This window comes from Psammomys obesus, unplaced genomic scaffold (assembly GCF_907164565.1).
Source record: "Psammomys obesus unplaced genomic scaffold, mPsaObe1.curated_primary_1811, whole genome shotgun sequence".
Lineage (NCBI taxonomy): Eukaryota > Metazoa > Chordata > Mammalia > Rodentia > Muridae > Psammomys > Psammomys obesus.
Window position 1 is genome coordinate 18499475 of NW_026596039.1, and position 142091 is coordinate 18641565.

A 142091-nucleotide genomic window follows, 5' to 3' on the forward strand; every position below is an offset into this window, starting at 1 on the left:
AAGACCTATTCTTTAAAACAATTTATTTTATGTGTATGAGTATTTTGCTTATATATCTCTGTGATATTTGCATGTTTGGTGCCAGTGGAAGGTAGATGAGATGTTTGGTCTCCTGAAACTGTAGTTATAGATGGTTGTGAATCGTCATATGGTTGCTGCGAATCAAACCCAGGTACTATGGAAGAGCAGCCAGCACTTAAAGCTGTTGCGGCATCTCTGCAACAACTCAAGAGTTGTAGTTTTTGAGCCTCAGGAGTTGTAGTTTTTGTCTTGGAAAGCTACATAGGAGAGATCTACTATCATACGGGGTAGGGGTGGGGTCTGCTTATTCTTTTAACTATTTTATTTGCTGTATCTATAAGTATACATAGAAACGGTCTTAGAGATGCTGGAAGATGATAACATTATCTCTGGATCTAATTGTTAATAAATGATTTTTATCTTCATTTTCTTTCCTTTAGTTTTTTTCTAGACAGGGTTTTTCTGTGTAGCCCTGGCTGTCCTGGAACTTGCTCTATAAACCAGGCTGGCCTCGAACTCACAGAGATCCCAAGTGCTGGGATTAAAGGCATGCACCACCACCACCTGTCTTTATCTTCATTTTCTAAATAAATTACAATAGATATACATTACTCTAATATGAATATCAAGAAGGCAATAAAAACACTTTTCTGCATCTCTAACCCCTATCCTCATCCAAATGCTACTACTTGTACCTCTCACATACTTTATTATTAGATCCCCTCCCCCCCAGTTTTGGTGCTCAAACCCAGGGCCTTACATAGGACAAGCAAATGACCCATACCTACTCTCATATACTTTCTTTTTCATATACAAACCATTAGCAATGGCTAAGGATAATACTTGCTGGAGGCAAAGGCAAAGGATTATAAGTTCAAGATCAGCTTATGCTACATAATGGGACCCTGTCTCAAAAGACCAAAACCAAAACACACACACACACACACACACACACACACACAAAACTATTGTTAGAACTGGGACAGCTGACAGAATATCTGATAAACCAGATACAAAAATTCAAGGTAGGTAGAGAGAGGGATTTACCTTCCTTAAAGGCACAAAAGAAAAAATTAGAAGAAAAAAAATATGCCCTCCAAATTAGGATCTTCTCTCACACTTTTGAATCTGGGAATTGAAGCCAGAGCTCTAGGCATGCTAAGCTTTTCTTCTTCCCTGTCCTGAAATAAGATCATTTAAAATTTTTTTGTATTTTTATTTTATATGTAGCTATTTTGCCTGCATTTATATCTGTGTCTCATATATATGCACTGCCTAAGGAAGTCAGAAGAGGGCATGAGGTCCTCTGGGATTGGAGTGGTTTGTGATCCACTGTGTGGGGTCAGGAACTGAACCTGCATCCTCTGAAAGAACAACTAGTGCTCTTAACCACTGAGTCATCTCTCCAGTTCTGAAAAAAAACATCCTTTATTCTAGCTTTCTATCTGTTTGTCTGTCTATCTATCTATCTGATTTTGATGAGATAGAGTCTAGCTTTGTAGACTAGGCTGGCACTCCTACCTCTTGTCTCTATTTTTGTTTTTAAAGATTTATTTTATTTTTTCTACGTATGAGTGTTTTGCCTGCATGTATGTAAGTGTATGTAAGCAGTGACCATGGATGCCAGAAGACAGTGTCAGAGCCTCTGGACCTGGATGGGGGGAGCCACTGCGTGGGTGCTAGTGTCACTCACTCCCAGTGCTGGGGAGGCAGAGGCAGGAGGATCCCTGGAGCTCAGGGGCTGTCCAGCATAGCCTACCAGCCAGTGTCCAAGTCCTAGTGAGAGACCCTATCTCAAAACCAAACACGAATACACTAAACCCAAAACAAGGTAGACAGCAGCTGAAGAATGATACTGAGTCACATGCGCAGTTGAGTGGCTGTTCATATGCACACACTCTTTTTCAATCTTTCACACACAGCATGTTAGTGCTTACTACAAGACTTTCACAGAAATAATGGAACCAGATGGCTTTCCAAATTAACGGGTCCAAAATAACCCATGATTTTACCCTGCTTCTCTGAAAATGGAGGGGGAAAAACAGTGGAAGGCATAACGAATTACCTTGAGGAGTTGTTAACAAAGACAGCTCCTTGCAGAGTGCTCATCTTTGTTCAGGTTCTAGTTATAAAGGACAATTTCACAAAAGGCATTTATCCTTCACATCCTATTTACTGAAATGGGGATCTTCTTAAATGTCTGATGTCAGATACTATAATTTAAGTGGTTGAAGTATTTAGGACCAGCTGTGCCATCCAGAGCTTAGGGCAGAGGAAGTCCTTTGAGTGTCTTGGTCAGAAAGCGCCTGGAAGAAGGGTCAATGCTTAGAAGTAGATAGAGGGCTGGAGAGATGGCTCAGCATGTGTTGCTCCTCCAGAGCACCAGAGTTCAGTTCCCAGTAACCATCTGGGGACTGCTTGTAACTCTAGGCCCAGGGAATCTCACAACCTCTTCTGACCTCTGGAGGCACCCATACATATTTGGCATGCACTCCTTTAGACAAACACACATACTCATAAATAAAAAGAAAATAAATCTGAAAATATGGATTAAAATGGAATAGTATTACAGTTGACAGAGATAATACAAAGGATTAGAGTCAGAGAAACAGTTTGTCTGTATTGTGATGCTTTTTGTTTTAGTACTAAACTGTAAAAAGAAAGAAATTGAGAAAAATATATTGAATGTTATTAATAACTTAGACTAAAAAAAAATGATAAAAGTCCTCCTGGCAGTGAAACTTAGTGTAAAGAACAGGGGACAGGCCAGGGGTTAAAAGATAAAAGTAAAAACACGGGTGGGATCGGGAGGGGAGGAGGGAGGGACTTATGGGGGGATACAAAATGAATAAAGTGTAATTAATAAAAAAATTAAAAAATAAAAAAAAAGAAAAAAAAATTTTCTAACCTAAAAAAAAAAAAGTAAAAACACTCCAAGAGTAAAAAAAAAAAAAAAAAAATTACCATAATTTCCTTGAGAAATTTGGAAGAGGATGGGAATGCACGTGTTAAAGTTGACTTCAACTTTGTTCGTTTGTTTTGTTTTGTGTTTTGAGGCAGGTTTCTCTGTGTAGCCTGGCTGTTCTGGAACTCACTCGGCCCTCACACAGATCCACCTGCCTCTGCCTCCCAAGTCCTAGGATTAAAAGCATGCACCACCACACCCAGTGACTTCAACTTTTTAAAGAGTAAATGATTTAAAAATACTGAGATGACTCCCACACACAGTAAAGGTGCTTGCTGTACAGTGGACTTGAGTCCAATCTCCTGGACCCATGTAAGGTAGAAGGAGAAAGCAGACCTAAAGTACGAGTTGTTGGCGTTAGGGTCCTCTTACATCCACATGTACGCCATGGCATGCCACTCCATTCTTCCTAACAGAAGAATTGCAATGGTGATAACTTATCAAAGAATACTAGAAGTCCTACAAAAGAGAAGAAAATTGAGAAAGTGTGGTGCCACTTGCCAGTATCTCTGCATCCTGGCAGCCAAGGCAGAGGATCACAAGTTTGAGGCCTGCCTGAGCTATCCAGTAAAATCCTGTCTCAAAAAAGGAAAGGGGAAGGAGGGAATGTAAATACAAAAGTGAGCTGAAAGATAAAATGAATTTTGAAGAAGACTACGTCTTTATCCCAAGTGATTTGAGACCATGGGATGTAGGAAGACACTGGCTTAATAGTTACTGTATTATGAGGCCGAGAGCTAGGTGAGGTAGAAACAGACAGGAAAGTATACAGTTGACACTGTTACCATAGATGTGGCTGCTGAAGCTGTGGCTCCTGCTCTGGGTCCTTAAAAATGCTTCCTACATATGACTCACTTAGACATGTCACGTGGACGTTTTTCCTTTTATTTTTGGTAAAGATTCATTGTATTTATCTTTAAGAATTTATTTTTATTTTATGTGTGTAGCTGTTTTGTCTGTGTAGATGTCTATGCACTACAGGTGTGCAGTGCCCACAGAGACCAGAGACAGGATCACATCCTCTGCAACTAGAGTTACAAAAGCTCTGAGCTCCCGGGGGTGCTTAGAATTTAATCTGGGTCTTTTGCAAGTGGTCTTAACCAATACTCTAATTGTGTATATATATGTTTATGTGTGGGTATGTGTATGTGAATGCTGGTTTCTGTGGATACCAGTAGAGGGCATTGGAGCTGGCGTGTCAGGCTCCAAGAATTGAGGTTTTCTGAATTTAAGTCTTCTGCAAGAGCAGTTTGAATTTTTAACTGCTGAGCCATTTCCCCAGCACTATCATTCTGTGATTCTAATATTCACCCATACCGAGATGATATGGTTGGTCTGAGGACCTCCCTGAATAGGCAGAGGCAAGTAAGGCTCATATGAATACTTGTAGTTGCAGTACTTGGGAGGTGGAGGCCTGAGGAACAGGAATTCAGGGTCATGCTGGACTATATAGTGAGTCTGAGTCTATATGAGACCCTAGCTTGAAAAATAGTAACAGCAAAAAAAAGGGGGGGAGGGGGAGGAAGCAGGGAACTCAGATCTGTGCTTTGGAGATACTACTTGGAAGGCGAGTCTAAATCAGACCTGCTTCTGAAGGCCCTGTTTTTTTGTCTTCTCCTTTCATGCCAGGTCCTTTGGAGAATACCTATCGTGACTTCTGGCTCATGGTTTGGGAGCAAAAAGTTTTGGTGATTGTCATGACCACCCGGTGAGTCAGTCTTTTTTTTTTAATCCATTTCCCTGACCCTAAGCTGGAAAGCCATACCACATATATAGTTAACATACGAGATCATGGTGGAGACAGGGCTAGCCTCATAGATAGTGAATCTGAAATTCTAGGGACCCAGAGGTAGTTAAAGCTGATCCTGGGGTTCTGGCCTCATGCACTGAAGGAAGTGGTGGGAAACACAAGCAGCTCACCTTTAAGCTGCCTCTTGTCTCAACAGGAAAGATGTATTCCTGGCTGCTGAATTACCAGTTCCCTTGGTTTTCATCCCCTGCTTCTTCTGATTGCTTTTCTACTATAAGGAAACAGAAAAAAGAAAGAAAGAAAGAAAGAAAGAAAGAAAGAAAGAAAGAAAGAAAAGGTTGAGACATAAGCCAGGAGTTCTGAATAAAGGGTTGTTTTTGAAATTTGGCTATTCTCCCAAATTTAAGGAATTTCTTATTTTCTTAGTTTCATCATTTAATTATAACCTGTTTCAGATGGGGAAGAAAGTTGTTTGCTCAGCTCCCTTAGGGCGTTGTTAGCAGCCACCTGTAGCTAGAAGTACCACAAAGTACTCAGAGGGCAGCCAAAAAGTGGTGACATGAAATGTATGGCTCTCCTCAGTCACATCCACGGGTTGTCTTTCCCATTTTTGTGTGAGCCAAGGGCCCTGAGTGGACAAGAAACTGAGCAGTGGCTACTGTGTTTTTGCTACTGTTCGTATCCCAGATAAGCGAGAAATACAGCCAACTATCAAGGAGAGCAGATAATACAGTGAATGCACGATGTCTGCTAAAGGGCCACATGTAAGAACGTTAGCCGTTTAAACATGTTTAGAATGAAGAGACTCCCTTCTTTCTCTGCCATGCCTCAGTGGTCTACTTCAGGTGCAGTGCAGACGGCATGGCTGCCCGGGAGCTCGGCAGTTTGTGGTGGGAAGCAGCTTACTGCTAATTGAAGAGCGAGGGCTTAACTTGCTCTGTATGTCTCCAGCTTTGAGGAAGGCGGCAGGAGAAAATGTGGCCAGTACTGGCCTTTAGAAAAAGACTCTCGGATCCGTTTTGGCTTCCTCACGGTGACTAATCTAGGAGTGGAGAACATGAGCCATTATAAGAAAACAACTTTAGAAATTCACAACACAGAGGTAAATGAAGGTTTCTATTTTCTCACTTTCTTAAAACTAGGGAAGTTCCTTTAAAGAGATTCTCCTTGACGGTGGTGATTCACACCTTTAATCTCAGCACCCAGTGAGAAGAGGCAGGTGGATATCTGTGAGTTCAATGTCAGTCTGACCTATGTAGTGAGTTTCAGGCCATCCAGGGCTACATAGTGAGTCCATCTCAATAAAATAAAAAACAAAAAACAACAACAACAAAAAAGGAAATGTCTAGAGGGAATAATTAGTGAATAATTAGTGCTTTTGTTTTTTTTCTGGAAACAAGGTAAAGATACTTTGAGAAGCCAGTTATATAGTGCCCACCTTTAGTCCCAGCACTTCAGAGACAAAGGCAAGTGGATCTCCATTAGTTCAAAGCCAGCCTTTTCTACATAGTAAGTTCCAAACAGAGACACCTCCCATACAACCCCCTCTTTCAGAAGAAGATGTTCAACTCAGAACTAATATAGTCATCACCTCAATACAAGAGTGGCATTAAAAAGAAATAAAAATGTCACCATTGGGAATCTGGACCCTAAGCCATGCTTACTAATCTGCCACTCAGGAGGCTGAGGCAGGATTACAAATTTGAAAAATTTGGACTACACAGTATGGAATTTGTCTCAGAAAACTGTAATAAGGAGCTGTTAGAGTACTTGTTCCTCAGTCATGAGGCTGAGAGTACAGATCATAGCACCCCAAGCATCCAGCTGGGAGTTCCATTCATACCTGTAACCATGATGGAGGTAGAGGCAAGAGGATTCCTGAGCTTTCTGGCTTATAGCCTAGCTGAGGATACATGAGCTCTAGGTTCAGGGAGAGACCCTGCCTCAAAGGAACAGGCAGAATGTGCTAGAGGAGGACTCCCGATGTCCTCCTGTGTGCTGTACGTGTACACATGCACACATACTCTTACACATAGACGTGTACATGCTCACAAAAGAAGAAAGTCAGTAAGTGACTATGTTGAGATAGCCTCTCACTGTGTAGCCTTGGCTGACCTGGAGCTTGCTATATAGATAGACCAGGCTGGGCTCAAACTCACAGAGATCCATCCGCCTGCCTCTGCCTCTGAATTCTGGGATTTAGAGGTCTGCCCCACCATGCCTGACAATTTTTTTTTCCCCTAAGACAGGATAAGGCCTGTTGTAGGCCTGGTTGCCCTTGAACTCACTCCGATCTACCTGCTTCTGCCTCCCTGAGTGCTGGGACTATAGGCATGTCAGCCACTGTGCCTGGCTGACAATTTTTGTAAGCAAGATTTTTTTTATATATATACTATAATTTAATTACAGCATTTCTCCCTTTTCTTTCTTCCCTCTAAACCCTCCCTGCTTGGGCTCCAGAGATGGCTCAGAAGGTAAGAGCACTTGTTGCTCTTCCGGAGGTTCTGAGTTCAATTCCCAGCAACCATATGATGGCTCATAACCATCTATAATGAGATTTGGTGCCCTCTTCTGGCTGCAGGCATACATGCAGGCAGAATACTGCATACATAATAAATCTTTAAAAACAAAAACATAAAACCCTACTCCTTCAAATGTATAGCCTCTTTTTTCATTAATTATTTTATATGCATATACATGTTTGTATATACATATGTATTTTAAAATATAACCCATTGAATCCATATAATTACTTGTATTATATTTTCAAAGCTGACTGTTTGGCACTGGACAATTAATTAGTTGGGGGGCTCTTCCCTGGGGACTACCTCTCTGGCTAATTTTTTTTGTTTTTAATAAAACGATAATATGCAATAATAACAATGTGATGATGATGATGATGATGATGATGATGATAATAATAATAATAATAATAATAATAATAATAATAAACAAGACATGTGGATACTATGATATGGTACCCTGCCTTCCCGAACATTTAGTCCTTTTTTGGGGGCTTGAGGTAGAGAAATACTTGTAAAGAAAGTTGAGAGCAGAAGACAGAATCCCTGTTGGTATGAAGGCTGAGGTATTAAAAATCTGGAAAAGCCAAGGGTAGTCAGAGTAGACAGCAATAACAGCATTAACTGTTGCTTCTTTTTTCATGTAAGGAGCGGCAGAAACGCCAGGTGACCCACTTCCAGTTCTTAAGCTGGCCAGATTATGGTGTCCCTTCCTCAGCAGCTTCCCTCATTGACTTCCTGAGAGCGGTCAGAAACCAGCAGAGCATGGCCGTTGGCAGCCTGGGACCACGCTCCAGAGGCCAGTGCCCTGAGCCACCCATTGTGGTACATTGCAGTGCAGGCATTGGCAGGACAGGTACTGTGCCTCTTACACTGTGATATGTCGAGAGGTGGTGGGGGTGGAGAGGAGAGACTAAATGCTTAGGGCTTGTCTGTGACTACAGAAAAAGCCCACTGAGTCTCTTGGTGGCAAACTGCTATGGTAATCACTCTTAATGCTTTGGTTTCTTATTTTTTTTTATTTCTTATGCTGGGGATACTACTTGTCAAAATACATACTTCACAAACCAAATTCTTTGGGCTGTTCATCATCATGGTCTTCTTTTGACCTTGTCAATTCTGCCAGCACCATGATTCTGGTCCCCAGAGAGATCAGTTGTCCCTCTCATGGAGGCTCTTCTCCCCATGCTCGTCTTGTTTTTTTCCCTCCTTTCCCCTTCCCTTTTCTTCCTCTTTCTTTTTTGTTATTGTTTGTTTTTCTGAGACCAAGTCTTACTGTGAGTTCCAGTCTGACCTGGAATTCACAGAAATCCTCTTGTTTTAACCTCCCAATGATGGGATTATAAGCTTGTGCCATCTTGCCTGTTTTGTGTTCTTCATTATGGAACTAGTTAACAGTTTTGGCTTAATGGGATGTGTGCTCTATGAGCGGCTGGATTTACTAGTTCTGAAGTCCCTTTGGTAGAATAATCAGGAAAAATGTATTTGTGCTAGATCCCTGGAGAGTTACAGGCTCTGGAAATTGGGTGTGGAAGTGCTGTTGTGCTTTCTGGTATTGAGGCAGGAAGTTCCTTTGTGTCACTGACCTGCTCATTCTTATTGTTAGCCCCATGTATGTCCTGAGAGACAGGAGACTATCATTTCACTGGCCATTAGCATACCCTGTGATCCTTCTCCTGCCGTCAGGCCCTTTGCCTTTGAATTCATTCTTCCAGTCTTGCATGGTGATTTGATAAAAGGAAGAAGATAGGAGGAGAAGTACACTCATTCGATCGTTTCCTTCTTTCTTCAGGTACCTTCTGCTCATTGGACATCTGCCTGGCACAGCTGGAGGAGCTTGGCACCCTTAATGTGTTCCAGACGGTGTCACGAATGAGGACCCAGAGGGCCTTCAGTATCCAGACCCCTGAGCAGTACTACTTTTGCTACAAGGCCATTTTGGAGTTTGCAGAGAAGGAAGGCATGGTTCCCTCTGGTCACAGCCTGTTGGCCATGGAGGGTCAGTAACTGTTCCACGTGTTCCTACCTGCTGGCCAGCCTTCCTTAACTACCCTGGACACCGCTGAGCCTATAGGTGGCCATCAGTTACGCTGAAGCCATGGATCAACTTCTTTCCCGTGTCTCCCAGCGCACATGTGCACTCAAGGCAGCCTTCCCTTGGCTAGATAAATGTGGTGAAAGTGCCACTAGAAAGGGCCAGCAGCGACGTGTTCTTAATTCCTAGCACCTGCTATTGAACTGTGCCTTATTAAAACCAAATTGTGGCTATTGATTCTTGCCAGGGTCCCTGAGGTAAGTGGGGAAGGACCCTGCTCTTCCCCCCACCTCCCAACACCATTCTTCTTCTACAAGTTTCCTCCTTCCCTTTGCTAGGATTTGGCAGGGAGGTTTAGTGAGCATTCATCTTCCTGTCCAGAAAGCTTGACCAAGTTACATATTCTAGAGAATGTCCCGAGTGCCAAGCACGTTTATACATAGGGCGTGTATTCCAGTCTTTTCTGTCATTGTATGTGTGCGTGTACGTATGTACACTTCTGTGTATGGATCCATATGTATGTGTGTACATAATATATACTGTATGTGATAATATGGTCATATTCTATAAATACATATACACACAGATACTCTTTGTAGAAGTTTCTGGGCCTCCATGTTGCAGTTCAGTATTCCTTGCTTCTTGGACCCTGTTGATTATTTTGAAGTAGGCGGGGATGGAGGTCATGGCTCCTGATGTCAGACAGCAGAGTGATAAAAGACACCACATACTTTTTTTTTGTTCCTGGGCCACAGGCCCTCTTACTTAATAACATCTTTCCCGCTGGACTCGATGTTGTTGGAGCCAAAAATACTGACTTATGGTAACACTGGTTCAGTTTAGCATGGCTGTCCTTCTTCTAACAAATTCTCTGTTTACTTTGCTGATTTGGGGAACAGACCTCCACTGTGATTCCAGACTCTGTCTTACTGCCCCAGCATTGGGGACCAAGGCTAGAGATGAATTTACAGAGCTGCCAGAGCCAAAAGTAATCGGTACGAAGTTTTAAAAGGAAAGAAGGAGAGTCCTGGAGTGAACAAGAGGAACCTACTATGAAATTCCTCCCTTCCTAGAAGGACAAAGTGGACTCCCCCCATTTTTTTTTTTTTTTGTTGTTGTTGTTGTTGTAAGATCCCTTTCTTTATGCAACTCCAGAGAGACGTCCCGCTCTCCCTGCCTGCTATGCTGCCAGATCCTAGACCTCAAACTGGATGGTCTGTGTCCTTATAAAGCATGCAGTCCCCTTGGCTGGATAAAGTGGTTCCTTGTAATCACTGGTCTCCTGTCCATCCAACTTGTTCCTACCTTTTTCCAGTCTGATTCACCAGGAATGAAATCAAGAGTTTCCAATAGTCTATGTTTCCACAAAACCCCACAGGAACCCCTAAATCTTCCTTTACTCTAGAAGATGAGGTTGGCAGCTGGTCAGAGCTCAATAATTTTATACTGTAATAAGATCTTTGAATGTGTATATTCTTATTTTTTACAATCATTTCATTTTGTATTTAACATCAATGGACTGAGTCAGATTCAGTAAATAATTGTAATGTTCATATTCAATATCTTACAGTGGTACAGTTTTGTATTTACATATAAATATATCAACATGATTAAACCCTTTTAGCTTCATCAATTTCACAGTCTGGGGTTGGGAAGGTGAGAAGGAAATCCAGGAGTTGGTTCTGGACAGATGGGGAGGCAGAAGGTGGCGGTATCCAAAGCTTCAATATCTGAGGCTTAGTTCTGACATGTCTATAGGCTGTGGCCTTAGCTTTGGACAGAGGTACCAGTACCAACTGAATGCTTGACGTGTGACAAGCTTAGTGTTAAGAATTTGTCTCTTATATAACATCATTGAAATGTCACAATTCTAGTGACTCTCCTCTGTCCTTTCTATATGCCCTTCTCCTATTTCTCTAGTGGGTAATTAATCCCAGTTGGGATTACAGATATGTGCTACCACACTGGGCATCTTTCCCAAATTCTGTTTAAAGAGAAAGGTGAGGTTCAGAGGAATACAGTGATTTGCTCTAAAACTGTAACCCAAGCTGATCTGTTTATAAAGTCTGTAGCCCCTGCCAGTATCAGAAATGGAATGATGCTTGTCTTTGGAGACTGTTGATTTTTTTGTTGTTGTTCTCCTTCTAGAGTATAATTGGTTTTAAAATTCTAGGACAGTTCATGGTCTTGTTTTATTTGTGTGTGTTTTGTTTTTGATAGTATCTTATCACGTAGCCTAGGCTGTCCTTGAACTCATAGCAATTCTATCTCAGTCTCCCAAAGGCTGCTTCACCTAGCTTAGGGTAAACTGACCGAGCGCATGTTCACACAATTGGTGACATTCTCCTAAATGGGGATCTCTTAGTCTAGCCTCAGGTTTTCATAGTAGCAGCGGGTTCATGCTTCCAGAAAAACCCCACAAACTGTGTTCTGCTAGTCTTTCTGTCAGAGCGGAATCAGAAGCATTGACCTTATAGGGACACTCTTCACATCACATGCCTTCCACCTGTTAGCTAGCAACAACCTGCCCCTTTGGAGCAGCTATGTCCTGCAGTATGCAAATATTAGGGTCTTGTAAATAACAGTAATAGCAATGGAAACTCACTATATTCTAGGTCCTACTCAGAGTACTCTATAAATACAAACACACACACTTACTCTTAACAACTACTTGAAAAAATAGGTACTGATAGAAAATAAGTGAAATACCAGAATGTTAATGCACTAAGACCTGGACTTGTATCCCAGAGAACCTAAGGATCTGTTTCCTTATCTGCCAGCCCATTTTTCTTGATGTTTTTACAGTATCCAAAGAGTAAACTGCTAGATGTGGTGGACCTTCACTGTGATTTCAGTATTGGAAAGGAAGAGGCAGGAGGATCAGGATTCAAGGCCAATGTTGGCTATACCAATAGTAGGAGCCCAGCCTGGGCTAAATGAGACACCTCTGTCTAAAGAAAAAAAAAATGGTAGCAAATTAAGACAGAATCTCTAAAATTTGAAATCAGAGGGATTGTGCTGAAATCTCAAATTAGAGGGATTACATAAATACTTAGGGTTACTGAAATATACAGGAAAGAGCATTAATTTAAAAATGCCTGGAAGGGATGATTTAGAACTGTTATTTGTTCAAACACACTGTACTTTCGCCCTGTAAATTGCTCAATTCAAAGTTGTGCACTAATTCCTAGGTGCAAATTCATGGGTTTATCTACTTGGTGGTGGAGTGAATACAAGATGATGCAGGCTTTCAAATGGTTATTTAACTCATGTCTTCAATTCTGGACACAGCCAAAGATCTCTCCTGAATATTCAGTTAAAACACTGAGAGAAATGGGTTCAATAGTTTCCCCCCAACTGCTATTACACATAATGCTATCTTTACCATGTTTAAATATGTGGCTTTTATTTTTATTAATTAATTAGTTTGTTTGTTTTTTGAGACAGGGTTTCTCTATGTAGGCCTGGCTGTCCTTGAACTTGCTCTGTGGACCAGGCTGGCCTCTAATTTACAGAGATCTTCTAAGGGGATTAAAAACTGGGATTAAAGGCATGTACCAGCACTGCCTGGCTAAAATTTTTTATTTTTTAAAATATAATTTAGTACATGTATGTACATGGGTACTTGCCTGCCATGGTGCACATGTGGGAATCAGTTCTCACCTTCCACCTTGTTGAGGCAGGCTCTCTCTCTCTTTCTGCCATGCTGCATGTTCCAGGCAAGGTGTCTAGTCGGCTTCTAGGCTATTATTCTTTCTCTACCTCCCACCTCTCCTGAAGCAGTGCTGTGGTTACAGGTTCATGCTGATGTATTTACATGGGGTCCAGGGATCAAATTGAGGTGGTCAGGTTTGCTAGGCCGGCTGGTGTCTTCACCCATTGAGCTATCTCCCCTGGTCTAAGTTTTTTTTTTTTTTTTTTTTCAACTTTTAATTTTTATTTTCTAAGAAATTATGAAAATCCTCCTGGTTTAGCTTTCTGAGTGCTGAGATCACAGATAGGTCCAACTGTTTCTGTTATATTTAGACTGAGTCTCACCAAATTACTTACCCTGGTCTCAACTTTTTGGGCTCAAGTGATCCTATTGCCTGAACTTTTTATGTTCCTGGGACTATAGCAGACTTGTCACCACACACGGATATTTGTAGCTTTTGCTAGTGGGAACCTACTGTGGTAGGGCGTTTTGGTTTGGGCTTTGTTTGTTCTGAGACAGGGTTTCTCTAGGTAGTCCAGGCTGGCCAGGAACCTAGAGCCATCTGCCTCCTCCCAGGTGCTGGATTAAAGCAGTGTGCCACACACCTGGCTTGGTAGTGGGTATTGAAGAAGTCTAAGGAAGAGAAACTCAAACTGTTCAAGATTGGAGGGTTGTCACACAGGAGGCATTGAATAACTAGGGAAATGTGTTCAAGGAACGAAGAACATTGTGGACCTGTGCACACTTCTGCCTTTGATTGGATCCCCAACGTTCCTATGGTTTTAATTCCTTACACACAAAGGATAATATCTCTGCTCTGTATTCCCCAGCATCTTCAGTCTAAGAGATCTGCCATTGCCAGTGTCTGTTACAATGTACTAGTCAATGGCAAAGGTAGATTGTGGGGGTGGAGGAGATTGGGGTATTTGTAGCAGGTGGGCTGTGTAGTATCATGGCCCCACGGAGTATTTTGCTTTTGCTCATAAAAGGATGCACCCAATCTCTGGAGTAGCCCCAAGTTGGAGAATGTGTGCTTTATTATTATCTGACCTGAGGGAGGTGAGCTTAATAAGGTCAATGCATTGGATAGATAGAACAGTTTTCCTAGAGTGACTGAAGTTTTTAGTGGTTGTGAGGTTTTAACCTACTCAACCCAGCCAAGTCCTAGCTTCCTTCTATAAAAGGGGTTATTTTTAAGCATTCACATACTATGGGCCCACTGACCTTAAAGGTCTAGTTTGTTGGCATTTTCAGGCCCTTTTTTAGGCTGGAATAGCTCCTACTTTAGTTCCCCAGTTTTCTTTTTCTATTTGTTTGTTTGTTGACCTATTTATTTTTGATTTTTCGAGACAGGGTTTCTCTGTGTAGCCTCGGCTGTCCTGGACTCGCTTTGCAGACCAGGCTGGCCTGAACTCACAGCGATCCACCTGTTTCTGTCTCCCTGAGTGCTGGGCTCACCAGCCTGCACCACTGCACCCCACTGCCTTCCAATTTTCTTGTTTTCAAAGGCTCTTCTTTCAGACTGTTGCTATTTCTTTATATCCTCTCAATTCTTTTCTACTTGGCTTAAAAAGTAGAAAACCTGGTTAAATAGTAGGTTAAGGGCCAAGTATGGTGGTATAGGTATTAATCCTAATACCAGGAAGACCGAGGCAGGTGGATCTCTATGAATTTGAGATCATCCTGGTTAACACAACAAGTTAAGTTATGCAAGCTAGGGTTGCATAGAGAGATTCTGTCTCAAAAAACGAAACACAAGGGGAAGTAGAGGAAGAAAAGGAAAGAGTACACCAGAGGTGCCCTTGAATCCTCATCAATGTTTTTGGCTTCCCTGTTGCTGCCGATGGCCAGACATGTCTGAGACCAAAATTAACTTACCAAGGATCTCAGGGCTTCAAATCTACATCTTAGGTTTTGTCTTGGGCCTGAGTCTCAGTCCACTGGTTAGTTATGTGGGAGTAGAGCGTCTACCAGCTAGAAAGTAAGGATATCTTTTGGGAGCTATCCATCTCATACTTAAGCATCACCAGGCTTTTGTGCTGTACTCTTTTTTTTTTTTTTTTTTTTTTGTGCTCTACTTAACTGAGCAGAAGAGATGGGGGTCTTCTCTACAGATAGGAATCTAGCACGTGTTTAATCTTCCTCTACTTCTTATCCGAAGCCATTATAGTGTTTTTCTCCTATTTCAGTTTCACTAGACATACTTAAGTGTTAAAGACTCTTGTCTTTTTTTTTTTTTTTTTTTTTAAGGCTAAGGCATTGGAAGTTATAGCTAACTACAGCAGAATCTCACTAGAGAAGATAGGTACAAAGTGGGAGCTGTGGTGCCTTCTTAAGAATTTAATGTAGTTAATATGTTCCTGATGGCTCATGGGACTCTGATGCCTAGTCACTAAAGGCGCTTTCAATTTAGGCTGACTCCCCTTTACCTGTATACCATTTCTTCCTGAATGCTTGTGGTTTTCCAAGCTACTTCAGAGTTTTATTTTAAAACCTTCCAGTCTGGCCAGATGCAGAGCAGAGCAAAGGTCAGCCATTTCATCTTGTGGAGTTTCTTCATTTGCTTTCCTGATTTAAGTACACCCTGCAGTGGCTGTCTGGGAAGAAGCTTGAGTGAGTGGGGAAGGAATATGAACAATGCTCAGGCTGCCTTCAATTCCCCTCAAATGAGGGATACCTTTATCTCTTTGATAGTGTGCTTCTCACTCAGATTTTATTTGAACAGGGTACCTGCTTTAAAAATAACCAACCACTGGTCTACAAGATAATGCCAGGTAAACTTGAGGACTACACTATTATTACATCTATTCTCCTCATCTGGGGTAGTGGTGGCCCTGAGGAATAAAGCAGTGCTCAGTGAGAAGAGATTTCTAGGTTGTATAACCTCAGTCTTTAAACCCGCTAAAAAAGTTCCAGCCCTCCAATAAGAAATAATGCACTACATGCCTTTGAAGATAGTAACTAGCTAGAGATTAGAGTTTGTTTCTTTGAGGCCTGCAATGCCAGGAGGGACTTTGCATTTAAATAGTCAGGAGAGGAGTGTGATAGCTTTGAAAAAAGTTAGAAAAAGTGAAGGATTCTTGACTGTCTGCTAGGCATGTTTATTTTAAAGTTTACAGCAGCCCACTGTACTAGAATCATACTAATCAACAGATAAAGTCTTTGCTTAAATAATCCAGCTAGTAAGTGCTTAAACCGAGATTCCATTCAATAGTTTTGAGGGTTCCCTACCTCCCAGCTTAAATCTAGGGTTTAGGTAGATGGGTCAAACGTTCAAGGTCATGAGCTGGAGAGATGGGTCAGCAGTTAAGAGCACTGACTGCTCTTGTAGAGCACCTACATGGCAGCTCACATCTGTCTGTAACTCCAGCTCCAGGGGTTCTGACACAGGTATGCATGCAGGTAAAACACCAGTGCACATAAAAGTAAATTATATATTAAAAAAAAAAAAGGTTCAAGGTCATACTTGTCTAGTTCTAGGCTAGCCTGGGTTATGAGAAACCTTGTCTCAAAACCCTCTAAGACTAGGAGTTAGGTTGGAGAGCTTGGAGACTCCTGGGTGGTGCTGAGCTGGGGTTGGTAATTGTTGTAACTGGCGGGGTAAGTAAAAGCCTTAACTGACTCTTTAGGTAAGAAGATTACAAGCAGAGGGAGCTCAAAGTCCAGGTGGGCAACTAGTGAGCTCCTGCCTCAATTTTTTTTTTTTTTTTGAAGTTAAAAAGAGCTCACATTTGTATTACTAGTATTGAGGACTCAGGAAGCCTGGGAAGGATCATCATGAATTCTAGGCCAGCCTGTAGTATAAAAAACTCTGTCTTAAAAAAATAAAAATAAAAAATAAGGTGTGTTGGGTCAGGTGAGGGGCTTGAGAGATTGCTCAGTAAACTTTTTGCTGCACAAAATGAAGACCTGAGTTTGATTATCAGCACTTACAGAAATCAGTGTGTGGCAAATGCTTTTAATTCCAGCAGTGGGGAAGAGAAGACAGGCCAGAGATACTCAGATCTGTAAATGAGGGTGTGCATATGTCATGTCCATGAAGTAAATGGAAAGGTTCTGGAGTGACAGCACCTTTGTTTGTGTGAGTATATTGTGAATTGAAGACCAGTGTCTCTGTGTAGCTGGGTGACAAATCTTGTTTCTCTGAGGACAATTTTTCTAGAACTATCTAATGACAAACTGGTGTTAGAATTATGGAGATAAGGTTTGTGCATCAGGAGGGAAGGCAGGGTGTTTCCTCCAAATACCCCAACTTGGATGGTATCCTGAGCGTATGCAGAAACAGCATTTGGGAGAGTGAACAAACTCAGGATTTGGGCTCAGATAAACTTGCCTTGGCTACTTCATGTAGGCAAGTCCCTCTATTGTCTGTGACCTCTGTTTGCCCAGCTATAATTAAAGATAATAATGTCTAACTTACTTACAAGACTTCTAGGGTATTTTACACAAAGGCGTGTTTTTTTCCGAGGAGGACACTCAGCCAGATCCATTCAATTGTACCTTCACTAACAGGGAGTGAGGAATGGCCAGGGTCCACATGATACAAAGTCAGAAACAGTTACTGGGTCCCATCCTGGAGCCCCTTGACTGCATTGAATGCTGAGACCCCAAAGGTAAATTAGATAATGTGGCTGTCCTCAAAGATCTCAATCTGAGGGGTGTTCAGAGGGTATAAGTATCAGCCATATCTTTCTTCATAAAGAGGGTGGTGAGATGGCTCAGTGGGTAAGAGCTCTTGTTTCACAAGCATAAGGACCTGAATTAAACTTCTCAGCCCCATGTAAAAAGCCCAGTATTATTTTTTACACACACCTGTAACCCAAAAGCTGGGGAGTGGGGAGGTAGGAGGATCACTGAGGCTTGCTGACCACTAGCCTAACTCCAGATTCAGGAAAGACCTGTGTCAACGGAATAGGCAGAGGTTGCTAGCAAGACACTTGACATCCTTTAAATATGCACGGGGCACACAGTTGTCTATGGTTGCACACAAAAATTAAGGAACTATCTACAACATGCCACAATGCCTAGGTGTCTGGCCTCCACTGAGATCAGAACTTTACTAAGTGATAATTATATTGATCCACATAACAGGCAAAGAATTATTATCCTTAGAGGAGGCTGAGCCACAGATAAGGATGAACTAGATGGGAGCCAACATTAATGGAACACAACATTTCTGATCAGTATTCTCTCTATAGTACCCCTGTGCCTCAGCTCATTAACACAGTATCTGTTTATGCATGCCTTCAGCTAAAAGTTGATTGCCATCCTAGGGAGGATGAGTGTTGACTTCCATGGGTCTGTCATTACTGAACCCACTGTCCTCATGTCCTTGCCTTTCCCTCTATAGGTTTCTTCCCAGTTACCACACACATTCCCACCCCACCCCCCATACCAGGTGAAATGACCATTCCCTTTCCCAAGTTGGTACTTCTTCCCACCTGCCCTGTCTTCCTTGGTGACAGCTTCCCACATGGACTCTTGGGTAAGGGAAGTATTCTTAAGTTATCTCTAAGGCCCCATCCCCTGAACATCCATTCTCTCTCATTTTCCTGGGAGCTGAAGTAGGAAGAGATTTACCTAAACATAACACTGGCTATGCTAACCTTCTTTCCTCTACTAACCACAGAAGGCCATTGACTATCTCTTCTATTCCTACATTGAACCAGTTATCTATTCCTTGGGATTTTCTCAGATATGGCTCTTTAAAAGAGACTAGGTCCACTATGTAGCCCAGGCTGTCCTTGGACTCAAGGTCTTCCCTTTGCCTCACAATTGATGAAATGACAGGTATTTGTCACCGTATCAATCTCGGTAAGGTTCTTATGAGTAACTTGGGTTATTAGAACAGTCATCTGAGTGGCAGAGTACCGTTTCCTGTTTACCTGATACCCAACTAAACCTCTCTCTTCAGTGACCTCCAAAGCCAGTGTTTCTTGGGGGCTGGACTGCAACTCAATGCTTACCTAACATGTATGAAGCCTTGAGTTTGATTTCCAGAACCACATAAAACAGATGTGGGTGTGCACAGCTGTAGTGTATGTACGTGGGGAGGTTGAGGCAGGAGAAAGTTATCATCTGCTATGAGTGTGAGATCAGCTGGGCTACATGAGATCCTGTCTCCAAAACAAAACAAACTAAAGGAAACAACAAACAAAGAATAGCATGTTGCTCACACTGCGTGCCACGGCTCTCTGCTCAGCTCTTTTGAACAGAGAGATGTTGTAGGTCAATAGCAAATGAGGCGGGTCAGGGCCTGAGTCAGAGCTTCAGCTGAGGGCTGCTAAAAACGAGGGAGAATTTTCTGGACTGGGTGGTGAGAAGAGTAAGTTGCCTTTGTTTTCCCCAACCTATCCCCCCAACCCAAGATGCACCTCTGAAGCCTGTAAACTCACCATCACAACAGCCTCCCTTGTTGCCTGTTGACACCCTTGGTTTAGACTGCTGCTCTACTCCATTCAGCCGCTAGCTAAACGGAAGTAACCGCTGGAGTAACTGGATATACGCGTACACACACACACACACACACACACACACACACACGACTCGGGGGAGGCCTTGCTTTACCTCCTGCAGCCCCTATCTGGATCTGAAGTGTTTGGAGGGTACTGTGAAAATCTCGGCCAGTTTAAAATTGCACTAGATAGCAGAAAGAGTGAAATGTCTGATTCACACCCCATAGAAGCTCAGACAAGCGCCAGTTTTCCCGGCTCTCAGATTTCATAGCGGACAGGGACCTAACAATGTACGTTGGACACACGTTGAAGTCAAACAGCCTGGCAAGTCTAGACGTGGTAGCCAGTCCCTACTGCCTCTAATTCAGGTACTAACCAGGTCGGACCCTGATGAGCTTCTCAGATCTGACGCGTCCAAGTGGTAGGATCACAGAGTGCTACACGTTTCTCCTGATCCAGCTCCAGATGGGTTGTGTGTGTGAAGGAAATTGGGGCCAGGTTGTTAAGATGCACCCACTTTAGCTTCCATCCTCGGAACTCCGAATCCCAAAAGGCCTAGTCCGAAGTCCTCGCAAAACTCTCCACTGGCGGCGTGGGAGATGTATGGGCCGCTGCCTCGGACGCGCCTCTCACTCGTGGCTAGTTTAATTTATTTTTATTTTTGTGGAGGCTGGGGGAGATCAATGAGGGGGAAGGGGCGGGGAGAGGGAGAAGGCGGACCCGGAGTGACCGACGTATATGCGGAAGAGCCAATGGCTGGTGGGGGGCGTTCCCTCCCATTCAGGACTCCTCGCCTGGTTCCGGAGGTATGTTAAACAGCTGCTTTTAATTTGGTCTCCCCAATTTCGGTCTTTTGGGGGGCTAGCTCTTTGCCCGTCTGCGCTGGCTGGCCTAAAGCTGTGTGGGTGCCGCGGTCCCCGAGACCGAGCTGCGGGGAGGCCGGGAGTCCCGCGGCCGAGGTAGGCTAGGGGCAGGCCAGGAAGAAGAGCGCTTGGCGCCGCCCGCTCGTAGTGTGTTTCTAAGCTGGGCTGGATCCGTGGGGAGGGTGTCGGTCCGGCCTGGGGTCGCCCTTGTGCCGGCCGCGCCGCTCAATTTATTTTACCAAGCAGTCGGTTTCGGTGGGGCACTGGGGAAAGGGCCGACAGGAGCCCAACTGCTCTTGGAAAGCTTTACAAATATTTTAAAAGAGCAGTCTCATAAGGAAGAAGAGGGGATTTCTGCACAGCGAACGGAGCGGGGCCCTGGTTGCGGCGGGCGGGCTCGGCAGCCGTCGCCTGGTCGGTCAGGCCCACCGAGCTCTCGGGGTCCCAAGTTGGTCGACCGCTGGAGTTTAGAGCAAGCCGGGCCGGCGGTCTTCCTCCGCTGAGCACGCTGGGCGAGTGCAGTAGCCGCCCGGAGGGTTTGGTTCTGCCGGCAAACTTGGAGGGGTCGGTGAGCGCGCTCCAGGGAGGCGCGGGCACCGTCGGCCCGCGGTTGTTAAGGACTCTGGGGGCGGGGGCAAGGCTGCGTTTGCCGGAGGAGACCGGGGGGCGGGAGAGGCTCCAGCCACTGGCCTCGGGGCCGCCGCTGTCTCCCAACTCCCGAGCCGAGGCAATCTAGCAGGTATTCGGCGCCAGAGCAGCCTAGCGTGCGACAGGCGCGAGCCCGGGCTGAGTGTAGAAAAGCTTTAGCAACTCGGAGGATTGGATTCGCGGCCGCAGCTGATCCCCTCGCAAACATGGAGCTGCCGCCTTCCCCGCCCACCTCGCGGCGGCGGCGACGGCTCCCCCTTGCCGAGTGGCGTGCTGCCGGGGCTCCCTCTTTCCGCGAGGTGCCGCTGCGTGCCACAGCGCCGCGTACAGGGTGGGGGCAGCCGTGCGCGCGCTCGCGCTCCCGCGGGGGTGGCCTGAAAGGGGCAGTGAAGGTCGGAAACTGGGAAAACAGACTCCACGCTTGGAATAGGGAAAAGGAAGTGCATCAGCGGGCGGGGAGGGGCGCGCCTGTCAGCCGGATGGCGGCTGCGGGCCGGAGGCGGGGCCGGCGAAGCTGCGGGCCGGCGGGCGGGCGGCGCGGGCAGGGAGCCCGGCCGTCCTCGGTGCGCGGCCGCCGCGGCCTTCGCCGCCTGCCCAGACTGTTTACTATCTCCTGCCGGGAGCTTGTGCAACCGGCCTGGAGGGGGCCCGAGAGGGGCGGGGACGCTTCCTCCTCCACCCATCTCGGGCTCTCCGGAGGCCCCGCCTTCTCTTGTTTTTCACTGGTCGGAACCGAGTCCCTTTTTTCCTTCTCGTGTGTGGATTGGACGACATTCTCTAGGGCTCCGCCTATCGGGAGGCTGGACAGGAGTTTAAGTTGCTAAGATTTTTTTTTCCCCGCGGGCGGAGGGAGGATTCCTGGAGCCTACGTGCGGCACAAGTCCCCGCCCCTGCTTCTGATTGGCGAGCTGGACAGGCCTTCCCCCTTCTGGGGCAAGCTTGGAGGGGGACGTTCTCCTGCTCCCTGCCCCCCTTCTCGTGAGCGCGCTGGGCACATGGTTGAGGCCCTCCTACCTCCCTGCAACTTCCCTCCCGCCCGGAAGTCTCCGGCTCCGCGCCCTTAGGAAGGGGGGCGGGGTAAGCCTTGGAGGCACACAAAGATTCTCGAGTCTAGCGATCTGGTAGCCCTGGAGGGGAAGCTCCACAATTGGCACTGTTGCTCCAGAAAGCGTCGCTCCGGGGATGCTACCTTGAGGGGAGGGAACGAGTTTTGCCCTCCGGTCGGATCAGCCTTCGCTGTTTTTCTCCGTGCCCCCTGACGTCCTTAAATTTAAGTTTGAGAAAGCTTGGACGTTGGCCTCATCCTCAATTCCTTGGGCGAGATAGTCGTGGTGCTTAGTCGGCGGAATCTAAGGTTATGACAGCCTAGGGATGGAACCTTAGGCATGCTCTACGACACCTCGGTCTGCAGTCAAGGGAGGTCCAAGAGGTCTGTTCTGGCAGGGGTTCGGGGTGTTCGTTGATGCCCATGGTGGGCGTGCTGTGCATTGTATGGCAGGTACTCAGTCCCAGTTCACGGTAGACCTGTCGGTTTTGGCTGGCGGCTGGGCTCAGTTCTTTCCGTCTTTTAGAGCCCTGCCCTGAATCAGGGCTTGGCTTGGTTCCCGGTGTGGCTGCTCCCACCCGTGGGTCGCTCGGAGTTCACAGCGCTTTACTGCGGCGTGAAGCCGTCCTACGAGTTACACCCACCTGTTGCCCACCCTTGTTTAGGGCAGTCTTCGCAGGGTTACAGGAGGGCAGCAATGGGCTTACGATTCGGTTCTCCGTGCCGGAGCTCTTGGAGAGACTCAGCTCTAGGGAGTTTTTGTTGTTTGCTTGTTTTTCCCCTCCTAATTTTTTTCCCTTGATGTAGAGCGCGGGAAGATTAGTCCCGTTTAACCCCTCATGGCTCCGCGAAAGCCTCCTGCCGCGCTCCCCTCCCTCCCCCCGGCAAGATCGGCCCTGGGCTCACGCCTTATTGGTGAATAAATTAAGCCAACTAAGTATCTCAAAGCACTTTGTTCCAGGCATTGTTAACTACCCAGAGGGCTTAGAGTCCGCCATTAACTCACTCTGCCCAGGAGGCTATGGATGCCTCCCTCCTTTATTTTTTGAAGAGGCTGTCCTAGAGTTCCTAAATTCAAACAATGTTCCTGCCTTCTCGCCAATAGTTGGGATAACAGGATCTTCACTTTTGAACAGCCATTCTCAAGACCATACCGCCAACACCATTTGGGATTTTTACTCGTTTTCTGAATGTGAATGCACCCTCAAGGTTTATTGTATATATACCGTAGTCTGTTTGAGTCTCTGGGTCTACCCTGCAGAGAGGGAATACATTTTGCCTCACGCTCCGCCTTCCGGAGGCTCGCTTAGGCGGTGACATTTAAAGGCCTGCGCTGGGTTGTCTCCGCCCCTCGAGGGCTGCATATTCAGGTGGTCCCTGTGTCAGTGTACAGCCAGCCCTAGAGACTGGCTAGTAGAGCTCCAGACCTTAATTTTGGAGTCTCCATGCTGAAAGAAGTGCTGGATGCTGCAGAGGGCTGTGTCTAGGAGACAGTGAAAAGTAAAAATAAGTGGGTTGGAAGGATTAGGCTCTCTCCCCGGCATTGTTTTGCTTAACCCTCCGCGGTGGTGACACTGCCTTTTCCTCTTCAAGTCTCAAGGCCTCGGGTCTCGACCGCCGAGCTCCGCGCCATCTCCGGTCCCGGCTTTGGAACGCGGAGCTTTAGTCTCTAGTGTAAACATTCCACAAAAGGACTGCTAAGGTTCAGCATCCTCGCGCAGGGCGGAATGGGCTCCTTCCTGGACCGGCGCCGTGTCCAATGGCGGCTCCTACCGGCGACAAGATAATCCAATCAGCTCGCTGGGGGCGGGGCCTGGCCCGGCGGTGCGGTGGGCGGAGCCTGCCTCACTTAAGGACATTTTCATCGCACATTGGCTACTTACCTTCCTGGGGCCGTGAGAGAACCAAAGGTAGCCTTGCAGTGCGCTGACCGGCGGAGGCGGGAGCCGATTTGTTAGGCCTGTGGCCGGGGCGGCGTGGGGAGGGATACGTGGGGCTCTCCAATGAGAGGTGACGAGGTGCTCGCCCTCCTCCAATGGCGTCGGCGCTTGGGGGCGGGACTCGGCCCTCAGTCTCCAATAGGCGGGGTTGAGTTAGGGACGCTCCCCGCCAATAGGGGCGTGGAGAAGGTGAGCGGCTCGCTCTCCCCTCCCAGCGAGGGAAGGGGGCGGGAGCAGGCCTGCGCGGCGCGGCGATTGGCCCTGCCTTTGACGGATGGGTAAAGTGTCCCGTGGCGTAGCGAGGTTGAGCCTTCCCTCGGCGGGGCGGGCCGGGAGAGTGGGCGGGATTTCCCGGGTAACAGAGAAGCGGCCGCGGCGGTACAGGCGGCAGAGACGGTTTCTCCATCTTCCCCCCTCCCCTTCCCCCCTCAGAGTTTCCCTCCCTCCCTCCCTCCCAGCCAGTCTGGACCCCCAGGCCTGTGACCGCTTCGTGGTCGCACGGGAGGTTGCCAGTCCGCTCCTACGGGCCTGTGCCCGCGCCGTTCCGGGGCCTCCGCGCTGGGTGCGAGGCTCACGCCGGGAGCGACGCTCAGGCTGAGGGGCTGGAGCTTTTGCGGTGAGAGCACGCCGCGTCGCGGTCCAGCCGGCAGCTGGGCGGCGGGTAACCCGGGGCTGGAGGGCGTGTGTTTGTCGGGGGGGCTGACCTCGGCTTCCCGTGCGTGGCTGTGGGGGGCGGAGCGGGGCCGCACTCCGTGCGGGAGGGGGAGGCGAGCGTAGTCCCGGTGCGCACGGAGGGGCGGGCCCTCGTCCCGCCGATCAGAGGCGGGGCCGGCGCGCGTGCGGTGGTGGAGAAGGGGCGGGGCGCCTCGCGCCGCTGCCCGCGCCTGCCGCCCCGCCCCGCCTCCCGTCCTTGTGGGTGGGCCCTCGGCCCGCCGCGCCCGGGGCCGGCGGGCTGTGCGGGACGGGAAGGGGGTCTGCAGCGTGCGGCTCTCGGGGCGCGGTGGCCAGGGGGCGTGCAGCCTGTGTTCCTCCGCCTCCGCGGGATCCGGTTGGCCGGAAGGCGCGTTCGGGGCTGCCATGCCACGCCCCTCCCGCCCCGCCCCCGCCGGGATTTCCGCCTCCTTAGCAGGGAAGCGGCGTAGGGGAAAGCCCGCTGTCGCGTCTGCCGGGGTCGGGGCTCGCTGTCTGCCTCCCGCTGTGTCCCCGCGTCTGGGAGGGGCCCTTGCAGACTAGGGGCGGTGGAGGCGTCCGGTGCCGCCTCCATCCATTCTGCCTAGGGCGTCGGGTCCCGGAGCTGCAGCCTCTACTTTGCTTCATGCATTGTGGATGGCTCGGTAACAGCTAGGGAGAGTAGAAGAAGCGTGGTCCGCCGCTCTCTTCAGTTGTAATTATTGGGACGAGATGCTCAGCGCGCTCTCCGGAGTGGCTGCGGTGGGGTGCGGCTGGTGCGGTGCCCATGCTTCCCTGGTAGTGGCTAGTGGGGGAGGGGCAGAGTGCTCAGGAGCTGGAAATGTGGAGGGTGCCAACCTTTCCTGGAGTTCTCTTGATGTTCAGCTAATGTGCCCCGACAGAGCTTCGCTCCGTACCAATGGTGTGGTAGATAGACAGCTAACATTTGCGACCATTTTTAGTAACAGAACTTTAAACCCAGTTTTCCCGTTCGAGCTCCTTACAGAGCTGTGATTTTTATTTCAGCAGAAAGGATCGAATTTACATTGCAATCTCAAAACTGATCTTTGACAAAGATCATTGTTAAAAATGATTGTGTGTGTTGGAGTTATCTAAGGCACATAAGCATTGCTCCACCACAAGGCCATACCCCAGGCCTGATTCGCTTTTCTGTTTCTTTTTTAAGTCAGGGTTTCACTCTGTATCCCTGACTAGCTTCGAAGATTTTTTTTAAGTAAAATACTCTTGACTTAACTGATTTTTCACCTACAGAAGGTTTTGTTACATAAGTTCTTTTGGCTTTGTGTAATTGTTAGTCCTTAAAGCTCAATGTTGCTCTTTATAGATACAAAATAGGTTGGATTTGTGTATGAAACCTATATAGCATGGCCTACCAACCTGTGCGGCGTTACTTTGGCCATTATGAATTTACTGCAGATAGGTAACCATATCAGAGGGGATGTTGTTAGGTCTTATTTAGAGAAATAACTCCATGAAAAGTAAAACATTGAATCCTCGTGTATGCACTCGTGTCTGTTTATACTTTCCAAACAGTCATTTTAAAGTGTGTGTAAGGCCAGAATAGGGTGTCAGATCTCCTGTAGCTGGAGTTAACAGGTAGCTCTGAGCCACTTGACATGGGTTCTGGGAATCCAACTCAGGTCCTCTTGCAAGAGCATTATGGGGCCTGCACCAAGACATCTCTCTGACCCCATAGTCTATGGTTAATCATACTCGTTAAGTTCTAGACATCCTTTCTTCAGTAGAGGCTGAAAACCATGCCCTGTGCTGTACTTAATGAAGAGGTTAAATGTTCACTTTTCAGCTAAAGAAGTGACAGCAGCAATAGTAATAGAGTTGACATGGGGTCCAAAAATATACGAACCTGGGTATTTACAGATGTATACACTTAAAAAGGTAGTAGAGAATACTTTGCCTTTGAGGAAAGTTTGGCCAGCCCATAGTTAATTCTGCCACATGAAGTTCAGTCTGGGAAATACAGATGATCTAGCTCGTATATATAATGTATATGTGTGTGTGTGTATGTATTTTTTTTCTTCTTGAGACAAAGTTTCACTGTGTAGCCCTCACTATCTTGGAGCTCACTCTGCAGACCAGGCTGGCCTCCAGCTGCCTGTATCTGCCTCTCAAGTGGGCATCACTGCTGGGCATAATTAATATGCTTATAGACTGCTTATTCTAGATAGTATGCTGGAGTTACAAGTCCTAGGCTTTAAAAATTCAAGAACCTAGTTCTTGTGCTTTTCCATATATCAGTATTATATGCTTTAGTTTTGCTTAAAGTTGAAATACCTTAGAATTATTAGCATTTGGGAGCCTGGCTAAGATTGTGTTGAGTTTTCAGCACTTGTGTCAACCTGTAACTCAAGCACCAGGGACTAACACCTCTAGCATCTGTAGGTCTTGGAACACATGTGCGTATTTCCCACATTCATACACATAAATTAAAAATAATAGAAATATGTCTTTAAAATGTAAAGTATTAGCATTTAAAATTCAGGCCTTAAGTAGTTTGCATAAAGAAGGTTTCTTTCTTTTTTTTTTTAAGAATCAAGATGGGTATTAATTTGACAAGATTCCTGGCAAAGCGCTGCCGTCTTGACAGTGCAGCCAGTGTACTGAAAAGCTATCCGTGGCAGCTTTAGTTTGGAATTTTTACCTAGAAATCAGAGGTTGTGTTCACTACCTTTAGTTACCTAGTATATTGCTTTCCAGTTTCAGATAATTCCTCCAGCTAAAAGTGTATTAAACTATCTTTTAATATACTTTAGTAATGTTCTTTAAAATGATAGTTTTCAAAAAATACTTGTAATAAGGGTTTACATTTATTAACCCACTCTGCCCCAGGTATTTGCCAGACACTGTATCTTTGCTAATGTGTTTACTTGTGTGTTTGAGGTATATGCATGTCTGTGTGAATGATGTACACGCATGTAATTTAAGTTTTGTGGCAGCTTTGAGTTGTGGATTGGTGAAATGGGCAATTCATTTATCTGGACCCACTATGAAGCCCCAGGCTGCTTAGAACTTACAGTGGTTTTTCTTGCCTTCGTCTCAGCTAGGACTACATCTCTGTCTTGCAATGCTTGTTTTAAAAGTGAAGATGTCTGGTGAGGTGGCCTCAGTAGTTAAAGACACTTGCCATGCAAACTCTTAAGACTATAAGTTAGATCCCAGGAAGGATCTGTGAAAGGAGACAGCTAACTCTTGGAAGTTGTCATCTGACTGTCATCTGTGCCACCTTCTCAACAGTAATAAATATTTCAAAGAAAACAAGACAAGGGGCCAGGGAAATGTCTGTCAGTAAAAGTTCCACTCAAGCAAGGAAACGTACTCTGTTTCTGGGTTATACTTGAAAAGCTGGCCATGTAAATTTAAGTGTGCGGTAGTCTGAGCTTGAATTTCTAACACTGGGGAGCAGTGAATTGTAGGGGGATCCGTGGTACAGGCCTACTTAGGCCAGTAAAGGAACCTGTTTAAAAAAAAAAAAAAAAAAAAAAAACAGGATGGACTCCAGAGTGAGAGCTGAGGTTGGCCTGTGGCTTTCAATTGCACACACACAGCATAAGTGGGGCAGCAGAGTGGTTCAGAGGGCACAGCATTTGCTGTTAGAGCCCGAAGACATGAGTTTGATTGCTGAAACCCACATACAGATGGACAGAGAGAACCAGTGCTACAGAGCTGTCCTTTGACCTTGTATGAGTGCCCACATGTATATATCATACATGATACGTAGTAACTCTTTTAAACTGGAAAGAGCCAGGCACACCTGTAATCCCAGCACTTGGGAATTATAGGGAGGAAGATAAAAAGTCCAGGGCAGTCCTTGGCTACATAGGGAATGTGAATCAGCCTGGGCTACACAATATATACCTCAAGAACACAGAATGAGTGTGTTCTGAGGAAAGAGCACAGAGGGGCTTAGACTATATAAGTGGTCAAATCCGAATCTGAATCAGGTAGCCTGCCTGTAGATGCCTCACCTGTGTAAGGTGCCTCTGGTTTAATGATAGAGTGGTGTGTAATATATATGTATGTGTATAGTGTATATATTATGTGTATGTATTTTAAAACCTTTTAAGAATGTTCATTTTGTATTTTTTTAATGTAGGGATGCTCTGTCTGCATGTATACACCTGCAGGCCAGAAAAGGGCATCAGATCCCTTTACAAGATGGTTGTGAGCCACATGTGGTTGAATTCAGGACCTCTGGAAGAGCAGCCAGTGTTCTCTTAACTGCTGAGCCACCTCACCAGCCCATATGTATATATTTTAATCACAACGAAAGTGTATAGGTAAAAAATGAGTTGTGAGTGAGCTCATTTTTTAGAGTGCTTGCCTGTTGCCTGAATACCTGAGTTCAGCCCCCATACCCTCATAGACCAGGTGTGGGGCACAAGCCTGTAATCCTAGTACTTGGGAGGTAGTTGAAGGTCATTTTCAACTATATAGTGCATTTGAGGCCAGTCTGGGCTACATGAGAGAGATCCTAACTCATAAAACGTGGGCTATGATGTTGGTTCATCAGGTAAAAAGACATGTTGCCAGGCCTCACAGCCTTGAGTGATCCCTGTGACTCACATAGTAGGTAGTAGAAAGCACACACATTAACGCACGCACATGCACGTGCATGCGCCCAAATATAAATAGTAAAAACTAAAATAAAATACACAAACTATAAACTTCACCATTATTTAATTTTTCATCTTTTAGTTCACTGCATTGGCTTTAAGTACAGTCACATCCTTGTGCCGCCTTCAGCACCATCTACCTTCAGAACGCATTCATCTTCCTCTGTTGGAACAGTAAGTCTGTTTTTTAAGATAAATTTTTATTGTTTTAGTTACACATGAGGATGCAGTTACCCTTGGAGACCAGAGATTTGGATCCCCTGGAGTTGTGGTTAAGATGGTTATGAACCACCTGATGTGGGTGCTAGGAATAAGACTCTGGTTTTCTGCAAGAACAGCAGCAACTACTCTTAGTTGCTGTGCACTCTCCAGCATCCTCCCCCTTAATTTTTTTTTTTTTGGACAGGGTTTTATATACCCCTGCTGGCCTGAAACTCAAAAGAGCTCTTTCCTGTCCCTGCCTCTTGAGTGAGTTTATTTATTTTGAGGAGCTTTTAGTGTCAAAGCTTTTGGCTTTGAGAAAAACAATTGGGGGTTGGGAGACAGCTGGAGAGATGGTTCAGTGGTTAACAGCACTGGCTGCTCGTTCAGAAGACCCAGGCTCAATTTTTAGCATCCATGGCTCTCAACCATCTGTAATTCCAGTTCCAATGCCCTCTTCTGGTCTGGTAGCACCAGGCACAAAAGTTGTGCACAGGCAGACATACAAGCAAAATAAATTTTTAATTTTTATTTTTTTTTAGACAGGGTTTCTCTGTGTAGCCCTGGAACTCTGTGTAGATCAGGCTGGCCTCAAACTCAGAGATCCACTCTGCCTTTGATTCCAGAGTGCTAGGATTAAAGGCATGCACCACCACTGCCCTGCTAAAATAAAACATCTTTTTAAAACTTTTTTTTTTTTAAGGATTAGGACTTGATTCTGAGAGTGAACTGAGTGGACAGCTATTTAATTGCCCACCTGCTTAAATATCTCTGGCCTGATGCACAGCCGTCTTGTTCCTAAGAACTTAACTTTCTTGTCAGGAAAGGCAAGAATACATGGGATTTTACCAAACGTCGTGAGTGTTGAGTGCCTTTTGATAACATGTTGTCGGAGGTGCAGAGGACGAACATTGTACTTGCAAGGGAAGGAAGAGGCGGCACTACAGGAGAGACACGAGGAAACCGTAGGCTTTCTCCGAGCTGTTGGATGTCCTTAGGTATCTTACAGTACTCCTGATGGGAGGAGAACATGATCTTGAAATCACATTTTCTTGTGTCGAGTCCTCCCTGTAGTAGCAATGTAGTAGCAAGTACTCCTAACTACTGAGCCTTCTCTCTAGCTGTGAGGCTTTTTTTTGTTATAGATTTATTTCTGAGTGTGTGTGTGTGTGTGTGTGTGTGTGTGTGTGTGTGTGTGTGTGAAGTTGGATTCCCTGGAACTGAAGTTACAGGAACTTACGAGCTGCCTGACATGCTTGATGGGAACTGAACTCAGGTCCTCTGCAAGAGCAGTATGCACTTTTGACCACCAAGCCATCTCCCCAGCCCCCAAAGTCTAATTGTGCATGCATACATTGTGCACGCGCGCGCGCGCGCGCACACACACACACACACACACACACACATGCTCTCTTTCTGGCACATACATGAGATTACAGTGTACATATTGCATGGCCTGTTTTTGCTTAGCATGTTTCAGCTGAGGATGAGCACTAATTTTCATAATAGTTGTTCAGTTTTCCACAATATGGATGTAGCTCAGTTATCTAGGGTGCAGCACTTTGCTTTTTTATACTCTGCTGCAGTAGTTAGATGTGGCAGATGTGTAGGACACAGACCTAGAGGTTAACTGGGTAGGTTAAAGAGTGTGCAGATTTTGAATTTCCGTATAATACCTGACAACTAGACTATACTTTTTTTTTTTTTTTTTTGAGACAGGGTTTCTTTCAGTAGACCAGGCTGGCATCGAACTCACAAAACTGCCTGTCAAGTGCTGGAATTAAAGGCCTCGTTTAGACTAACCCTTTTAAAAGCTTCCGTGCCAGTGCGATGACTTAGCATGTAAAAGCTCTTTCTCATACAGGCTGAGTTCAGCCTGGAACCCAAATGAAAAGGTGGGCACGTGGGGCATACTTGTAGTCCCAGAAACTCCTACAAGACAGGAGGTGGAGACAGGGTAATCTTCTGGAAACACATGAACCAGCTAGCCAGAGTAAACTTTGAGGCAGCAAACCAAACCAAACCCTGTCATAGCCAGATGGAAGGCAGGAACTGACTCCTGCACATTGTCCTTTGACTCCCATCCTTGAGCCATGATGTAGGCACTCGCTCAGTGGTACAAACAAGGGGGAGGTCCCCTCGGTGTTTCCATATACTGCCCATAGGACCAGCATTATTTTCTTGTAGTCTTTGCTTTAGAGTAGGTAGGTTTTCATTTCCCATCCCTGGTTAGTTAGGCTCCTCAGCTAGCCTCAAAGCTTTGGGGGAGGGGCTGGCAAAGTGTCCTCGCCCGTCATCTGCACTCTTCCCATCTTTGTGTTTGAGTTTGCCTCATTTGTGAGGATGAGACCAGAGCAAGGTTCAGTGCTTCATGCCTGTGACCCTGCACTCAGGAAGCAAAGGCAGGAAGATTATGAGGTACATCCAGCCTGGTGTTGTACGTTGACATCTTATCTCAAAAGCAGAAAATAAATGAAATAGAAAATGGCCACACTTACAGGATTGCTGAAAGGATTAAGTTAGTTTGTAAATTATGCACAATAGTGTTTGCTGTTCCACGCACGTTAACTATTACTGTATTTTTCTTCTGTGAATTTAGAACATTCAACCCTCATATCCATAGGTTTCACATTGATGGATTCAAAGTACTTCAAATCAAAAATATTTGGAGGAAAAAATCCGTCTACACCTAACATGTACAGATTTTCCACGAGCCCTCTAGAAAATGCAGTTCGTTTAACAAGTGTTGCAGGCTGGTGGTGGTGGTACACACCATTAATACCAGTGCTTGAGAGCCAGAAGCAGGCAGATCTCTGTGAGTTCAAGGCCAGCCTGGTCTATAGAGCGAGTTCCAGGACAACCAGAACCACACAGAGAAACCTTGTCTCAAATGCCCTTTCCCTGCCCCCCCCCCCCCAAAGTACAGAGTATGGCAAGTGGCCTAGAGATTAAAGTGTATGGAAGATAGCTGGAAGATGCATAGAGTATAAGCAAATATTACACTATTTTCTGTAAGATACTTGAGTGTTCATGGGTTCTAATATCCATGGGAAGAATGGTTCATATTTTAGAACCAGTTTTCTACAGTGTGAGGAGCGATAGCTGAGCCCTGTGGGTCAGACTTGTAATCTCAGTTTCCCAGGAGTCAGGGTCTTCCTAGGTTTCAGAATGAGGTAGAGTCTAGTCTGAGTGACTTAACTTGCCTCAAAAACAAAAATGGGGTGGCTGGGGTTGCAGATTAAGGGTAGAGCACTTGCATGATACTAAGTTGGCTCCAACATTGGTGTTGCCTCCCCTCCTCCCACCTGACCCCCCAAAATTGCTAGACTAGGTGAAGAAAGGAATGGGTTCTGGAAATGAAGGAAGAGTCTCTCCCTCTAGACATACCTGACTCTCCATGAAGGGTTTTTTGTTTGTTTTTATTTTTGAGTGTGTGTGTTTTGTTTTTGGTGCTGTTGTTTTTTTGTTGTTGGTTTTTGATGGGGATTCAATGCTTCTGCCTTCGAGTGCTGGGGTTACAGGCATTCTGCCTTCAGTGAAGGGTTTCGTAGACTAAACTAAGGTGTTTTAGGAATTGGGTTCTATTTTTAAAATGAAATTTGAAATTATTAATTTTATTTTATGTGTTAGCATGTTTTGCCTGTATGTACATGTATGTCTATTTGAGGTACATTTTGAGAGCAGTGTAGAAAATAGAGGAGGAGAAATGCTTGGGAAGTATTGACAACTGTCTTGTTGAAGGATGCTAAAGCCCTGCAGTAAAGGAGGAAAGTGACTAGTTGGGGAGATAGGAAATTGACAACAGGAGTCTAATTAAGAAAAGACCCAGGCTCTTGATAGTATCTTTTCAGTTTTCTATAAATGGTCTGGGAAGAAAATTCTGGAAATGTTTGTAGTTAAGTATGTCATAATATTAATTATTGACTGGGGATGTAAGTTGATGGTATTGCTGAGTGTGCACAAAGCTCTGGGTTTGATGCAGCATTGCATCCCATAAATTACAATATTACTTTTTTTTTTTTTTTTTTTTTTTAGTCTTTGTAGCCCTGGCTATCCTGGAACTTGCTCTGTAGACCATGCTGTCCTTGATCCGCTTGCCTCCACCTTCTGAACACTGGGATTAAAAGGAGTGCACCACCGCAGCCTGCCTGTCTGTACTACTCAGGAATCAGGGACACGTGATACACAGACATACATGAAGGGAAAATATGCAACCTGTGAAAAAGTTCCAAGTGTAAAGATTACCCAAAACAAATTACAGAGAGCATGATCTCACAGCAAATTAAAGCATTTTTAATACTTAGCCAGGGAAAACACTACAGTCCTTATCTTACATTTTACAGTTTTCTATAAACTGGCTCCTGGACACTAGTGTTTTAGCACCACAGAATCACACAAAACGGGACCAAAGTTACAGAATTCCAAGTGAAAGTTTGGCTAGAATGCAATGCCTAGCAAATATTCTGAATTTTCTATAGTCCTGTGCTGTATTCTTCATGCACATTTGGTTTATTTCTCATTTATAAAATATTGACTTCTTGTCACATTAATCTCAGAAGATTAACAACTCGGGTATTTTATTTGTTTGTTGTTGTTTGGTTGGGTTTTTGGGTTTTCATGACTGGGTTTCTCTGTGTAGCCTTGGCTGTTCTTGGCTTGCTGTGTAGACAAGTCTGACCTCAACCTCTGTCTGCCTTGCTTTCCAAGCACTGTGAATAAAGGCATATGCCACTGCTGTCACCCCGCCACCTCGGCAAATGTACATTTTTTTTCTAAGGTAACCTTTGCTCTTGTGCTCCTGGCATATCTTTCCTTTCTATGTTAGCTTCAGTTGTTTTAACAGTTGATATTTATGAAATTAAACCCATGTAATAACTAGTCCCACATTCACCCCCACAGCAAACATACTCTTTCTAGAGCTAAGTTTTCCGACTATATTTTTGTAGCATGTGAGTATGTAACTAGTATTAGCTATAATAGTGTTTTAGGAGCTACCTTAGCTACTGTTCTATTGCTGTGAAGAAGCACCATGAGCAGGGCAACTTAAAATGAAAAAAACAAACAAACAAACAAACAAAAAAACCTTTTAATTGGGGCTTCCGTATGGTACAGAGGGTATCCGTGAACATTATGGCCAGGATCATGGCAGCAGGCAGGCATGGTGTCGGATAGTAACTGAGGGATTAAATGTTGAGATGCAACGGGGGGTGGGGGGGGGGGGGGGGGGGGTGCTAACTGTTAATGGTATGGGCTTTTGAAATTTCCAGTGACTTCATCAAGGCCACACCTAATTCTTCCTAAACTGTTCACCAGCTAGGAACCAGACGTTCAAATATATGACTTAAGGGGGCCATTGTCATCGAAACCGCCACAGGAGAGGAAATAGAAAAGAAGATTTTAAAGTTGTGGGTTTTTTTCAACTTAGTGTTACCAAATTGATGAACACACTGTTCCTTAGCCTTTTTTTTTTTTTTCAGTTCTAACTTGTTCAGTGTAAAGTGTGTGTAAACTATTCAGTGACTGACTCTAAGAGGAGGGCAATCAGTTCTGGAAGTCAGGCTTACATTAAATTTGGGTGGAGGATCCTAAGTTATGTGCATCATGCTGGCGTGGGATACTATTTTTGTGTCTCTGTTTTTTACAGGTTTTGTAGTGCATCCCTGAGCATGAGTGCAGAATGAAGCGACGTTTGGATGACCAGGAGTCACCGGTGTATGCAGCCCAGCAGCGAAGGATTCCTGGAAGCACAGAGGCGTTTCCTCACCAGCACCGGGTACTTGCCCCTGCCCCTCCTGTGTATGAAGCAGTGTCTGAGACCATGCAGTCAGCTACAGGCATTCAGTACTCAGTGGCACCCAACTACCAGGTAAGCTGGAGCGGGCAGAGAGAGCAGGAGGAAAGGATGAGCATGGTGGTTTCACACATGGAAAGTGACTTTTATAAAGCATAGAACTACCTAAGAAAAATTTCACACGATAATAATGTGTGCATATGGTAGTCCAAGTGTAAAACACCAGCTAAGTGTAAAACAGTGACAGCAAGTCAAAAGTCCTATCCTGACCTCTGAAGGTCTCTGGTCTTGCCTGTTGCTTCCGTTTCCTCTCCTTGATAGGTACCCCTCGTCTTCCTCCTCTTCTTTGTGCTCATTCCTCAAAGGCTGTTCTCTCTTTAATAAAATAGAGCCGCGTTACATAGCCCAGACTAGCGTTGAAGTTTTTTGTCCTCCTGCCTTTCAGTTGTGTTAATAGGTTATGTCACTTTGCCTCACATGTTTGTGTTAGTTGAGATTGATTCCAGGGCATTGTTTGTGTCAGGCAAGTGTTCTACTGCTAACCCATACCCCTAACCTTTCTTGTTATTAATTTATATCTCAAATTAGAGGTACTTGCTTTTTTTTTTTTTCTCCTCTCTGAGATGTGGTTTCTTTGTAGCCTTGGCTGTCTTGGACTAACTTTGTAGCCCAGACTGACCTCGAACTTGTAGAGAGCCAGCTGCCTGGCTACTTTTTTCATTTTTTATTTTAAAATGTTATTTTACTGTATAATTTTGTTTTTCAAGACAGGTTCTCTGTGTAGCCATGGCTGTGCTGGGGATTACAAGCTTGAGCCACCCCACCACCTGGCTTTATTTTTTAAACTTAATTTGGTTTCTAATGCTCCCCAGGGCCCCCTGCCCCCATTTTTTTGTTTGTTTGTTTGTTTGTTTGTTTTTGTTTTAAGTCAGCCTCTTACTCACAGTGTAGCCCTGGCTGGCTTGGAAGTCTTGGTATAGACCAGGCTGCCTGTCTGCCTCCAAATGTTAGGATTAAAGGCATGTACTACCACACTTGGTTTTTATTTTAATTTTTATTACCATTTGTAGAATTCATTTAATTTTTTTTCTTTCGTGGTTTTTTTTTTTTTTTTATATATAAGGTCATAAGGTTGTAGCCCAGACGGTCCATGAATTTGCTGCGATGACTTAAGTGTCTGGTCTTCTCTGTCCTGTCAGCTGTGGAGACTACAGCCCAGTATTAGCACATCATGTTTGAGTTTTGGAGATGGAGCCCAAGGCTTCCTGTGAACTGAGCCACACTTCCAGCTTCTTAAATATTTTCTTATCCAGTCTTTTAAATTTTATATCTAATTTTACATATAATTGCTTTATTTCTATCTCCCTTGCTCAAGTTAATTTTTATAAATTTGTGAGGATTTGTGAAAAGCTTTATTATTCTCTAAGTTGAGGTGTATGATTTATACTGCTTAGAGAAAGTAAAATTCACAGTGTTCAAGTTCCTTATTTCGGGATGAAACAGTCAGCTATACTGATTAAAACAGTACCCACCACCATCACCATTTTCTTGTTTTCAGTTTTAGAGAGAAGCTCTCCCTCTGTAGCTCAGGTTGGCATGGAATTCGCTACCCAGCCCTGGTAGACTTCAAACTCAGAGCCACTTTAGTTTTTTAAATGCTGAGAATATAGGCATGATCTCCCACTTTTGGCTTTGATTAACAGTTTTGAAATAGGAGAACAGAAGTGTTCTGGAAATTTATTATTAGTATTATTATTACATTTTGAAACAGGGTCTCAATATATAGCTCTGGCTGTCCTGGAACTCACAGCACAGATCTGGCTGGCCTAAAACTCAGAGATGTGCCTGCCTGTGCTTCCCTAGTGCTGGGATTAAAAAAAAAAGTGCCATCCTACCCAGCTTAAATCGAATGATTTTTAATATATGTAAAACATTAAATTTACTTGGGCTATAGCATCATTAATTCCCTTTTTCTTTTCTTAATGTGTTTATGCATGCAGAAATACATGCTTTGGGCATTTGTGTTATTTCTCTAGATGCATTTGGGAAGAATGCACAAGCCTTAATTTTTCTGTATTTTGTTCACCCTAGGTTTCAGCTGTGCCACAAAGTTCTGGTAGTCATGGACCCACCATAGCATCAGTTCATAGCAGTCATCATCATCCAGCAGCTGTCCAGCCCCATGGAGGCCAGGTGGTCCAGAGCCATGCCCATCCAGCCCCACCAGTCGCACCGGTGCAGGGACAGCAGCAGTTTCAGAGGCTCAAGGTGGCATTCTGTTTCTTTCCTTGGGTCCCTTTATCTTCCGCAGGAAATAGTGCTTTACCCTAAGAAAGTAGGGTTTGAATTACAAGAAGTTTTGCTTTGTTTTTGTTTTGAAACCTATGTGTATTTCTCTTTTGTCACAAGTGTCTCATCCCGAGAAACATACACTTAGAAAGTGTTGGCTGTATGAATGCATGTACTCAAACATGCCAGAATTGAAGGGTTATTGTCATGGAAAGTGAAGTCTGAGTTTGAGATGCTTCTCTTCGACTCAGTTCTTCATAGTACAAGGTTTTTATCAAGTACACACATGTCTACACAGACTAATTTGGGTATAGAAAGTTAGTACCATAGTACAGCTTGGACTAAACCTTATTATTGCTCTGAACAGCTGAAATTGTGGGCATCATTTTGTTTTTGTTTTGTTTTGTTTTTTTGAGACAAGGTTTTTCTTTGTAGCCTTGAATGTCCTGGAACTCACTACATAGACCAGGTTGACCTCGAACCAGAAATGCACCTGCCTCTGCCTCCCAAGTGCTGGGATTAAAGGGGTGCACCACCACCCTGGTCTTTATGGGCCTTTTAAAATCTATACTTAGTAAAAACATGCTACTTTCGAGACACCCTTGATAATAAAGTTTGGGGAAAAAAGCTGAATGAAGTGTCAGTGTGTCATGTGTTCTGCTGAAAACATTGTGGTGCATTACAATGCATGAGACTGCAAGATTGATTGAAACTTGTGTTCCCAGCTCACTTTTTTGTCTCTTTGTGTATTATGTTTTCAAATTTGTGATTTTGTAGGAATTGCTTAGTTTTCAGCCTTTCTGATTGACTTTTAGGTAAATCAGTTTGAAATCAAGTGCAGAAAATGTATGTTAAAACTGAAGTGATGAGATGTTTTATCTTCATTTGGTTGTAACAGCCTAATTCTGTCTAATTCTATCTAGTGGTTTATATTGTGGGAGTGAACGATATACTCCAAAGTGCATCTGTGTGTGAAAAAATGTCTACTTTTTTTTTTCTAATGTAGTAAGTAGTCTCTTCTCTTACTTGAAAACTTGCTTTCTGCTATTTCAATTACCCACAGTAATAAGCAGTATAAAATTATAGATACTGTGCCATCATGAATAGTATTTTGATGAAATCTCACACTGTCTCTCCATCCCCCATGGTATAGAAATCATCCTTTTACCAAGCATACTCATTCTGTAGCCTGCCTGTTAGCCACTTAGGAAATCAGATTCTAGGCTCCAGGTGTAAGGCACTCACAGTGGGAGATCCTGAAGAGAAGCCATAGAGTGTTTTTTTTAGAGTAAAAGTGGGACATTTCTCAACCTGGTTAAGGGAAGAAGACACGTGCTGAGTTTGGTAAGATAGATGCTAAGTTATCAGTTTTTACTGTGCCTAATTTATAAGTCAGATTTTATCATAAATATGTATGTAGAGGAAAAAAAAACGGTTTAGTAGGGTAGGGCTAAGATTTTACATGTTGCAGGCGTCCACTGGAGAGCTTGGAACTGATTTTCTGTATACAAGGGCTATCTAAACTGCTTAGTTATCTTTTGCTTGATTTCTGTCGTATTGATGTCCATTCTAAGGAATTTAATATTGGCCTGAGCACACTAAATACTATGAAAATAGCATAATGAACACCAAAGTTAAACAATATAGAAATATCTGTCATGGTTTAAGTAATTTCAGAGTTAGTGAGGAATAGTCTGTAAAGATAGCACAAAGATATTTGTGCTCTTTGGGGATATTTGGTGTACTACTTGATTGTTTTCACATTCTGCTTGTAGAGCGATATCTGTGTCACAAAATGAGATACTACTGTGTTAAAATGTCTGGGGAAAAAATCAAAACTTGGTTTATACTGTGTTCTGTAGATGATGCCATAATATTCTAAAATCTTTATAAATTGGTCTTTGAACTAACAAAACCACTTCTAGAGCTCTTTCTGGGTAAAGGTGTCGAGAAGAGTGTCCTTGAACTTGTTTCTCTTGCCTTTTTCTGCAGTGTTGGGATTATAGGTATAAATCCCAGTGGTCGGCTTATTGCTACACCCTTTTCCAGCCAGCCCTCCCAAAGGGCATTGTCTGTTTCCTTCACCTGCCCTCATCTAGGGAGTTGTGTAGGCTAGCACATGGAATATGCCTTGTCGGTTTTGTTATAATTCTTATAAAAACCAGCAACATTGGATTGGGATTAGAGAGTTAAGTTTTGGGTAGAATTGCGATGTTTTTCAGTCAAAAGGTCTTGAATGATAGGATTTCTAAATATGATAGTTTGAGTTTTCTTCGGGGAAGTGTGGGTTGAGAGAGCTCTTGACTCGGGTTCCCCTGAAAACTATCTAGTTGAGGATCATCGCCGCTTCTGCCTCTCAGGTGCTGGGGTCACCACCGTGTACCGATCCCTATTTCCTACCTCTGACCCTTTTTTTTTTTTTAATTTGACAGATTTCAAAATTACATTTATGTGTTTGTGCATGCACATGCTACTAGCAGCATGTTCTTCTTGGAGGTCAGAGAACAGCTTTTGGAGAATGGTTCTTTTTGTACCATGTGGGTCAAAGGATTGAACTTAGGTTGTTAGACTTGGTGGCAAGTACCTGAACCTGCAGAACCAATTCAACAGTCCTTGAAGTTTTTGTATCTCACATTGCTTGCCATTTTTGTTTTTTTTGCTTCCTTTTCCTGATTGTACTGGACATTGGCTGTAGGGCCTCACACGTTTAGACAAGCCTTCTACCGATGAGCTATAGCCCCAGCCCTTGCCTGCCATTTTTGCGTCAGTGTTTGTATTTGTATGAATGTGTCTTACTTAGTTACTGTTTTATTACTAACGAGGAAACACCATGACCAAGCCAGTTTATAGAGAAAGACATATAATTGGGGGCTTGTTTTTAGTTTCAGAGGCTTAGCCATGACCATCATGGTAGGGAGCATGGCAGCAGGCAGGAGAAGTAGCTCACATCTCATCTGCAGGTGTGTTTGTGCATGGGAGGAGACAGACTGGCCTTGTATGGGATTTTGAAACCTCAGGAGTCTACCCCTAGTGACACACCTACTCCAAGAAAGCCACACCCCCTAATGTTTCCCAAACAGTTCATTAATTGGGACTAAGCATTCAAACATGAACCTATGGGGGTCATTCTCTCAAATCACACAGAGAGACAGAGACAAACAGATACGAGCACAAAAATAGAGTGTTTAAAAGCAGAACATGGTTGTGATGCCTTTAATTCCAGCACTTGGAGGGAGAGTTAGGTGGATATCTGGGAGTTCAAAGCCATCCTGATCTACATTGCAAGTTCCAGGCCAGGCAGGGTTACATAGTAAAACCTTGTCTCTTTAAAACAAAACAAGTCAAATCAAATCAAAACAAAACAAAAAACAGTTATGAGCTGGAGAGATGGCTCAGAGATTAAGAACACTGGCTGCTCTTCCAGAAGTCATGAGTTTAATTCCCAGTAGCTCCATGGTGGCTCACAACCATCTATAATGAGATCTTGTGCCCTCTTCTGGCTTGCAGGTGTACATGCAGACAGAACATTGTTTACATAGTAAGTAATCTTAAAAAAAAAAAAAACAGTTACAACAACAAAAATATCCACAACAAAAAACTTTGCCCTATATGGCAGAAGGTGGAAGGCTCAGAATATCAACGTAAGTTTCCTCCAACTCTTCTACCAAGTCACTGTCCTTATTCATGGTGTCTGTCTTCTACAGGCCCCATTTAATACTACCAGAACGTGAGCTGAGGATATAGACCAGTTGATGAAGTGAGTTGAATCCTCAGAATCCACTTTTAAAAGGCTGCGGGTGGTGGTGTGTGTACTTGTACTTTCTGGGGAGGCAGACATAGGCCAATCCTTGAGACTAACTAGGCAGCCAGCCTGGCCTACTTGAGGAGTTACAGGAAGGTGAGACCCTGTCTCAAGAAGAAGATGGATGGTACCTGAGGATTGACTGAGGTCCTCTGGCTCCCCACACATGAATACTGTCAGAAAGAGAAGAGAAGCAGTTAGCAGTTGTCATGGATTCTGCAAGTATAACTCCTGCTTAGGATGTTCAAATTCCTGACTTTAATTGCCAGCACAGCAGGGGAAGAAACTTCTGATTTTCAGCTTGGTTCTGGGCATTGTAGGTACGTAGCAGAATGCTTATGATCCTTAGTAGGACCCCTTTCCCCCAAAAAAGAGGTTATGAACCTAGGGCCGTGGCTTAGTGTAGAGCACTTGCCCAACATTCAGCAGCCTATAGATTTATTTCCCAGTAATACAAATGAAAGCTAGAAACACATTTACAAAAAGATTAGAAGCACGAGTTTTAGGGACATTTATACTACAACATCATTTAATAGTATATAAAAAATTATAGTTTATACCAAAATCAGATATTATTTCCTAATCTTAAAACCTAAAATTTTGTACAGTTTAAAATATTATCTCAGAGTATGTAATAGGTATCTCCCCTGCCTGTCTCCTAAGTATTATAATATCCTAAGTTATACTTGTATATTCCTAGCCCTCCAAACTCTTTTTTGTTTATGGCAGGTCACTTTTGAATGCTTGATTTCCCTTGTCTCTTATATTCACTTACTCCTCAAATCCTATCCCATTTCTTGCTAAAAGCTTTTGAATCTTTTTAAGTTTTCTGTTCTTTAGACCAGCCAGCACACATCAAGCCATTCTCACATCAGTTAGAATTATTCCCAGAGCATAACTGGTTTTCCTTTCTTCACTTTATTCTCTCCCCTTCTGCTTTTCATCTTATTTTTTGAGACAGGGTTGCTCATTTCTGCCAAAGTATCTGGCCGGCCCAGCCAGCCATCCTCTCAGATCTACCTCTGTCCAAGTACTACCTTTAACACCTGAACTGGGGTTAGTTATAGAGGTTTGCTAATATGGCTGGAGAGTCCAGTCTCAGGTCCTCATGCTTGCAAGGTGAGCAGCTTTCCCATTGTGGCATCTTTACAGCCCCATTCCTTCCTTCCATTTAGTCTGTCCTGTGATTATAGCAACTGGAAGACATGAAAATGAAGAAGAGAAACATCTAAGTTAAGTTTTGCAAGACTAATAGGTTCCTTCAAGATCTGAATGCTGCTTTTTTCATGATTATTCTTCTTACCAGTACTTAACTCCTAGCGATACTGATCTGGTTTAGCTTTTGCAAATGCTGCTTCCTCCAACATTATTGACCGGATCTCACATTTGCTAACATGTACTTGTCCTTGGGTTTGAGTTTATAAATCACCTCTTAGGGTTCCCTCACTTTGGAAGAGAAAGTGATGTGGTTTCCATGTGCTGTTATGGCCTTCAGTGATTATTTTACCTCCACTGTGTTAGGATTTCCACTAGATATGAGTAAATTTCTGTGCAGTTAATGGCTTTAACTTGCTTATTGAATCTTTAACGCTTGTATTAGTTATGCTGTGTTGTATCTGAGCAAGTAGTTATGAGATGGGTAAGTTGAATACTATGGTAATACAATTGTTAGTGACTGATCATTCCCTAGAAAATTATCCAAGGCTACAGGTTTTTGTTGTTGTTGTTTTGGTTTGGTTTGGTTTTTCGAGACAGTGTTTCTCTGTGTAACAGCCCCAGCTCTCCTGGAACTGGCTCAGTAGACCAGGCTGTCCTCGAACTCACGGAGATCCACTTGCCTCTCCCCCTCCCCGTGCTTGGAGTAAAGGCGTGCACATCCACCTCCCAGCAAGGCTCAAGATATGAGTTGATCTTTGTTTTAAAATTGGCTCATATATTCACTGTTCATACTAATTTCTTATACTTCATATATAATTCACTTATTGCCTTGTTTTTGTTTTGTTTTTCGAGACAGGGTTTCTCTGTGTAGCCTTGTCTTTCTGGACTCACTTTGTAGACCAGGCTGGCTTCGAACTCACAGAGATCTGCCTCTGTCTCCCCCCCTCTCCCCTTCCCCTCAGTGTTGGGACCACAGGTGTGCACCACCAGGCCCGCCTTCACTTACTGTCTTGATTTGAGCATAGATTATCTTTTGTTAATATTTTTGACTTCTTATATCTTTGAAATGTATCCCTGCCCAGGTGGAAGACGCCCTGTCCTATCTTGACCAGGTGAAGCTGCAGTTTGGTAGTCAACCTCAGGTCTACAATGATTTCCTTGACATCATGAAGGAATTTAAATCTCAGAGGTAAAGAATATGTGTGGCTGCGTGTAAGTTTGTGCTTGGCATGTTGATTTTTAGACAGAACACATATATGTAATCACCCATTTTTTATAGATTATTTTCATTGGAGGAATGCTTTTGAGAAGCTTGCTGTATGTAGCTCAGAGTGGCCTTGAACTCTGGGCAGTCCTATTGTCTCAGCCTCTCAGGTGCTCGGCTTAACATGGTGGAAATTTTAGAGCACTAGGGTTTTTTTTTTTTTTTTTGGTTTTGTTTTGTTTCTCTATGTAGCCTTGGCTGTTCTTGGCTTTGTAGACCAGGCTAGACTTGAACTCACAGAGATCTGCCTGCCTTTGCCTCCCAAGTGCTGGGATGAAAGGTATGCCCCACCATTACTTGGCTTTCTGTTTTTTTGTTTTTGTTTTTCTTTTTTTTAAACCTGTACTGAACTATTTCTTGGTACTTATTTCAGTTAGGAAAGAAGTAACACTGATAAGTTTTTAGGCTTTTTTTTTTTTTTTTAATTTAAGTTACCCTGCGATATTCCGTCTTGGCTCACTGTTTGAGAATAACTCATCTGAACAGTGTAGAGACAAGCCCATTATGATCTATGATCTGTACTGACATATCCAAGATTGGGCCTGGCTTGGGAACAGGTGTACTGTGTACATCTGCTTGATAGAATTATTGCCGTGTATGTATATTTCAGTTAAAATTGTGACCGAGCCTACAAATGGCTTTGGAATTTGAATTCTTTGGCCTTTTTATATTTTCCTGGTTAGAGAAAATATAGTGAGAAGTTAATGTTTTCCTCTAGGGTTTTGTCAAGCTTGCCTTTTATCACTTGTCTGTCCTTTTGTTTTTGTCAGCATTGATACTCCAGGAGTGATTAGCCGTGTGTCTCAGCTCTTTAAAGGCCACCCTGATCTGATCATGGGCTTCAACACTTTCTTGCCTCCTGGCTACAAAATTGAGGTGCAGACTAATGATATGGTGAATGTGACAACTCCTGGCCAGGTCCATCAGATTCCTACCCATGGCATCCAGCCCCAGCCCCAGCCGCCATCTCAGCATCCCTCCCAGCCTTCAGCCCCGTCAGCTCCCGCTCCTGCCCAGCCAGCTCCTCAGCCCACACCCGCCAAAGTCAGCAAGGTGAGTGTGGGAGACCCTGTGCCCCTTGAAAGTACTTGAGACAAGTTACAGTGATGTTATCAGAGATGTTGAGGTCTCACCGCTGTCGCATGGTTCCTGTTTATATACTGCGTTATTTAGATACTCACTTTAAGCATCATGTAGCAGATTCTAAGACTATTGTTTGTCCTCTGCTTCTGCTTAGCAGCCCTCTGCGGTGGCTTTGCAGTAGTTCTTTGACATCACAGGTAGGAATAGGGTTTGTTTGTGGTTTGCTTTGTTTTTCTACTCGTCTGTGTTGCCCAGGCTGGTCTTTTGTTGTTATTTTTTAATCTTTTGTTTTTTTTTTTTTTGTTTCCCGAGATAGGGTTTCTCTGTGTGTAACTCTGGATGTCCTGGAACTCGCATTGTAGACCGGGCTGGCCTTGGACTCAGAGATCGCCTGCTTCTGCTTCCCAGCTGCTGCGATTAAAAGTGTGCGCCACGGCGCCCAGCTTTAGGCTGGTCTTATAATCCTGGGGTTTGGTGGTCCTGAGTAACTGAGAATCTAGGAGCTGTCATCATACCTCACTCAGAAAGGATTATTTTTATTATGGTGAATTTAGACTCTGCTTAGAAAACTGTCACTTTATAAGCATCATTGCAGAGCTGGGTATGAAGACATCTCTGTAAATCTCAGAACGTGGGATGTGAAGGCAGAAGGATAAGGAATTTGAAAACATCCTGAGCTGTATTAAAGACTGTCTCAGAAATCCACAACCAACTTACTCCATTTGCCAGATCAGCTAATAATCACAATAAGTGGAAGATACTCTTTTTAAAAAATAATTTATTAATTTTATGTGCATTAATGTGAAGGTATCAGATCCCTTACAGACAATTGTGAGTTGCCATGTGGATGCTGGGAATTGAACCCAGGTCTTTTGGAAGAGCAGACAGGGCTCTTAACCACTGAGCCATCTCCAGCCCCCAAGTCGAAGATATTCTTGATGTAGATATGATAGAATAGTTGCTAGCCACATAAGATTAAATTAGTTTAAGCAATTCAGTGTTTGAGTTGCATTAGCTAAATTTTATGTTCTCAGGAACCAGCATGTACCTGGTGGCTATTGTACTGAATGAAATAACGAAAGAGCAGTCCATCATTTCGGGGCCTTCTATTGAGCAGAGCTGGTTTAGAAGCATTTCATGTTGGATTACAGGAACAGTTGAGTTGTTATCCTTGACATTAAAAATTGTTTTATTTTGCACCTGTTAAGGTAGTGCAAATTAAAAAATTGCATATGAAAAATTTATCCCTATAATTAGAAAGGGTTTCTGATTTAAGGTTGTATTTAGGAAATTAGGGTCTGAGATGGTAATGTCAATGTGAACACTTTCTATATCTCCTACCCGGTCTTGTATATTTGAGCTGAACTAGTATGGCATGGCTTACATGACTAAATAAAAGATATAGGTTGATCAGATCCCTTGGGTTTTTGTTTTGCATTTTCTTCCCCAATGTCAAATTAACTATGTTCTTGAGGAAATACTTTTTTTCTGTTTAGCCTTCCCAACTCCAAGCACATACTCCAGCCAGTCAGCAGACTCCTCCACTCCCACCATATGCGTCCCCGCGCTCCCCGCCAGTCCAGACCCACACACCAGTGACAATCTCCTTGGGAACTGCTCCATCTTTGCAGAACAATCAACCTGTAGAGTTTAATCATGCCATCAACTATGTTAATAAGATCAAGAACAGATTCCAGGGCCAACCAGACATCTACAAAGCATTCTTGGAGATTTTGCACACATACCAGGTAAGAGGGTTACTTTATTGCTCCTTCAGCAGGTCTGACAATCCTGGGCTCTGGTGATTCTTTTGACTCAGTCACCCGAGTAGCTGGATTCTGGTTGCTGCTGCCACACCCAGCTCAGAAATGGTTGTTTTTGTTGTGGTTAAATTAGGTTCTACTTATATGATGGTCAAACTCAGAGTACCTAGTCTGAGAAGAACTAGAAGAGTCATTGTGCTTTGTAGTTTTTACTGGGAATGTTTTTTGGTTGGAACTGGAATGTGTGTTTTTGAAACCAGTTTTACTTATTTGCTTTGCTTACCTAGTAGCATCTTGTCAGGATTTTTATGGCCACTAGTTACGAAGAGAATACTTGTTTCATATTGTAAGTTTCTGAGGGTAGTTTGTGTAGTGTGATTAATTTACAGTAGAGAACATGGACAAAATTTTCTGATGTTTTGTTCTATCAGTTTAATTAAGGAGCATTCATGTGTTTGTAGTTTTATGAAGACCCATCATTCAGCACCTTCTCCTTTCTCAAAATCTTGCAGTCAGCACAGTAATTAACCTTCCTTTAATGTAGCTGAAGTAGATAACATATTTTAGTCATATCAAAAATTCAGAAGGTATTTGTTCAGTGGTAGAGGATTCAAAATAGTAACTCTCCTAATATCTTATATCATTCTTTAGAAAGAACAGCGAAATGCCAAGGAAGCTGGAGGAAACTACACTCCAGCTCTGACTGAGCAGGAGGTGTATGCCCAGGTGGCTCGTCTCTTCAAAAACCAGGAAGATCTGTTATCTGAGTTTGGACAGTTCCTGCCAGATGCCAACAGCTCGGTGGTAAGTCTCATTTAGACAACTACATTATTTTAGATTGTTATTATAAGTTGGAAAGCTACAGTAAGAGGGGTTTTTTTTAGATGATATTTTGATTAGCGTATTAATCTGTCTCATGTCTTAATCAGCTTTTAAGCAAAACAACCGCGGAGAAGGTTGATTCTGTGAGAAATGACCATGGAGGCACTGTGAAGAAGCCTCAACTGAATAACAAGCCGCAGAGACCCAGCCAGAACGGCTGCCAGATCCGCAGGCACTCAGGAACAGGAGCCACACCTCCAGTGAAGGTGAGTAGGCAGGTAGAAGGTACAGTGGTCTGACCCTCTATACCCAGAGCAGGTTGGGGTGGGTCACAGAAATCCCCTGAAAAGCTTCTTTGTAGCTTTGCAAAAAGGTGGGTCAGAAGAGCACGTGCTATATGGATTATGGTGTGTATTTTTCAGCTCTTGTATTTTTCCTGTATTATCTCTTCTTTGCTTTGAGCGTCTGGCTTCTTTTGTTTGTTTTTACCAAAACTTAAGTAATGTTCCTCAAGATTTGATGTAAGCTTTCCTTTTGTTAGAGGAAGAAATATTTTTTTAGGGTTATTTATTTATTTATTTTAAGTATATGAGTGCTCTATCTGTATGTACACCTGCATGCCAGAAGAGGGACATCAGATCATATTGTAGATGGTTATGAGCTACCATGTGGTTACTGAGAGTTGAACTCAGGACCTTTGTAAGAATAGTGCTCTCAACCACTGTGCCATCTCTCCAGCACAGAAGATTCTTAAATTGAAATTTCATAAGTAAATGAGTGGTGAAGGTACTACTCAAGGGGCAGCTCAACTCTTGTGAACATAGTGTCCCCTAATGGCAAGGCTTTCTTCCGTGGCTTTGACTAGAGGAGGCTTCTGCCCTTGGTTCTTGTTTGGTTGACAGATCTTACCTACATTATCTTAGTTTTCAAGGAAAGAGCTTTGGGCAGTACTAGATGGAAATCTTAGTTTGTGTTACTAACTTACTACACTAAACACTGATGATCTGTCAGTGAGAAAGCCCAGCTTGCTTTCTTTGATTTAGTGTGCCTAGGATAAGAAGGAAGCTGTATGTATTCAATGTTGATTTCTCTGGGAATTCTAAATTATGTAATATGGAGTAGAGGTGTCTACAGAATTTAGTTAAAGAAAAAAGATAGTGGAAGGTGATGGCTGTCAAGTAAGTGGCTCCAGGACTGACATACTCTGAAAGATTCCATTGTTTGGGTGCTTGCAGTGTTTTCTTGGTTTTGGGTGCAGGTTGAATATAGTAATGGTTTGGTGTGGTTTTTATTTTTATTTTTAATTTCAGTAAGTATTCTGTGGATTACATTAATCAGTTAAATAGCGAAGAGCTTGTTCTTAGATCTGTTTCCTTGCATGCTGAAGATCCACAGGAGAAACATGCTAGCACTTAGTTTTCACATCCCATAGGCAGCAAAAACTGTGGGCTGAGCTTATATGTACTCTGAGACAGCTGCTGATCACAGAGCCTGCATAGGTCTTCACAGGTTGTAAGAGGTAGGTTTTTAAAAGTAAAGTTTGCTTAGTGGGGTTATATTACAGCCTATTCATTTCTGATTGTTTTAGTGTGTGTGTAAGTGTAAGTTTGTGTTTTGGAGAAAAGGTCTCAACAGGTAGCCTTCACTAATCTGGTACTCAGTTAGTGGTCCGGGCTAATTGCGAACTCATTGAAGACCTCCTGTCTTAGACTACTGAGTGAAGAGATACAGGTGTGTGCCACTGTATCCAGCTTTTTTTTTTTTTTTCTCCTTTGAAAATCAGTGTTAAGTATTAACCTGGCTGGGTGTTGTTAGCACTGCTGTGGGTGGGACAGCAAAGAAGTGGCTATATCTCTGTGAGTTTGGGGCCAGCCATGGCTACCAAGAGACCCTGTGTCAAAAAAAACAAAAATAACAAATATTACTCTGAGTGGATATGCTGATGAGATGGTTATGCTGTCTGTTAGACAATGAAGTAGGGTAGAGTAAAGAAATATATTTACCTCAGATAGTGTATGCCAACCTGGTAGCACTTAGTATTGTGTTAGTACCCAGTGAAGATACTTTTTGCTCAGGGAAAGTGTCATAGCTAGCGTGGCTATTGCTGTGATAAAATACGGTGGCCAAAAGCAACTTGGAAAGGCAAGGATGTATTTGTTTACACTTCCATGCCATTGCTCATGGTGGAAGGAGGCCAGGTCGGGAAGAACCTGGAGATAGGAGCTGATGCCGAGGCCAAGGAGGGTGCCGCTTACAGACTTGTCGGGGCTTTCTCAGCCTGCTTGCTCTGGAGCCCGGAGCGCACCACCCCTGTGAATGCACTGGGCCCTCCTGTTTCGCTAGTTAAAATGCCCTATGTTCCTGCGCACAGCCTGAACTTAGAGGTTCCCTCCTCTAGAGGACTCTAGCTTTCATCAAGTTGGTATAAGGCTGGCCCGCACAACCAACCCCCTTGTCAGCTTGACACACAAACACATCACTTTTCAATTAGAAACTTTTCATTTGTCCCCAAAATGGCCTGGTAACATGAGTATCAGAATATAATAAAACATAAATAACTTAAAAGTTCTACAGTCTTTATAAAGTCAAACACATTGAAAAGTTCAGTCTCCTTCTGCTTCTGGGATACCTCACTCAGGATGATATTTTCTAGTTCCCCCCATTTGCCTGCAAATTTTATGATTTCCTTGTTTTTAATTGCTGAGTAGTATTCCATTGTGTAAATGTACCACAATTTCTGTATTCGTTCTTCAGTTGAGGGACATCTAGATTGTTTCCAGATTGTGGCTATTACTAACTAAGCTGCTATATACTTACTTATAAGTGGATATATAATATGGACATATAATACAGGATAATCATACTAAAATTTGTACACCTAAGAAGCTAAATAAGAAGGATGACCCTGGGTGAGATGCTTAATCCTCATTCAGAAAGGCAAACAGGATGGGAAGAGGGAGAAAACAAGGAACAGGACCACAGAGGGCCTCTGAAAGGCTCTGCCCGGCAGGGTATCAAAGCAGATGCTGAGACTCATAGCCAAATTTTGGGCAGAGTGCAGGGAATCTTAAGAAAGAAGGAGGAGATGAAAGACCTAGAGGGGACAGGAGCTCCACGTGGAGAGCAACAGAACCAAAAAATCTGGGCACAGGGGTCTTTTCTGAGACAGATATTCCAACCAAGGACCATTCTTGGAAATAACCTAGAACCCCTGCACAGAGGTAGCCCATGGCAGCTCAGTATCCAAGTGGGTGCTCTAGTAAGGGGAACGGGCTATCTCTGACATGAACTCAGTAGCTGGCTCTTTGATCACCATCCCCTGATGGGGGAACAGCCTTACCAGGCCACAGAGGAAGACAATGAAGACAGCCCTGATGAGATCTGATAGGCTAGGGTTAGAGGGAAGGGGTGAAGGACCTCCCCTATCAGTGGACTTGGGGAGGGGTATAGGAGGAGAAGAGGGAAGGAGGTTGGGATTGGGAGGGGATGAGGGAGAGGGCTACAGCTGGGATACAAAGTGAATAAAGTGTAATAAAGAAATTTAAAAAAAAAAAGTTCAGTCTCTTTAACTAGTCTCTAAAAATCTGAACTCCCTTTAAAAGTTTCACGTCTCCCCACTATGTGTGCCTGTAAAATAAAAAAGGAGCTAAATGCTTTCTTTATGAGGGAAGAACCAGGGCACAGTCAGTTTGAATGAAGCAAAACCAAACTCCCAACTGTGTAAATAACCATGTCCAATGTCTGGGATCTACTTAACAATATCCTGAACTCCTCCAACAGGCTTCTTGGGGCACTTTTCTGCTCTGGATGCTATGGCACACACAGGTTGTTTCCTAGGCTCAGGCTGGTTCCACCACCACCACTGCTTAGTGGTCTTCCCATAGTCCTAACGTCTCAAATGCTTCTGGGCTGCCCGTTCCCCGATACCCTCTCCTGGGCTCTTGTTTGCAAGATCCTTTCAAGCTTTGCTTCAGTTGCTACTCCAGCTGTACCTTCACTGATGGCCTCTCCCAGGGCCAGGCAAGCTTCAGCTGCTCTCTATGGTGCTTTCATACCTTAAAAAACAGTAGCTCCTAGGAGACCAAATTTGGCTGCCAGTTCAAAGAATGACCTTGGCTGCCAATAGCAAAAGTTAAGGTTTTTTCTAGTAGCCTCTGTCTTGATCCTGAAGAAACACTTCCCAGAAGGTGTCACTTCAGTGATGCTGGTCTTTTCTTAATTGCCGTTAATTTCTCATCTCCAGGTGACCAGCATAAGTTGTGTCAGTAATACAAAGGTTTCATTCTAGTGGTGCTGGTCTCTCAATCACTCCTGACTCTACAGGTAGCCAGAGCCACAAAGCCTTAATTCAGAATAGGAAATGGCTCCACTAGTCTTTCAGCTCACTTCTGAGCTTCACAAGCCAGCTCAGGTTAGAGTGGCAAAAGCCAGAGGATTTTCAGAAGGGGGCAGAGGCAGGAGGATCATGAGTTTAAAGCCAGCACGAAAAAAGGAAGGACATTAATTGTAAACATTGTTCACAGGAGAGAATATCTGTGAATAGAGTCATCTATGTAGCCTTTGGTGAAGACAGAAACTGTCAAGGAAACTAACAGAAACAAAGGTTATGATATAAATCTGTGGTTGAATTCTCATTTGTTCTGAGTTACTTGTTAGCATTAGCAGAGCTGTTTTACCAAAGTCAAAGGAAATGCACTGACTTGTTCATGTTTTTCTTTACTTAATTCCAGAAAAAACCCAAACTGCTTAGTCTAAAGGAATCTTCAATGGCAGATGCCAGCAAGCATGGTGTTGGAACCGAATCATTATTTTTTGATAAGGTAAGCAATGGGTAACATTTGGTATTAGTAGTTAAGAACAAAGGACAATCACATAATCCCTAGGGTTTTGTTTTAAAACTGTCAACTGATTAGGATTTTTTTTTTTGGCATTTTTTTTATATAATTCTTTATCTTTTGGTTTGTGTGGAGACAGAATCTTTTGCATGTAGCTCAGATTGCCCTTGAACTCATTTTGTATGTAGCCTAGGCTGACCTATAGTTCCTGATTCTTCTTTGGCCTCCTAAGAGCCACCACATGTAATTGACCTGTAGGTAGCTTGTTCATTTGTTGTTTTTCTTTTTTAAGTTAGGGTCTCACTATGAGCCTTAACCTGACCTGGGACTTACTGTGTACAGTTAACAGGTGTGGACACGTCTGTGATCTCAAATTCATAGATTCTGCCTGCCTTAGGGATAAAGGATCATGTCTCCCTGCCCTTCTTTTCTTTTGTTGGTGGCACTAGTCATGGAGCCCACTGCCCCAGACACACCAGCATGCTCTCCGTGCTTTAGCTGGCCTCTGATCTAGTTGTTTTGACACTTTTGGTGGTATGCAGAGGGAGTGGTGGGAATTCTCTTGTTTTTTTGAGAAAGGGTCTTTTAACATTGCCCATATTTACCTCAGACTTGCTTTAAAACCAGGGATGACTTAACAACTACTGATCCTTCTTCCTCCACCTCCCAAATAGGCTGTACTTATACACTACTGTGTTCAGCTTGAGAATCTCACTACTGGAATGTTTTTAAAGGTCTGTAGGTGTTTCTGTGAAGTAGCTAGAGTTGAAATTTCTGCTGGACACCATGAATGCTGTTTTAGTTTACTTTATTTCTGTATCTGATTCTGTCCTTGGATCCAAGTTGATGATTAGCAGGCATTTTCCACAGTGAAGTAGGCAGCCTGTGGGTTTCTCCCAGGACCCAGTCTGAATTGGTCTGGTCATGGTTGCCCTTACCTTGTACCTGTGGGTGTTTGCAGAAACACTAATTAAGGGCCACATGAATAACAGCTCCAGATACCTTTCCATCTCTGTGCTCTCAGGAGCTGTCCTGATGAAGGACAGCGGTATTGTCTTAGTACATTTTCGTTGGTATGCATGTAGTGCTCTTTTTTAGAACTCTATTTGGGGTGTTTAGGCCTCAACCTCCCATCCAACCTCTCAACCCCTATGTGGGAGAGAAAAGGTTACTGGGGAGAGGGGTCCAGACTCCTTTACTTCTCCCAGCTGTTTAGGGTCATGGAAGCTATATAACAATCTCCATCAGTCACAGATGGAACTAGCCCTCTCCTCCATGACGCTGGGCCCAAAGCGTTTTTCTCTGGCTGCTCTAAACTGCTATACTGTCTCTGGTCTCTGTCTCTCAAAACTGCCACATGTCAACACCGAACTCCACACCTTCTCTTTCTCGGCTCTCATATTTATAGTCTGAGTCCTAGACCACGCCCCTCTCTGTGCCACAATGGAAGGCCATTACCAGCTGGCAAAAGCTATGCCCAAAATTAAAGGGTGTGGACAATTAACAGGCGTGGACAAACTATAGCCCAACTAAAATCCCATACTTAAAACAAAAACATTTACATAAAATAATTTGAGTTTACAAAGAAACCAAAACTTCCATTACACTGTGTATGTATATATACATATATGTTTTTTTTTTTTGTACACATATATACACACACATAACTGAAAGTATGTATATAGTGAGTATCTCAAAGTTTCTTTTAAATTTGGTGAAAGAAATGGTATGGGTACACACAACTTACTCTGTGTTTATCATTTAGGTTGAGTGATTTGGTTAGGGTCCATTGGATGTCTTTCTACTTTGTCATAGGTTTAAAAGCTGTTAAATTTAAAAGCAAATAATTGGCATACAGTACAAAAACTATAGACTTCTTTGATTTCGAGGGATGTGCACCTGTGAGTTCCATCCTGTTCTCCGTAGTGCCTTCTGCTCCACAGGAAATAATCTGAACATATCAAACAGGTGTGTTGATAAGTCCTGGTCATGAAGGTGCACAGTGCCAACAGGCTTTTAGAACTAAAACTCCAGGCTTATACCTAGCTAGTTAGTCTTACTTTTTCTATAAGCTGTTAAAACAGTTTAAAATTTTGAGACTTTAAATGTTAGTCTTCAGTGCTGTAAGATAATAGCCCATATGTGTGTGTGACAGAGAAGAAAGCATTGGCATGTGCACATCCGAGCATAAGTGTCTGTCCTCATCTTTCACTTACTTTGGGCATGATGTCTTTTCTGAGCACCACCGACAACTCAAGGTAACTGGCCCTGGAGCTACTAGGGAATCTCCTGTCTCTGCTTCCTGTCTCAGTGTAGGCGTGCTGAAATTGCAGATCGAACCCGACTGCTTCTGGCTTTATATAGTGTATGGAATCCCAACTCTAACCTCAAACTTTCGTGGCAAGTTCTTTGTTCAGTGAACCATCTCTCAGCCCTTTGTTTGTTTGGGTGTGTCTCTGGGTCTCTGTCTTCATGTGCATGTGTATGTGTGGAGGCCACAGGTCAGTTGAGTGTCGTCTCTTCTAACCTATTTTTTTTAGAGAAGGACTCACTGAACCTAGAGCTCACTCACTGATTGATGATGCCGTCTGATCTGTAAGCCTCAGGGACATTCCTTGTCTCTATTTCCCAGTCTTGTATTGCTGTGCCTCGCATTTATGTGGGGTACTGGGAACCTGAACTCTGGGCTTTGTGAAAGAATCTCTTAGCTGTTTGAGTCATATCCTCTGCCAGTTTTTGTTGTCGTTTTTAAGATTTAATATTAGGTGTATGTATGTGTGCTTTTATGCACTTACATATGCCATGTGTTTGTAGGAATGTTGCAAACTGCCTCTATAATGAGAACAAAATCAGTGTCCTCTGCATGAACAGGAAGTGCTTTTAACCACTGAGCAATCTCTCTATCCCCCACTCAGGCCATTCCTATTTTTTTGAGACAAGGTCTTGATGCATAGCTCTGGCTATGCTGAGGTCTTGAACTTGAAGTGATGATCCTCCTGCCTTTGTCTCAAGCTGTGATTCCAAGCAACAGGAGGAGGATCCATAGTTTAAAGTCTATCCTTGGTTTTAGAGTAACTTCAGGGTGTACATCCGCTACATGACATCCTGCCTGAAACAAAACAATAAAAAAGATTTTATAACAGTGTGAAAACTGCTGACAAAGATTTCTGTAAATAGCTCTTAAGAAAGGCAACAGAAACTGATATGTTCTGGAATAGCAAGTGTATGAGAAGGTGTATTACATGATCTCACATTTTAACTCTGGAAAATTCTAAAAACATGTAAAACTGAAGTGAATAGTGATGTGACCCTCGTGTGCTTATCACCTGGTGCTGGCAGTGGCAGTGTTTGTCAGTGTTCTTGCTCCGTGTGTATTTGTTCGTATCCATTTTGGGTTGTTTAGAGACAGGCTATGCTGTTTTATTTTCTCTCTTTAAGGTGGTTTCCTTGATCATATCTAAACAAAATAATATTGATTTCTTAGTAAGTATCTGATCAAATTGACCCTATCTAAAAAAATCAGGGCCCCCGATTCTCCTTGTAAGCGTTTTTCTTCTGGTTGTTTCCATTAGGTCCGAAAGGCTCTTCGGAGTGCAGAGGCCTATGAAAACTTCCTGCGCTGCCTTGTTATTTTTAACCAGGAGGTGATCTCGAGGTCCGAGCTTGTACAGCTGGTTTCTCCTTTTCTGGGGTAAGTGAAATGGGGAGCATAGCCCCTATGCTTTCAATATTCTGATGCAGAGATTGTAAGGGTGTGCTATAAACAAAGGTGATGGAGCTGTTAGTTGTCACAAGTGTCAGTGTCAGAAGGGCCCTTGCAAACCTTGTAGTACATACATCTTTGAAGATGGGAAAACAGAGTGGGTTTGGTGGCACACACCTTTAATCTCAGCACGAGGGAGGCAGAGCCATGTGAGTTTCAAACCGCTTGGGCTACATAGACGGACGAGATTGAGAGAGGGGGATAAGATGCTCACAAAGTATCAGCTATGGTGCAACACTCATGGTCTTTGATTGTTTGACCAGCGCTAGATTCTAGACCAGGGCTCTAGCATGGAATCTTAGTTACGTGAACAGCTAAGCACTATTCTTGATCTAAAGAATGGTTTCTTAACTGTCTTATTGGGAGAGCATTCTATAAAGAAAATAGAACCTAATTGGTTAAAAGATGCTTCTCAGATAGGAAATAGTTGTCTCTGGAAATTGTCTTTGGTAGTGGGATTGTGACCCAACCATCACTTGTACTGTGTTCCTCACAATAACTATGTCTTGCCTTGAATTGCTTACCAGCTTGTGGTTTGGTCCTTCAGGAAATTCCCTGAATTGTTTAATTGGTTTAAAAATTTTCTGGGCTATAAAGAGTCTGTACATCTGGAGAGCTTTCCAAAGGAACGAGCCACAGAAGGCATTGCCATGGAAATAGACTATGCTTCTTGTAAACGACTGGGTTCTAGCTACCGAGCCCTACCAAAAAGTTACCAGCAGCCCAAGTGTACAGGACGAACTCCTCTGTGTAAAGAGGTAAGGGTCAGTCTTGGATCTTCAGCGTCTTCAGAGGCGGGAAGTGGTGGTGCCAGAACCAGAGTTTTCATTAATTTATTTGATACATGTGTATATATGTAGGCCATGATCTGCTTGTGGAGGTCAGACACTTGTCAGAGTCGGTTCTCTTCTATCTACCATGTGGGTTCCCAGGATTAGTCTCAGGTAGTCAGGTTTGGTGGCAAGTACGCTTATCTGCTGGACCCTCTTTCAGGAAAGGCTAGAATTTATGTGAATTGTGAAATCATGAACCTTCTCTCTCCTTTTTTTTTTTCCCAAAAGAAAACTTGTATTCGCAATTTTACTTACTCTATTTAATAAAACTGCTGTCATAGTTAGGGTTACAATAATTTGTAACCCTAATTACTGTGATGAAAACCATGAACAAAGCAACCTGAGGAGAAAACTGTTTGTCTTATACTTTCACTGAAGGAAGTCAGGACAGAAACTTAAATCAAACTGGGCAAGAACCTGGATGCAGGAGCTGCAACAGAGGCCAACCAGGAGTGCTCTGCTTACTGGCTTGCTCATTCTCCTTTCATTCATTCTTTTTTTCTTTGGTCAGCCTCCTTTCTTTTAGAACCCAGGAGCATCGGCCCAAGGATGGCATTTTCTCTTGAGGTTCCCTCCTTTCAGATGACTCTAGCATGTGTCAAGTTTATATGAAACTAGCTAGGGCACTTAGCAAATCTAATGTTTGTGGAGTGATGCTAGCTGTTTTTCCCCCCTTTCTGTAACTTTATTTTTTTATTGACAAAGTTTAATTATCCTTAAGTTTTTACAGGCTTTCTGCCTCTTTTTCTACCCAAAGGTTTTAAATGATACCTGGGTTTCCTTCCCATCTTGGTCTGAAGACTCCACTTTTGTTAGTTCCAAGAAGACACAGTATGAAGAACATATTTATCGTTGTGAAGATGAACGATTTGAGGTATGCTTTGTCATTTGATATTTTGGGAACTAAGATGTGAAGTGAAAGGGTATTTAAATACTGTGTTTGAGTTAGCTTTAAAAAAAAAGCTGGGTGGTGGTGGTGCACATCTGTAACCTCCGCCCTCGGGGAGGTAGATGCAGAGGCAGGCAGATCTCTGAGAAAAAGAGCTGACCCTACTAGTAAATTCCTGTAAAGGTGGCAGCTAGAATGGAGGATCTAGAATGAAGGAACCAGTGGTAGAGGTTGCCTGTTGTATGAAGGGGACGTCTGAATCTAGGCTCAAAATCTCCATTGTCCAGATGACATTTACAGTACCACACCAGAAGGGAGCTGATTGCATTTTGTTTATCTCTGACTTCCTTGTTCATTACACTGAGTTGACTGGCCTCTTTCACATGGATGGCAGAGCTCTCACCACTCCTTCACATCCATGGCAGAGCTCTCATCCCGACTTGGCTCCACCAGTGCTCCTTCTCACAAGAGTCGTGCTGCCCCCCACTGCCTGGTGCCTGCCATCTTTCCCCATTTTAGTTATGTTTTTATCACTGTGATAAAACACATGACCAGAGCAACTTATAAAACAGTTTAACTTGGCTTATGGTTTGAGGGGGTGAGAGTCCATGATAGTGGAGGGAAGGAACAGCTGAGATCTCAAGTCTTGATCCATAACCATGGGCAGAGACAGTGAATTGAGAATCATATTAGTCTTTGAAACCTTGAGGCCCACCCACTAGAGATACACCTCCTCCAACAAAACCACACCTCCTTACCCTTCCCAGACAGTTTCACCAGTTAGGGACTAAGTATTCAAAATATGAGCTTATTGGACCTATTCTCATTCATACCACCACACCAGTAGAATTTTAATAGGCTGGTTAGTCACTACAGAAAACTAAAATGTAGTAAATGTTAATTTCTATGGGAGGGTTGTTGTCTTAAGGCTTCTCTGTGTAGCTTTGGCTCTTCTGGAACTCTGTAGACAAGACTGACCTTGGACTCAGATCCACCTGCCTCCTGAGTGCTGGGTTAAAGGTGTGAACCACCACACCTGTCTTCTATGGGAAGTTTTGTTGTTTTGGTTTTGGTTTTCAAGACATGCTTTCTCTGTGTATCCTTGCCTGTCCCAGACTTGTTTTGTAGATCAGTTTTGTAGACCAGGTTGGCCTCAGACTCACAGTGATCTTCCCACTTCTACCTTCCTGAGTGCTCGGATTAAAGGCTTGTGCCCCCATACTGGCCTCTGGGAGGTTTTTTGTTTTGTTTTTTTAAACACTTATTATGTATATAGTGTTTTGCCTGCATGCCAGATGAGGGCACCAGATCTCATTATAGATGGTTGTTTTTAATCTAGTTGAAGAACATTTTTAGCTGAGGACAGTGGAATGTACCTATAATTCCTGGGGTGGGGAAGGCAGAAGGATTTAAGAATTCATGGTCATCCTTAGCTGTATAGACAGCTGGTTGCCTGCCTGGGCTACATATTACCCTATTTCTAAAGGATAATCACTGAGTTGGTTGCCCTTGTAGGTGAAACAGTAACTTAATATTTAAAATTTTTAGGCATATTTAAGGTAATACCTCAGAACCTTTAATCTCAGCTGTCTTTTGGGATTGTTCTTTTACTGTTTGATACAGGTTTCTACAATTTAACTTGTTCATTGTAGGAAAAAAATGTTCACAGGTGAGATACTGGGGCTCACATTTTTAATCCTAGCCTTTAGGTGGGAACTTGCCTCAAAGTGAAGGCCAGTCTGGTCAACAAAACAAGTTCCAGGTCAGCTATAGTAAGACCTTGTCTCAGAATAATAAACAAAAGTGTAAGGAAATGTGTCAGTGGAATAGTCTCTTCTTAGGTCTCTGGCCTGTGCTAAACAGTATACAGCAGTTGTGATACCAGTGGTGACTTCTAATCAATTTATGTGTCAGTATTAAACTTTACGACTTATATGAGATTTCTGCCAGAAAACAATCTTATGATTGTAGGTGTCATCGTTCATACTTCACTGGTAAGAGAGCCTTACATGTCACGCAGGGGAACTATAACTCCAATCCCCAGGATTTGATGCCTTCCTTATTCTCTGAGCCCTGCTGTGTCCTGTTTTCAGGCTTGATCATCATCTTCTGTTCTTTTGTTTTGTTTTAAGCTGGATGTAGTTTTAGAGACCAATCTTGCAACAATCCGGGTTCTGGAAGCAATACAGAAAAAACTTTCCAGCTTGTCTGCCGAGGAACAAGCCAAATTTCGCTTGGATAACACCCTTGGAGGTACTTCTGAAGTCATCCATCGAAAAGCACTCCAGAGGATATATGCTGATAAAGCAGCTGATATTATTGATGGCTTGAGAAAGAACCCCTCCATTGCTGTTCCCATTGTCCTTAAAAGGTATGTGTCTTTGGGCTTTGTGTGCTTTATGACAGTTTCAACGTCCCATTAAGTAGGGCTTCAGTTTTTCATCTGGTTATCTAAGTTGAGCTCCAATTCTCTCTCTTCTTGGTAGTTAAATATTGGGGACAGATACTAGAACTTAGGGGTTTTGTGTATCAAATGGAACAAATCTTATAGGTAGTCGGTGAAGGAGTAGAGATATACCTCAGTGGTAGTGCTTGCCTAACATGCATAAGTCCCTGAGTTCAATTCCTGTGCTAGAGAGAGAAAATGTGAGTTTATTAGGGTATGACAGAGTGCAGTGCATTCATACCTGGTGGTTGGGTTTTATTTTTGTTTTCCAGTATACGGGACCAAACTTAGGACTGTTTGTGTAATGTGTGATAGACAGATGTTTTACCAAAGCCCAAATCATGTGCATGGGGAGGAAGGTGGGATGTGTGTGTGTGTGTTAACTTTATTGGAATAGGAGCCTCCTGTATTGCCCACACTAACTTGGAACTTGCAGTTCTCCTTTCTAATTGCCCCCTCTTAGACGTTGCATTTCTATCAGTACAGTAAACATTCTGAGTCATGACAAAGAAGCAAGTTTCTTCAGTTGGTCAAGAAGAACTTGTTTTTCAAAAATACTCACTAAAGCCAGTCCTCAATAGCGTTAGGGAACCAGAGGCAGGAAAATTGCTGTAAGTTCAAAGGTAGCCTGGTCTACATCGTGAATTTCAAGTCATCTAAGTCTTCAAAGTAAGGCCTTGTCTCAGAAATGGCTTCATGCTCCCTCATAAAAACCTCATTGATAATATCACTCAGTTTCTGAATACTCATGGAAGCCAGAGGTAGAAGGCAGAATTCCCATAAGTTTGAGACTAGTGTGGTCTGTATATATGTTCCAGGCCAAGGCTTCACAGTAAGACTCGTCTCAAAGGAAAACCAAACCCTTTTAAGAAAAACTCTCACATACTACCAGTAGTCTCGATAAAATTTTGTATGGGTTTGAATTTTCATCAAATAAAATAAGCCTGACTTATTTTCCATTTCTAAACCCTGTAACTTGCCATATACTATTACTTGCCTCCCTTCCTAACCTGCTAGGTTGAAGATGAAAGAGGAAGAATGGCGAGAAGCCCAGAGAGGCTTTAACAAGGTCTGGCGAGAGCAGAATGAAAAGTACTACTTGAAGTCTTTGGATCACCAAGGCATTAACTTCAAACAGAATGATACCAAGGTCCTGAGGTCTAAGAGCTTACTCAATGAGATCGAGAGTATCTATGATGAGGTGAGCTGGGTGACTGCATCTCCATCAGCTCTGGTCTTTAGGTTTAGCCTGGCTACTGTGAGTTACTGGCTGTTGCTTCATGACTGGAGTCCATCATAGCTTTTTATTCCTGGTCTACCACCTTAGACCTAAGACTCACTGTTACACACAGTCCTTCCTCTAGTTTCCTGATTGACCATATCTGCCTTCGGTTTACTTCTTTCAGCCAATACTCTGTTTTTGTGGAGAGCATCTCATCTACCTCAGCTTTAAAAGTGTGGGAACTCTGTTACTCTGCACGCCTACCAGGAGTGTAAGCAGCATTAGTAGCAAAGATTCAGGGATAAATATGTTGATCTTGCTTTTTGTGACCTGTCTTAGGAGGTAGGATGCATAAGTGCCATATATCAGGCTTTCAAAATGTGGCTCTGAGTTGTAAAAATAGGAAGTAAACTTTTACAAACATTTCTTTATCTATGTTTGACAACATTGTTAGCCATGACAAATTCCTCCCTAATATTTTGTATCTTCTGTAAGTGCTAATCTAGAATTTTAAAGGCAATCTCTTAACTCTTCAATACTAGAAGGTACTAACTTTTTATCAAGCCAATTTGTACATTGTACCTATGAATATTTGGAAGAGAGACAGCATTTTTTTTTTCATAGACCAAGCCTTTTATTACTTAAAACTGCATTTTTTAATTTTTTTTATTTATTTATTTATTTATTTATTTATTTATTTATTTATTTATTTTGCTTTCTAACTCTGCTTGTGCCTTCAATACTTTCACAGTGAATATTTTCACTCCTCCTCAGTAAGGAAAGCCCGCTTGATCCTATCGCACACACTCTTGGCACACATGGAGGAACCACCATAGACCCTGCTAACAAGCTGCTTTGTCTTAGACAGTTCATAGGACTTTAGACCTCACAGCATAAACCCCTTGCAGTCTGCCTGGGCACACACCACATGCATTTTTGGGTGTTTTCCCAACCTTCTTAGTGTACAGGTAAACAATCCTGTTGCCAGGGTTCGAGACAGCCTAGTTTTGTTAGAGGCTGTATTGCAGGAGAGCCTACAGTGGTATGTCCAAACACTGGACCATTCTGAGTGCCTCTAATTACCGTCCCTGGAAGAGCAACAGAAATACTGTTAAGGTTAATTTCTGATTGGGTTGTTACTATCATGTCTGTCTGTGGGTCTGTTTTGAGACAGGGCCTCACTACCCAAGCCCAAACTGGCCTCAATCTTGCACCCTTAGCCTCACAAAGTCTGAAATTATAGATGGATGCCACTGTGCTTAGTTTCTATATGGTTAACAATAAAATGTACTGCTAGTGTAGTCTTTTTGTTTGTCTTTCTAGACAGGGCTTCATTGTGTATCCCTGGCTGTCCTGGAACTTGTTCTATAGACCAAGCTATCCTCGAACTCAGAGGCCTGCCTCTGCCTCTGCCTCCTGAGTGCTGTGATTAAAGGTGTACACCACCACTGCCTGGCATTACTGGTACAATCTTGTAAGTTTATTGGTGCTCTATCTATACATGTCACATAATGCTTTTGTGTCTGTTCCATCAGAGGCAAGAGCAGGCTACAGAAGAGAATGCTGGTGTGCCTATCGGCCCTCACCTCTCACTGGCCTATGAAGACAAACAGATATTAGAAGATGCTGCTGCTCTGATTATCCATCATGTGAAGAGGCAGACAGGCATTCAGAAAGAGGACAAGTACAAAATCAAGCAAATCATGCATCATTTCATTCCTGATCTGCTGTTTGCTCAGAGAGGTGACCTCTCAGATGTGGAAGAAGAGGAGGAGGAAGAAATGGATGTGGATGAAGCCACAGGGGCACCTAAAAAACACAATGGTGTTGGGGGCAGCCCCCCCAAAGTCCAAGTTGTTATTTAGTAACACAGCAGCTCAAAAGTTAAGAGGGATGGATGAAGTATATAACCTCTTCTATGTGAATAACAACTGGTATATCTTTATGCGACTGCATCAGATTCTCTGCTTGAGGCTTCTACGGATTTGTTCCCAAGCTGAGCGGCAAATTGAAGAAGAAAACCGTGAGAGAGAATGGGAACGGGAGGTGCTAGGCATAAAGCGAGACAAGAGTGATAGCCCTGCCATACAGCTACGTCTCAAAGAGCCTAGTAAGTACTTACACTGTCAGCTTTCAGAACCTATGCTGGGTGGATGACTGCCATCAAGGCCTCATTAAACTTGCAGGTGCACTTGGGCCTTAGAATGAGGGTTCATATACTACCTCTGTAACTTAACTGGTATGACATTCCTTAAACCTGTGAACTCATGAATGAACCAATACAATGGAGTAATTATTACTTTATGGGGTTGCTTGAGGGCTTAGGGAACAGATACATACATAGCACCTTTTGTAGTACCCAGGTTGTGGACATATGGGGTCTTGGCACTGTGAACACATGAGGGATGAGGGAATCCTTGGCTAGGTTAATGAGCAGTGTTTCAGAGGAGAAGAAATGTCGTAGTCATCCCATTCCATAAAAACTTAGAAACTTCTTGTTGTTCGTGTTTATGACAAATAGGAATTTCCTCAGCTGCGTGTTAGCAGGCTTCTCCTTCATGGGCTTCGTGGGTCATTTCTAATATTTTCTGAAAAGGAATTGAAAAGGCACATGATAGTGTGAAGCACAGCAGAGACATAGAGACAATTCAAGAAAGGGATAGCCACGGGCTCATTAAGGAAGCGGCCATGTGCTTTCTGCCATGCCGGGCTGCCCTTCTGTGCTCTTCATGTAGGAGTCCTGTGTATTACCTTAGTTTTTTACCTGTCGAACTAAAGGCACTAGGAATCTATTTGAAGAGCTTTATCTGTATTAGTCATAGCTTGAAAGAAACAACTTGGGCCTTAGGTTTGGTGATTCCTTCTGTTTTAGTAGAAAATTACAAACACAATGGCTAGATCCAGGCTTGGTCACTCCTTTAACCTGGACTTATGCTGCAATAGCTTGTTCTTGAGTGATAATGCCATCCCTCATGCCAGTCATAGTTTGTGGCTACAAACTATGGACTCTGAATTATACTAGCATAGCCTGTTTCGTGACAAGATGATGTTCTGTGAAAAATTCAAGCCAGTAGCTTTATTTAAACAGTAATGTTTAGCTGGGTACAATGGCACCCGCCTGTAATCCCAGCACTCAGGGAGGCAGAGGCAGATGAAACTTCATGAGCTCAAGGGCTACCTGATCTACAAAGCTGGTCCAGGACAACCAAGGCTACACAGAGAAACCCTGTCTTGTTTTGTTTGTTTGTTTTCTAAGATCTACCCCGTTTTACTTGGGTGTGTGCTTCCCTTTGTTTTGCCTTAAAATTAAGTGGCTAGTAATCAATGAAAAGAGTTGTTTTTTTTTTTTTTTTAAATAATTGACACTTGATAAAATTTTTATTGAAGTGCAACATATATGCAAAAAAAGGACTCAAATAAGAATATGTATCTGTGCATGGGTGCTGGAGGGCATGGAGTATCGCTAGTATTTTTCTGACCCTTATTCTCTGAGACAGGGTCTCAGTGAGCCTGGAGGTGGGTCAGTGGTCAGCAGACCCTAGGGATCCTCTCTGCCCATGCTCATAGCCAGGTTCTTATATGGGTGTTGGGGCCCCTTATGGAGCAAGTGCTCTTGTCCACTGAACTATCTCCCCATCCCACAAATAGAATCTTATGGCTCTGGTTATTTTTCTATAACGAGCACACTTTAGTCAAAAAAGAAATTAAAGAAAACCATAATGCCAAGACCCAGTAGCCTCCTTGTGCCACTATTGATTTCCAGACTTAGAAATAATTTTTTTTTAATAATTTGAGAATGGGTCTTCTCCTATAAAATGCTTACTAACCTGGAACTTGTTATGTACAAACTTCCAGAAGGCCTCTTGCCTTAATCTCCTGGGGATTTAGACATGTGCCATAAGATAGTTGAGTTTAGTTTTTGGACTCTTATCAGTGTGTGCTATTCAGTAGGCTCAGGAGACCTTATTCCTAGTGCCCAGTCTAGTTGCTATGTTGCTAGTAAGACTTGCACCAGCTATTGGTTGAAGTGCTTTGTGTGCAACAAGTACAACTCATTCAATTTAATTTGTAGGGTACAGTGTTGCAAATCTATTTTAAACCAAAGGACTTTGATACATTCAGATTTATTTTGTTATTCCTAGAGGGGTTAATTTGCCTAACTTCTATAGTCAAGAGTTTTTCAAGTGTGGAAGCATGTAACTATGCCTGCCTTTTCTTGTCTCTACTTTATTCTTCATTGAAATAGCTTTATGAGCAAGGTTCCCTTCAAGAAATAGTTTGGTGTAAATGGAGGAGCCAGCAACTTGAAGGACCTTCTTCGCATATTTTGCTATCAGGTGACACAGAACTTAGCAGTGCTATAAAGTGTCTCTCTAGCATAGTCAGGTGGTGTTGGAAGCTACTGTTAGAATTTACAGGTCACTGTTTATTCTGGGATGGACAGTTCTGGTGATTATAGCCTATCAGGTTTCATCTCTGCAGTGCATTGAGTTGGACATGTTTTACATATCTGGTGTTTGTCCTTTAAGATGCTCTAAGTTACAGGATTCCCTGTTCTCTGTACTTGAGCTTGTCTTAGCAGAGTAAGGTCTTACCTATCTAATCTTTCTTATAGTGGATGTTGATGTAGAAGATTATTACCCAGCTTTCCTGGACATGGTGCGGAGCCTGCTTGATGGCAACATAGACTCATCACAATATGAAGATTCACTGAGAGAGATGTTCACCATTCACGCCTACATTGCCTTTACTATGGACAAACTCATCCAGAGCATCGTCAGACAGGTGAGAGGGTATGCTGGAGGCTAGGGCTGCCAAGGCAGGCGTTCTGTGGGAAAGGAAAAGCAGCAACCATGTTACAGTGTTTATAAACATGTCTGTGAAATGGAAAGGACCAAATTAAAGTGAAGTTGTGTGGCTTTTCCCGAGGAAACAAGGAACAACTATCTCTTCACCCCTTATGATAAGCTGACAACAGACCAAAGAAATGATTGTAACCAAGTCTAACTCAGTGAACCATAATGTTCATTGGTGTTTCCTAAGAAACATGGGTAGCTCAGAGGCAGTGGCAGCATTTTTGAAAAGCCCACTGTATGCACTCCAGCATGGCTGACATTTCACAAAAGCTGAAATTTTGGAGCTCATTCCACAACCAGAAGGCAGCTTGACCTGTGGAGAGTGTTCTTTCCACAGCTGTTAACTGCTTTTGTAGGCGGGTCAGGAATTCAGGGTCATCCTCATCCACATTCTAGGCCAGGCTGAGAAACATGCGGCCCCTGTGTGTGTGGTTGTGGGGAAGAGTTAAGTCAGAGTTCAGGAGCTTACTGAATTTTCTTTTTCTATTACTTCCTGAACCTTGCACATTTTTTTTATTTGGTTTTTGTTTGTTTTTAAGAATCTCATGTGCTCCCCTCCTTTTTTTTTTTTTTTGTTTTTGTTTTTGTTTTTGTTTTTGTTTTTGTTTTGTTTTGTTTTTCGAGACAGGGTTTCTCTTGTAGCCTTGGCTGTCCTCTGTAGACCAGGCTGGCCTTGAACTCAACAGAGGTCACCTGCCTCTATCTCCCCCAAGTCTGGGATTGCAGACAAGTGCCATTGTGTCCAGCTGAACCTTGTATATCTTATTTTATTTTATTATTTTATTTGTTTGGTTGTGTTGTGTTAATTTTCTTCATGAGTCTGGTGTTCCTGTTCAGAGAGAATAGCTAGACAAATCCGTTTCTCCTGTTAACAGAACATGACTTTTCCAACATTGGAATCATCTCCTAAGTTCTCAGTATGCCCTTACAGGAGCCTCCTCAGAGCCTGTCCTAATGGCCACTTGCAGAGAACACAGGGGTCCACCTCTTTTTTGAGAAGGAAACATAGGTGTAACATTTCCTTTTCTACAGATAATGGTGATTCTGTGTATTTGCCTCATTTAATATTACAAGTCCTTTACAATGCTCTGGCCACCTCATTTATCCGAGGCTTACAGTGTTAGGTTTGTGGTTGTTGCTTTTATGTTTTGTTCTTGGAAATTTTAAATGTGTGGAGTTGTTTGTGACAGGATCTCACTATATAGCACTGGCTCGCCTTGAATTAGTCCTAACTTCTGTGTCAGCTTCCTGAGGACTGAGATTACAGGAGAATATCAACGCCCAGCCAATATTATTCTTTCTAAGCATGTTAACCTTCTGTCACAAGTTTGTTAAGACTCCCTGCTACTCATATACTGAGTATATGAGTACATATATATATATATATATATATATATATATATATATATACACATATATACACACACACATATATATATGAGTACATATACATACACCCTAGTAGGTCAGAGTCTTCAGGTATACAACTTTTGTGAGCTAAAAGATAGAAAAAGCAAACTCCTCTCCCCCCCATCCACTTTACCAATGCAGAGGGAAAGGCTTTCTCTTAGGGAAAATACTGACCCTTGCAAAGAACCCTTGTCTTTTTTGTTGTTGTTGTTGTTTTGTTTTGTTTCTCCCTTGGCTTTGGAAGGATATATGCCTCTGTGTGCCCATAGAATCTCATCAGGATTGGAGAAGAAAACTGCATGTAACTGAATCTTGGGTCTTACTGAGAGTTGTTAGTGAGACAACTCTGAAACTTGAAAAGGTACTAGGCCTTCTCATAAGATGTCTGGGTATGACTGATGAAAATCATTCTTGGATATAGTTAGCTATTCTCATAATTGAGAGACAAATCCCTATTGATTCCTTAAGTTTATATAAGTTAGCAGCTCCATTTCCTCAGTGTATGTTTCTGTTTCCAGTTTTACTATTGGCTACAGCTAGGAACAAAGTCTTTCATAGTACCAACCTAGTATTTTTAAAAGAAGCCAATAAAATTAACCTTCCATAAACCCTAGGTTATTTTTTAGATAATTCATTTACTTAGAAGAGAATCTGGTTATGAATTTGTGTTAATGCTGTCAACATATTTTTAAAAACTGGAAAGTAGGAATTTCCTCCAGAAAACCCAAATATCTCACTTAAAAAATGTATATATGTATATGTACATATATATATATGTGTGTGTGTGTGTGTGTATATATATATATATACACACACACACACACACACACATACAGTGTTCTGTGTGCATGCCAGAAGAGGGCACCAGATCTTATTAAAAATGGTTATGAGCTACCTTGTGGTTGGTGGGAATTGAACTCAGGACCTGGAAGAGCAACTAGAGAGCAACCTCTGAGCCATCTCTCCAGCCCAGATCCATCAGTTTTTAAGACATGTTTAAGCTTCTCACTTTAACTCATCAGTGAGTTATGTCTGATCATCTTTTCTTCTCTTTTTATGTGGTGGTCCCCTGGCATTCCCATTTCTGCTTGAACAAGTTTCAAGGTCGAGCTTTACATTTGTCTTCATTTTTTTTTCAGGCTGTGGCTTTATTTAGCTCAGTTCATAGAATTAATTGCCAAGTATTCAAGAAGGTCTTGGTTGGATCTTCAGCACTCTTGAAAGTGGGTATGGCAACATACACTTATAATCTCAGCATTTTGGAGGAGGAGGAGGCAGGAGGACCCAGAGTTGAAGGTCATCCTCAGCCTCAGATACATAAGACCTTGTCTCAAAAACAAGGAGGCAGCACTGGAAGTGTTGCCACATGTCTATAACCCTAGCACTCTGGGAGGCAGAGGCAAGTAGATCGTTGTGTGTTTGAGGCTAGCCTGGTCTCCATAGGTAGTCAAGGACAGCCAGGGCGACACAGAGAAACCCTGTCTCAAAAAAAAGCAAAAGCCAAAGAAAGAAAAACAGAAGGGTTAATTTTAAGTGCGCAGCCTCAGACATCTTAGCTACGGATCTCAGCTACAGTGTCATCATATGAGGCCCAGACTGTGGACGCTTCCCTTCATCCTAGACATCTTCATTCTCATGCTGCTCTACGTTTGAACACTCACCATACATGCTTGGCTTCTTGAGCCCTTTCCATATTTCAGTACCCCTGGCCTTGGTATTACCCAGCTATCTTATGCAGGAAATCGCTTTTAAAAAAATCTTGCAAAATCATCCCTCCATCATTTCTGGTTACTCGTGTAACATTTGAGTGTGTACACACCTCCTTGTTGTCTCTGGATTTGTAGTGATGCCTTTTCCAAAGAATCTGAGAGAGAGCAGATACCTAAAAGAGGATGTAATAGGAAGTCAGTGCTACATAGTCTGCTCTAACAAAGTATGTGCTGTGAGGAGAGTCTGAATGGCACAGAAGGCTCATATCTTGGGTAGACTGTTTGACCTTGCTCCCTCTTCTCCACTTAAAATTTTGTGATGCTTTTACTGTGTTAGTTACCAAGTTATATAAGAAGCCGTAGTTTAATGGTGATGTCTAGGTCTTTTATACTTCACAAAGACTGTATCTTCCTAAAAATAAAATGGCTTAGTGTCTGAGATCATGAAACTGGCTAAAACAGATGAATCAATATTGAAACTAACATTTTTGCTTCTCGGTTGTTTAGGGATTGGTTGGTTTGCTATTAGGGACTGAACTTAAGACCTTGTTCTTGCTAGGCAAGCCCTCTACCACTAATCTATATATCACCTAATTTTTTTCCTGGTATCTTTATGGATAGAGTTTCATTTCACTTGTGAGAATTTTTAATTTTACATTTATTTATGTATTTTGTTTAGGTGCGTGTCATATATGCATGTGGAGATCAGGGGACAGCTTATGAGAGTGGGTTCTCTTCTGTCATGTAGATTTCAGGGGTTAATCTCAGGTCCTCAGGCTTGAGGTCACATCACTTTACCCTCTGAGTTATCTCTTAGAAGCATTTTAATTTCACAGTAAGAATAGAGAGGAAGATAAAAACAAACAGTGGAATGGGATTGCTTATGTCACCTGTTGATGCACTTGCATATGTCATGGCCTAGCTTGGCCTTCAGCAGCCTGTGCACAAAGGTTCACCTTTCTAGGGTTAACATAAGTCACGAGGCTCTAGTATGCCTTGCCTCACCCAAAATAAAAAGGTTAACAGTTTTCAACCATATTTAGTTTTTATTGAAAAGGAACTGGGCTGGGTGTGGTGTTGCACGCCCTTAGTGAGGCAGAAGGGAGGCATATCTCTGTAAATTCGAGGCTAGCCTGTTCTACAAAGTGAGTCCAGGACAGCCAAGGGTAAACAGAAACCCTGTCTCAAAAAACTAAAAAGACGGAAAAAAAAGAGTGTTTATGAAAATGAACTATTGAGGCCAAGGACATAATTTTACATGGTTCTGGAAAAAATAAAAGAATTAACATGTACAATTTAAGGATTATACTTCTGTCTGATAGAGAATAATCAATGGCCTGCTGGTGAGAAGGCTGCCCTGGGTAAGGAAGCTTGAATTCTAGTTCCAGCTCAAATTCTGTGGGCAGGTAATGCAGCAACCTTTTTCCCCCTCTGTTGTAAGTTGCTGTGAAAATTTACTGTTAATTATCTTTTAGTAATGCTAAATTACTTTTAGTAATTTAGCTAATTTAATTAACTGTTAATTATCTTTTAGTAATCCTAAACAGCTGTATACCCAAATCACCAAACAGACACTGGGATTTATTTAATTAACCTAGAACACAATGCTGGGCAATAGTTACTCTATCCTAAACCTCCAAGCCCTCATAGTTTCCTAACATTTAGATTTCCCACATTATACTTGCTTTTAGTGATATTAGGCCCAGTCCATCTCTCACCTCCTCATTCCAAGATCTCTCTCTCAGCTCTCTCCTTTCTTCTCCCTCCTCTGCCTCCCACATTCCTGTCCTCTGGCTCCACCCTCTCTTCCTGCTTCCTTTCCCTTGCTCAACATTGTGGCTAGTTGCTTTATTTTGGCATGTTTACACAAAGTTGAAACAGGTGATGCTCAGAGTAAGTATCATAATGCAATATCTGGATTGAAACCAGAGAGTGGGGGAGAGAAATGAGCATTTGAATGAACAAGAGTAAAGTGTATACTTTCCAAAAGAACATTATACCAACATTAAAGTAAGAAAAGAAACAGGCAGATCTCTGAGTTCTGGATCAAGCTTATTTACATAATAAAAGCCAGGATGGCAACTCCTGCTGTTTAGCCCTTGGTACCCCCACCCCTTTTTATTTTATTTTATTTTTCCTGTATACAGCCTTGGCTCTTCTGGAACTCATTGTGTAGACAAGACTCAGATCAGTCATGAGCTCACAGTGATTCGTCTGCCTCTTCCTCCTGAGTGCTGGGTTTAAAGGTGTGGCCACCATACCTGGTTTATGCAGCAACTTTTTAAGTTTTAGGTTTTGTACAAGGGTTAGGAATAATAGATGTGGGCCTAGAAAGTAGCTTAGCAATTAAAAGCAGTTGCTGTTCTTTCCAGCAGCTAGGCTACTCACAACCTCCCGTAACTGCAGTCCAGGGATCCACTATTCTCTTCTGGCCTCTGGCCACTAGCCACCAAACACATAGAGCTGACACACTACAGGCTCACATACAATGCATAGAAATACAAATATCAAATACTTGTGTTTTTTTTTTTTAAATCACAGAGATCTTGTTTTCCAAGGTACCTCTCTTCATCCCAAGTCTCAAATTTTATTATCTAATACAAAAAAATTTCCTCACAATAGGCATTCCTTCCATTCCAGCCTGTTTCCCAGAGTAGTTGTGGATTGGATAAGAAATATGTGTGGAAACAAAATTGTAAACAATTTAAAAATACATGGAGGGGCATACAAACCATGGAACCTGGCATGGTGGTGTACATTGATAGTCCCAAAATTTGGCAGGTGGAGTCAGGAAGATTAGAAGTTCAAGTTTATCATCACCTACATACTGAGTTTGAGGCCACCCTAGACTACATTAGACTGTCACAAAACAAAAGCCAATTAACTGCAAATTTTTTTTTAAGATACTTAGAATGACATTTTATTTACTTTGCTAGGAAACATCATACCGCTGAGACTTGGTTTACTGTTTAAGATTGTGTACGTTTTATGAAGTATTAATAAAGGGAGGAGATCCTGACTTGGTTATTTTCCATGAAGATTACAGTGCTTTCTAAATTAAAAGAACAATGTTTTTAAGTTGAATGGCTATTAGAGGACAGACCTGCTTTACTGGCTCAGTGTCCTGTTTTTGTTCCAGCTGCAGCATATTGTCAGCGACGAGGTCTGTGTGCAGGTTACTGACCTTTACTTGGCAGAAAACAATAATGGAGCTACTGGAGGCACCCTGAACACTCAGACATCAAGGAGCCTTCTGGAGTCAACGTACCAGCGGAAAGCAGAGCAACTAATGTCGGATGAGAACTGCTTTAAGGTAAGAGTTGCTCATGTAACCATGGATCTTGTTGCTTCTGGAGTTCTTCTCCAAAAATAAGTCTCTTTTGGGCAGTCTACTTTTGATTCTTTCCTGCCACTCATTCATGCATTTACTCAAGTCGCTTGTTACGGGTATGTGCTTTGAGTTTGCGTGTGTATGCAAATCAGGAGACAGTTTGTGATGGTCTACCTCAGAAGGTGTACATGTTGTGAGTCTGTGTTGTTCTGCCATCGTGTAGCCCCCCTCCCCCCCCCGAGTTTTGCTTGGGTGGGCTGGCTGCCTCTCTGATTATGAGCCAGAGTTTTACATGCTCTTTGGCAGCAAACACTTTACCAACTGAGCTGTCTATGCAGTTACCATTTTCGTTTTTTAAAAAAGTAAAAATAAATAAACAAGAAACAGACTTTGTTACATTGCCAGAGCTTTTAAAAAAACTAATACTTTGTAAATATTTTCTTGAAAAAGGTTTATGTGTAGAATCTATGATCATTGTTAAAAACATACTAAGTGTAGGCAAAAATTTTTAAATGACAAATTTTTTTCTAGAAATAAACACTGATAACACTTCTAGGCTTTGGATATACATTTTATTTTATGTGTATGAATGTTTGCCTGCATGTATGTATATGTACCATGTGTGTGCCTGGGTCCCTCTGAGGTCAGAAGAAGGCATTGGATTCTCTGGAACTGAAGTCATTGGTGGTTGTGAGATACCATGTGGCCACTGTCTCATTTATAAGAGCAGCAAATGTTCCCAACCTCTGAACCATCTCTTCAGCCCCTTGAAAATGTACATTTTGAAGGTGCTGTCTTATTATTCATTCTTCAGGATTATCAACTTCATTTTTACAACTACTTTTCCCTCCTCCTTCCTTCTGTTTTTATGAGACAGAGTCTAGCTGTGTAACACAGGCTATTCTTAAATTATAGATCCTACTTCCTCGGGTAGCATATGTGAAGGCCTGAGTTGCTCCCATCACCCATCTGTGATCCTAGCACTCAAGAGGTTATGCTGGGAAGGTCAGAAGTTCAAGGTTACCCTCCTAACCTGAGACTCTTAACCCCACCCCATGAAAGAAATGCCCATAATATTGGGTATATTAGGTAGTTTTTATCATTTGTCATTGTAGTATCTAATTATAATTTTAAAAAAAAGTAATTGGAAATCTGTATGTCTGACATAGTGTGGAATTAAATTACAGTCTCTTATATACTGGATGGCATTTGTTTTATTATTCTTAAAAAATTAAGTACAGCCTAAGTCATCCATAGTTGTGTACACCTTTAATCCTAGCACTCAGGAGGCAGAGGCAGGTGGGTCTCTATGAGCTCAAGGCCAACCTTGTCTACATAGCAAATTCCATTACAGCCAGGGCTACATAGGAAAACCCTGTATCTTCTCCCCCACAATTAAATATAGCCTGTTATGGTACTTGCTGAGGTAGGAGGATTGCTGTGAACTGGAGACCAGACTTGTTTTTTATTGGTTCTTACTGGATTGCTTATCTCCCTCAGATTTTTGTTTTAGGTTAACTATATTATTGTTGCTAGGTTTGAAGTTTTAGGAACAAATTGGTTTTTTATAGCCTTTCCTAAGAGCATACTGCAAGTGGCCCGCCTCCATTTGCTGCATCTGCCTGATTCATAGCATGGCCCTTCATAATATTCTGGCTGGATTCTGGTTTCTCCTTATGTAAATGAGGAGGGTTGAAATTGTTTACTTAAAAAAAATTTTTTTTTTAAGAGACAATCAGATTTAGCTCATGTTGTCCTTAAACTTAACTTGTCACAGAAGATGACCTTATTTCCACCTTTCATTCTCTTGCCTCCACCTTCTTGGTTCTAGAATTATAGCAGTGTGGCACTGTGACCAATTTATCACAAGTTTACTTGTAAGCTCTCATTTTTCCCATGTGAATTTTATTTTTTTATTTTATGTGTACGGGTGTTTTGCCTGCATGTGTGTGTGGGACATTGAGAGAGTCAAGGTTCCAGAAAAGGAGATCTGTTGACAGTTTTCTATAAAATGTGTCCTGTGACTGCCCTTAACAATGTGTTGCTTTTATTGAATGTTTTTTAAAGCCACACAAATATTATTAGCAAAATATAAGAATCTAGAACTTCAATTCAAATATGATTGGTGCCATTAACAATATTTGGCTTGGCTGTGGCGCTTTTTATATTCCAGGTTTGTCTGGAACTATATAGGCCATACTCTTGAGGCATTTCTGTTACCCCAGCCTCCTTGTACTGGGTGTATCAACACACCCAGCTCAACAGAACCTTTTAAAGTGTGCGTGTGTGTTTTCACATACATTGGCTTGTGGAGGTCAGAGGGCTGCTGCAGAAACCAGGCCTCTTCTCCCACCCTGTGGATTTTTGGGGGTTAAGCTCTGTGTTGTCTGCTTGTCGTTAAACACCTTTACTCACAGAGCCATGCTAGCCCAACAGAACATTCTTTTTAGTTTTTAAGATTTTTAATGTTTGAGAATTTCATTCATGACTACTTTCTTTACATCACTTCCACCTCTTTCTTCTCCCCTTTCCGATTTTTCCACTGTTCCCTTCCTCACCCTTGGATGCATGGCTCCTTCTTTAATTTTCACTGTCACATATGTCTATAACCCACTGAGTCCAGTTGGTGTTGCCACATATACTTAGCACTGAGCACCCAAGATAAATTATCAGGGGCTTGTCCCTCTTTCAACAGCCATCAAAGGTTCCTATAGCTCTTCATCTTACAGTGGACCTTTGTGAAATTTTCCCCACCTATATTGGAATACCAGCTGATGTCATTATGCAGGTTTTGTTTAGATAACCCTGTTGTTGAGGTCCCATGGATGTGGCTTCACCATTAATGTCTAGAAGACACTATTAAACACACGTCCTCGTCTTCTGACTCCTAAAATCTTCTTGACTCTTCTTCCCTTAATCTTTCTTGAGCCTATGTAAAGGGACTGCATTGCAGATACGTCAGCTGGGATCAGACGGCATGGTCAGTTACTCTGTGCATTTTGACCAGTTGTGGATCTTTGTAGTCCTTGCCTCTAGGGAATGTGAGCCATGTAATCCGAGCAACCACTTATTAACATAATTTTTTTTTATGATTTGTTTTTATGTGTAGGGATGCCTTGTCTTCGTGTATGTTTGTGTACCACCTGCATGGAATGCCCTCAGAGGCCAAAAGCCTCTGTTGCATCCTCTGAAACTGTAGTTATCACCATGTGGGTTCTGGGTGTCAAACCCAGGTCCTCTGGAAGAGAAGCTGATCCTCTGAGCCATCTCTGCAGTCCCACTTTTACCTTTTTAAATCAGCTTTTCAATATCTTTTTGTTTCTTCTTTGGAACAAAATTTTACAGTCTTAGTATCTTTCTGCCTTCAGTATGACAATCTAAGTTTATAGCGGAAGAGGAATGTTAATTCAGAACATGGCTGCTCTGGCAAGAGATCACATCCAAATATCTGTGTGATCCACCTGGAATACAAACATGCCTTTAATCCAGGAGACACAGGCAAGCAGATCTGAGTTCAAGGCCAGCCTGGTATAGAGCAAGTTTTAGGTAAAGAAAAGCTTAGGCCCAGATGTGGTAGTACATGCCCTTAATCCCAAAAAATGAAGGTAAGCATCTATGTTTAGTGGCAGAAAAAGTGACAAATCAGAGAAAGATTTGACAGAATAGAATACGCCCAAAGAGAATAGAAAGGAGAGGGAAGCTACTTAAGGGGCAATGAGAGAAGAGTCGGGTTTTACCAGGACAGAAATAGAGAGTATGCAGAGAGAGAAAACAAACTAGACACCGTAAAGGCAGCAGAAGCCAGAGTGAGGAGCCAGATTAGAACAGGTTGCTGGAGTTAGTGTGAGCCAAGCAGAGCAATTTCGAGGCTGAGAGAAAAGCCGGATTGACTAGCTGGGTGAGGAGTTTGAGCTAGAATAGCTGAGTTGAACCAGCCAGCCCAGAGCTAAGAACTACAAAGGGTGAGCTTATTCAGGTAAGCCTCAGGCAGCAAATATTCTCGGCCTAGGGTAGCAGATGGAGGCAGAAACCCTCTGAGATGACAATTACAGGTGAATAAAAGTTCTTTTTACACATAGCCCTGGAGATTGTTTGTTTACACTCTGCTTCTGTTTTGCAGCTAATGTTCATTCAAAGTCAAGGCCAAGTTCAACTGACGATTGAGCTTCTAGACACAGAAGAGGAGAACTCAGATGACCCTGTGGAAGCAGAGGTATGGACAAGTGTGCTTCACAGAGAGCTTGTCTGGTCACCCTACATTTTGGTGGGCTGTAGCTCCTTGGGATTTTTGTAATTTTGTTTTTAGGATTTGTGCTTGTGTGCATGCCTGCGTTTGTGTTATGGCTGCTAGGAACAAAACTTGATCCTCTACAGAACAACCAGTGCTCTCAACCAGTGAGCCATCCCTCTAGCTCCTCCATAGGCTGTTTTAAGGGTCAGGATGTTTAGAGTGTAGGTCATTCCAAGTATGTCTATCCGTACTCACTGTGGAGTTCCAGTGGTAGTAACTCTTTAAAGTTCGTGCCTCCTCCTTTCATCCGCCGTAATAGGTTGGCAGCATAGGTGGCTTTTGTTTCTTTACTAAATGATTAACACTAAGTGAGGTGCTTTTGTTTGTTCTGTTGTATCATTTGATGCATTGTCATGTTCACTTTTTAATTGGGCTAAATGAACCCAGAAATTTTGAACTCGGGAATATATTATTCTTGCAAGGATAATATAAATTGTGAACTGGAGGGATATTATGTTTGCCAGGGTAATATAAATAAGAGCCAGGCCACATAGATGATTTCAGTAGAATAAGAAGAGATGATTTGGCTTGTATTTGCCAAAACTTTGTTTTTTTTAAAGATGTGGCAGTGTTCCACATATTAATGTGGGAGATTATCAGCAATACTATTTTTCTACTGATTTATTTTTGTTAACTATCTCAAATGTACTATCTTGCTGTCTAACAGATTTTGTGTATGTATTTCAATAACAAGTAACAAGCATATCTTTAAGAGAAAGGGCATTACTTTTTAGTTTTACAGTGCTAGGGTTCAAAGGCAAACACTTTATCACTGAGCTATAACCTGAGGGCCCCTCTACCCTCTTTTATTTGACAGGATATTAGTCTTTTGCATGCTAGATTTAATTTTGTATACTGCCACACCAGGCTATTTTGTTCTTAAAATCTGTAATCTTTGGACATTTAGTGACAGGTTTATACCTCTGATGTACAAATACAGCTGTTTTTATGATCATTCTCCTACATTTCTCTTTGTAGCGTTGGTCAGACTATGTGGAGAGATATATGAGTTCTGATACTACGTCTCCTGAACTTCGAGAGCATCTGGCACAGAAACCAGTATTTCTCCCAAGGCAAGTCTGCAGATTCATCTCTGTTGGCAATACATACTGCACAGCTGGGTCAAGGGGTGGGGAGCTTCAGGCTCTTGGTTTCCTATATTGCTTGTCTGTTCTGTCTGCTCAGGACGGTGTTAGAGCGCTTGCTAGCTTACCTGTAAAATCCCCAGCACTGGAGAAGTGAGAGCGTGGGAGAATCTGTAGCCCTCATTCTGTCAGCTGGCTGTCGTGTTGTGTCCATGGCTCAGTGGTTCACCAGCAAGACTCAGCATATAGCCATCCTCAGAACTGCAGTAATCACAAGAAAACACAGAGCAAAGTCGGCAAAAGGAAGAATGTGAGGGAGCTAGGCACAATCTTCTAAAAGCCCTCCCCCAATGGAGTCATACAAAACACTCTTAATTCTTTAAGCCAGCATTGTGTTTGGAATGCTGCTTCCCAGAGAAGCTCATTAGAGACCAGATGTCAGGCTTTTTGTTGAGGTTGACAGGTTTCAGCTAGGTGTGCTGGCACACTCTTTTAATCCCAGCACTCAATAGGCAGAGGCAGGTGTATCTGAGTTCAAGGCCAGCATGGTCTACAGAGAAAGTTCCAGGACAACCAGGGGTACACAGAGAAATTCCATCCTAGAAAAGTGTTGGAGGGAGAGGGAGACCTTCATGACGTACAAAATTCCAGAAGAAACTTTCTAGGTTTGGTGAACCACTTTTTTTGGTTTGATGGATGATAAAAAGGACCCCAAATCTCTTTTATCTGCTGTGTAATTCTTTTCTGTATAGAATTTTTAAAATTTACCCATACACAGGCAAGTTTAACGCTAATTCTCTGATATTTTACAGTGCTTTTGGAAGTAGAAACTGTCTGTGGTTTATGTCTGTGATTCTGGTACCCAGGAGGTTGCAGCACAAGGACTGCTGGGAGTTGAAGAGTAGCCTGTGTAGTACTATACAGCCCCTATGTATTAATCAGGGTTCTCTGGAGAAAATAAGACTTAGAGAATAAATTTCTCTTGTGCATATATATCGAAAGTATTTATTAGAATGGCTTATGCAGGTTGTGGTCCAGCTAATACAACAATGGTTGCCTGTGAATGGAAAGTCCAAGAATCCAGTAGTTGTCTTGTCCGCAGGCTGGTCTTCAGTATATGGCAGAGTAGGCTCTAATGCCAGCAAAGCAGTGGATTTGCTAGCAAGGGTGGGAGCATGCAGGCAAAGAGCAAAAACTTGCTGAAGGGGTTTTAGTCAATTCCAGGTGTAGTTAGGTTGACAACCACTTCACATCCTCTAACAAAACAGAAGGAGTGGGAGTGACCTTCTCCTTTAACAGTTTGAGATTAAAATCTATTTTAGCCAGGTGGTAGAGCACACCTTTTGTCCCAGCACAGAGGCAGGCAGATCTCTGCGTTAGGGGATAGCCTGCCTATGCAGTGAGCTCCAGGAAAGCCAGGGCTGCACAGGAACCCTCCCTGTCTTGAGAAACAAAACAACACAAAACACCCTAAAATTTCTTAAAAATGTATTTAAGTATTACTGGGTTTAGTCCCATTGAGAATATGGAAAGGGAGCAGGTTCTCCACTCACTGATCAGTTAACACTGTGAGCAAATGCCAAGCTCCACTCAGCAAGATGGACATGGACTTTGTATCATCTTTTTCTTGATTTGTTTTGTTTTTTGAGACAGGGTTTTTTGTTTGTTTGTTTGTTTTTTGTATAGCCTTGCCTGTCCTGGACTTGCAGGTTGGCCTCAAACTCACAGAGATCTACCTGCCTCTCCCTCTCTGAGTGCTGGGATTACAGGCGTGCTCTACCAAACCCTGCTGACACTGTATCATCTTATCATGTCACATTTTGAGATTTGTTTGGTTGGGTTTTTTGTTTTCAGACAGGGTCTCATTGTATAACCTGAAAATCAAACTTGTCCCAAGGAACTTGATGCCCTATCAGCAGGAAGTAGTCTAAGATAAAGTCACCCCCTTTCCCATCTATCCTTTTTTTTTTTCTCTCCTATCTTATATCTGGGGGCTAAAAGGTAGAAGAATGAGCCACCTATAAAATAGCAAAAGCCACTACACAATTGTATATATGTGTAACTAAAGTTGTAGAATTTTTGGGGCACATAAGGGAAGCACATTTGATAGGAGTCATAGGGATCTGTATACAGATGGTCTCCACCTAAAGGGCTTTTTGCTTTGTAGGAATTTGCGGCGTATTCGGAAGTGTCAGCGGGGTCGAGAGCAACAGGAAAAAGAAGGGAAAGAAGGAAACAGCAAGAAGACCATGGAGAATGTAGAGAGCCTGGATAAGCTCGAGTGTAGGTTCAAGCTGAACTCCTATAAGATGGTGTACGTGATCAAGTCGGAGGACTACATGTACCGGAGAACTGCTCTACTCAGAGCTCATCAGGTGAGAACTAGTTGCTGGAAAATCGCCGTATTCCCCCCAGTCCTACAGAATTGGCACGATTACTTCCTTTTTATAAAAACCTCTTTCCAGAACAAACAGTTGTTGTGTAAGGAGGTGTATTTGTTTGCTAAGGAACATATCTTAACGGGTATCCCTGAATAGAAATTGCTGAGGATCTATAACTCAGTGGTAGAACACTTGAATAGCCATTGTCATTGTGTTGTTTTATGTTCCTAGGTCATTCATGGTCTTCCTCTGGTATGTCTAAATAAGTGTCATATTTGGAAGGAAGAGTGTGTGGGGTGAAGATGTCAGTGTAGGCATCTGACTGGAGGAGAGACCTTCTCCTGGTGTTTACATTTCAGTTTCTCATCTTCTGTTCGTGCGAACCCTGATTTCAAAGGCTGTCTCACTTGTTATGTAGCATGTGTTACAGCAAGCTCTGGGATATAACCACAAACTAGGGCAAGTGAGTAGTGTTTCTGTGCATTACCAGGGAAATAAAAGGGTTAGGGAACAGACATGTGGGATTCCATTATTTGACGTCTATGAGTGCTCTACCTGTATGTACACCTGCATGCCAGAAGAGGGCAGTAGATAAATACTGTTTTGTATTTGAAGGGTTTGTTTTCCTGTTTTATCCTTTTTCCTCTCTCTTTCATTTCAGTCCCATGAGCGAGTAAGCAAGCGTCTGCATCAGCGCTTCCAGGCCTGGGTAGATAAATGGACCAAGGAGCATGTGCCTCGTGAAATGGCTGCAGAGACCAGCAAGTGGCTCATGGGTGAGGGGCTGGAGGGCCTGGTGCCCTGCACCACCACCTGTGACACAGAGACTCTGCACTTCGTGAGCATTAACAAGTATCGTGTCAAATACGGCACAGTATTCAAAGCCCCTTAACTGCAGAGCCAGAGCACGTAGCTCAGAGGTGTGTGTGTGTATCAGTGTGTGTCCTTGTGTGTGTGTGTGTATGTGTGTGTGCGTGTGTGTGGGCAAGTGTACCCGCACACACTGAAGAATCAAGGAAGTTGCCTTTCAAGTCACCAGTGCAGGATACACACAGAGAATGTGGATGGCTACCATAGGAAGCTGGAACTGGCGCTTTCCCAAGGGTGCTAGCCTGCCCAACGGGAAATGACGTCCATGCAAGCACAGATGCTTTCACACACCAGCAGAGCTCAAACTAGAACTTCCTATGACCTGAGCAACCAGATACTATCACCATTTGGATGGATGGAGGTGCATTTTGTCACTGCTCCTCTTCTCACCCCCCCCCCCAAAAAAAAAGGAGAAAAGAGAAAAAGACTGGATTTGACAACTCCCCCACTTGAGCACATCTATAGAGTTTATCTGGGACCTGCTGTTCGGCTTTGGGATTGATAACTTGTGGATTTGGTTGCTGAGTACTTGCTCCCCATCTTCCTTTCTCTCCTGGTTCTCAGCCTCAACAGATTCCAGTCAGTCCTCCTTTTTGGCTCCCATGGGACTGTTTTGTACCTGCTTCTTTACTATCTACCCTAGTGCCATCCACCAGCTTCACTCTTGTCTCTCTCTCTCTCACACACACACAATTTTAACTTGGATTTTCTTTTTTGTAAATAATGTACATACTGTCAATTTTTTTATTAAAAGAAATATGCTTTGATGTGCTAGCATAACTGTTCTAGCTTCTTGTGTACCATAGTACTATGTGGCTTCAGATTTAGTACCTATAAACAGATGTACAAGACATTTATTACACTTTTTACCAAAGGGAGATACCATTGTAGTACTTTTGTGTAAAACTTGTCTTCCCTCCCACAACTTTTCTTCTTCTTCTTCTTTTTTTTTTTTAATGTAAATAAAGCTTGGTTCTTAAGGAAATAAATAACCCAAGTCCCTTGTCCTCATCAGAGAGCTATTTTAAAGTAGGGGACTGGCTTTAGTTTCTTATCCAGGTTACAAGTAGGATTTTGCTTTAAATAAATAAGCACTTGCACTGGTCAGATTTACATATATCAAAATTGAGGCCAGTAAGATGGCTCCATCTTACTGGTAAAAGTGCTTGCCAAACAATCCTGACAAGTGTGATCTCTGGGTCCCCATTGGAAGGGAAAGTTGACTTCCAGAAGTGGTTCTTTGGTCTCCTCCACACATGCTCTCGGGCACTTGAGTGCCTACACTTGGGGCACTCAGGCTCAGGTACACCCCTCGGAATTTTAATTTTCCTTCCTGGGAATGAGCCAGCAACTCAAGATGCCAAGCAGAAGTGTCAAGTGTATAGTTTGTAGAAGTTGGAATGAATTTGAGACATTGCTTAGCAATAGCAAATGACATAGGCTTCCCACTCAGAGGGAAACAAACAGATCTCTGTGAGTTTATGGCTAGCCTGGTTAACCTAATCCCAGGATAGTCAGGGCCATAGAGACCCTATCTCAAAAATATAAAGTCAATTTTGTTATTTTTTTTACATTTATTTGGGTGTGTACACGTGTGTGCATGGGCACCGAGGTGCAAGTATGGAAGTGAGAACAACTTGGAGTCAGTTCCAGAAATTGAACTCAGGTGGTCAGGCTTGACTGGAAATGCATTTGTGCTGTTACCCTCACCCATCTCACTAGCTCCACTTAAAAGTTAAATTTAAACATGAACAAGAACATTAGGAGTCTTCAAATACGGTGGATCTGGACTTTCTAATTAACTAGCCCTCATAGAACTCAGCAACCATCAACTAGTCATAGTTATAATCAGGTATGTTATTCCAACTAAAAATCTCCAGTACTGGGACCAATGAGATGGATCAGCCTGTTAAGGTTTTTGCCACTAAACCTGAAGACCTGAGTTTGAGGCCAGGGTCCCACACAGGCACTTCCCCCACCCCACCCAATAAAATGTAACAATATTTTTAAAATTCCCAACACCACCATAAAGAAGAAAATTCTTTGCCTGGTTTTTTATTTATCTGACAAGGTCACACTGTAGCCCAGGCTCCTTCAAAACTCATGAATCCTGCTCAGACTCCCCAAGTTGTGGGAGCACAGGTATGTGTGGCCATATTCTGCTTTTAGGGTGATTTTCTTTCAGGGTAATATACTTGCTGGTAACAGAAAACCTAACGGAAAAGCCCTGTAGTACAGCGCTGAGGCAGCATGCCAGGAAGAGTAATCCTAAGAGTTTGATTTCCTCAGCTGTGGTTCACCTCCTCGCTCTGTACCCTCAAGACGTGCTGGCCTAGAAGGATGATAGGACTAGAGGCAGTCTGGGCAGTTGCTACCCACGCTTAGTCTTAACTGCTTACAGCACCTTCATCTCCCTGCAGGTCAGGATTTCAAGGCCTGTTCAAGAGAAAAAGTCTTTGTGACCAATAAAACAGGGAACTTTTGTAAAGTTTTCACAAGCAGCAGAAAGTTATCTTTATTTTATATGACCTCTGATATTCTCTTGGTCGTTTTTTAGTTTTTTGAGACAGGGTTTTCCTGTGTACCCTTGGCTGTCTTGGAACTCACTCTGTAGACCAGGCTGGTCTCGAACTCAGAGATCCCCCTGCCTCTGCTTCCCTGAGTGCTGGGATTAAAGGTGTGCGCTAACACGGCCAGGCTCTTGGTCATTTTTCTGAGAAACCTGCATTTGAAATGTAAACCTGGCTATTTCCATTAGAACTGGCTAGTTAGATTCCTTCTGTATTTTTTCTTCCTAGTGGTTTTCTAGATACCGTTAAAGCTGGAGGTTAGCTTTTGGCATTCAGGCTAATCTGGATTTGTTGACCTGCTGCGTCAGGTAAAAAATCCGGACATTTGAATGATGGGCAACAATGGTGTCTATAATGTACGTGATGGATGGTTACTGGGGTGCAAAGCCCCGTTTCCCTACTTCTTAATACATTGCTCATCAGTTTGAAAACCCCGTGGCAGCCTTGCTTTTCTCATACTCTGCCGGGGCAGTGCTCCAGTACCTTCCAGGGTTTCCCTCCGTATCCCTCGCCCCTAGTCCTAAGTAACCTAGGCTGTACTCAAAATCGCTATCTGGATGCGAATATCCTCCAATTTACATTCCCGCCTCCACGCACTAGGGCTTCGTGCATCGCAGGCAATTCACTCTCCTTAGTGAACGGCATCACCAGCTCAAACTTACCATTTTATTTAAGTATTATTCAACCAGCTGTCTTGACAGCTGGGATGAGATGAGAACCACCAAGGAGCAGCAGCTTCCGGGTTTTACCGGGATGGCTCCCCAAAGCCAGCCTCTTGCAAAAGCTGTGGTGTCCCAAGGAAAGCTGCTCGGGTCTGTAAGGTACTGGACGGATGCCGGAACCTTTGGTTCCAAACGGTGCAGCGAGCCGGCAGCACCAAGGATCTTCCGGGAGAAAAGGCGCATCGCCATGGCGGTAGCGCCGTTCTTGAAGCACTGGCGCACCACTTTCGAGCGGGTGGAGAAGTTCGTGTCCCCGACCTACTTCACCGACTGTAACCTTCGCGGCAGGTGTGGCCCCTGGCCTGCGGAGCCCTCAGACCGCATCCGCGCGCTCTTCCCTTCCCTTCCGGAGGGAAACCCAGGCTGTGGCCACCCGGGCCGCGGAACAAAGTGTCCGCCACAGTCAGGGCAGGGCTGGGGAGAAAATGGTAGAGGGTGGACTGTGCTGCCGAGCTGCCAGGCGGTCCTCACGGCGTTGGGTAGAGAGAGCGTTTTCCCACCCGTCGGCGGGCTCACGGGTGGACAGGGATGGCTTCAAGCTCGCGCCCATTGGCTCCTCCTCCCCAGGCTCTTCGGGGACAGCTGCCCAGTGACACTCTCCAGCTTCCTGACGCCGGAGAGGCTTCCCTACCAGGAGGCAGTGCAACAGAACTTCAGCCCCGCCCAGGTCGGCGACAGCTTCGGACCCACGTGGGTAACGCCCAGTTTGAGGAAGCTCCGCCCCTCTAAGGCCTCATTATCTTGGGCCTTAGACTGCTAGATGACAGAGAGTAGCGCCCTCTGCTGATGAAGTTCCTTCGTCTTTCGGTGTCTTCATCTGAAAATTTTCATTGCTGCTGCCTCTGCCTCTTTCCCACTCATTTCTCAGATGCTTTCCCACCCATTTTCCCACCCATTTTCACCCATTGCAGAAAATCTTAAGGCCCTGCTGACATTTATTCAAGAAACCATGTCTCAAGAGGGTTTCCACTCCTAGGCCCATCACGATGGCTCTCTTGCAGATGGTGTACTTGTTGGTTCCGGGTGGAACTGGTCATACCTGAAGCTTGGGTGGGCCAGGAAGTTCATCTTTGCTGGGAAAGCGATGGAGAAAGCCTTGTCTGGCGTGATGGTGAACCTGTCCAGGTGAGGGGCCCTCCCCCTAGAGCCAGATACAGCCACAGAATAGCCTGGTGTTTGGAGAAGACAGGGCTGATTGACTGGGCCTTCAGAGTAGTTCCATGATTCTGGGACTGAGGAAATTGCCATTTGGACACTAGTGTTATAAACCCCCAATTTTCATAAACTATTTTTTATATAGTACATATTTGTTGGAGAAACTTAAGATCATTCTAGAATAGCATAAATTAAAGTATTTACTTCCATGAATAATGAATCTCTTCTAACTTGGCTGACCACCAAGATCTATGTTATATGTTAAACATTATATGTTAAACATTCCCTGGAACCATGTTATATGTTAAATCTCATACCCAGTTTAATCTTTATAACCCTATATGATAGGACTGTATGTTCGTTTATAGGTGAAAAAATGAAGATAGAGTTTTCTATGATGGTTCATACAACTTTCATCCCAAATTCCAGTATCGGGGGTGAGAATTGTCCTAAAAGAAAGCAGAGTCTATTCAACTTTCCTCCCGTCACTGGCTAACTATATATATCCCCTGGCACCCACCTTACTGAACACTGGGAATGAGAGTCTCAGAGTCTTTGGACTTTTTGTTTTAAGTTAACTGATCCCAGAACCTCACAATGCTAGACAAGTGTTCTTCCCACTGAGCTAATCCATCCCCGCCTCCCATTTGAGAAAGGGTCTTGTTGAACTGTCCTTGCTAGTAGCTTTGGACTTGGCATCCTCCTCCATGGACCTCCCAAGTAGCTAGAATTATAGACCTGTATCAACATATCTGGCTCATTCCATGGGATTTTCCTTTAAGTATTCATGGATAGAAAGGACACCAGAAGCCACGCCAGGCCTCCTAACTCCTACCCAGGATCCTTCCTATAAGGTCATCTGTAGGGACCCTGTGCTAAGACCAAGTTCTTAGCACAAAGATTTATGTGTCCCAGAGGGACAGAGGGGAAGGAATAAGAGAAAGGCAGGAGATAGAGGATGAGAGAGAAAGGGAAGGGAACAAAGGAGAGAAAGAAGGGATATTTGTCCTGGAGGACAAAGGACTGAGAAAATGACAGTTTGTAAGGTACAAGGGGAAACCCTGTATTAGGATGAGATGTTTAATTTGAATTGGCCATGTTAATTAGGTGAGCCAAAGGAGGCTTTTGGTTGCTGGACTTCAATATTCTAATAGCTGGACCTTGGTGGTCAGCCTTGGGAGGAGAAAGTGGCCGAATGAGGGACTAGATCCTGGTGATAGGGACGTAAGCTAACAGTTTAGCAAGGCAGAGAGAGTGGGGAAGAAGGACAAGGCCTGCTGGAGCCGTGTTTGCCATGCTCAAGCTGGCCAGAGTCCCTTTACCACCTGCTAGTGGACATATGCTTGTGTGCTGGCCATCAATGGTTGTGGCACTTGCTACCAAGGGTCCCTGATTAGCTTATCCTATCCTTTCCTGGGGGAGAGGACTCAGGGCTAGGCAGCTGGATGGCAAAGCCTGGCCACTTTTGGCTCTACACTTGCTTTGAATTTTCTAAAGGCCTCAGGCCCTGTCTCTCTTCTCTTCTAGGGTTTGACAAAAGAGGGTGAAAAGACTAGTTATATCTTGACTGATAAGCTAGAAGAAGAAGAGCCTCGGAGGTAAGCAAGTTCCAGGGGACTAATGATGTAGGAGGACCTGAGGCGGGAGTGGCCTCAGAGTTACAGCTACCCTCACATACTTTGGTTGCAGGAAGTTTGATTTTTTTTTCCTGACTGTAAAAATATTTACTGCTAGAGAGGGCTAGAGAGATGGCTCAGCAGTTAAGAGCACTTACTGCTCTTCTAGAAGACCTGAGTTTGGTTCACAACTGCCTATAACTCTAGCTGAATTCTGAGGGTATCTACATGCACATGACATTCACTTACCCAGACATAGACACATAAGTCTTAAAAGAATACTTCCTTTCTTGTGTTAAATATAAAAGGACACAAAAAAAAATTATTCCTCTTACACTTCCACTCCGGGATGGCCATTCTTCAAGATTCTTTCAGCAAAACCTCTTTTTCCTAGTTGAGATTATATTTCTTTGATATTTTGCATTTAGATCTTTTAATCTCCTTTTTTTTTTCCATATTGAGGGGCCCTCTATGGTATCATCAAAAGCTAACACATTAGATTTGGTTGTTTTTTGTTTGTTGTTTTTTGTTTTGATTGTGACAGGGTCCCACTCTGTAGCCCTGGCTGTTCTGGAATTCACTGTGTAGACCAAGTTGGCTTGAACTTCTAGAATTACTTGCTTCCTTCCCCACAAGTGCTGGGACTAAAGTTGGGTGCCACCATGCATAATCATTGTATTTTATATTCAACTCTATATTTTGTTGTTGCTGTTTTGGTTTGGTTTTCTGAGACAGGTTTTCTCTCTGTAGCTCTGGATGTCTGAGAACTTGTTCTGTAGACGAGGCTGGTTTCAAACTCATAGATCTACCTGCCTCTCAAGGGCTAAAATTAAAGGCCTCCATCACCACCTAGTGTTAACTGTAAATTGTTTCAGATTCTTCCAAACACTGGGAATAAGGTGTAGTGCCCTTGAGGGGCAGATGGAAATATTTATAGAATTGTGACGCTCTGAAGATTCTGGAAGAACATACTGAGAACTCCATGTGGGAATCGCCAGACTAGGAGGGGCTGGGGTCAGAAAGGTTTTGCTTTGTGACACTGAGTTTAGCTTTAGCAGAGGACTCTGCCCAGGTGCTGCTTCTGGAAACAGATTGGCTGGTAGAGCTGGTGACTGAAAGTTAGCATTTGAAGAGCCAAACAAGTTTACTGTGCAGTGAGGGCTTTGAGACCAAGAGTGCCTTGCACAGACAGCTTTGGAAATGTGAAGTTAAACAGCAGTGTACCTCATAGGAGTCCAAACTTAGCCATTGTCCTTTCTGCCAATAACAAAACGTTCCTTAGGAGGACATGGATTTAAGCTGGTATTTCTACCATGAGTCTCCCACATACACCTGACACCCCTGGGTTCCTCTGGGAAGTGGATCCTAGAAGTAAATGAGGATCAACTGAACGACGCTTACTTGCCCCCTTCCCAAGCTCCCAGAACCTTCTGCCGGTCCATTGGCCTGAGACTGCCTCTGTCTGCATTTGTAGCTTGACCCTCTATGTGGAAGTAGCCTGCAATGGGCTTCTGGGGGCCGGGAAGGGAAGCATGATTGCAGCCCCTGACCCGGAGAAGATGTTCCATCTGAGCCAGGCTAAGCTGGCTGTGTTCAACCGGGATGTCCACAGTCTCCTTGTGGACCTGGAGCTGCTGCTGGGTGTGGCCAAGGTACTGGAGCCCCTCCTCCCATCTGGACCCCTGCTACAGGCAGATTTTTTCTTGGGTCAGGTCACTGAAACTCTGGGAATCCGGAGTCGGAAGAGAGTTTTTCTGTGTGAACAGGGATGGTTTTGGGAAGTAGAGCATTAGAAGTGGGGGAGCTTTGTGGAGAACTCTTGAGAGACCAGATGGAGCCTAGTTCTGTGGTAGTGCTTGAGTCATTAAACTTCATTAAACTGCTGCAGGGCCTCGGGGAGGACAACCAGCGCAGTTTCCAGGCCCTGTACACAGCCAACCAGATGGTGAACATGTGTGATCCTGCCCAGCCTGAGACCTACTCGGTAGCCGAGGCCCTGGCCTCCAAGTTCTTCGGCCAGTGTGGAGGTGAAAGCCAACATACGATCCATGCCATTGGGCACTGCCACATTGATACAGGTAGGGCACCACTACCCTGGTGGTCGGGGTCAGGGCGCCCTTTAATCCTTGCTTGTGGCTGAAATGCACAATATGATTCTTGGTCATATTTTGCCCTCTTGGACCTTATTTTTCCCCTTGTATAAAATGAGTCAGGGGCCAGGCTGTGGTGGCACATGCCACACTTGGGAGGCAGAGGCAGGCAGATCTCTTGAGTTTGAGGCCAGCCTGGTCTACAGAGTGAGTTCCAGGACAACCAAGGCTACACAAAGAAACCCCTGTCTCAAAAAAACAAAAAGAGTCAGGGATACTGGATCATGGACTCTACTAGCCATGGCTTGCTTCTTCTTCCAACAAAAACTGACACCTCAAGAGGCCCCCTGACAGACACTGGATAAGGAGCACTGTAGAGGCTCGTGACAGAAGAGTGGCCAGGCATGGGGATGTTGCATATGGGACCAACAGAGCTATTTAACCTCGCACGGTAGGGAGTTCAGAGAGGCAGAGTGACGTTGGAATTTAGTGAGAATAAAGGAAAAATGGAATTAGTTAAGACAGGGGCCCCTGAGCACAGGGGCCAGAGTTCCAGGAGGGGTCATGTTCAGCTTTTAAACCTGATGAGTTTGTAGTATCTCTTGAGAATTTCAGATTTTTTGTTTCTTTGCTCATTGTTGTGTTTAAGTACAGGTCTTTGCTAGGTAGTTTTGAACTGATAGCAGTCCTCCTGCCTCAGCCTCCTGAATGCTGGATTACAGGGGTGAGCCACCACACCCCAAATGCATGCTTTTAACAAGTTCCTTGCCATATCTCCCACAGTATACAGCTTGCCCAGACAAGTCATGCTAAGCTTAGTTCTCATACCTCTGCCTCTGGGTAATCTGAACCTTAGAGTAAGGCTCTTCCAGGGCCTGGTGCCTCTGCCCTGGCAACTGATCTCAGTCCATCTTCCCCAACCCTCTCCTCCTGCCTTGCAGGAGGGACATGAAGTAACAGTGCAGGAGAGATCCCACAAAGGTTTGCAGGGTAAACCTGGATAAGGAGAGGGTTAGGCTGACCCTCTGGAGCCTTAGGCTGGGTCTGTAAGGGTTTGGGGTCAGAGGAGGGCTGGGTATCTGTAAAGAGCAGCAACCTCATTGTCTCTCCACTCCCCTCCCTAGCCTGGCTGTGGCCCTTCAAGGAGACTGTGAGGAAATGTGCCCGGAGCTGGTCAACAGCTGTGAAGCTCATGGAGCAGAACCCTGAGTTCATCTTTGCCTGCTCTCAGGTCAGAGGGCAACTGTGGAGCAGCAGGCCTGATGGTCCCAAAGGTCTGGGACTTCAGAGGCCAAAAGTGTTCCTTACCCTCAGCTGCCCACAGGGCCACCAGACACCTGACAGTGAGGAGGGTCCTTTTCACTCCTGGCCCATCTCCTACCTCGTGTTCCCTACAGGCCCAGCAGCTTGAGTGGGTGAAGAGCCACTATCCTGGCCTGCACGCCCGGCTCCAGGAGTTTGCCTGCCGAGGACAGTTTGTACCTGTGGGGGGCACCTGGGTAGAAATGGTAAGTGCCTATTTCTAGCACCATACTCTCTCAGCTAGTCAGTTGGGCCTGAGATGAGCACGATGGTCTTTTCCTGGGGCTACAGGCCTGTGTTAGAGCTCCCATTGCACCTAAACGACAGAGTGAAGTTGGCCCAAGCTCCTGCCTGGGTCTAGTTTGGTGCTAATCCCAGCTGTCTTGCTGCCCCCCCTGACAGGATGGGAACCTTCCCAGTGGAGAGGCCATGGTGAGGCAGTTCCTACAGGGCCAGAATTTCTTTCTGCAAGAGTTTGGGAAGATGTGTTCTGAGGTAGGCTGGTAGCTGCCTCACCAGGCTATACCCGGGGCCACTGGGACTTGGCCCACAATTTAGAGGGCTGAGGCTGACATGGCTTCACTGAGAGCTGAGAGCCTTATCTCCACAGTTCTGGCTGCCAGATACATTTGGCTACTCAGCACAGCTCCCCCAGATCATGCGTGGCTGTGGCATCAAGCGCTTTTTGACACAGAAACTGAGCTGGAACTTGGTCAACTCCTTCCCAGTAAGCAAGCCTCAGGGCTTAGGATTGCAGGGTCTGGATTCCTTTTCAGGCTCTTGAGGGGCCCTCGACAGACCACCAAAACCCTATTGAGAGTGTGGTAGGCCTCTGCCTGGATCACAGCTCACACGGGTATGGATGGCCCACATTGCCCCAGGCTTGACCCTGGCCTCTCTCGCCTGTCTCTGCCGGCAGCACCACACCTTTTTCTGGGAGGGGCTGGATGGCTCCCAAGTGCTGGCACACTTCCCACCTGGCGACTCCTACGGAATGCAGGGCAGTGTGGAAGAGGTGAGGGTTCATGGAATGTCAAGGATTTCAAAGAGGGCTGGCTCTCTTGTCCTAGGCTGACCTGTCCCTATCCATCTAGGTCCTGAAGACTGTGACCAACAACCGGGACAAGGGGCGGACCAACCACAGTGGCTTCCTCTTCGGCTTCGGGGATGGGGGTGGTGGCCCCACACAGACCATGTTGGACCGCTTGAAGCGGCTGGGCAACACTGATGGGCTGCCCAGGTCAGGCCTGAGCCAACAACATCAGCCTGGGCTCTCGAGCTACCTACCTGTAGCCCCACCCTCAAGCTCCTTCCTTGAGCCTGCCCGTTGTTTATATATGAGGCCTCAAACCCTCCACTGCAGCTTGTGTCTCTCAAATCCTGGCCCATCAACCTTCCAGACTTCCACACTAGGGACAGGGTGGAGGGAAATTCTGAGGTAGGAAGGGGCCTGAGTCCAACAGAATGCAGTGTACATAGGGGACTATCTAGGCAGTAGCTTCTCGGTTGGGGCCCTCTGGTCTGCACTATAGACAGAGGACAAACCGCAGGACTCCCAGCTGGGAACCCAGGCTTGTGTCTTCCTCAGGGTGCAGCTGTCTTCTCCTGAACAGCTCTTCACAGCACTGGAGACAGACTCCCGGCAGCTGTGCACGTGGGTTGGGGAACTCTTCCTGGAACTGCATAATGGCACCTACACTACCCATGCCCAGGTCAGGGCAAGGCTACCAGCCTAGAAAATAGAGGGTCTTGGTCTGCAGAGGGCTGTGGGGAAAGGGTAGTGAGGGGCAGGGGTGGAACCCAGTGGGCTTTTTCTCTGAGTAGAAGGTTAGACAAGAATCACAATAGCTGGGTCAATCCCAAACACAGGCAGGGGGTGGGACAGAGCCTCTCTGAGGGAGGAGGGGTTGAGTGGGAGGCCGCTTGAACTAAGTGTCCTAGGAGAGGCCATGTCCAAGAGGCCTTGGGAAGCTGTCAAGGGTTCTGAGCAAGAGAGAGCTTTGGAAGGTGTCCTGGGTCACAGCAGTCAAATCTAAGCCGATCCCCCCTCCCTGGGCACAGCTCAAGAAGGGGAACCGGGAGTGTGAGCAGATTCTTCATGATGTGGAGTTGCTCAGCAGCCTGGCCCTAGCCCGCAGTGCCCAGTTCCTGTACCCAGCAGCCCAGCTGCAGCACCTCTGGAGGTCAGTCGGTGCCTCTTCTTGCTGCTCACCTGACTTCACACCCTGCCACTGCCTGCCCCTTCCATGTCTCTGCCCTTGGTCCCTGTAGGCTCCTGCTCCTCAACCAGTTCCATGATGTGGTGACCGGAAGCTGCATTCAGCTGGTGGCAGAAGATGCCATGAGCTATTATGAAGGTGAGGCTGACCCTCAAAGCAGTTGCACTGCTCTCCACCCAGGGCCAAGTGCGCCCCATTACCCACCCGTGACCAAACCCATCTCTCTGCAGACATCCGTTCTCACGGCAGTACACTGCTCGGTGCCGCAGCTGCGGCCTTGTGTGCTGGAGAGCCAGGTCCCGAGGGCCTCCTCATTATCAACACGCTGCCCTGGAAGCGCACTGAAGTGTTGGCGCTGCCCAAGCCTGGTGGGGCTCACAGTCTAGGTATGAGCTGAAGGGGAGGGCTAGTCCTGCAGCAGGAGAAGCCAAGGCCAGACAGCATGGCAGGAATACTCCCCCGGGATCTCTATATTGGGGTGCCCAATCTGGAGAGAAGTAGCTATGTACTATCCCACTCAGTTTATCTCTAACCCGAGCAAGGGTTTAAGGTCAGAGAGCTGCACTCATGCTCCGGCCTTGTCCCCAGCCCTGGTGACAGTGCCCAGTGTTGGCTATGCGCCTGCGCCCACCCCTACCTCACTACAGCCCCTGCTACCACAGCAGCCCGTGTTCGTGATGCAGGAGGTAGGTCTTAGCAGCTCCCGGGGGGAGGGGCTAGTCTGGGATGCTCCTTGGTCTGGAGGAAGGGGCTGGGGCAATGCACAGCTTTAGAAGGGTTGGGTTGGAGGTGAGGACTACTACTACCTCAGCTCAACGATCCTTCCCCGCAAGACTGATGGTTCTGTGATTCTGGACAATGGCATCATCCGGATAAGATTGGATCCAACTGGCTGCCTTACTTCCCTGGTCCTGGTGGCTTCTGGCAGGTGCCAACCCTTCATTGTTCTAAATCCCATGCCTGGCAAGTAGATCCCAAACTGTGCTCTCTTCCCTTTGTTCCCTAGCCACCACACTGTCCAAGTAGTCTATAAGCTCCTCTAGGCTGGAACCCACACATGGCGCAGGGCAGGCTGGGTTAGCATCTCCTGGCTCTATTTAACCTGTAACCACCAAGTAGAGCTGGAAAGAGTGCCGGTCCCTGTGTCCTTCCAGAGAAGCCATTGCTGAGGGAGCCCTGGGGAACCAGTTCGTGCTGTTTGATGATGTGCCGTTATACTGGGATGCTTGGGATGTCATGGACTACCATCTAGAGACACGGTCTGTGCTGGGCAGGTCCTGGGGGCGCCTGTGCCTCTGAATGCATGCTGCTCTGGCTTAGTGCCTGCCACTTTATCCCACAGGAAGCCTGTGCTGGGCCAGGCAGGGACCCTGGCAATAGGCGCTGAAGGTGGCCTTCGGGGCAGTGCCTGGTTCCTCTTACAGATCAGCCCCAACAGCCGGCTCAGCCAGGAGGTTGTGCTGGATGTTGGCTGCCCCTATGTCCGATTCAACACCGAGGTAGAAGGGCCAGGGTAGTGGCTATCTTTCCCCGGTGGGGTTGCTATGGAGGCTTAATGCCCTTCTTTTGGCCCCACCCTCCCTCCATTTCACTCCCAGGTACACTGGCATGAGGCCCACAAGTTCCTGAAGGTGGAGTTCCCTGCTCGAATCCGGAGCCCGCAGGCTACCTATGAGATCCAGTTTGGGCACCTTCAGAGGCCTACCCACTACAACACCTCTTGGGACTGGGCTCGATATGAGGTCTGACATGGGGGAAAGGGTGGGGCTTGGACTCATCCCTGACTGAGGAGAGACTAGTTTTGTGGCTTGATGACAAAAGGAGGAAAATGACTGGCCCCTGAGGTTTTAAATACAGGCAGGCGTCAGGCATTTGCTAAATGCTTTACTTTGGTTTGATACTATAGCCACTGGTACCGTTCCACAGATGAGGAAGCAGGAAGACAGGTGGGATGGCATGCCCAGGGCTTCCTAGAGTGGCAGCTAGGATTCAGCCACAGGCTCCAGAACTACTCACTGTCCCCTACTGAGAAGGGCTTTGGGGTGGAGCCAGCCACAGGCCTTGGATCTGCCCCCCAGGTGTGGGCGCACCGCTGGATAGATCTGTCTGAGTGTGACTTTGGGCTGGCCCTGCTCAACAACTGCAAGTATGGAGCATCAGTGCGAGGCAACGTCCTCAGCCTCTCCCTGTGAGTGCAGCGCCTCCGAGGCCCAGGGCTGGCATGGGCATGCGGGGCATCCTGCGCCTCAACTCCAGCCTTCCCATCTCTCCCTCCCACTCCAGGCTGCGTGCATCTAAGGCCCCAGATGTTACTGCTGACATGGGGCGCCATGAATTCACATATGCCTTGATGCCACACAAGGGTAAGTACCAGGGGGATGGGGCCCTTTTTTGAGGTAAGGGTTAAACCAAGGCACTGGGGGTAAATTGAGGCAGCCCAGCCCCGTATCTCCTCCAGAGGCACTGTGGGGGAGCTCTCATTGTCCACATGTGTTTCTTTCTGGTCATGTCCCAGGTTCCTTCCAAGAAGCTGGTGTTATCCATGCTGCCTACAACCTCAACTTTCCCCTGCTGGCATTGCCAGCTCCAGGCCCAGCACCTGCCACCACCTGGAGCGCCTTTTCCGTATCTTCCCCGGCTGTTGTGTTGGAGACCATCAAACAGGCAAGGGACAGGATGGTCTGGGGAGGTTCCTGGGATGCACAGGTTCTTGGCCCTGCCTACTGCCCTGCCTTCCTTTCACAGGCCGAGAAGAGCCACCAGCACCGCACACTGGTTCTGAGGCTGTATGAGGCTCATGGCAGCCATGTGGACTGCTGGTTACACACATCATTGCCTGTTCAGGAGGCCATTCTGTGAGTGGAGATGGGACGGATGTAGAGGTGGGATCCTGCCTTTGTCAGTCCTTAAAGCCCTCTCCTATTCTCTCTGTCTAGTTGTAACCTCCTGGAGCAGCGAGACCCTACTGGTCACCTGTCCCTTCAGGACAACCGCCTGAAGCTCACCTTTTCTCCCTTCCAAGTGAGGTCCCTATTGCTTGTGCTTCAGCCTCCAACAAACTGAGTCTTGTTTGTGGAGAGCTTAGGGAACTCCTCATTTCCATCTCCCCAGCCAGAAGCATTTTGTACAATAAATGCTTAGATTAGCAGTCCTGTGGTCAGGCCTTGCTGCTCCCCTCAGGGCCACTCTCTGGGTTGTAAGGAGGAAGGAGAGAGCTACTTTCCAGGGGCAAGACCTAAGGTTACCTGTGTGTGCAGGGTCTGGGTTGGCCTTCTCTGAGATACTGGAGACCTCAGGTGACTATAAGCCAAGGGACTTTGAGATAAAGAGGTACTCCTGTGTCAGCAGCTAAGGCCAGGGCTGAACAGGAAGCCTGGACGCTGCCAATCCCCTAACCCTAGCCACCCCCCACATATCTTCTCATCCCTCCACCCTCAGCTGGGAGGAAAGCTGTGGGGCAAGTGCTGAGCTGGGAGTACAGCCAGCCGCAGGCCCTCAAGAAACCCGGACGGAAAGAGCGATGGTGTCTGGACCACCTGAGTCCAGGGCTGCAGAGGAGCTGGCCCTGCACAGGCAGACTGTCCTGTAATAGTCAGAGCCTTGAGTATATGGGGGTGGAGGGCAGGGAATTACATTTACAAATAGTTGGAGCCATGTAACATGCCTTTCCAGTCTGCCTTTGTACCTTATGTAGCCAGGCCAAGAAGTGCCAAGAAAGTCACATTTACTAGTTTGTTAATGGTTTCACTTGTGCTTTAGAAAAAATGTCAAAGGTGACGTACATTTACAAGTATCATAAACTGGGCAGTGGTGGTGCACACATTTAATCCCAGTCCTTGGGAGGCAGAGGCAAGTGGATCTCTGTGAGTTCTACATTAGCCTGGACTACAGAGCGAGTTCCAGGACAGCCAGATCCTGGACACAGAGATCCTGTCTAGAAAAAACAAACAGTAACAAATCATTTATCGGGGTGTGGGGGCTCACACCTGTAGACTCAGCAACTATGGGAATAAAGGCAGGAAGATCAATCAGGAGTTTAATGTCATATTCAGGTACATATGAGCTCAAGGCCAGCCTAGGATGTATGAGACCCTATCTCAAGAAACAGTTGTGCAGGAAAAATCACAGGGCCTAGGGCATACAGCCCTACAAATACTGTGTGTAGGGATTCAGACATGCCCCTAGATTCATAGCAAGGCAACAGGGGAGCGAGTACCAAGCAAGGAGACCTCCATCTATGAGGCTGAAGATCCCAGCCTCTCTGGATTAGGTATCAGCCTTACTCTTTCGGGGTCTGCGGCGACCTGTGGGAAGAGCAGGTGAGGTAGGGATTGTGTGTCCTCTCTGGTCACCCTCTGTCACCTCCCATCCTCCCCAAAGAACCACTGTGGGCTCCCTCTTTCCAGCTCAATGAGGACGTTGAAAAGTGTTTGTTTACCTGTGGTTGCCTGTCGCCCCCTTCTCTTTCCTTTCTCAAGGGCTGTAGGGGTTCCCGAGTTTTGTTGGAGGCTGATCCCGTTAGGCTGTTGAGCTATACTCTTAGGAGGGTGTTTCCTGGCCCTCTGAGTCCTGGAAATGGACTTGCTTGAAAGTGGAAGGTCCTGGATAGAGAACATGGTCCTTACTAGGTTTCTAGCAGTTCACGAGTTCATTAGGATCCACTACTGGCATTCTCTACATGCTCCAGCACTCCCCTGGTAGAGGAAGACAGCTTGCCAGGAGCCTGGCCTGAGGAGGGGAGCTGGGCAGAGGAGGCAGGGACTGGCAGTCCTACCTCTTTTCTGTCCTCAGCTCCCAGCTGTGTTTTCTGTGACTTCTTTGTTCGGGATCTGTCCCCTGTAGGATGTTGTACTGGAGTTAAAGAGCCCTCGGGCTTCAGCCCCTCTCTAGACTTAATTCTGGGTGACTCCAAGGTTGAAGAGGGATGGGAGGATGGCTGTGCAAGGCCTGTGGGGTCCTTCCAGCTCTTTGTCTCTTACATTAAGAGCTTCTTACCTTTGGGTGCCAAGGGTCCGGGATCACCCTAAAATGGAATGATGACAATTCTGGAATCAACCTGGTCTGGTGAAAGGACAGTTTTCCTTGGAGTGGCAAGGCCATATCCTCTCTCTCTCTCTCCCCCTCTCTGTCTCCCTCTCTCGCTGTCTCTGTCTCCCTCTCTGACTCTGTCTGCCTCTCTCTCACACACACACATACACACTCACATACACACACCAGCTGTCTTGAGCTGTTCTATTGGCTTGGACCCTGGGGCTTAAAGGAGAAGGACGTCACATTGGAGAACTAGACACTTGGGAACAATGTGACCCTTGGGGGGGCCTCCATAGGCTCAGGTCATCTCTACCCCAGCAGCTTCTCTGGGGTCTCCATTTGTTTATATGAGTAGGGCTCAAACCTGGAACCAGATGGTACGGCCGTGCCGGTCTCGAAGAGAACTCATGCCTGGCATGCCATAGCACCGCAGCCAGGCTCTAAAGGCAGCGAAAGCCTCCTCTCCACGCTCTGGCCCGTAGCCTTTGCCCCCTGAGGGACAGAGGGACCAGTCAGAGGTGAGGAGAGATGGGATGGGCAGAACAGGGAGCCTGGATCAAACTGGCTCAGACCTCAGCTAAAGACACTGATGGACTGAGCTGGGCCACACCACCTCCTCCCGCTGTGACTAGGCTGGTATCTCTCCACTCTGGGTCCTAGCCTCTCCGTCAGCAAGTGGTGAATCCTTGCCCCACCTGCTGCAGAGGAGGCTGTGGGAAATGGAAACTTGCCAAGAGACCTGGTCTGTTTAGGAAACTCCCATCCCTCAAGCCAAGAGGACAGCTGCCCAGAATCTCACAGAGGCTGAAGCAGAGACCATGGGCCATCTTGCGCCTCCCCCACCCATACACACCTCCCCACTCCAGGCCTCACCCAGCTGAACCACTTCCTTGGGCACCAAGTGACACAGTTCTAGCAGGTCTGGGTTCTGCAGTTTGGCCTTAATCTTCTGGCTCAGGGTCAGCTCTGGGCTCTGAAGGGGGTGTGGGCGTCAACAAAGTGTGAACCCTGAGTAGTCACCCTGCCTCACACACCCAAGGCGATGGACTTCCCCTCCAAGCCCCTCCACACACATGGTGTCTCCCCGTGCCCTTGTCACCCAGGCTAGCGTGACAGCTAGCACACGCGGGCTTGCATTCTGTCCTCACCAGCCGGCACTGCTGCAGGGCCTCCAGAACTGTGCGGGCCTTCTCAAAAGGGGGGATCTTGAGCCTGGAATTGGGAAGGACCCAGGTTAGGCAATGGATGTGGTCAGCCTCGCCCCACCGCAGCCCTGGTACCCACAGCCTGCCTGCTGACCGGTACAAGATCTCTGCCCGAAGATAGTTGCCAATGCCATTGAAGAACCTCTGGTCCAACAAGGCCTCACAGATGGGCCGGTCAAAGGCGTTGTCTGATAGGTTCCGAAGTACGTTCTCCCTGGAGGGACACAGGCTAGATGCATGAGACCCATCCCACATCCTAGGATAGGGAAGAAGGACTGGGAAGTCTCTTCCTGAGTGCAAGGAGAAACCATCCTAGCTCCCTCTGGTCTCAGGTGCCTCTGTTTTCCTTTCTTAAGTGGGAAAAACAAAAAACTTAAGTTTATTGTTAAAGAATCAAAAACATGTTCAGCCAGGCATGGTGATTCACACCTGTAATCCCAACACTTGGGAGGCTGAGACAGAAGAAGAGAGGCAAGTTTGGAGCCAGCCTTACTGACATAGCTAATCCCAGGCCAGGCAGGGCTACACAATAAGACCCTGCACACACACACACATGCTCAGGTGTCAGCTCAGGGTACTCATCCTGCCTCACACACCGAAGGCAATGGACTTCCCCTCTAGGCTTGGCAAGACCTTCAATGTGGTTCACAGCCCCTCCACACACATGATGAGCTAAGGCAAAGACACCAGAGTCTACCCATACCCTTGTCACCTAGGCTAGCATGACAGCTAGCTGATGTGTGTGTGTGTGTGTGTGACCCAACACTGGGAAGGCTGAGACAGTAACCCTACCACCATGAGTATGTAGCAAATACCAGGTCATCCTGGAATAGAATGAAATAGTCTCTCAACTTGTCCTCACTCCCTCAAAGTATGAAGGACTTACTGGGTGGTAGGCATGAGTGAGTGTAAGGAGGAGTTCTAAGACTGAAAAAGAGTAGACGCTTCTGTGTGGTGCTGACCCCTCCCCCGGAAGGTACCCAGCTGGAGGACTGTGAAAACCCCTTTGAGGTCTATCAAGAGATGCAACAGAACAGCAGGCAAGCAGCCTATGGCCTCCAACGCTTCAGGAACGATGAGGCAAAAATAACCCAGGGCTACAGGCAAGCCAGGAGCCAACTGTTTCTGTGATACCAAAGACTAGGGCTCATTTTCCAGGAAGGAAAATGAAAACATGCCGGGTCCACCCCAGCTTGTACCCTTCGGTGCTTGTCAACATGGCTTACAAAGCTGCCTCAGTCTCCATCATCCAGATCTCAGCTCGAAGAACACTTCCCTAGACGACCAGCCTCATGTGCTCCCCATCCTTGGCCAAAGGTCTCCTGGTCCCCCCTGGAGGGTGGAGGGACCACACTCACCTTGCCCACTGCTGGACCCTATAAGGCCTGTCTCAGAGCAGAGAATCTTACTGTCTCTTTAGAGTTGAGTACTGATAACAGGGACAGTCACAGAGGAAACCCCAGGACATAGACAGGAGCAGGGAGAATGTGAGTGACTACCAAAACCCGAGTCAGCCAAGAGGCTGTCCTTTCCCCACTGTGCAGGCCTGTTTCTTAATTACTGTGAAAGCCTGCTACCTTCCTTGATGGCCTGGGGCCACCAGGAAGGAAAGTGGGGTGCTGGGCTGTAGCACAGCTCTAATGCTGTTTCTGTGTCCTCAGACCTTGGGCTGTTCTTCCTTTGGGCTGCCTTCCTTGGGTTTGCCTGCCAAGATGCCATCTCAATAGATGAGGGACGGAGGGTTGGTAGGAGCTAGCATTTGTTTTTTGTTGGCCTGGTACCCCACATATCAGTCCTACCTGAACCGTTCATACTCCAGCAAGACACAGGGCCCCCGGCCTGGCTGCCATTCACCGCCAGAGTCCCAGCGGCCAAAGCGGCGGATGTCTACGAAGCAAAGGGCCAGCCGGGGGCCAGGGGGGGGCCGTGTAAAAACGTAGATGGGCGTGGGGTGGCAGCGCATCTGCAGGCACCAGCTGGAAGGATCCAGACATACCAAAGCGGAAGACAAGGGACAGTGGCTTCTGAGGGGGCTGGGCCCCAGGCAGGGGGCTCAGTGTCAGGCGCAGCTCCTTGCCCCTGGCTAAAGCTGAGATGTGGTAGGCCGTGCTCTCAAAAGGCACCTCGGGGTTTCGGCTGACAGAGGACTTCTCCACACAGCCGCCAAACACCAGCCCCTTACACGACTCATTCACAAAGAGGCTGGCCAGGTGCAGCTCCGGGCCCTCTGGCATTCTGAAGGAGCAGGCTGGGCCCTGGAGTAGGAAGAGAACGGGTGTGCCACAAAATGTCTTGTTAGGTAGGAATTATCATCAAGGTTTTACAGAGGAAAAGTCTAGGAGGAGCAAGAAAATGCGGACCTCCTCACAGCCCCTTCAGCCATCCCAAGTACTGGGTACGGGAGCCGAAGTGGCTCACTAATGCTTTCTTTCCACGGGCTTCTCCCATCCACCTACAAACCAGTACCTCCCCATCTCCAGGACTCTGCCCTTACTATCCCCCACCCGACACACAGTGGGAAGTTTGAAGGAGCCTTTCTTTCTCCCCTATCCATATCTTGACTTAGGAGCTCCCAAAGTTCAAAGGTTCTCACCATCTGTTCTGGCCTCTACCTGCTGGCACCTCAGGGGCAAAAAGCTCTGATCATTCATCAACCACATCTTAAGATTTCATTTATTTATTTATTTTATGTATTTATATTAGTGCTTTATCTGCATGTGCACCTGCATGCTAGAAGAGAGCAGTTAAGGGTATAGATGGTTGTAAGCCACCATGTGGTTGCTGGGAATTGAACTCAGGACCTCTGGAAGAGCAGACAGTGCTCTTAACCATTGAGCCATCTCTCCAGCCCCCATCAACCACATCTTAGACCGGCTCTGAAACTGTCTAACATCAATGAAGCTAGAAACTCAGATGCGTTTTGGGCCAGCAGCGATTGATCTAGCCTGCCACCACCGCCCAGCCAGAAGGGAGCCGTTCCCTCCCAGCCAGGACAGGAAACTAGGAGGGAATGCTGGTCTGTGCACAGCCCGGTTCTCACAGACCCCAGGGTTGGGGAGGGGCGGATATAGTGGGGGTGCCAGGAAGGACCGGGCTCTAGTTCTTTGCCCGCACCCCGGCTTTTCTACTTGCCGGGTCTGAGGAGAAGGTACGTGTCGGGAAGACACGGTTTACGTAAAACAGACAGACCCTTTTCAGGCTTGGCACCAAACTGGGTTCGGTTCAAACCTTTAGAGCCCTAGTTTTGTGAGGAGGCGGAGCTTTCTATGGCACAAACCCTCCCTCCCCCCACTAAAATCTTGGGTTTCCTGCCTCCTCCCCTAGGCTCCCAGATCCTTTAGCTCCTCAGCTCCATTGAAGATCTGTATGGCCCCCATCCAAGCTGGATACCTGAGCCGGCTGCTCAACTTCAGGCTGCAGCCACTAAGGGGTTAATCCTAGCGCGTGCAGAACCTCAGGGAACGCAGAGAGATGACACAGTCGCTCTGGCACCCGCTGGGAAGTGTAGTTCCTCAGGAAGGCGGCGCAGTCTGGACTGGAGTTCCTTAATTACGGAAACCCCGGCTGTGCAGCAAGCTCCGGGAGTCGCGTCGCCGGGAGGTGGCGAGAGAACCCGTCTTACGGAGAGCGGAGCCGCGGTCAGAACGGTGCCGGGAATCGCAGCTGTGTCTGCAGTTGAAGCCACCAGTTAGCCTGGCCAGGGTTGACACCGCAGGCCGGAAACAGCACTGTGTAGAGCCACCTGCAGCTCTGTGCAAGACACAGGTGCACGACAAACAGTCCCTGGGGACCCCAAATGGCCGTCAGTGCAGTCAGCCATAGCATATAAACAACATCAGCACCGCCTGCCGAGTGGCAAGCGCATCCGGCAAGGACACGGGCTTCTGTCTGTGGCAGCCATAGGTCGAGTCAGGAGTTAGGTAGGCGCAAAAGCTTGGTCTGACTGCCACAGCCTCAGTCACAAGAAGTGTAGACCTTCTTGCCAGGCACAACGGACCAATTCAAAGTGCAGGAACAGAACTTGAGGAAGTTGTCCTGTGTGGCTGTGGCCAGGGGTGGGCGCTTGGGGGTGGGGTAGGTGAGGACAGGAGGAGAGAGAATTGTTGTTAGGCCTGAGCTGGGGGTGGAAGTAGAAGGATTAAGAAGTATAGAGGAGAAGGAAAGCTCCCGCCCGGCGCTTTGTATTTACCTGGCATGACCCACAGGCCTGATTTACCCTTCTCCATACTATATCTTTTTCTCGATCTCCAATTATCCATTTATTTACTTATCAGTTTTATTTTTGGGTGAGGAAGGTTAAAGAGAGGGTCTTGCTTCGTATTCCTGATTGGCCTGGACCTCAAACCGGCCCCCAGCTTCTTCTAATCTTCTTTCCACTGCCTCCCCAGTAAGAATTGGGGTTATAATGGGTGTAGGCCACTGTGGTGCTTTGAATGAGAACGACCTCCATAACTTTATGTTTTTGAATATTTGGTCCCCACTTGGAGGAACTGTTCTGGAAAAATTGGGAGGTGTGGCCTTGTTATAGAAGTTGTGTCATTGGGGGTGGATTTTGAGGTTTCAAAAGCCCAAACCATCCCCAGTGAACACTCTCTCTCTGCCTCCTTCTTGTGTCTCAACATGTAAGCTCTCAGCTGCTGACCAGTGCCATGCCTACCTTCCAGATGGCATGCACCTGGACATAACGGTCGTGAACTCACTCGCTGAAACTGTAAGCCCCAACAAACTCTTCTATTAAGGTGCCTTGGTCATAGTGTTTTGTCGAAGAAATAGGAAAGTAACCTAGACGATCACTTACACCTGGCTTGAGTGTGTTTTTTAAAAGATTTATATTTTATCTTATATGTTTGCCTGCATGTGTGTATGTACTCCTTGTGCCTGTCTGGTGCACTCTGAGGCCAGAAGAAGGCACCAGATCCCTGGAACTATAGATGATTGTGGTTCACTGTGGGTGGTAGGAAACAGAACCAGTCCAGTCCTCTGAAAGAGCAGAAAATGCTCTTATCTCCTGAGCCAGCTCCCCATCTTTCCAAGCCCTTAAGTTTGAGGGGTTTTTGCATTTTGTTTAATTTCTTTTTCTTTGCTTTCTTTCTTCTTCTTCCTCTCCCCACCCCCCCCAAGGCAAGGTCTCACTATATAGCCCTGGCCAACCTGAAACTTGCTGTGTAGACCAGGCTGGCCTCAAACTCACAGAGCTCCACCTGCCTCTGCTGGGATTAAAGGTGTGTGCTGCATCTTTATACAACTGCTCTCCACACTCAGGTGATAATATTCATGAAAGCATTCTCCCAGCCACAAAGAGGAAACCATCTCAATGTCCATCTGTGGATACCTAGATTTTTAAAACATGTGGCATGTATGTCAGGGCTAGAGAGATAGCTCAGTGGTTAAAAGCACTCACGGCTCTTCTCACACCCAAGCCAAGCACAGTGGTTTTAGTTATCTTTCTCTTGCCATGACAAAAGATCATGACCAAGTTTGGTTTACAGCACCCACATAAGGGGCTAATACATCCTGCTCACCCTGTCTGTCTGTCTGTCTGTCTATTTAAACATGGGTTTCCAGGACCAAAAAGCAAATGCCTTTATCCCCGAGCCATCTTGTCCCATGTTAACTGTTCTTATCACAATTTAGGGAGTATATTTTATCAGCAGATTTGCTTGTGCTGTTATACTCAGTAGCTCGTTCCTCTTGAAAGCCAAATACTCTCTTTGTTTACGCAGTTAGCACCTGCAGGACATCTGGATATATGAGTGATTGTTTTTCAGCACCATGCAAATATCCATGTTCACATCAACATTTAAATTTTTTTTTTTTTAAGAGAGGGTTTCATTATGTAGCCCTGGCTTTCCTGGAACTGGCTCTGTAGACCAGACTCTCTTTGAACTCACAAGAGATTCACCTGCCTCTTTCAGGAGTGCTGAGCTTGATGGTATGGACCTAACTTTTTTTTTCTTTCAGTTTTTGGTTTTTCAAGACAAGGTTTCTCTGTGTTAGCCCTGGCTCTCCTCAGTATGTAGACAAGGCTGGCTTTGAACTCAGGGATCCACTTGTCTCTTTCTTCTGAGTCCTGAGACTGAAGGTGGGCGCCACCAATACCTGGCTTCCCAGTATAACTTTTTGAAATTGCTTTTTACCACGTGGGAGTGTGTTTAACTATTTTATTTTATTGTGGTATTTTGTATCTTTCTACACCCCAATCCCTTCCATCACCCCAATACCAGGTGGGAGAAAAAGGTTAGTGGGGGGGGAGGGAGGAGCAGTTTTCTTTAGCCACTTCCTGTTGGTTAGGATCCTTGGGGCAAGTGCAATCTTCGTTTCAGGATATCTCTGACTTCCCATCAAACTGCATCAACAGCAACCAGGAGCAGCAGGGGTCTGCATCAGCCTTCTTTCTCTTTCTTGGAGGACCCCTGTCTCTCTCCGGGCTCTGGCATTTTTTTCCCTCTCCAGAGTCTTCAGAATTAAACTATCAGCAGCTGGCAAAGATCACACCATCCTCCGACCCCACACAGGTAAACAGTCTGCTGCTGTGGACAATCTAAAGCAGCCCCATAGTCTACACCTGGAATTAAGACAAACATGTTTATATAACATAACTGAGTTTTTAAGACACCATAACTTCTACTACAGGGGTGGGGGTTTATGTGCCCTGGAGTGCGTACATCTGTGAAGGTCAGCGGACAGTTTTCTGGAGTCCATTCTTCCTTAGGGATTAAACTCAGGTTGCCAAGCTTGGAGGCAGGTAACTCACTGAACTGTCTCACAGGACCCCTAATCAACATTTCATCCAAAGGTTTCAAACTCTTGATAATTTGCCACAATCAACTGTAGGGGTCGTTTTAGAAAAGATTTACTTATTTTTTATGTGTGAGGGCCTTATCTGCATGTACACCTGCCTGCCAGAAGAGGGCATCAGATCCCAGTATACATGGTTGTGAGCCACCATGTCGTTGCTGGGAATTGAACTCAGGACCTCTAGGAAGAGCAGAAAGTGCTCTTAACCACCGCGCCATCTCTCCAGCCCAGGCATCTTTATTTTAGCTATTTTAATGGGGTCCTTATACCACTATCTCCCTTCTAACCCTTATCTATCCTAATACCTTCCAAACCCCCAATACTAGGTAGGAGAGAAAGAAGGTCAGTGGGAGGAGAGAAAGCATAGTTAGTTTTCTTTAACTACTTCCTGCTGTTAAGAGACGTAGTTACTTGGGGAAAGTCCAGCCATCCTGGAGACCAGCAAACCAGCAATAGCAAACACAGCAGCGGGAAGAGCAGCAGCTGTCCTTACCCCTCTCAGAGTCCCCAGAATTAAGCTATTTGCAGCTGGCATGACCATAGTTAACAGCTATGGACAAACTAAAAAGCAGCCCCATATCCTACGTCTGGGATTAAAACAAAAGCATGTTTATATAACATACCTGAGTTTTTAAAGACATAAAAACATCCACTATACTCAATGATTTTTGCTTATTTGTAGTGAAGATTGAACCCAGGGCCTCATGAAATGCTGGGCAAACTCTCTATCCCTGAGCTATTATCACCAGCCTTTAAAAAAAATTGAGAGAACAGTTTGTTTGTTTGTTTTAAGTTGTGCAGGCTAGCCTTGAACTCACCATGTAGCTCAGGCTAACCTCAAACTCATGGCTATCCTCTTATCATTCTCTCAAGTACTGAGATTAGGAATGTGAGCTACTTGCTTGGCTAAAAGGCCACAGAGATATTGAATTGGAAATCACCACCCCCTCGCTTTTTCTTCTTAGTGCTGGAGGCTGAAGCCATTCTGGGCAAATGCTTAGTGCGTTCCCTAAGTACTCCCCAAACATCTTAGGCTGGTCAAAGGGACAAACAAATAACAAAATTCCAATGCACTGTCCCAAGAGCAAAAGCAGAGGCACCCAGGACCCCGTGTGACACAGGAGGGGTGCTGTCGGGGGACAAGCTGTAGACACATCTGAGAACTTTTCATGGGATTTCTCTCCCCCCCCCCCCGCTTTTAAAAAAAGATCTACTTCTGTATATTTATGTATATGAGTGCTCTGTCTGCATATAGAGCCTGCATGCCAGAAGAGAACATCGAATCCCATATGGATGGCTGTGAGCCACCATGTGGGTGCTGGGAATTGAACTTAGGACCTGTGGAAGCGCTGGGAATTGAAGTTAGGACCTCTGGAAGAGCAGTTAGTTAGCCTTAACCACTGAGTCATTTCTCCAGCTCCCCTTTCCCCCTTTTGAAAGACAATGTCTCGCTCTATAGCCAGGCTGAGTCAGGCTCATTAGGGTTACAGGTTGAGGCAGAACCTCCTGCCTCAGTGTTAGCTTATTCTGATACTCAAATTATCTCCCTCTGAGTAGTGAGATTGGTTGGCTTCTCACAGCTTCCTCACTTTTTTTTTTTTTTTTCAAGGAGCACTGGCTAGCCTATTACCATTTTGGGAGACTATGGGTCTTAGTTTAGGTGCTACAATAAAACACCTGACTGAATAGACACATTCTTCAATTCTGTAGTTCAAGAGGCCAAACATCCAGGTGCAGGCAGGTCCAAGTTTCTGTGAGGAGGTTTCCTGGCTTGTAAGCATCCACCAACTCTCTGCACCTTCATGTGGCCCTTCTAGATGCAGCTTCAGAATGTGTGTGGAAATGCAAATATTTAGTTTGCAGTACCCAACCTCTTGCTAATGAGGCATTCAGGCCTGGACTCCTCTTCCTAGCAATGACAGGAAGGAAAAGCTTTCTTTACTCTAGGCTCTGGCATCAGTGTCACGTGCTTGCTGCAAGCCTGAAGACAAGGACTGCACAGAAAGGGGAGGACAAGGAGGATCACAAGACAGAGGTAGCACCCCAACTTGCTTATCTATAGACACACTGTTCATTCTGGTCCTCAGTCCCCTTACTGAGAAGTGCTGGACAGGGAGGTCAGAATGTCACCTGGCCTCTCTGGAGATGTAGCTCAGTTGGTAAAGAGCTTGCCTGACATGCATCAAGTCCTGGGTTTGTTGCCAGCACCATATAAGTCAGGCAAGGTGGTTGTGGTGTTTGGAATAGGTTTGGCCCCCACAGACTCATGTGTTTGAATGCTTGGCTCATAAGGCATGGCACTGTTGAGTAGGTGTGGCCTTGCTGGAGGAAGTGTGTCATTATGGGGCAGGCTTTGAGGTCTCATATGCATACTAGACTGCCTAGTGTGACAGTCTCCTGCTGCTGCCTCTGCATCAAGATGTAGAAGTCTCAGCTCCTTTAGCACGACGCCTGCCTGCACAGTGCCATGCTCTCTGCTATGATAATGGACTAACCCTTGGGAACTATAAGCCAGCCTCAATGAAAAGTTTTCCTTTAGAAGAGTTGTCATGGTCACAGTGTCTCCTCACAGCAATGAAACCCTAGCTATGGCAATGGTGCATGACTGTAATCTCAGAACTCAAGAAGTAGAGGCAGGAGGATTAAGGGTTTAAGATCAACCTCAGGCAGATACCAATTTGGAGTCCAGCTTGGCCTCAGGACTCCTGTCTCAAACAACAACAACAAAAGCAAGCAAGCAGCAACAACAGAAAACAAGGCTCATACACACTGCTGTACATTCGTTTATTCTTTTTGTCTGTAAAAATGGTTAACAAGTGTTTTCTTTCAAAAGAAGGCAATTCAGGGGAAGATCCCCAGGAGCCCTAGGCAGGAAGCCAGGCAGCCAGAGACCCGAGAGGCCAGGGCCACCCTTGGAAGAGGAGTGTGGAGGGGAGCAACTCAGTGCAAGCAGGGCAGCTCCACAGAGGCTAGGCACGCCTCCCTCAGGCCAAAGCAGTCATCAGGGTCTGAGCCTGCTTCAGTTCTGCAGGGGACAAGCGGGTGCATGGGGAGTGGTTAGGAGGACAAGCAAGTCTGAGGCCAGTCTGGCCTGACCCAGGAGAGGCCCCAACCTCTGCAGGTCCAACCTCACCTGCCAGCAGAACCTGGAACTTGTCTGCTGAGAGGGACATTGACACAGGCTGGGCCAGGGCACCCGGAGCAGGCACCACCTGTAGCTGCAGGTGTACCATGGGCTCTTCCACAGAACGTAGCAGGCTGGAGCTCAGAGTGTAGTCCACCCGCCAGCCCACGCTGGCCAGCCTGTTCACTGCAGGCAAGAGTTAGGCAGCTATCAACCAGGCAAGCCAGGAAGTCCTCCACCTCAGTCCACAATGGGGCTCGGCCTGTAACCCTTCAGGGCTGTGTGGCCTACAATCTCTTGCCCTCTAACCCAGGTCTATTGTAGGGCAGGTACGAGAATATCTACCATGAGCCTCGGAGAAACTCAGGCCATAGTCACGAGATCCTTGGCCAGGTCTAAACTCAACTGCTCTCTGTGTGTAACTGTAGTTAAGGCTGCCCCTGGAGCAACGGCATTCCGCTTGTGCATGTACCTTCTAGAGAACAGCCCAGGCTGGCCAGCCTACTCACCACGAAGGCTGCAGGCCCGAAGATGCTCCTGTAGGGGGCTCTGTTTCTCCTCATAACAGCGGCACAGGCTGGTGGCGTGCTCTGCAGGCAGATTGAGCTCTGAGGGGAGCTGAGCTGGCAAGTGGAGACTGGCACTGGTCCTAAGGGGTGGGTCTCAGGATCCCGGACCCGCAGAGGACTGGGTACATCTCAGGGTCAACAAAGCCTGCCCTTCCCCCCACTCCAGATCCAGAAGCCCCTACCCACAGGTTCCCACCTGCCTGTGCCCACTGTGTACCTCTGGGCAGCCCCAGCTGCTGTAGTTCGCTGGACAAGGAATCGCTGTCCACGCTGTGCTTGGCTGCGCTGGAGAGGATGAAGCTCAGCACTGCAACCGTGGCCTTCACATCTCCAGACTCTAGAGAGCCACAGGTGAGGCAGGGGCTGGCCCTGTGGCCCCAACCACCTCCCTACCCTGTTCTCTTCCAGCTTTGGGCCCCCGGTTTCTTGAATCCTGGGCACTGCTGTGGGACCAGCAGGTGGTGGCAGAGGGCAGGGACAGGGTTGTCAGCATGTGTTCTCCACCGAGGCAGGAGGAACAAGGACGACTGGGGTTCCCAGTCCAGGACACTCACCAAACTTTGCATCAGCAGTGAGCTTCAGGATCTTCTCATACTGTGGGGAAAGGAGGTCCTAAGGGGGTGCCAGAGCCTCGTCACCAGCCCTGTGCCCCTGATCCTGTGGTAAGGAATGGGCTGGTGCTGGAGAGAAGACAGGGGATATCCAAGAGGTTGGGAGGACAGACTTCTCAGAGGCTCACAAGGGTATTAGTGGAGTGTTGGCTCCGGTACTCACATCAATCCCCTGCCCCAGAAGCTCCTTTAGCACCTGGCTACACAGCAGCCGCAGCTTCACAGAGGACTGAAAAGGATGTCCCCGTTTCAGCCAGACTCTCCCACCTTCCCCACATTGCTGGGGGTGGTGGTGGGGTTGGCTGAAGGAGGGCCAGCCACGTGACACAAGGCCACATGGCAGGGAGGCCCCACCATCTTTGGGAGGACTCCTTCACCACCTTGCCCCAAGCTCCCAATCTCAACCTCCTCCCTCCACACCGAACCCCAACCCTCTGTCTCCTCCCAACCCTAAGCCAGTGCACTCAACAATCTTGGCCAGTGTGCTGATCTCTGCTAGGACCCAGTCAGGACAGTCCAGATCGCCACAGAACCGGAACCTCTGCAAGAGAAGAGTAAGGTAGGAAGTCAGGCTGCAGGGAGAGCTGCGGGGTGGGCAGGAATGAGCAAGTCTCCGGTCACCTGTTCTCCCCTACCACCGATCTGTCTGGAGCACTCTCTCCCTGCCCACACTAGCCCCTGCCCCCTTTCTGGTTTTTACCGAATCTCCTCCACAGACATCAACTGGTGGCAGTTCTTCCCAAGTGTCCACCAGGCTGCAGCCACCCCAGCCTCACCCCTACCTTCATCCTTGCTGGGTCCTCTGGTCTTAGGTTTCGGGGGCCTTGTTGCTGGCAGTGCTGGGGCCCAAACTCAGAGCCTTGGGCATGTCTACCATTGAGCTACGGCACCAGCTCCTACTTCCCATAATCTCCTTGTTGACAAAGCACTTTGGGCAGCCAGAGGGAATGCTCATTATTTAGGTAATGGGGCTCCAAGTCCCAGCAAGATTTGGTCTTTGCCTGTCTGACCTGATCTTCATCAAGCTCTAGTGAGACAAGATGTGCGCTCTCAGGGGGCCTGGCTCCTTTCAGAGGCTGCGCAACTGTCTCCTGAGGACACCCTTCCGCTGTCCCTGCTTCCCAACCGGGTAACACAAACTACCCTTCACGGAGTCTCATCTTCTTGTTTTGATTTGCCCTCCTCCTCCCCTCCTGCCCCTTGCAGTCGAAATTCCAAAGCCTACAGGGGCTGGAGACTCAACACGTATCTGCTGAATGAACGGGTGCATGAGTCAGAAAGCTCAATCCAATCCAAAAACCACTCCCTGGCTCTGGAAAGCGCGGAGAGGCTTCCTAACCGCTCCTAAGCATGCTCTCTTCTTGGTCACCCGACAGCTGGGGAAGTGGGCTCCCGCGGGAGGTCCTCTGGGGGCAGTGGGGGAATCCGAGAATTCGGGTTCCGGGAGGTGGGGCCTCGTGGCCCAGAGGTATGAACTCGGGGCAGCGCGGCTGCGCCTGCAGACTCGGCCGTCCGCCGCAGCACGCAGGCGCCGGTGAATATTCTCTCCTTATGCTCCTAGACCCACCGAACCCCTTTCTCGCTCAACACCCAGCTTCGAATCTCCCCTAATTCCTCACCATGATGTCAAGAGAACGAATCCAGGGCTTATTCCGGCTCGACCTAGGTCAGCTGACTGCGCGATCACATGACACCCACCGGCGTTCGCGGGGGCGGACCGTTATGGAGAAAGCCAATCCAGAGTGCGCACCCCTGAACCTCCAGATCCCCTTCCAGGCACAACCAGCGTCTGTGCGTCTCACCAGGGTTATTAAGGCAGGAGAAAAGGAGTGGAAGTCATTTCATTGATTTAACATGGAGGCAGGATCTCATGAGCCAAGTGTATTGAGGTGGGTTCTACGCTTTCTCCCTTAAGCAATACCATTATAAACAGCCATAAACTATGGCGATTTTTTTTCTTTAATATCTGACTGAATGCCCAGAGCATGAGGGCACGCGCCCGAAATCCCGACACCTGAGAAGCCGTGAGGCGAAAGGATCACAAGTTTAACACAGCCTGGACTAGAGAGTGAGACCTTATCCTCCAAACCTAAAACTGCCCAGGTGGCTTAGAGAAGCACCCTGGTTTGGTCCCTGGAACCCCGTATAAAAGTGGAAGGAGAGAATCAACGCCCACATACCTACGGTGGCACTAGTATGTATGCTGACTTACGCACCACACACATACAATAATAAATATTTAAAAAAAAAAAAAAGGACAATCTAAACGTAGGGTCTGGGGGAATGGCTCAGTTGACAAAATGTCCGCAGGGCAAGCCTGAGGACCCCGGTTCAGTTATCCGGCACCCAGGTAAAAGGCTGGGCTGAGGGGTGAATAGACACCAGCCTCTTAGCCTACCTCATCTCTGAGCTCCTAGTGCAGTAGGAGACCCGGGTTGGGCCAGCAGGGTGTGGACGCTCGGAGACCCTGGCCAATGATATCGACCTCTGACGCCATGTGCACAGAGGAGGATTCCCACGCACAAAAACAAAAACAAACCCCCACCTATACACAAAAACAACAGTGTATCAATAAAAACAAATAAGACCCTACTAAAGTATGCGCGTGCAGGAAATTAAACACAAGCAGGAAGCCAAAAGAATCTTCATAAACGACTCCCCCGTGTAATCATATAACTGGTACCCAGATTTAAAACAAACCAACCAGATTGCCGGTACCCTGCCCACATCGTCGTTCCGTGTGGCTGTATATATATATTTAAAACTTTTTATTGATTCTTCGTGAGTTTCACATTGTGCACTCCCCTCCCCTTTCCTCCCCTCCCCTCCTGGTGTCCACCACTCACCATAGCAGCCTCACCACAAAATAAAACACACTTTCGTGAGGACTCTTGGGTGCTTGGCTGGCCCAAAGGGCATGTTATGTACCCAGGAAAAATTCCTGGCCTGTTTGCTAACACCGGACATTAGTTTCAGAATACTTATTGTTTATCTTATTTATGTGGGTGTGTATTTCGTGTGTGAGCTTGTGTGCCCCACCTGCGTGCATACAGTAGCCCTCGAGGGGCTGGAACTGGAATTACAATGTTGGTGAGCCACCTGATGGAGTTGCCGAGAACTGAACTTGGGTCCTCTGGAAAACCAAGAGGTACTTTAACCTTAACCCTTGAGCTCTCTCTCCTGACTATTAAGAATAAAGCTGCTTTAAACATAGTTGAGCAAGTATCTTTGTGGTAGGATAGAACATGCTTTGGATATGTACCCAGGAGTGGTATGGCTGCGTCTTGAGGTAGACTCTTTTTATTTTTCTTTCTTTCCTTTTTATTAAGGCTTCATTTTTTATAATATTTTATTTTTATTAGTTACAGTTTATTCCCTTTGTATCCCACCTATATCTCCCTTCCTCTTCCCCTCCTAATCCCACCCTCCCACCCTCTTCGCCACCCATGCCCCTTCCCCAAGTCCACTGATAGGGGAGGTCCTCCTCCCCTTCCATTTGATCCTAACCTATCAGGAGTGGCTGCACTGTCTTCCTCTGTGGCCTGGTAAGGCTGCACCCCCCTGAGGGGGAGGTGATCAAAGAGCAGGCCCCTCCCCAAGTCCACTGATAGGGGAGGTCTTCCTCTTCTTCCTTCTGGTCTTAGTCTATCAGATCTCATCAGGAGTGGTTGTATTGTCATCTTCTGTGGCCTGGTAAGGCTGCTCCCCTCTCAGGGGGAGGTGATTAAAGAGCAGGCCAATCAGTTCATGTCAGAGACAGTCCCTGTTCACATTATTAGGGAACCCACTTGGACACTGAGCTGCCATGGGCTACATCTATGCAGGGGCTCTAGGTTATCTCCATGAATGGTCCATGATTGGAGTATCAGTCTCTGAAAACACCCCTGTGGCCAGATTTTTTGGTTCTGTTGCTCTCCATGTGGAGTTCCTGTCCCCTCCAGGTCTTTCTATCTCCCCCTTCTTTCATAAGATTCCCTACACTCTACCCAAAGTTTGCTCTTAATTTTTTTGAGAAACTGCTATATTGATTTCCAAAGTAGATACATAAATTTGTACTCCCACCAGCAATGAAGGAGTGTTCCTTTTGCTCCACATCTTCATCAGCATGAGCTGTCACGTGAGTTTTTGTTCTTAGGCAATGTAACAGGTCTAAAATGGAATCTGGAAGTCGTTTTGCTTTGCATTTCTTTGATGGCTAAGGATGTTGAACATTGCTTTGGGTGTTTCTCAGCCATATGAGATTCTTCTGTTGAGAATCCTCTGTTTAGATCTGTGCTCCATTTTTTAATTTTAATTTTTTTCTTTGCAATTCATTCATTATGTATCCTTATTGAAGCCCCCTCCCTCAACTCCTTCCAGTTCCACCGTCCCTCCCTCTTCCCCTCTCCCCTTCCCCTAGTCCACTGAAAGAGGGAGTTCTCCACCATTGCCATCTGCCCATCAAGTCTCATCAGGACTGCCTGGATCTTCTTCCTCTGTGGCCTGGTAAGACCGCATCACCAGTGTCAGGTGATCAAAGAGCAGTCAACCATCCGAGTTCCTGATAGAGGCAGCTCCTGCTCCCCTCACTCAGAGATCCACATGAAGACTGAGCTGCCAATCATCCACATCTGAGCAGGGGGTCTAGGTTCTCTCCATACATGGTCCTCCATTGGTGCATCAGTCTCTGCAGGACCCCCGAGTTCAGATCCTTTAGCTTTGTTGGTCTCTTTGTGGGGTTCATGTCCCCTCCATGTCCCTCTATCTCCACCCCTCTCTTCCATATGACTCCCTGTACTCTGCCCAAAGTTTGGCTGTGAGTCTCACTGTGCTCCATTTATTTTTTTTATTTTATTTTTCTTTATTAATTACATTTTACTCACTTTGTATTCCCCCCCGTGGTTCCCTCCCTCCTCCCATCCCAATCCCTCCCTTCCTCCACCCTCTGCATGCATGCCCCTCCCCAAGTCCACTGATAGGGGAGGACTTCTTTTCCTTCCTTCTGATCCTAGTCAATTAGGTCTCATCAGGAGTGGCTGCCTTGTCCTCTTCTGTGGCCTGGTAATGCTGCTTCCCCCTCAGGGGAGGAAATTAAAGAGCAGGCCAATCAGTTAATGTCAGAGACAGTCCCTGTTCCTATCACAATGGAACCCACTTGGATACTGAACTGCCATGGGCTACATCTGTGCAGGGGTCTTAGGTTATCTCCATGCATAGTCCTTGGTTGGAATAGCAGTCTCAGGAAAGACCCCTGTGCTCAGATTTTTTTGGTTCTGTTGCTCTCCTTGTGGAGTTCCTGTCCTCTCCAGATCTTACTGTTTCCCACTTCTTTCCTAAGATTCCCTGCACTCTGCCCAAAGGTTGCCCATAAGTCTCAGTATCTACATTGATAGTCTGCAGAGCAGAGCTTTTCAGAGGTCCTCTGTGTCAGGCTCCTGACTTGTTCCCTCTTTTCTCCTTCTTCTGATGTCCAACCTCTTTGCCTTTCTGGATAGGAATTGAGCATTTTTAATTAGATTATTTCGTTTGTGATACCTGGTTTCTTGAGTTCTTGAGTTTTACATATTTTGGATATTAGCCCTCTGTCAGATGTGGAGTTGGTGAAAAATCTTTTCCCATTCTGTAGGCTATTATTTTGTCCTATTGATGCCTTACAGAAGATTTTTAGTTTCATGAAGTTCTATTTTTTGATTGTTGATCGTAGTGTCTGTGCTATTGGTGTCCTGTTCAAGAAGTCTCCTGTGCTGTCTGTAAATGGCATTTGCTACTTTGTGGGTTCCTTTTTCTCTCTTTCACCCTTCTTCATCTTTGTTGACCCTCTAACACTAGATAAGAGAGAAGAAAGGAAAGAGGAGAAAGGGGATAAAGTTATTGTTAGACTACTTCCTGATGATTAGGGGCATCAAGTTCATTGGGGCAAGTTTGGCCTTCACCAACAATAATACTTTCTTATTATTCCTTTGCGTATGACTGCTTGACAAACCACAGCCAACCACCCAGCAACAGCAACCCTGCCTCTTGGGGACCTCGCATTATATGTCCTCTGAAAAGTTTCCAGAATTCCAAATGTCACAGACTTGCAGAAACTATCTGCAGCTTGCAAAACCATGCCCCTCCCAGAGCAAAGCAAATAATAGTTAGCTGCTGTGACTCAAACTCATATCTCCATACCTGGGGTGAAAACAAAAGCAAATACCCATAACATTTCTGTGTTTTTAAGAGAAACCAAAGTTACAAAATTTTCACTATAGCTATTGGCACTTTCTCTCCTAGCAGGTTCAGGGAATCTAGTGTGTCTTTGATCCACTTGGACTTGAGTTTTGTGCAGGGTGATAGCTATGGCTCTATTTGTACTCTTCTTCATGCTGATGTCCAGTTAGACCAGGACCATCTGTTAAAGATGATTTCTTTTTCTATTGTAAATGTCTGGCATCTTTATAAAAAATATCAGGTATCCATGAGTATGGATTTATGCCTGGGTCTTTGATTCAATTCCATTCATCAACCTGTGTGTTTTTATGCCACTACCTTTCCATTTTTATTACTATAGCTCTGCAGTACAGCTTGAACCCAGGAATGCTGATACCTTTGGAAATTCTTTTATCATACAGGATTGTTTCAGCTGTACTGTTTTTTGTTTGTTTTTGTTTTTTGCTTTTCGAGACAGGACTTCTCTGTGTAGACTCACTTTGTAGACCAGGCTGGCCTCAAACTCACAGAAATCTGCCTGCCTCTGCCTCTCTGAATGCAGGCATTATAAGTGTGTTCCACCACACTGGCTGGCAGAATAATTTTAAAAGATTTTTGTTGTTGTTGTTCTCAGGTGACCCAGAATGGTCTTAAATTCTCTAAGCAGCTGAGATAAACTTGAACCACTACCACCTCTTGGCATTTTTTTTTAATATTAAGTTGGGTGTTGTTTTTTTTTAATATTAAGTTGGGTGTTGTTCTTTCAAGGTTTGTAGAGAACTGGGTTGGAATCTTGATGGGATTGCATTGAATTTGTTCATTGCTTTTGGTAAGGTGGTCATTTTTACTATGTTAATTTTACTGATAACCTACCAACTTGTCTAGCTAGAACTTCAAGTACTATATTGAATAGATATGGAGAGTGGACACCCTTGACTTGTTCCTGGTTTTAGTGGAGTTGCTGTGAGTGGTTTTCTATTTAATTTGATGTTGGCTATTGGCTTGACGTCAACTATCATTATTACGTTTAGGTATGTCCCCTGTACCCCTGATCTGTCCAAGACTTTTATCATGATGGGGTGTTGGATTTGTCAAACGCCTTTTCAACATCTAATGAGGTGATCATGTAAGCAGTTTTTTTTTTCTTTCAGTTTGTTTATATGGTCAATTACATTGGCAGATTTTCATATATTGAGCTATTGCTGCATCTCTGGGATGAAGCCTACTTGATCACGGTAAATGATCTTTTAGATATGTTCTTGGATTCAGTTTGTGAGTATTTTGTTATTTTTTGCATCAGTGGTCATGAGGGAAATAGGTCTGTAATTCTCTTTCTTGAATCTTTGTGTGGTTTGGGTATCGGGGTGAATGTAGTCTCACAAAATGAATTTGGCAATGTTCCTTCTGTTTCTATTTTGTAGTATAATTTGAGAAGTATTGGGATTAGCTCTTCTTTGAAAGTCTGATAGAATTTTGCACTAAACCATTTGGCCCTGGGAATTCTTTTTTTTTTTGTTTGTTTGTTTGTTTGGGAAACTTTTAATGACTGCTTCTATTTTCATAGAAGTTATAGGTCTATTTAAATTGTTTATCTGATCTTTTTATTCTTTTTTCTTTTATTAATTTATTTTTATTAATTACAGTTTATTCATTTTGTCTCCCAGCTGTAGTCCCCTTCTTCATTCCCCCCCCCATCCCATTCTCCCTCCCTCTCCTCCACCCATGCCCCTTCCCCAGTCTACTGATAGGGGAGGTCCTCCTCCCCTTCTATCTGACTCTATCCTATCAGGTCTCATCAGGACTGTCTTCATTGTCTTTCTCTGTGGCCTGGTAAGACTGCCCCACCCCCCCCTCAGGGGGAAGTGATCAAAGAGCCAGCCACTGAGTTCCTGTCAGAGACAGCCTCTGTTCCTCTTACTGGAACCTACTTGGACACTGAGCTGCCATGGGCTACATCTGTGCAGGGGTTCTAGGTTATCTCTATGCATGGTGCCTTTGTGCGAAGAGAAAGAAAGACCTGAGCTTGCCTGCTTCCTTAGTCTTGCCACATTACCTTCTTCTGTATTATACCATAACATAAAGACGGAGGCAGATGCCAGATTATCTACCTTGGAGTCACAGCCTCTAAGACTGTGTTCCAGTATGTTTCTGTTTAGCATGTATTAACCATTTTATGGTATTTTATCACTGAGAGACAAAGTTGACTGAGATGCTGTGGTGGTACCAGGAACGGGACAGTGAGATGATAGGGTTAGCCATGTTGCTTATTGGAGGGATTTGGACTTCGGGTTAGCAAAGCAGTCGAACACTTTAATTGGGACTTAAAGGGCCAGTCTACTAGGAACATGGAAGACAGTGGTGCTGAGGGCAATATAGAATGTGGGAGCCTGTTCCTATTATTGGGGAACCCTCTTGGACACTGAGCTGCCATGGGCTACATCTGTGCAGGGGTTCTAAGTTATCTCCATGCATGGTCCTTGTTTGGAGTATCAGTCTCAGAAAAGAACCCTGTGCCCAGATTTTTTGGTTCTGTTGCTCTCCTTGTGGAGCTTCTGTTCGTTCCAGGTCTTTCTGTCTTCCCCTTCTTTCATAAGATTCCCAACAGGGACCATCTCTGACATGAACTCATGGGCTGGCTCTTTGATCACCTCTATCTGAGGTGGGGAGCAGCCTTATCAGTCTATGGAGGAGGACAAAGAAGTCAGACCTGATAGACAAAGGTTAGATGGAAGGGGAGGAGGACCCCCCACCCATCATTGGACTGGAGGAGAGGCATAGGATAAGAAGAGGGAGGAAGGGTGGGATTGAAAGGGGGTGGGGGAGGGGCTACAGCTGGGATACAAAGTGAATAAATTAATTAATAAAAATAAAATAAAAATTAAAAAAATAATAGGGGGCTGGAGAGATGGCTCAGAGGTTAGGAGCACCGTCTGCTCTTCCAAAGGTCCTGAGTTCAATTCCCAGCAACCACATGGTGGCTCATAGCCATCTATAATGAGATCTGATATCCTCTTCTGGCCTGCAGGCATACACAGTATGCATAATAAATAAATAAACCTTAAAAAAAAAATAAAGACAAAACTTAAAAACAAAACAAAAAAAGTGTGTGGGAGCCAACTCAAGAGGTTTCTGAGGAGAAGAATATTAGTAAGTGGCCTAGTATACATATTGACTATTGTGATATTTTAGCAAAGAATGTGGCAACTTTTTGCCCTTGTCCTAAAAATCTTACTGAGACTAAATTAAAGAGTTTTGGATTGGTGGTGTTGACAGAGGAGATTTCAAGACAGCTTAGTAATGACTGTTTCATAGTTATTAGTGGCCTCTCTTATGCAGATTTATAACTAAAAGGATCAATCTGACCAAGGAAAATACAAAATGTAGAATTTGAGGAGAGTAAGAGCACGAGGAAGTGCCATAGAGCTAAGCCCAGCTTTCGAGGAGATAAAAAGTTAAAAGCCTGTTGCTAAGTGGAGTAAAGGGAATGGTGACCTCGGGGGCAAGACCCACCCAGCTCAGCTTCCAACTTGTGATGGAAGAAAATCTTTTAATTATTTACATTTGTCTTATTACTGTGTTTTCAGATGCTGACTTCAGTGGCCTGAGGTGTGGTTGCTGCCTAAACACCCAGAGGAGCACATTCTGATGGACACCTGTCTTTGTTGTGTAAACCTTGCTCTACCTAATTTAAAGTTGATTTTTTAATAAAAATGCTGAAGCCTGTGACTTGGCGGAAGACAGGTAGGTAGAGTTTTAGGTTGGAGTAAGGAAAAAGGGTTGAAAAGAAAGAGTGGGGGGATAGAAATATCTTATACGGATAATAAGACAAAAGATAGATTATTGAATCTACTTTTCAACTTAGAGCTTTAATTGTCATTTTGTTTACATTGTTATGGACTATTGTATATTGATACAAATTTAAGGTTACTTTTGTCACATACACACGTTTCTATTGCACTCATGCCACTCATTTATAAATACAAGGTTTACTTCCAGTACTTTTAAAGCTGCTATTACAAACTATTTAGGATAGGTAAAAAAAAATACAAATTAATGGTCAGTTAATCAGACTTATAGTCTTGTCAGTTACTAGTCTAGATTATCACAGGAATATGCTTCCTAGGTTAAACAGATAGTACCTAGCTAGAAACAAGCAACATTGCCTGTTCAGATTTACGATAGATAGATAGATAGATAGATAGATAGATAGATAGATAGATAGATAGATAGATAGATTAAAAATAAATAGATAAAAGTCTTCAAAAACCTCAGAGACCTACAGCATTTTAAAATGTTTTTATTATTTTAAGGCCTCTTTGACAATGAGACATATCAACTCCTGGCAGTACCCCCAGCCTACCTCAAAGAAGGTGATGGGCATCAAAGAACCTCCATTAGGATATGGCTTCAATGCAGTAAGTTGGCTAATGGGCAAAGGAGGACCCTGGGTAAGATGATCAATCCTCACTCAGAAAGACAAATGGGATGGACATTGGAAGAAAGAGAAAACAGGAAACAGGACAGGAGCCTACCACAGAAGACCTCTGAAAGCCTTTACCCAGCAGTGTATCAAAGCAGATGCTGAGACTCATAACCAAACTTCGGGCAGAGTACAAGGAATCTTAGGAAAGAAGGGGGAGATACTAAGACCTGGAAAGGACAGGAGCTCCACAAGAAGAGCAACAGAACCAAAAAATCTGGGAACAGGGGTCTTCTCTGAGACTGATACTCCAAGGACCATTCATGGATATAACATAGAACCCCTGCTCAGATGTAGCCCATAGCAGCTCAGTCTCCAAGTGGGTTCCTTGGTAAGCAGAACAGGGGTTGTCTCTGACATGAACTCAGAGGCTGGCTCTTTGACCACCTCCCCCTGATGCAGGAGCAGCCTTGCCAGGCCACAGAGAAGGACAGTGCAGCCAGTCCTGATGAGATCTGATAAGCTAGGGTCAGATGAAAGGGAATGAGGACCTCCCCTATCAGTGATCTTGGAGAGGGGCATGGGAGGAGATGAGGGAGGGAGGGTGAGACTGGGAGAGAATGAGGAAGGGGACTCCAGCTGGGAAACAAAGTGAATAAACTGTAACTAATATAAAAAAATAAAAATTTGATTAAATAAAAAATGTGAAAAAATGAAATAAAATATCCCCCCTCAAAGCTGATTGGTTAATAAAAATTCTGAAGCCTGTGACTTGGCAGAAGAGAGGTAGGTGGAGTTTTAGTTGGGGTGGGGTGTTTGGGGTTGGGAGACCATGAGACATGGGGAGGATGTGGAGAAGGAGAAGAAGGTGAAGAAAGAGGACATGACCTGATGGAGCAGATCCGGTTCAGAAAGGATGACTTATTGGCAAGTAACTTGTGTTGTGTAGCTGAATGACAGCTAAATACTTAGAGGGCTGAAATCTGCCTGGCTCTAGTGCTTTAAGCTAGTAAAATAAATCATAGTCTCTGTGTCAATTATTTTGGAAGCTAGCAGGGGTCAAAGAAAAATCATTGCTTTATTAATTAGTGCCTTACAAAATTAAGCAGTGAAGAAAACTATAGAAAACAGAAAGATGATGTATTTGAATGAAGGAGCCATGTTCTACCTCAGGAAGCAGAAGAACTTGGCAGCTTTGGCCACGCGATTCTGTCTTGGGGGTCAAGAACGAAAGAAATGGGTTGTGGAACCTCTTCCAAGGCTAAGGAAAGCGGCTAAGGCCGGGAGTGTGTCTGGGATGTCCCCTCATGGGGCTCAGAGATGCCTTTGAGTGAAGCTGTGAAGGTGAAGCCTCGATGATGTGGCAGTGTCGGAGTCATGAGATACCTGCCAAGGACAGCTACCAGCGGGGAGTGGAACAAGACCACAAGAGGGAAGTGTGTTGCCATTAACAAGGCTGGGAGGAGCTGAAGATCTGAAAAGTGCTTTGATGATGAGACACAGAGATGCAGAGTTTGGAGTTGGCCCAGCTGGTTTTCAGTCTTGCTTTGGTCCAGTGTTTCTTCACTAAGCTCCCTTTCTTCCCTTTGAAATGGTAATATATGTTCTGCGCCATTGTATGTTGAAAGAATGTAGTTTGCTTTTTGCCTTTGATTTTATGGGAGATTGCAATTAAAAGATGGCCTTGAATCTCAGAAAACACTTTGAACGTTGGACTTTAAAGCAGTCCAAAGTTGAGACTCTTATAGACTATAGGGACTTTTAAAGCTGGACTAAATGCATTTTGCATTACCATATAGCTGTAGGCCTAAGGGAGCAAGGCAGTGGGATGTGGGGTTTTGAAAGAGAATGGCCCAATAGTCTCAGAGATGGGAACATTTGGTTGCCAGGGAGTGGCACTATTTGAAAGGATTAGGAGGTGCGGCCTTGTTGGAGGATGTGTGTCACTGGGGGTGGGGCTCTTGAGATTTCTAAAGCCCAAGCCAGGCTCAGTGTCTTTCTCTTCTCTGTCTACAGATCAGGATGTAGTTCTCAGCTACTGCTCCAGCACTTGCTTGGATGCTGCCATGCTTCCTGCCACAACAATGGACTAAACCTCTGAAGCTATAAGCAAGCCCCAATTAAATGATTTCTTTTATAATTGTTGCATTGGTCGTGGTGTCTCTTAACAGCAATAGAACACTGACTAAGACAAATACTTAAAAAAAAAAACAACATATCATTGTTTTACCACTCAAAGAAAAGCAGTGCATTGTGGGCAAATTGTGGACTATGGAGGCAATTAGACCTATTTTAGACCCAGATCACCCTTCCAATTGGTTATGTTTCATTTGTTTGCATTTTATAACTTCATCTTATTAAAAAATAGAACTCAGTCAGGCTATATACTAAAATCAGGATGACAGGATACTTAAAACATAGATTCTATAGTTTTGTTTTAACCTGTGAGCATGGGGATAATGGTACTTTAAACTTTTAACTAATTGAGTATCCCATGGGAGCTTCATGTGGACTTGCTGTTCCCAATTCTGTGTCACTAGCCACACAAACATCATATTGATAACACAGAGTAGAACTTAGTATGTAGGTGGAAATAAAAAGGTCAGTGTTTACCTCCTCAAGACTCACAATCTAATTTAACTGGAGATTTGCATTCCCAACAAATAAATATGCAATGTGACCTTAGGAGCTTTTCAAGCTTGAGAGATGCTGAGTGGTTAAGAGCTTGTACTCTTCTTCCAGAGGATCTTAGCTCAGTTCCCAGCACCCACATCAGGGGTCTCACTGCTGCCAGCAGCACCAGCTTTTAGGTGATCTGTCTGCCTTTACTATCCATGCATGTGAATGTATCTACTCACAGATATACACACAGATATACACACAGAAGTCAAAAAATTATTTTTATTTTTAATTACATGAGTACGTGTGTGTGTACACCTGAATGAAAGTACCTAAGGAGGCCAAAAGACTGTGTCAGATCCCCAGGGACTGGAATTCGAGGTTGTAAGCCACAGAACATGAGTGCTGGGGGCAAACTCAGTGTAGGCTTAGATTTTCTAAAAACCAACTTTATTTAGGGTTCTTAAATGCTTCTACTTCTACCTCCCTTCCAACCCACCGACCAGAGGTAGGGGAGGTAGGGGAGAAAGAAGGTTATTAGGAAAACGGGGAATTCCACTCTTCATTGTCTGGATACCAGCAGTCCAGTCAAATCACAAACATCAAGCAGCAACAGGAATCAGCAGCAGCTGCATCATTCAGCAGAAACAGCAATAATCCCCTGAATCAGAATGAGTCATGGAAAGTAGTGAAACTAAACTGGAGTGCCACAAGAAGTTCTGAGTGTTTCTCTTTGTGAAGTGAAGTGTCACACACACAGAGACCATGGAAGTGATGTGGACTGCTGCAAAATGTAGCTCCCTGTCCATGGGCTTCTATTCACCCTTCTCAGAGTCCGCACAGGCTGTTTAAAAGCCACAATCCTTGCATGAGACAGCTTCCCGCAAAATGTCAGGGGCCCTCTCATGTGTCCCTTTTCAGCTGACCAAGATCATGTGTCCTCTCGTGTCTGTTTTAAGCTAACGATGAATTAAAAACAAAACACATCCCACATTTGGGACAAACAAAACAAAACAAAACAAAAAAACAACACATAAAAGAAACCAAAACTTTGACAACGACTCAGGTTCTCAGTAAGATGAGTACACACTCTTAACCTCCAAAGCCCCCCTCCAGCTCTTGAAGTTGAACTATTAATTGCAAAGGAATTTAAGAACGCCGAATAAAGCTGTTGGGACCTGGCACACATTTTGAACATGTACCTTACTATAGTGTTGTCCACTCCGTTCGGAGCAGCAAGTGTGTTCACTGACGGCAGGGACAGCATCAGTCTTCAGGAGGAGGTTAGTCATGGGCAGTCACTACGGAGCTGCCAATGACCTTGGTCTGGTCTGTCTACCTAAGTCCTGACACAGAAAGGCCTTGTCTTAGCTAAGGTGAGTGCTGTTGTGATGAAACACCATGACCAAGGTAACTTGGGGAGGAAAGGTGAGAGAGATGATTTTTAATAAGCCTGTCTGACTCCATGACAGGATTCAAAATTGGCTTCAGACTGAACAGGCCTGAGTTTCTATTTCTCAAAACAGGAAACTACAGTCTATGGAAACCAGATGCAGTAGCTCAGTAACCTCCCTGAAAAGCAGAAACAACTTAGTAAAGCCCCCAAGCACTTGATCAATCAAATTAAAGGTCATTTAGAAATGCTTTGCCTAAAGAGGATGGACATCAGAAGAAGAAGAAAACAGGAAACAACCTAGGAACCTGCCACAGAGGGCCTCTGAAAGCCTCTGCCCTGCAGACTATCAAAGCTGAGACTTATGGCCAACTGTTGGGCAGAGTGCATGGAAATAGTAAGATCTGGAGAGGACAGGAACTGCACAAGGAGAGCAACAGAACCAGAAAATTTGAACACAGGGGTCTTTCCAGAGACTCATACTCCAACCAAGGACCAGGCATGGAGATAACCTAGAATCCCTGCACAGATGTAGCCCATGGCAGTTCAGTGTCCAAGTGGATTACATAGTAATGGGAAGAGGGACTGCCTCTGACATAAACTGATTGGCCTGCTCTTTGATCACCTCCCCCTGAGGGGGGAGCAGCCTTACCAGGCCACAGAAGATGACAATGCAGCCACTCCTGATGTGATCTGTTAGACTAAGATCAGAAGGAAGGAGAAGAGGACCTCCCCTATCAGAGGACTTGGGGAGGGGCATGCGTGAAGAAGGGGGAGGGAGGGTGGGATCGGGAGGAGAGGAAGGAGAGGCTTATGGGGGGATACAAAGTGAATAAAGTGTAATTAATAAAAAATAAAAATCTATATTTTTATTTGCCTAGCTATTCAAAGTGATCCTTTGTTACCTGGACACTTCATGAAGTCCCCCAGCTGCAGAACTAGCATGAGTCGCCCTCCCCCATATCCCCTAGATCAATACCAACCAATGAACTTAAAGGCTACCTAACCACACTGGGAAATACCCTAACTGTCTTTAAATTGAGCCTTCATGCTCACTTCAGGATTGCCATTTTATGGAATGCTGGCACCAGCATGCTGGCAATTTTAGAAAAATAAAAGCTCCTCACCTGTGCACACAACTGAGTCTGAGGTCTTCTTTCAGGGATTCCCAGACCTAACAGGGTTTATTTTGCTCACAGTTCCATATAACAGTTCATCATGAAAGCAGCAAGGGCAGGAACTCAAGCCAAGCAAGGACCTGGAAGCAGGAGCTGATGCAGAGGGCATGGGCAGCCGCTCCCCATTGGCATGCTGTAGCTGCCCTCTCATTTTAACCCAGTTAACTGGGTTCCACTTCCCACTCTGCTCCTTTCCATTTGTAATGTCAAGTGAAATTCCGTTTATAGTTTTTGCTGTGTATCTGCTTATATTTTTCCCACCAACATATTTCTTGCCGGGTGGTGATGGCCCTTAATGCCAGCACTAGGTATGTGTATGTACCGCACGTGAGCTTGGTGCTTGAAAAAGTCAGAAGAAGGAGTAGAATTCCCTGGAACTTGAGTTATGGATGGGTGTGAGCCACTCTGTGTGTTCTGGGAATCAAACCAGGTCCTCTGGAGAAGCAACAAATGTTCTTAACCACCGAGCGATTTCCCCAGCCCAAAGCTTGCGTATATTTTAAATAATTTATTTGTGTGTGTACATGCGCACGTGGATGCTTAGGTGTGTGTGTGTACATTTGTGTTCAAGTGTTTGGCCATGGGCATTTGGAGGCTAGAGGGGTATATTTTGTGTTTTCCTGGCCCTCTTTCTACCTTTCGTTTCAAGGCAGATCTCTCAATAAGTCTCAGGTCCAGAGCTGCAATAGTCTGGATGGTTAGCAAGCTGTGGCAGCTGCCTGTCTCATGCTGTGCCGCGACTTCCTCTGAGCTAAGACATCTCATTTGGGAGGTGATGTGGTTAAGACTCAGGATGTTCTAAAAGGGAGGAGAGACCTTCTGTCCTGAAGCAGAGCTCCTTATAACCCAGGATGTAAACAACTCAAAAGCTTCAAGAAGTCCCTGAAACTGATCAAATACACTAGGCCCCAACTTCCCCGAACCTATATAACAGTAAGGACTGCTGAGAGACACACTCAGACCAGCCGAGCTTCCTGGAAGAGGCTCAGCCTGACGCATCTGCTTAGAGGACACATTCTCCAACTCTCGCAGCTGTCTGTGAGTCATGGGATGAGCTCCAGGCTTCCAGCTTTTGTGACCCATCATGGGGCGAGCTTTACGTGATGCAGTGGCCTCTCAGTCAATCCTTCTGTATGTAACTCCCCACCCAGATTCTTGTAACTAATCCAATAAATCTAATGTTCACTGGTGAGGGCTGGGCTGATGCAAGGCTTTCCCTAAGGCCCTAATGTATGGAGAAGAAACCCAGCTCTCTGTCTAAAACCAGGAATATGCTTGGCAGAGCTTACAGTGGCCCAGAGCCCAGGTTCTTATTGGGGAAAGGGGGGAGCTGTGGCTTCTGATCCCAAATACACCCTACAGGGCTGTGGTTTCCAATTCCAAGGCCCTTGTGTGCTCAGCCTGTAATGTTCTCGAGACACCCTTTGTTTCCTCTGTGTAACATTTGATGGGCTTCCTGCTGAATTCATCTGTTGGCTGATAGTTCCTGCTGACTTTGTAGAAGTCTCCATTTCTCCCCTGGAAATAGTATATAAGATGCTGTACTTCTGAGGAAGCGTTCTTGGCATAAGACATAGGCTTGTGCAAGACTTCCCGATCCCAGTCTCACCTGTCTCCTTATCTTCTGGACTCCTGGTCTCCCCTCACAGGACCTGGCACTGGAGAAAGACCAGGTCACTTTACTGTGTTCCTTGCTTTGCTCTTTCACCAGTTCTCAATCTAGGGTAAGTGGATGTTTCTTCATGTCTTCACAGGAATACTGTCAGACAACATACAAGGATGTGTATGTTTTTATGTTGATCCCGAGGTTTTGAAATCAGCGAGGGCTTTTACCCAAAAAACTACCTGCTTGGCTTCTGCCGTGTGTGTGTGTGTGTGTGTGTGTGTGTGTGTGTGTGTGTGTTTGGTTGGTTTTTCTTTTTCTTTTCTTTCTTTCTTTCTTTCTTTTTTTTTTTTTTTTTTTTGAGACAGTGTCTTGCTATATAGACCTGGCTGTCCTGGAACTCACTATGTAGGTCAGGCTGCCCTCAAACTCATAGCGATTCTCCTACTTCTGCCTCTCAAGTTCTGGGATCAAAGGTGTGCTCTATCATGCCCAGCTTCCTTGTGTGTTTTTAAAATTTTTATTCTTTTCAAGTAGCAAGCAAATTTTCTTATGGCATTTTCAAACATAATTCATCACTGTGGATCCTTTGCCATTCTCCCTTTTCCCTCACCCTCTTGTCTCCCCTTATCCCTCGCTGGCCAGCTGCCTCTTTTCCGCTCTCAGGTCTCAGGTGTTCTTTTATCCCCACCCCCATTATTCAACACTCTTTCCATTTCTCCCCACAAAGCCTTCCATAGATCCCTTGTTTTTTTTCAAATTCGCAGCTTCTTTCTTATTAATTTCTGTTGTGTGCATGTAAGTACATGTATATAACGTGTCCCTAACTATAACCTGCCTGGTCCATGTGATTCTTCTTCTGTGTATGTCACCAAGGATGACCACTTGGCATACCTAACTGATACACTCTTTCCTGCTGTCAACTTTCAGTAGTTGTCTGTAGTTCTTATGTAGGATTGAGGGCATGTCTTTTTCCCATCCATTCTGGTATTTCTATTAGTGTCGTCTTTGTTCAGTTCATATTTAGGCGGCCATGTTGATGAGACTTTATAGGTATATCTTTCTGTTGAAGATTATTTTATTTATCTTGAGTAGTAAAATTAGGCATATGCCCAAGGAGAGTGATCCCAGAAAACTATTTTCCTGCTATTTTCTTGAGGAAAATAGCTCTTTGTTAACTATATAGGAATAGAAAAAATTTTTAGTAAAGTCAGGAATGTAGTCAAGGAACTTCATAGTAACAACAGATGAGACATAGGAGACAAACTATATAATTTGATAGGTATATTCTCAAGCAAAGAGTATTGTGCACAAAATATCACAATAATCTGTTCTTTTAAAAGCCACTATTGTGTGTATGTTTGGTGTGTATATTAGTGTGTCATATGCATGCCATGGTACATGGATGAAGGTTTGAGGGAAATTTGGGGAATTGGTTCTCTCCTTCACCATAGGTTCAGTAGACCAAACTTGAGCCATAGCCTTCATGGCAAAGTGCTCTTACCAGCTGAGCCAACTGCTGGCTCAATGACCTAGCAGATGCTGGAGGTAACAGTATGGATTGTGAATTCACTCTGAAAACTCTGTGACATGGTGTTGCTGTGGCTATGTACTTATATATTATAGTCTTGCTTTAGTTCTGATTTCAGTGTGATGTGAGACTTCTCAACACACACTTGGGATAGCGCAGACTTTATATTCTGGTTTGATAACAATTTAGCACTGGGGAATGGATGCTCTTGTAGAGGTATGGTGACATTCACCATTGAATGTCGTTTCCTCAACTGGCCTAGTCATTTCTCAACATATTTTGTTCAAATAATTTTCTCTATAATATATACAATTTTGATTGTGCTTTATAATTTTATTCTATAAGTTATTTATTTGATTCATCAAGTCCTTCACGTACATAGTGCTTGGTGTATTTTTTTTTTTTTTTTTTTTGAGGCAGGATCTCACTGAGTAAATCTGCCTGTCTTAGAAGTCACTGTATAGACCGGGCTGACTCCAACCTCACAGAAATCTGACTATTCTTGCCTCATGAGAGCTGGTATTAAAGACACAGCTAGTGTATGTTATGATTTAGGTTATAAGTATTGAAATATATCACATAAAACTGGAAGGAATTATATTTTTTCACTTTTAAAAATTATTTTTATAAATCACAGTTTATTCACTTTGTACCCCCACTGTAACCCCCTCCCTCATCCCCTCCCAATCCCATCTTTCCTCCCTCCTTCATCTCCTCCGATGCCCCCCCCTAAGTACACTGATAGGGGAGGTCCTCCTCCCCTTCCCTTTGACCCTAGCCTATCAAGTCCCATCAGGACTGGCTGCATTGTTTTCCTTTGTGGCCTGGTAAGGCTGCTCACCCATTAGGGGGAGCTAGCCACTGAGTTCATGTCAGAGACAATTCCTGTTCCCATTACTAGGGAAACCACTTGGACACTGAGCTGCCATGGGCTACATCTGTGCAGGGGTTCTAGGGGTCCTAGATTATTTCCATGCATGGTCCTTGGTTGGAGTATCAGTCTCAGAAAAGACCCCTGTGCCCAGAATTTTTTGTTCTGTTGCTCTCCTTGTGGAGCTCCTGTCCGCTCCAGGTCTTCCTGTCTCCCCCTTCTTTCCTAAGATTCCCTGCATCTGCCCGAAGTTTGGCTATGGGTCTCAGCATCGCCTTCAATACCTTGCTGGGTAGAGTTTTTCAGTGGCCCTCTGTGGTGGGCTCCTGTCCTTTTGCCTGTTTTCTCCCTCTTCTGATGTCCATTCCTTTTGCATTTCTGCATGAGAATTGATAATCTTACCCAGGGTCCTTGCCTAGTTTCTTTAGGTGTACAGATTTTAGTATATTTATCCTATTATTATATGTCTAACATCCATTATGAGTGAGTATATACCATGTGTGTCTTTCTGCTTCTGGGATACCTCACTCAGGGTGGTCTTTTCTAGTTCCCATTATTGCCTACAAATTTCATGATTTCCTTGTTTTTAATTGTTGAGTAGTATTCCTTTGTGTAAATGTACAATTTCTGTATCCATTCCTCAGTTGAGGGACATCTGGGTTGTTTCCAGATTCTGGCTATAACAAATAAAGCTGCTACGAACATGGTTGAGCAAATGTCCTTGTATACTTGAGCATGTTTTGGATATATGTTTAAGAGAGCTATAGCTGGATCTTGAGGAAGCGCCATTCGTAATTGTCTGAGAAGGCGCCAGATTGATGTCCAAAGTGGTACAAGTTTACATTCCCACCAGCAATGGAGGAGGGTTCCCCTTTCTCCACATCTTCTCCAGCATGTATTGTCACTTGAGTTTTTGATTTTAGCTATTCTGATGGGTGTAAGGTGAAATCTCAGGGTGATTTTGATTTGCATTTTTCTGATGACTAGGGCTGTTGAACATTTCTTTACGTGTTTCTCTGCCATTCAATATTCCTCTATTGATAATTGTCTGTTCAGCTCTGTACCACATTTTTTAATTGGGTTACTTGAATTGTTGCTGTTTAAGTTCTTGAGTTCTTTATATATTCTGGATATTAGCCCTCTGTCAGATATACGGTTGGTGAAGATCCGTTCCTAGTCCGTAGGGTGTCGTTTTGTTCTGACGACAGTGTCCTTTGCTTTACTGAAGCTTTTCAGTTTCATGAGGTCCCATTTATTGATTGTTGATCTTAGAGCCTGTGCTGTTGTTGTTCTGTTCAGGAAGTTTTCTCCTGTACCAATGAGTTCAAGGCTCTTCCCCACTTTTTCTTCTAACAGATTTAGTGTGTCTTGTTTTATGTTGAGGTCTTTGATCCACTTGGACTTTAGTTTTGTGCAGGGTGATAAATATGGATCCATTTGCCTTTTTATACCTGTAGACACCCAGTTGGACCAGCACCATTTGTTGAAGATGCTATCTTTTTTCCATTAAATGGTTTTGGCTCCTTTGTCAAAAAGCAAGTATCCATAGGTGTGTCAGTTTATTTCTGGGTCTTCTATTCCATTCCATTGATCCACCATTCTGTTTCTATGCCAGTACCATGCAGTTTTTATTACTATTGCTCTGTAGTACAGCTTGAGATCAGGGGTGGAAATACCTCCAGATGATCTGTTGTTGTACAGAATTGTTTTAGCAATTCTGTTTTTGTTTGTTTGTTTTTTGTTTTTCATATGAAATTGAGAATTGATCTTTCAAGGTCTGTACAGAATTGTGTTGGTATTTTGATGGGAATTGCATTGAATCTGTAGATTGCTTTTGGCAGGATGGCCGTTTTCACTATGTTAATCCTATTGATTCATGAGCATAGGAGCTCTTTCCATCTTCTGATATCTTCTTCAATTTCTTTCTTCAGAGTTTTAAAGTTTTTTTCAAACAGGTCTTTCACTTGGTTAGAGTCACACCAAGGTACTTTATTCTATTTGTGGCTTTTGTGAAAGGTGTTGTTTCCCTAATTTCTCTCTTAGCCCTTTTGTCTTTTGTATACAGGAGGGCTACTGATTTTTTTGAGTTAATTTTGTATCCAGCCACTTTGCTGAAGCTGTTTATCAGCTAAAGGAGTTCTCTGGTTGAATTTTTGGGGTCGGTCATGTATACTATCATATCATCTGTGAATAGTGATACTTTGACTTCTTCCTTTCTGATTTGTATTCCCTTGATCTCCTTTAGTTGTCTTATTGCTTTAGCTAGGACTTCAAGTACTATGTTGAGGAGATACAGAGAGAGTGGGTAGCCTTGCCTTGTCTCTGATTTCAGTGGGATTAATTTAAGTTTCTCTCCATTTAGTTTGATGTTGGCTATAAGCTTGCTGTATATTGTCTTTACTGTATTTATGTATGTGCCTTGTATCCCTGATCTCTCTAAGACTTTAAAAATGTATGGGTGTTGGATTTTGTCAAATGCTTTTTCGGCATCTAAGGAGATGATCATGTGGTTTTTCTCCTTCAGTTTGTTTATATGGTGGATAATATTGATGGATTTCCGTATATTGAACCACCCCTGCATGCCTGGGATGAAGCCTACTTGGTCATGGGTGGATGATATCTTTTATGTGTTCTTGGATTTGATTTGCAAGTATTTTATTGAGTATTTTTGCATCAATGTTCATAAGAGAGATAGGTCTGAAGTTCTTTTTTTTTTTTGTTAGGTCTTTGTGTGGTTTAGGTATCAAGGTGACTGTGGCTTCATAAAATGAGTTTGGTAATGTTCCTTCTGTTTCTATTTTGTGGAATAGTATGAAGAGATTTGGACCTTCTTTGAAGGTCTGGTAGAATTCTGTGTTGAAACCATCTGACCCCGGGCTTTTTCTGGAAGGGAGACTTTTGATGACCGCTTCTATTTCCTTGGGGAATATAGGACTATTTAATCTATTTACTTGATCTTGATTTAATTTTGGTAGATAGAATCTATCAAGAAAATTGTCCATTTCATTTAGATTTTCAACTTTCGTGGCATATAGGCTTTTGTAGTAAGACCTAATGATTGTTTGGATTTCCTCAGTGTCTGTTGTTATATCCACCTTTTCATTTCTGATTTTTCCAATTTGGATAGTTTCTCTCTGCCTTTTAGTTAGTTTGGCTAAGGGTTGGTCTATCTTGTTGATTTTCTCAAAGAACCAGTTCTTGGTCTCATTGATTCTTTGAATTGTTTTCTTTGTTTCTGATTCATTGGTTTCAGTTCTGAGCTTGATTATTTCCAATCATCTACTCCTCTTAGGTGTGTATGCTTCTTTTTTTCCCTAGAGCTTTTAGGTGTGCCATTAAGTTGCTTGTATGAGATATCTTAAACTTCTTTCTGGAGGCACTTAGTGCTATGAACTTTCCTCTTAACACTGCTTTCATTGTGTTCCATAGGTTTGGGTAAGTTGTGCCTTCATTTTCATTGAATTTAAGGAGTCTCTAATTTCTTTTTTCATTTCTTCCCTGACCAAGCTGTCATTGAGTAGAGAGTTGTTTAGTTTCCATGTATATGTAGGCTTTTTGTTTTTTCTGTTGTTGTTTAGACCATGGTGGTCTGATAGGATACAAGGGATTATTTTGCTCTTTTTGTATCTGTTGAGGCTTGCTTTGTGCCTGACCATATGGTCAGTTTTTAAGAAGGTTCCATGAGGAGCTGAGAAGAAGGTATACTCTTTTGAGTTTGAGTGAAAAGTTCTGTAGATATCTATTAGATCCATTTGATTTAGGACCTCTGTTAAGGGTCATTATTTCCCTATTTAGCTTCTGTCTAGATGATCTGTCCCTTGGTGAGAGTGGAGTGTTTAAGTCTCCCACTTTTAAGGTGTTGGGATCAATGTGTGATTTAAGCTTTAATAACATTTCATTTACAAATGTAGGTGCTCTTGTATTTGGGGCATAGATGTTCAGGATTGTGATGTCCTCCAGGTGGATTTTTCCTTTGATGAGAATGGAATGCCCCTCCTCATCTTTTTTGATTAATTTTGGCTGAAAGTCTATTTTATTAGATATTAGGACAGCCACCCCAGCTTGTTTTCCTGGGTCTGTTTGCTTGAAAAACATTTTTTCCAGCCCTTTACTCTTTGTTGCAGAGGTGTGTTTCTTGGATGCAGCAGAATGTTAGATCCTGTTTCCACAATCATTCTGTTAGTCTGTGTCTTTTTATTGGAGAGTTGAGTCCATTGATGTTGATAGAGAATAGTGACCAATGAATGTCAGTTCCTTTTCCTGTGGAGTTGGTGGTGTTACTGCATTCCAATGCTTGTTTCCTTTTAATTCTTTGTTGTGAAGTTATCTGTATCCTGTGTTTTCTTGGGTGTAGTTGATTTTGTTGGATTGGAGTTTTCCTTCTAGTATCTTCTGTAGGACTGTGTTGCTGTGTAGATATTGTCATGGAATATTTTGTTTTCTCCATCTATGTTGATTGAAAGCTTTGCTGGGTAGAGTAGTCTGGGTTGTCATCTGTGGTCCCTTAGATGTCTGCATGGCATCTACCCAGGCCCTTCTGGCTTTCATGGTTTCTGTTGAGAAGTCTGGTGTGATTCTGATAGGTCTACCTTCATATGTTACTTGGCCTTTTTCCCTTTTAATATTTTTTCTTTGTTCTGTAGATTTAGTGTTTTGACTATGATGTGGTGTGAGGAGTTTCTTTTATGGTCTAGTCTATTTGGTGTTCTGTATGCCTCTTGTATGTTTATGGGCATCTCTTTCTTAAGTTGGGAAATTTTTTTTTCTATCATTTTCTTGAAAATATTTTCTGGCCCTTGGAGCCTGGAATCTTCTTTTTCATCTATTCCTATTTTTAGATTTTGTCTTTTCATGGCATCCTTGATTTCTTGGATATTTTGTGTTTGGGACCTTTCTGATTTTACTTTTTCATTTAGAGATGTATTAATTTCTGCAAGTGTATCTTCAACACCTGAGATTCTCTCTTCCATCTCTTGTATTCTGTTGATGATGCTGACCTTTGGTTCCTGAACTTTTCTCTAAGTTCTCCAGCTCCAGGGTTTTCTCTGTTTGTGTGTGTGTTTTAATTGATTCTAATTCTGTTTTCATGTCTTGCACCATTTCCTTCATCTGTTTGAGTGTGGATTCCTGCCTTTCCATGGTGGCCTCTATTTTTTGCTTGTCTCCTCTCTATATATCACTAATTGTGGCTCTACTTGTTTGGCTGTCTTTGCCTGTGCTTCTTTGAGAGCTGTATTCTTTGCCTCCATTTGTGTGGCTATTTGAGATATTTTTTCATTTCCTTTTTATGTGCCTCTAATAACTGGAAAAGCATAGTTTTAAAATTATTTTCCTGTGTTTTCGATGAATTAAAATATCCGTTGATCTTGGGGGTTGCTGGTGAAGCCATGATCCCATGATTTTTGCTGGATGGGTTCTTACGCCGACCTCTAGCCATCTGCTTGTCCATAACCTTTGCTGTTTTTTCCTGGAGTCTGTACTTCAGACTGGGTCCATCTGTCTCTGGTGTCTGGAGTATTCCGGGAAGACGAGGGAGGTCCGTGTGTTGGTGTTTCAGCGGTGGCTAAGGGAGGAAGGCCTCCGGCACAGGCGCACAAGTGTGGGTGAGCAGGCATGTGCGTGGAAGTGTGCCTTGACCGATGGGTGCTAGAGCGGGTAGATGCCTGCAATGTGGGGCTGAAGCGCAGGAGGGGGTGTGGGTCTTGGCACTGTTTGCAGGTGCAGTAAGCATGCGCAGGTTCCCTGAATACCTCAGTGGCCTACAGGCCTCTAGTACTGTCCTCCTGGTATTCAGCTCTGTCTGGGCTCCAGGAAGTTTGCCTGGACTCCACTGGCAGACCCACAGAACAGGGGCTTCAAGGTTGAGAATGCTTTCCTAAGAATCCCTATGTCGCTCACAGTGGGTGTGTGGGTGGGAGGGATCATTTGTTTGGCTGCTAGCGTAGAGGGACCCTGGATTGTGAGCTCTTCATGTACTCACTTGAAGGCACACTCTTTTGCTATCAGGCCTAATCGGAAGGCACAGGGGTTCCCCCTGTTCTCTACTCTCAGATTTGGTCCTGCAGGGGCAAATGAGAGTGTAGAACACCAGCCATCCCAGTGGTGTCCATTGTTTGTCCCCTGGGCAGGGAGGCCCTTATTTGGGGTAGCCACTTCTGTTGTCTCAGTCACAGAGCACAGAGGCTCTACCCACTGCCCCACCGCAGACCTGGGAGGCTGTTACAGCCGCCTCCCTGGGAGACCCTGGAGGCCCGTACAGCTGCTCACCACTGCAGACCTGGGAGGCCCGCCTCTGCTGTCTCAGTTACTGAGCAGGGAGGTTCGTGCTTGGAGCAGCGGGCATTGTGGGCCACCTCCGCCGAGGAGGGAGGTCCATCAAGGGGAAGTGTAGGGGGATTGACTATTCGCCACTCTCAGTCCCCGGAGATGTCTGAGGGTGACCTGGATCCAAGGATCTCAGCTCACGGGTTGTCACCTCTCACCCAGGTGACACCCAAGTCTCAGTGTCGATGTTCTGGCTTCAGCAGACCCTCCACTCACCAGTTTTGGAGTTTCGGATCCTGTGCCTTCTAGAAACGGTGTGTACTGGTCGCTGCCATCTTGGACCACCCCCCCCCCGGGTCTTTTTCTTTATGAAGTTAATGGTTACTCTTTCCAGGTCTGTAAAGAATTGTGTTGGAATTTTGATGGGAATTGCATTGAGTCTGTAGATGGCTTTGGCAGAATGCCCATTTTTACTATGTTAATCCTACTGATCCATGATCATGGGAGATCTTTCCACCTTCTAAAATATTTTTCAGTTTCTTTTTTCAAAGACTTGTAGTTCATGTCATATAGGTCTTTCACTTGCTTGATTAGAGTTACACAGATATTTTATATTATTTGTAACTATTGTGAAGAGTGTTTCCTTAATTTCTTTCTCAGCCCTTTGTTGCCTGTATAAAGGAGGGCTTCTGACTTTTTTGAGTTAATTTTGTATCTGAAACTTTGCTGAAGGTGTTTTTCAGCCATAGGAGTTCTCTGGTAGAATCTTGGGTCTCACTTATGTATACTATCATACCATCTGTGAATAGTCATACTTTGACTTCTTCTCTTCCAATTTATATCACCTTGATCTCCTTTACTTGTCTTATTGCTGTAGCTAGAACTTGAAGTAGTATATTGAAGAGCTATGGTGAGAGTGGGCAGCTTTGTCTTGTCCCTGATTTTAAGTTTCTCTCCATTTAACGTGTTGTTGTCTATTGGCTTGCTATATATTGCCTTTATTGTTTCTAATACAGAATAAAATAGACTGTCAACCAAAATTAATAAAAAAAAAGGATGAGGAAGGGCATTTCATTCTCATCAAAGAAAAAGTCCACCAGGAGGACAGGACATCACAGCCCTGAACATCTATGCCCCAAATACAAGAGCACCTGCATTTCTAAGTGAAACATTATTAAAGCTTAAATCACACATCGATCCCAACACCTTAACAGTGGAAGACCTAACACCCCACTCTCACCGAAGTACAGATCATCTAGACAGAAGCTAAGTAGGGAAATAATGACACCTACAGAGGTCCTAAATCAAATGGACCTAATAGATGTCTACAGAACTTTTCACCCAAACTCATTTCAGCTCCTCGTGGGCTCCTCAAAGTCTTAGGCCTCTACTCTTCCTGAAGCCCTCACGTCCTTCACGGAGTCTCCATCTTCCAAAGGTGCCAAATTCTATCCTTTGGAACACTCAGCTAGTTCAAACTCAAGAGGCTGTGGGGGACATTTCTATTTCAAAACCAGAACACAAGCTATGTGGTTTTGGACCTTGTATAAATTGACCATCTCATGCCACGTAATAGATTCTCAGTAGAAATACAAGGACTCATTTACTTTGTGATACACTTTTATCATTCTTCATTCGTTGAAAGAAGATAGTGTGTTTCAAAACAATCTGAAACCTCATCCTCATGATAATTTTATTAATAAATAGTTCTGTTGGTATAATGTTCTTTTAAGATGTATACGCCTTACCCTTGTTAATTCAAATGCTGATTTCCCCACCCCCAACTCTCTGGTTTCAATCCGGATATTGCATTGTGATACTCATTATAAGCATCCTGCCTCAACTCTTGTGTAAACAGGACAAAATAAAGCAACTAGATACAATGTTGTGCAGTGGGAGGAGCCAGAGGACAGAAAAGAGGGGAGGAGCTAGAGAGCAGGAAAGGAGTGGGAGGAGAAGGGGCCAGAAGAGTGAGGAGAGCAGAACTGGAGGAGAGAGCTTGGAGGATGTGGAGCATGAACCAGACCTAAGATTTCACAAAAAGCAAGTATAATGTGAGAAATCTAAATGTTAGGAAACTGAGGGCTTGGAGGTTTAGGAGGGAGTAAATATTGCCCAGCATTGTGTTCTAGGTTAACTAAAAACCCAGTCTCTGTGTGGTGATTCGCTTATACAGCTGTTTAAGATTAACAGCAAGCTTTACCAGAAGATAAACCAATAGTAATTATTAATAACTTCTTACAACATAGTTCATTCATTGCATGTGTGTTACCTCTAGTTAAAACCACATGTGTGAAATCCAGAATTTTTTGTGACATCAGGGGTACCACACAGGATGCAAACATATCAAAGAATGAAACATGGGTGGAGACTTTAACATTATTTTGTATGTCTGATGGCATAGAAATGAATGGGAAAACTTCCTGTGTTATGGGAAAAGGTCGGGCTTTCATCAGTTAGCCCTTGGTCCTGTTTCCTCTATATCCCCACAGAAGTTTAGGCAATGAAGTGCCTGATTTCATGTCCAAGGACTTTCCCATGACTCCCCCAGTTATCTGAGGTGCATATAAGTGTGCCTGACAGGTGCACTTATACATTGATATGTGCAAAAACAAATCATGATGTTGGTGTTGGTGGTGATGATTATGATTATGATGATGACGATGAGGATGATAATTTCAAGATAAACCCATATATGCTTAAGGTGGACACACAATCTGTGTATGCTGACCAGTGCTGGCTAAAATCTGTTTGACAGCTATCAAAGTAGTATCAACTTTCCTGACTGCAATCTGATTAGCAGAAGGAACAGAAATCAGTTATTTTTTTAATTTTATTTTTTTTATTAATTACACTTTACTTTGTTTCCCCCCTATAGTTCCCTCCCTCCTCCCCTCCCAATCCTTCTCTTCCTCCTTCTTCTCCACACATGCCCCTCCCTAAGTCCACTGGTAGGGGAGGTCTTTTCCTTTCTTCTGATCCTAGTCTGTTAGGTCTCATCAGGAGTGGCTGCATTGTCTTCCTTCGTAGCCTGGTAAGGCTGCTCCCCCCTTAGGGGGAGGTGATCAAAGAGCAGACCAGTCAGTTCATGTCAGAGACAGTCCCTGTTCCCATTACTATGGAACCCACTAGGAGACTGAACTGTCATGGGCTACATCTGTGCAGGGGTTCTGGGTTATCTCCATGCATGCTACTTGGTTGGACTATCAGTCTCAGAGAAGACCCATGTGCCCAGTTTTTTGGATCTGTTGCTCTCCTTGTGGAGCTTCTGTCCCCTCCAGGACTTACTAACTCCCACTTCTTTCATAAGATTCCCAGCAATCTCCTCAAAGGTTGGTTATAATCTCAGCATCTGCTTCGATAGTCTGCAGGGCAGAGCCTTTCAGAGGCCACCTATGGCAGGCTCCTAACTTGTTCCCTGTTTTCTTCTTCTTCTGATGTCCATCCTCTTTGCCTTTCTGAATGGGTATTGAGCATTTTAGCCAGAATTCTCCCTCTTGATTACTTTCTTTAGGTGTACAGATTTTAGTAGGTTTATCCTATATTATATGTCTATATGAGTGAGTATATACTGTGTCTTTCTGCTTCTGGGATAGCTCACTCAGGATGATCTCTTCTAGTTCCCACCATTTACCTGCAAATTTCATGAAGAAATCAGTTATTTTATCATAACATTTAATTCAGTGTTAATCCACCCAAACATGGATGGCTTCACTTGGCTTAGGGTTCTCGTCATTTAGAAGGAGACATGTTCCATCTCTTATTCCATCTCTTCAGCTCTTCTCCTGCTGTCCTCTCCCCAGAAAGGAGGGTGATCTAGAGCAGCCCAACCTGGCTGTGTAGTCAGCAGCAGCCATTATGCTGGTCACACCACTCAGTCTGAGGCCACTGTGCCGTCAATAACTGAGAGTTACTTTGTTTTCTCCTAATGCTCCCTGAGTAAGCTCAGATTCTGAAGACCATAAAGGAAGAGGAGGAAGCAGCTATGCTCAAGGTAAGGGGGACTTTGTCTTTTGTAGACAGAAAGTTAACTTTGTGATCCATTCCATTTCCTGGGATATCGTGTTTGAATCAAACTATCTTGTACACTATAGGTACTGGAGTGTTTACTTGGGAAGGGGATGAGATAGAATTTTATCACATCATGTAAAAGTCCGATTCAGTGCAGCTGTCAGGTCCACACTGTATTGTATTTTTTCCCTTCTGAAACAAGTGTTTCTCTTTTGACTAAATCTTATGTGGCCTTTTCACTCAACAGTTGACAAGTTCAGTAACCTTGTACTTTATGTGTAAATACCCTAGCCTCTTAAGGAGTCACCTTTTAAATTTTATCCATTTTTAGCAGGATAGATTTTAATGTCTCTGTTATGGGCAGCAGTTGAAGTCACATTTCATACTGCTCCAAATGTTGTCTGGCACTTTGGGTACACAAAAATATGGTCCAATACTGGGATAGCTCAGGATACAAAAAGACATATGATGTTGGAGCTAAAAGCCTCTGGGGTAGAGATGATGAAAAGGTGACTAGGAAATGGTTGTGAATGTGAGAATGGTGTGGGCTTGAGCTCTGATTGGCAGACCTAATTGATAATGGGTAGACCCAGAGAACACATGGCAATTCAAAGTCCCAGGCAGGGTAACAGCTGCGATGGGTGACCATCTTCTGGCCAGATCAACAGTTCATCACTCTGGAATTACAGCTGGATCTCCCTCAGGGCCACCTCCATTGATTCACTAACATATACATATATACATATATACACACACAAATATACATACATATACATATGTATATATAAAATCTCTCTATATATACTATACTATACATATATAGCAGCAGAATTATACTCCTTCTGTTGTGAACACTCAAGTCTCCCCTCATCGTCCCATGGGTCATCTCAGTTCAGTGAGTGTGTCCTTGAGATGTGGACCATCATACTGTCCCCCTCCCAGATCATGGGTGCCACAAGACAAGAGCTCATGTAGCTTATATGAGCTGGGAAGATCAGCTTCCTTTACAGGTCCTGGAAGTGCACAGTAAGGATTTCTCTGGTGCCTGGAACATCTCCATCCCCGGCAGCTTGAAACCCCTGCTTAAACCCTGCTTCTCAAAGCATCCCACAACATTACCCACTAGCATCTGCTTCACCCTCATCATGATTCAAACCAGCCAGGACTTACTCCTGGGGCCATGAGGATCCTCCATAACTGTGGTGTACCACTCTTCTGGTGACTTCTAAAGTTAAGGCATTTGGGATGTGTTCCCCAAATTTCAATATTGTTGATGGTTTCTAGATCTCTTATGGTATCTAGGGGTACTGACTCTGTTAACCCAAGAAGCTTAGAGTACATAATTGGGACATGGAAGCACCCTTCAGGAGGGATTAATCTCACAAGATCGGGGGCTTCTGTTCCATATTTCAGCGTAGCTTTTGGAGACTCTGAATACAACCCAGATTAGAGTTGTGTGATCTAGAAGGACAGGTCAAATTGTGAGCTACACTAGTTGTGGTCGCGTGGTAGCAAACTCGGGTCTTTGGGACAGCATCACACATCAGATTAACCTAGAATCTGTATTTGAGGAGTCATACAAGTTGGTTCACCATTGTCAAAATCATCAGAAGTGGCTGGAGAGAAGAGTGATGTGATAGCTAAGATGACTGGACTTGCGGAGGACCT

General features: G+C 44.7%; 5 protein-coding genes and 1 long non-coding RNA gene across 9 annotated transcripts in view; 3 read left to right on the forward strand and 3 right to left on the reverse strand.

The window, feature by feature from the left end:
• Ptpn9 (protein tyrosine phosphatase non-receptor type 9) overlaps nt 1-9882 on the forward strand; it is a 77846-nt gene extending 67964 nt beyond the window's left edge. The window contains exons 10-13 of the mRNA XM_055622054.1: nt 4616-4694; nt 5688-5838; nt 7907-8114; nt 9051-9882. Coding sequence (XP_055478029.1) covers nt 4616-4694; nt 5688-5838; nt 7907-8114; nt 9051-9265 — 653 coding nt within the window. The 3' untranslated portion in view covers nt 9266-9882. The remainder of the gene's footprint in view (nt 1-4615; nt 4695-5687; nt 5839-7906; nt 8115-9050) is intronic.
• Nucleotides 9883-20199: 10317 nt separating this feature from the next.
• Sin3a (SIN3 transcription regulator family member A) lies at nt 20200-81778 on the forward strand. Its single transcript, XM_055621949.1, is given in 22 exon segments — nt 20200-20248; nt 35105-35326; nt 37343-37519; nt 43583-43689; nt 44535-44817; nt 46344-46595; nt 47262-47414; nt 47540-47698; nt 52163-52252; nt 55840-55958; nt 56578-56788; nt 57621-57737; nt 59885-60123; nt 61216-61399; nt 62956-63258; nt 63260-63530; nt 66036-66205; nt 72535-72708; nt 76847-76939; nt 77996-78090; nt 80270-80477; nt 81145-81778. Coding segments are annotated over 21 exon segments (3825 nt in total). The 5' UTR covers nt 20200-20248; nt 35105-35137; the 3' UTR covers nt 81376-81778.
• On the reverse strand, nt 63482-84863 carry LOC129687515 (uncharacterized). The gene is made up of 3 exons (XR_008721799.1): nt 84586-84863; nt 78231-78363; nt 63482-64008 (listed from the first exon to the last, which is right to left on the reverse strand). It is a non-coding gene; the product is annotated as an uncharacterized LOC129687515 (long non-coding RNA).
• Nucleotides 84793-96175, forward strand: Man2c1 (mannosidase alpha class 2C member 1). 3 transcript variants are annotated; one of them, XM_055621952.1, is made up of 26 exons: nt 84793-84933; nt 85213-85335; nt 85647-85770; nt 87328-87398; nt 88891-89068; nt 89305-89494; nt 90631-90737; nt 90904-91014; nt 91211-91303; nt 91419-91535; nt 91728-91823; nt 91903-92048; nt 92397-92520; nt 92870-92991; nt 93080-93165; nt 93258-93413; nt 93585-93717; nt 93839-93955; nt 94182-94286; nt 94370-94526; nt 94626-94769; nt 95106-95215; nt 95311-95390; nt 95543-95691; nt 95773-95882; nt 95964-96175. In XM_055621952.1, exons 1-26 carry the CDS (start codon nt 84833-84835, stop codon nt 96088-96090), a joined length of 3177 nt encoding a protein of 1058 aa, XP_055477927.1. In that variant the 5' UTR covers nt 84793-84832; the 3' UTR covers nt 96091-96175. The 3 variants fall into 3 exon arrangements, with proteins under 3 accessions (XP_055477927.1, XP_055477925.1, XP_055477926.1); XM_055621950.1 differs by having other exon boundaries at nt 93616-93713; nt 93861-93955; XM_055621951.1 differs by lacking the exons at nt 91211-91303; nt 91419-91535 and having other exon boundaries at nt 93616-93713; nt 93861-93955.
• An 871-nt stretch (nt 96176-97046) lies between these two features.
• Neil1 (nei like DNA glycosylase 1) lies at nt 97047-102879 on the reverse strand. The gene is given in 11 exon segments (XM_055621954.1): nt 97047-97331; nt 97466-97628; nt 97802-97863; nt 98023-98050; nt 98423-98550; nt 98932-99031; nt 99207-99270; nt 99358-99477; nt 101063-101184; nt 101186-101518; nt 102654-102879. Coding segments are annotated over 10 exon segments (1137 nt in total). The 5' UTR covers nt 101498-101518; nt 102654-102879; the 3' UTR covers nt 97047-97293.
• Nucleotides 102880-108826: 5947 nt separating this feature from the next.
• Nucleotides 108827-112050, reverse strand: Commd4 (COMM domain containing 4). Of its 2 annotated transcripts, none has more exons than XM_055622411.1 (8): nt 111985-112050; nt 110835-110906; nt 110529-110594; nt 110309-110348; nt 109972-110091; nt 109695-109775; nt 109195-109371; nt 108827-109086 (listed from the first exon to the last, which is right to left on the reverse strand). In XM_055622411.1, exons 1-8 carry the CDS (start codon nt 111985-111987, stop codon nt 109046-109048), a joined length of 600 nt encoding a protein of 199 aa, XP_055478386.1. In that variant the 5' UTR covers nt 111988-112050; the 3' UTR covers nt 108827-109045. The 2 variants fall into 2 exon arrangements, with proteins under 2 accessions (XP_055478386.1, XP_055478385.1); XM_055622410.1 differs by lacking the exon at nt 111985-112050 and adding an exon at nt 111148-111948.
• Between the last annotated feature and the right edge of the window lie 30041 nt (nt 112051-142091).

Excerpts from the sequence above, each read along its gene's own strand:
- Man2c1 (XM_055621952.1), top strand. The coding sequence starts at position 84,833 with ATGGCGGTAGCGCCGTTCTTGAAGCACTGGCGCACCACTTTCGAGCGG. Across the intron at positions 85,336-85,646 it reads GGCGACAGCTTCGGACCCAC|ATGGTGTACTTGTTGGTTCC; the intron begins GTGGGTAACGCC and ends GCTCTCTTGCAG. Across the intron at positions 93,166-93,257 it reads TGCCATGAGCTATTATGAAG|ACATCCGTTCTCACGGCAGT; the intron begins GTGAGGCTGACC and ends ATCTCTCTGCAG.
- Commd4 (XM_055622410.1), bottom strand. Across the intron at positions 110,595-110,834 it reads TCAGCACACTGGCCAAGATT|TCCTCTGTGAAGCTGCGGCT; the intron begins GTTGAGTGCACT and ends CATCCTTTTCAG. Across the intron at positions 110,349-110,528 it reads TTCTGGGGCAGGGGATTGAT|TATGAGAAGATCCTGAAGCT; the intron begins GTGAGTACCGGA and ends CTTTCCCCACAG.